Source organism: Lutra lutra, chromosome 11, assembly GCF_902655055.1.
Source record: "Lutra lutra chromosome 11, mLutLut1.2, whole genome shotgun sequence".
NCBI lineage: Eukaryota > Metazoa > Chordata > Mammalia > Carnivora > Mustelidae > Lutra > Lutra lutra.
Window position 1 is genome coordinate 15,480,067 of NC_062288.1, and position 121,896 is coordinate 15,601,962.

Below are 121,896 nucleotides of genomic sequence, written 5' to 3' on the forward strand. Positions count from 1 at the left end.
TCCAGGAGCTCAAGGTCCCACTTCTCAGTGTGCTCTCAGAGAAAAGCAGTCAGTCCCTCTCTGGTCTCTGGCCACACTCTGTGCTAACCCAGCCTGTGATCAAGTGTTTCTATCTCTGGTGCACAGACCCGTTTGGAGTCTCCAAACCCAGGAGATTCCTGCTATGTGCTCCCACGTCACTCCTCCTGGAGGAGGAAGGAGGGGGTCTCTCTTGATCTGCCACTTGTGGGGCCCCCACTCGAAGAACAGTGGCCTGAGTGTGCCTTGGATCACTGTTTAAGGTAACCCAACCTGAGAGCTCACTCCTCAGCTCTATCTCTTTAGCTAGCTTTCCTGCTCCCATACCTGGGAGCTCTGCCACACTCAGACACCCCTGGTCTTCCTATGACCCCTCCTTTCTGAGACCACACTGTCCCTATGATGGCTCAATTCCCACTTAGCCTCTGGTGTGACATCCCTCAGTGAAGCATACTTTAAAAATTTCTGATTTTTGTGCTCTGCTGCTCCACTGCTTGCTGGGAACCGGCCCCTCCCCCCACAGTCTATCCTCCTGTCACTTGGGATTCATGTCTCTGCATGTCTTACCTTCCAGAAAGTGGTCAATTTTCTGTTCCTAAAATTCTCTTCTGTCTCCTGTCGAGTTTGTAGGTATTTAGAATGGTTTGATAACCATCTAGCTGAACTCCTGGGACCTAATGATATTCCAGTCTCCACATCCTCTGTCATCTTGCTTCCTCCCCCAAGTGACATATTTTCAAACTACACATCTGATGAAGAACTTCTGTCTAGAATAGGTAGTAAATTATTACTGACAACATATATTTATTCATAGCAGAAGTGAGATCAAATCTGGCAGAACTTAAAGTTGAGATCCAATGTAATCTAGATACTCTAACAAGTAGGGTAAATGAGGCAGAAGATTGAATTAGAGACCTAAAAGACAAACTGATAGAAAAGAAGGATCAAGAAGAGTCCTAGAACAAACAGCTTAGAAGCCATGAAAGCAGAATTAGAGAAATAAATGAAACCATGAAACGTTCCATTGTCAGAATTATTGGAATCCCAGAGGTGGTGGAGAGAGAGAGAGATCTAGAAGATATAGTTGATCAAATCCTAGCTGAGAATGTCCCTAAAGTGGGTAATGAAATAAGTATTGTGTCCTAGAGGCAGAGGTGGCACCTCCCAAGATCAACGATGGTAGAGATACCAACCAGCATGTGATTGTGAAACTCGTGAATCATAAAACCAGAGAAAATATCTTAAAGGCAGGTAGGGGGAAGAGATTTTTTATTTATTTATTTGACAGATGGAGATCACAAGTAGGCCAAGAGGCAGGCAGTGAGAGAGGAGGAAACAGCCTCCTTGCTGAGCAGAAAGCCTGATGTGGGACTTGATCTCAGGACCTGAGCCAAAGGCAGAGGCTGAGCCACCCAGGCACCTCGTAAACTTCTAAGACTGAAACAGGAAGAAACTGATAACCTGAATAGGTCAATAACTAGTAACAAGATTGAACCAGTGATCAAAAACCTCCCAAGAAACAAGAGCCCAGGACCTGATGGATTCCCTAGTGAATTCTACCAAGCATTCAAAGAAGAAATAATACCTATTCTCCTGAAGCTATTTCAAAAAGTAGAAACAGAAGGAAAGCTGCTGGACTCCTTCTATGAAACTAGGCAAAGATCCCATCAAAAAGGAAAATTTCAGACCAGTATCTCTGATGAATATGGATGCTAAGATTCTCAACAAGATCCTAGCCAATAGGATCCAACAGATAATCTTAAAAAGATTATCCACCATAACCAGATGGGATTTATCTCTGGAATGCAAGGGTGGTTCAACACTTTCAAATCAACCAATGTGAAAGTACACATAAATAAGAGACAAGAACCACATCGTCTTCTCAATTGATGCAGAAAAAGCATTTGGCAATATACAGCATCCTTTCCTGATTAAAACTCTTTAAAGTAGGGGGAATAGAGGGAGTATTCCTCAACTTCATAAAATCCATCTTTGAAAAACCCACAGAAAATACTATTCTCAATGGAGAAAAGCTGAGAGCCTTCCCACTGAAATCAGAAACACAACAAGGATGCCCACTCTCATGACTATTCTTCAACGTAGTGCTAGAAGTCCTACTATCAGCAATCAGACAACAAAAAGAAATAAAGGTATTCTAATTGACAAAGAAGAAGTCAAACTCTCTCTTCTCAGATGACGTGATACTTTATGTGAAAAACCCAAGAGTCTCCATCCCCAAATTACTAGAACTCACACAGCAATTCATTAATGTGGCAGGATACAAAATCAAGGCACATAAATCAGTTGCCCTCTCATACACTAATAATGAAACTGTAGAAATGGCAATTAGAGATTGGATTCCATTTACAATAGCACCCAAAATCACAAGATAACTCGGAATAAAACTAACCAAAGATGTAAAAGATCTATACTCTAGAAACTACAAAACACTCATGAAATAAATTGAAGAAGACAAAAGAAGATAGGAAAACATTCAGGGATAGGAAATATAAACATATTCAGGGATCAGAATAATAAACATTGTTAAAATGTCAATGCTGCCCAGATCAATCTATACTTTCAATACCATCCCAATCAAAGTACCAACAGTATTTTTCAAAATGCTGGAACAAACAATCCTAAAATTTACATGGAACTAGAAAAGACCCTGAATCTCCAAGGAAAAGTTTAAAAAGAAAAACAAAGCTAGGCTCATCACATTGCCTAATTTCAAACTATATTACAAAGCTGTGATCACCAAGACAGCATATACTGGCACAAAACAGACACATAGACCAATGGAACATAATAGGGATCCCAGATATGGAATTTCAACTCTATGGTCAGCTAATCTTTGACAAAGCAGGAAGAAATAGCCAATGGAAAAAAGACAGTCTCTTCAATAAATGGTGCTGGGAAAATTGGACGTCTATATGCAGAAGAATGAAACTTGACTATTCCCTTACACCATACACTAAGGTTAACTCAAAATGGATTAAATACCTCAATGTGAGACAGGAATCCATCAAAATCCTATAGTAGAACATAGGTAGTAACTTCTTTGACACCAGCCACAGCAACTTCTTTCAAGACACATCTCCAAAGGCAAGGGAAACAAGAGTGTAAATGGACTTTCAGGGTTTCATCAAGATAAAAAGCTTCTGCACAGCAAACTAAAGAGTCAACAAAACAAAGAGAAAACCCACTGAATGGGAGAGGGTATTTGCAGATGACAGTAGAGACAAAAGGCTGATATCCAAGATCTATAAAGATGTTCTTAAGCTCAACACCCCAAAAACAGATAATCAAATTTAAAAAAAATGGGCAGAAGACATGAACAGACACTTCTCCAATGAAGACATACAAATACCTAAGAGACACATGAAAAAAAAAAATATTCATCATCATTAGCCATCAGGGAAATTCAAACCAAAACCACACTAAGATACCACCTTACACCAGTTAGCATGACAAAAATAAGAAGACAAGAAACAAGTGTTGGAGAGGATGTGGAGAAAGGGGAACACTCATACACTTTTGGTGGGAATGCAATTTGATTCAGCCACTTTGGAAAGCAGTGTAGAGACTCCTTAAGAAGTTAAAAATAGAGCCACACTATGATTCTGCAATTGCACTATTGGGTATTTACCCCAAAGATACAGATGTGGTGAAAAGAAAAGCCATATGTACCCCAATATTCAAAACAGCAATGTCTACAATAGCCAAACTGTGGAAGGAGCCAAGATGCCTTTCAACAGGATAAAGATGCCCTTCAAATGGATAAAGAAGATGTGGTCATATATGCAATTACTCAGCCATCAGAAAGGATGAATACACAACATTTGCATCAACATAGATGGAACTTTAGGAGATTATGCTAAGTGAAATAAGTCAAATAGAGAAAGACCATTATCATACGGTTTCACTTACTTGTGGAGCATAAGGAATAACATAGAGGACATGGGGAGCTGGTGAGGAGAAGTGAGTTGGGGGAAATCGGAGGGGGAGATGAACCATGAGAGACTGTGGACTCTGAGAAACAATCTGAGGGTTTTGGAGGGGAGGAAGGTGGGGGTTGGGTAAGCTTGGTGGTGGGTATTAAGTATTTCATGGAGCACTGCGTGTGATGCATAAATAATGAATTCAGTCACTGAAAAAATAAAATAAAGTTTAAATAACAGGTAAAAAAATTACAGGATACAAAGCAATGTGCACAATTTTTTTGCATTTCTATACACTACTAACAAACTAGCAGAGAGAAAAATTAAGAAAAAAAATGTTATTTGCAATTGTACTAAAAATAATAGTACACCTAAAAATAAGCCTTACCAAAGAAGTAAAAAACTTTGTTATGAAAAATACAAAACATGGATGAAAGAAATTGAAGATGACAAAAAGTAATGGAAGTATATTCCATGCTTATGGGTTAGAAGAACAAGTATTTTGAAACTGTCTATACTACCCAAAGCAATTCACACTTTTAATGCAATCCCTAGCAAAATATCAATAGTACTTTTCACAGAGCTAGAACAAGAAATCTGGAAATTTGAATGAAACCACACAACATCCCTAATAGCCAATGCAATCTTGAAAAAGAAAAACAAATTCGGAAGTATCACAAAAACAGCCTTCAAGTTGTATTACAAAGATGTAGTAATCAACATTTATGATACTGTGGTACTGTCATAAAAATAGACATATAGATCAATGCAACATAACAGAAAACCCAGAAATAGACTTACAATTGTATTAAAGAAGCATTGTGTGTGTATGTGTGTATGTGCATAATTTATGTATATGAATATTACTCAGCCATCAAAAAGAATGAAATCTTGACATTTGCAATGACACAGATGCAACTAGAAGTTATTATGCTAAGTGAAGTCAGTCAGTCAGAGAAAGACAAATACCATATGATTTCACTCACATGTGGCATTTAAGAAAAAAAAAAGATGAATGGGGGTAAGGGAAGGAAAAATAAAATAAGATGAAAATTTGAGAGGGTATCAAGCCAGAAGAGACATTGAATTCTCAGAAACAAACTGAAGATTGTTGTTGGGAGGGGGGAGGGACAATTAGGTGATGGGTATTAAGGAGGGTTTTTGTTGTATTGAGCACTGGGTGTTATATGCAACTGGATGTGAATCATTCAAAAGCTCTGATATAAATAAAACTGTCTTTGTCTGTAATTTGCCATCACTGAAAGAACATGGTGTGGAATTTGGAAACATGACAATTTATCTGCAGGTGAACATTTGGCAAATTGACACCTTCAACAAATTGGAAAGCTGATAATATACCTAATGAATGTGAAGTTAGTCTCTATTCAGTTGGAAGCTTAGTAAGAAAGGATAGGATCCTGAGATATAGGAGGGAGAAGCCTGGATCAATGCACTTGAGAAACATAGACTCAGATCTCACCTAGTCCTCTGAATATCCAGAAATATGCCTCACTCCCCTTGTCCTAGAATACCTTCCATCAGTCAACTGAATAGTGTACATAATTCTTACATAACTCAAATCATTTTCCTTTCTTCCTCTGGTTAATAAACCAATAACTGGGCCAAAATATTAGTATGACTCTTTGAGAAAGCGGTGGGTCTATCAAGGAAGTAAAAGGTGATTCTCTGAATAACCTGCAGGAGCTGTGGAACTTGTACAGACAGGAATAAGGAGAATATAATAAGGTGTGGATCTTGAGAGTGCTGCACCAGCATAGGAGAACACTGGAAACTAGATATTGGAAACTTTGTTGATGTTCCTTATACCATCTCTCGGGATTTAACATCTACAAAAGCTGAAATCCAATATGATACTAGGACGTCTCCTGGATGCATAAGAAAAAATAGTCTACACAAAATGAGCCAGAGATGGCAGAATTTCTATGACTGAGTGGGAAAAGGAATCAAAGACTTAGGGAAGTTGGCATGCTAAAACAAATTTATTTTATTCTGAGAACCGAGTAGCCATCTTTGATTACATTTCTTGGGTATTCTAGAGGACTCTGTTTATTAAGTAAATGAGTGCTGTTGAGGAAGGCTTGGAACTCATTGACAGAGTCAGGGTGGTAGCTGCCTTCTATACACTGGAGCTTAACTAACAGCAATTCTTATGTAATTAGACTCCCCAGTATCAGGGTGGAGAATAGGATTTTGAAATAATGTTGTATAAGTGGATATCTGATAGGATGTCAGGATGGCTGTCGGGGTTCCTGACCCAAGAGCATTCATTTTGATGATCTCTAATGACCATTTTGGTCTTCCTAAGGACAAGATAGATTGATCCAGTAACAGAATAGCTAGATATATATATTCAAATGTGATCATAATGGCTGATGTCAGCTACTCCAAGGGGAAGTCATAATCATTGCCTGATGTCCAGACCTAATCCTGTTTCCATTTTTAGATCCATAATACATTGATTGAGCCAGCATTGGCTTTCTTAGAGAAAGGACCCTGCAGTGCTACCAGTGTATGCAGTAATGATTCCTTCCTTTTCATGCCAATGTTAGCATTTACTATTTATTGAAATATACACTGCCAAGTGGCTTTGAGACCTGCTAGATGAAGAGATTGGGCTGCTAATATCTGTGGACTTAAAGTGTCATTATTAAATCCTGTTAGATTAGGGTTGTTTGAAGTTCTGTTCATCTTTGCCTCGCTGTAATTCTTCATAAACCCATCAATCAGTCCTATCCTGTTTTTTTACTGTAGACTTTGAGAGGATGTACTTGACAGATAGAATTGTGGTAGATGTCAAAGGCTACTGCAAAGATGTAATTGTGATGCTGGATGTGGCACCATTAATAATACTGATCAACATTTTCTCTGGTATGTAATATGTGACTATAGGTATGAGAGATATATTTATTTCAATATACATCAGCAGGAAGATCACTATCTATTCTGTTTCATGCTGGGTGAATGTAAATGACAACATATATTCACATCTTTGCGGCCAGCCTAGATTAACTCTCCTGTTTTTCTGTTCTATTGTAGCCTAAAGGAAATGACTCATTTGAAAGTGAAGACAACCATATCAGCTGGTCTATATACTTAACTCCATATACAGGATATCATGTTATTTTGACAAGATGAGCAGGAAGTGATATTGACCCTTGATGCCCTGGTAAAACACATGTGCTCCAGACAGGGAAGATGAGTTCTTAAAAACAAAAACAAAAACACGTGATATTATGGTGTTTGTTTTATCCTCTTTATTTTTTGGTTTGATGCATCCTAGAACATCCTCTAGATAGTACTGGACAATTTATTACATCTTGTTATCCATCACAATGAGGGAAAAACAGAAACTAAAGAGCCTCTATGGATATAAGAGTACAGGACTGGTTCATGTTTAGTTAGTAAAGAGAGCTGTCAGTTTGGAATAAAGCCCAGCTCATGAAAGAAATGTGCAATAAGTTCAGCTGCAGAATAAGCAGCCACTTCCTCAGGACCTAATGGAAGTTGTGGTACAGGTCTCTGGATGATAAATGCACAATGGTGATATGGCAAGCCCCAGGAAATCTGAAACCAGGTCTTGCCATCTGCGACACAGCATTGCAAAAGTTGTTCCTTGCATGCTCTTGAGCTCTGACAGTAACAGAGCATCTTGACCATGAAATATCTGATATGACTCATAGAAACACCAAGCCAAAAACTGAGGGCCAAATAAATGCCAACTTACAGAACCAGCAGAACATCAAAGATGGGGGCAAGAAGGTCTAGATGACAAGAACAAGAGCACAAAGAGATGACACAGGTCTCTATGTTATCCATCACTTCTCCCTTGATTCCCCTTTTCAGAGTATACCAATGGTCTCATGGAGGGCTCCCTACAATCACTGTATTGATGAAATACCAAGACCTACTTCACAGTATATTGATGCAAGCTCAGGGTAGCTGTGCAAGATACAAACGGAATGCTGATCCATGAGAAAGAGAATGCCAGCCTTTATTGAAGATGGCTAGCTTCTGGAAATCAGAAAACTGCCAGTGGATTTTCTAGACAAACACAAACCGTTTTACAGGATATTAGTAACTAGAAGACCAGGTCATCCATAACCATGATAGAACATATATATTTAGGTTATATTGACAAATAAACATAAATAACATATAAAGTGTTATGTTTGTACTGGGTCGTTTAGCTAAACTCTATTGTTAGAGATTGACTTAAAATGTCCACAATATTTTAATTTCCTATAAGTATATCTTTGGATATACTTGGTTTGACCATGTGATTTGCTTTAGCCAATGTTACATTGCAGTAATAATGTGGAGTTTTGAAAGCACATCACTTTGGGATTTGTCTTTTTTTCTGCTTTCCAAACTCTTTCCAAGTGACCATGGGAACAGCTCTGAAGTTTCAAATTAGTTCATTGGTGAGATACCAATCATAATCATAATCAGATAATCATATTGAAAAAATGGGCAGAAGATATGAACAGACACTTCTCCAATGAAGACATACAAATGACTGTTCATATCTTCTGCCCATTTTTTTTGATATGATTGTCTGTTTTGTGTGTGTTGAGTTTGAGGAGTTCTTTATAGATCCTGGATATCAACCTTTTGTCTGTACTGTCATTTGCAAATATCTTCTCCCATTCCGTGGGTTGCCTCTTTGTTTTCTTGACTGTTTCCTTTGCTGTGCAGAAGCTTTTGATATTGATGAAGTCCCAAAAGTTCATTTTCGCTTTTGTTTCCTTTGCCTTTGGAGACATATCTTGAAAGAAGTTGCTGTGGCTGATATCGAAGAGGTTACTGCCTATATTCTCCTCTAGGATTCTGATGGATTCCTGTCTCACATTGAGGTCTTTTATCCATTTTGAGTTTATCTTTGTGTACGGTGTAAGAGAATGGTTGAGTTTCATTCTTCTACATATAGCTGTCCAGTTTTCCCAGCACCATTTATTGAAGAGACTATCTTTTTTCCACTGTATATTTTTTCCTATTTTGTCGAAGATTATTTGACCATAGAGTTGAGGGTTCATAGCTGAGCTCTCTACTCTGTTCCACTGGTCTGTGTGTCTGTTTTTATGCCAGTACCATGCTGTCTTGGTGATCACAGCTTTGTAGTAAAGCTTGAAATCAGGTAATGTGGTGCCACCAGTTTTATTTTTGTTTTTCAATATTTCCTTAACGATTCAGGGTCTCTTCTGACTCCATACAAATTTTAGGATTATTTGCTCCAGCTCTTTGAAAAATACCAGTGGAATTTTGATTGGAATGGCATTAAAAGTATAGATTGCTCTAGGCAGTATAGACATCTTAACAATGTTTGTTCTTCCGATCCAAGAGTATGGAATGGTCTTCCATCTTTTTGTGTCTTCTTTGATGGATAATGTGTCTTGGGTCATACCTAAGAACCATTTGTTTTAATCCTATATAACTAAGTGTCTCTCCTTTGTTTTCTTCTAGGAGATTTTATAGTGTTTGTTCTTCCATTAAGTATTTGGTCCATTGTGAACTAATTTTCATGTATGGAATGGTAAGGAACTAAATTTATTCCAGTGGTAACTGGACAATTTGTTCAAAAGAATGTCCTGTCTTGTATTGAATTAACTTGGTACATTTATCAAAAACCAGTTGACCATAAACAGGAGGGATTATTTTTGGAGTCTCAGTTCTCTTCTAGTGACCTTTATGCTTCTTTGCACCAGCAACACACTGGATTAGTTATGTAACTTAATCCTTCTGTAGCTTTGAAATTAGATTCTATGAGGCCTTGGTTGATAGGCCTGCCCTGTTGTCCCCAGGATCTCATGTGTCAGTGATAAACACTTCCACATCTTCTGTGTGTGAGGTCTCATCAGTCCCATCATCCAAATCAATTTTTGGGTGGACCTCTCCCCCACCTACTTCTGTGGGGTGACCATATCAGTCCTCCAACTTTGTTCTCTTTCAAAATAATCTTCCTCTAGGGGTGCCTGGGTAACTTAATCATTTAAGGTTCGGCCTTTGGCTCAGGTCATGCTCGTGGGGTCCTGAGATCAAACCCTGCTCCATGGTAAGCCTGCTTCTCCCTTTTCCACTCCTCATGCTTGTGTTCCCACTTTCACTGTATCTTTCTCTGTCAAATAAATAAATAAAAACTTCAAAAAATATTCTTCCTTTATTTTTGGTATTTGGGTTTTCATGTTAATTTTAGGGCAAGGTTTTTCATTTAGGGCAAGCCCATAAAACCTGCTGCATTCAATCGTTAGTGAGTTTAATGAAAATTACTGTCATGACAATAGTGAATCTTCTAATCCATGAACATGAATCCTCCCTGCACTTATTTAGATATTTTTTATTTTTTTCTCTGTATTGTTTTGTAATTTTCAGCATAAAAGTTTTACTCTTCTTTTGTTAAATTAATTCCTAAGTGTTTTGTTCTCTTTGGTTCTATAGTAAATGAAATTATTTCCTTAATATTTTCAAGTTTTCGTATATGCACATACAACTGATATTTTGTATATTGAAGTTGTAACTTGTGATGATGCTGACCTTGTTTATGAGTTCTAGTTTTGGCTTTGCATGCATGTAAATCCTATGGAATTATATACATACAGGATTATGTCATCTGTAGATGAAGACATTTTTGCATTTCCTTTTCAATCTGCTAGAGATCTTTTTTAGTTTCATGTCTGGAACATGTATTTCCTGTTGAGTGGGGATGTCAAAAACAGACATCCTGTCTTTTCCCAATCTTTGGGGAAAAGCAATCAGTCTTTCAATATTAACTATGATGTCAGCTGTGGGTTTTCACAGATGCCCTTTATCTGGATGAATAAGTTTCCTTTTACTGAGATTGTTTCTTCAGTAAACTGGAATAATCTCCTAAAGCTCTCTAGTGAATAGTTCACTTCAGGTTAAAACTTTTCTAATCTAGATTTTATTTTTTAAAATATATGTTCTGTTTTATAATTGTGGTGCCCTTCATTAAAATATCTATTTGTTGACTTTTTTGGTCATACTTTCCTTAAGTCTTCAACATGGTTATCTATATCTATATCTATATCTATATCTATATCTATATCTATCTATCTATCTATCTATATATATATATATATATATATATATATTTAGCACATTTGTAATAGTAACTTTGCAGTCTTTGCTAAAGAAAACATCTGAACACAATCAAGAACCGTTTCTATTAAGTTGTGGGGGGTTTCCCCCTAATAATACTCGCTCTTTTCTGATTCTTTGCCTGTCTTGTTATTTTTCTCAAAAACTCTTCTGGTGAAAATATATTGTAGTGCAATTGCTGGGTCATAGGATAGCTCTATTTTTGATTTTTTGAGGAATCTCCACACTGTTTTCCAAACTGGCTGCATCAACTTTCATTCCCAAAAAAGACACAGTGATGTAGTGAAAAAAAAGCCATATATACCCCAATGAACATAGCAGCAATGACCACAATTGCCAAGCTATAGAAAGAGCCAAGACGCCCTTCAACAGACAAATGGATAAAGAGGATATGGCCCATATATAAAATGGAATATTACTCAGCCATCAGAAAGGATGAATACCTAACTTTTGTACCAACATGGATAGGACTGGAGGAGATTATGCTGAGTGAAATAAATCAAGCAGAGATCAATTATCATATGGTTTCACTTACTTGTAGAACATAAGGAATAACATGGAGGACATTAGGAGAAGGAAAGGAAAAGTGAATTGGTGGAAACTGGAGATGGAGATGAAGCATAAGAGAAGGTGGATTCTGAGACACAAAATGAGGGTTTTGGAAGGGGGGAGGTGGGGCATGGGTTAACCAGGTGGTGGGTATTAGGGAGGGCACCTATTGCATGGAGCACTGGGTGTTGTGATAAACAATGAATCTTGGAACACTGAAAAAAAAAAGAAAAATAGTCTTTAAAATGGCACGGTGGAGCAAATTAAAGCAAGTTTGCCAAAAAAATTTTAAAAAAGTGAAATAAGTGAAACCATATGATGATATGATGATATGATATATGATATGATATGATACGATATGATAGTTGAAATGCAATGTTGAAGGACATCTTAGCTCTTTCCACAGTTTGGTGATTGTGGCCATTGCTGCTATGAACATTGGGGTACAGGTGGCTCTTTTTTTCACTACATTTGTATCTTTGGAGTGAATACCCAATAGTGCAATTGCAGTGTCATAGGGTATCTCTATTTTTCATTTCTTAAGGAAACTCCACACTGTTTTCCAAAGTGGCTAAACCAACTTTCATTCACACCAACAGCATAAGAGTGTTCCCTTTTCTCCACGTCCTGTCCAACACATAAACTGTTTACTCTCTTGTTAATTTTGGCCATTCTTACTGGTGTAAGGTGGTATCTCAATGTGGTTTTGGTTTGAATCTCCCTGATGGCTAGGGATGATGAACATTTTTTCATGTGTCTGTTAGCCATTTGTATGTCTTCTTCGGAAAAGTGTCTGTTAATGTTTTCTGCTCATTTAATGTTTTTATTTTTATTTTTATTTTATTTATTTGTTTATTTATCTGGTAGACAGCAAAGCAAGATTTAATGAGCAATAGCAAGGTGATAGTATAAAACTCCTGAAGAGGGAGGGAACCCTGGATGTTTACCCTTGGGACCATGATGTTTTTAGACATGCACAGGTAAATGATGAAAAAGGATAAATATAAATGCCAGGAGAAAATGAGATGCCAGTTGCATGGAAGCAGATTATTGGAATTAGCAAGCTGAGATGTATCTGAAAAGCTTTCCTCCCAGATACATTTATTTATAGTAACAGGGAGTGGTCCCATTTCTTTTATTTTGATATTTTACAAAGTTTCTTAAGACATTCTACACTGACAGATAGGTCTATGGAACCTCTATGCTATGGTCAACTAATCTTCAACAAAGAAGGAAAAAATATACAGTGGAAAAAAGACAGTCTCTTCAATAAATGATGCTAGCATTATAGTCTCAATGAGAAAGTCCATTCACTTAGAATATGTAGCTTGACATATAGGCTGATCAACACATCTTATATTACAAGAATGCATGCATGTGGATGTGTGAGTCCAACAGGGCAAAATATGAGGTATTTCAAGTCACACTATTTTCAATTGGAGCAGCAATAAATGGCCAATTATGATATACCCTTGACTCAGCTTGATATTTCCCTGGAAGAAATCTGTTCATTCACTGTAGTACTTTGTTCATGGCCATAAATTTGTAAATCCTGGCCTATAACAGTGGTTCTCACAGTTTAATCCCACAACCAGCAGCATCAGCACCACTTGTGAGGAATACAGATTCTTGGCACCCAACCCAGATCTGCTGACTCTGGAACTGCTGCATGTGACCCAAAAGGGGTGAAAGAGCACATATCTGAGCATATCTACAGAGGAAAAAGGAACTGAGGAAGCAGTCAAGAAGCTTTAGAGAAAGGCAATATCTGCAATTTTGAATAAAGTTACATCATATCACTCACTAAACAAGAAACTAGACTGAAACACAAATCCCTGCCTCACTCCCACTATTGACATGGTGACCTAAGATGAACAGCCACTTAGTCAATGGAGATGCTTCTGGTCACCCTCTGTGGTTCACATGGGAGCCAGGCTGCTTCAAATGTGAAAAAGACACTCACAGAAAACCTCTTCTTCCAATGAAAAGAAAACAATATAAATGAAGTTGAACCCCCAAAATGCACCTCTACAAGGTCTCTGGTGGTAGGTTCTTTCAAAATCACCTAGCACACAGTTGTAGGGGACACCCAACCAGCATGTTATAAAAGGTCTAGGGGGCATGGAGCGATGTCTTCCTTCCCTCACCAGGGCTTTAGGGCAGTGTCCCAAATCTAGCCAGGCTGGGGCAGCCTGCCCTCCAGCCAACTGCATCACTGTGGCAGCCCCAGCCCAAGCCTTTTCTGCTTTGACAGGTGACTCTTCTCCCTCTGTCCATGACTCTTGACTTTTCCCATGACTGCTACTCAATACTGCAAAAGTTCACACTCTTAGAAGTGCTTCAGGGCCTCTTCTAGCATTCGTAATTTTTAAAAGCGCTTTCTCTTTTATTCTTACCACCAAAGATCTTATGTGACCCATCCAACTGCAAATAACAAAACATTTTATTTTTACTTTTTTAATCTTTTTTTAAAAATTTGTTTTCAGCATATCAGTATTCATTGTTTTTGTACCACACCCAGTGCTCCATGCAATCCATGCCCTCTCTAATACCCACCACCTGGTTCCCCCAACCTCCCATCCCCCCACCTCTTCAAACCCTTCAGATTGTTTTTCAGAGTCCATAGTCTCTCATGGTTCACCTCCCCTTCCAATTTTCTCCAACTCCTTTCTCCTCTCTAACTCCCCTTGACCTCCATGCTATTTGTTATGCTCCACAAATAAGCGAAACCATATGATAATTGACTCTCTCTGCTTGACTTATTTCACTCAGCATAATCTCTTCCAGTCCCGTCCATGTTGCTACAAAAGTTGGGTATTCATCCTTTCTGATGGAGGCATCATACTCCATAGTGTATATGGACCACATCTTCCTCATCCATTCGTCCGTTGAAGGGCGTCTTGGTTCTTCCCACAGTTTGGCAACCGTGGCCATTGCTGCTATAAACATTGGGGTACAGATGGCCCTTCTTCTCACTACATCTGTATCTTTGGGGTAAATACCCAGTAGTGCAATGGCAGGATCATAGGGAAGCTCTATTTTTAATTTCTTGAGGAATCTCCACAGTGTTCTCCAAAGTGGCTGCACCAACTTGCAGTCCCACCAACAGTGTAAGAGGGTTCCCCTTTCTCCACATCCCCTCCAACACATATTGTTTACTGTCTTGCTAATTTTGGCCATTCTAACTGGTATAAGGTGATATCTCAATGTGGTTTTAATTTGAATCTCCCTGATGGCTAGTGATGATGAACATTTGTTCATGTGTCTGATAGCCATTTGTATGTCTTCGTTGGAGAAGTGTCTGTTCATATCTTCTGCCCATTTTTTGATATGATTATCTGTTTTGTGTGTGTTGAGTTTGAGGAGTTCTTTATAGATCTTGGATATCAATCTTTTGTCTGTACTGTCATTTGCAAATATCTTCTCCCATTCCATGGGTTGCCTCTTTGTTTTCTTGACTGCTTCCTTTGCTGTGCAGAAGCTTTTGATTTTGATGAAGTCCCAAAAGTTTATTTTGGCTTTTGTTTCCTTTGCCTTTGGAGACATATCTTGAAAGAAGTTGCTGTGGCTGACCCCAAACCAGGCAAAGACCCTACCAAAAAGGAGAATTTCAGACCAATATCACTGATGAATATGGGTGCTAAGATTCTCAACAAGATCCTAGCAAACAGGATCCAACAGCACATTAAAAAGATTATCCACCATGACCAGGTGGGATTCATTCCTGGGCTACAAGGATGGTTCAACATTCGCAAGTCAATCAATGTAATAGAACATATTAATAAGAGAAGAGAGAAGAACCACATGGTCCTCTCAATTGATGCAGAAAAAGCATTTGAAAAAATCCAGCATCTGTTCCTGATTAAAATGCTTCAAAGTGTAGGGATAGAGGGAACATTCCTGAACTTCATCAAATCTATCTATGAAAGACCCACAGCAAATATCATCCTCAATGGGAAAAAGCTTGCAGCCTTCCCGTCGAGATCAGGAACACGACAAGGATGCCCACTCTCACCACTCTTGTTCAACATAGTAATAGAAGTCCTAGCAACAGCAATCAGACAACAAAGAGAAATAAAAGGTATCCAAATTGGCAATGAAGAAGTCAAACTCTCTCTCTTCGCAGATGACATGATTCTTTATATGGAAAACCCAAAAGACTTCACCCCCAAACTACTAGAACTCATACAGCAATTCAGTAACGTGGCAGGATACAAAGTCAATGTACAGAAATCAGTGGCTTTCTTATACACTAACAATGAAAATACAGAAAGGGAAATTAGAGAATCGATTCCATTTACTATAGCATCAAAAACCATAAGATACCTGGGAATAAACCAAACCAAAGAGGTAAAGGATCTGTACTCGAGGAACTACAGAACACTCATGAAAGAAATTGAAGAAGACACAAAAAGATGGAAGACCATTCCATGCTCTTGGATCGGAAGAATAAACATTGTTAAAATGTCTATACTGCCTAGAGCAATCTATACTTTTAATGCCATTCCAATAAAAATTCCACCGGTATTCTTCAAAGAGCTGGAGCAAATAATCCAAAAATTTGTATGGAACCAGAAGAGATCCCGAATTGCTAAGGAAATGCTGAAAAACAAAAATAAAACTGGGGGCATCACGTTACCTGATTTCAAGTTTTACTACAAAGCTGTGATCACCAAGACAGCATGGTACTGGCATAAAAACAGACACATAGACCAGTGGAACAGAGTAGAGAGCCCAGATATGGACCCTCAACTCTATGGTCAGTTAATCTTCGACAAAACAGGAAAAAATATACAGTGGAAAAAAGACAGTCTCTTCAATAAATGGTGCTGGGAAAACTGGGCAGCTATATGTAGAAGAATGAATCTCGACCATTCTCTTACACCGTACACAAAAATAAACTCAAAATGGATAAAAGACCTCAATGTGAGACAGGAATCCATCAGAATCCTAGAGGAGAACAAAACATTTTAAAGGAAAGAACTGTCTTGAGCCCCCAGCTTTGCTTTAGAACTCATCTACATGCCATGTTGCCTCAACTTCAGTTGCCTCCAGTGCTAAGTGGGGGTGTCTTTAGCCAAGGGCATCTGGCTTCTAGGTGATCATATTCTGTTAGTAGATGGGATTGAGAGTATGCTATTCAAGGGGGCAGGGGCAAGCAAACTGAATAAGGATAAGGATATGATCACCTTAAAACTCTCAGTCTGAAAACTGATATAGCAAGAAAGATAAGGAATCAGAGCTACTAGCAAATCAAAGGGAGAGGACAAGTTGGAAGTGAAAACTGGAGTTTGGGGTCCACACAATGGCTGGTGCCAGGTAAGATCATCTGACTCCGAGACTGCTATTTCTGGAGGCATCTGTGGAGACACAGACATCATCTGTCCATGTGCTCATCAACGTGCAAGTCTCCCCTTTCAAAGGAACTGCTAAATCACATGTCAAGGCCCCATTATCTGACCCAATTCATCATCTCCTACCAAACACGGAAGGAAAATGATAGCTAAAAGTTATTGCACCTTATTCATAAATGCCCTTAAAAGCAATGACACATTTTGATTTGTTACTGCATTGCTTCTGAGTTTCTATTTCCTGAGCTCTCTGTGATTAGCACATTATTTTTGTTATTATCAACAGGATGTGACTGTAATTAGCATGTGATACACAGTGTTGTTATGAAGGTACTCAGTAATTACAGCACTGCACTCACAATTCTTGCAAACTAAACTTTCTGTGTAACCATTTTGACCCTTCGATTCCTTTTTAGGGTTAATTTATTTGTCTGAGAGAGAGGGATGGAGAGTGCCCATGGCTTGGGGGAGGGGCAAAATGAAAGATTCTTCAAGTAGACTCCCAGCTTAGCACATCCCACAACCCATGAGATCATGGCCTCAGCTGCAACCAAGAGTCAAATGCTTAACCCACTCAGCCAACCATGTGCCCTAACCTGTTCCTTTTTATCTGAAACTAGATGAACCCAAGGGACCATTCCAAGTCAGTGTCCCAGAGCAATATCCTTGCATTAAAATATCATGCAGAGTTTTTAACAGAGCCCCACAAAATTTGGTTTCAGAACAATTGGGACAACAAGAAACTTCAGGTGTTTGAAGAGGCTTAGCAGAAAATGTTTGTGTGTAGGCCAAACTATAGGGTTCAGGTGGAAGGTAGCCTCACTCCTGGGGCAGAGGGAAACAAAGTTAGTTTTCTCCTTTCCAGTTTTTTTTTCCCCAATTCCTGTGTGAAATGTAGAACATGGATGCTCTTGGTAGGCATTCCCATAACCTTCCATATTTCTAACTAGTTCTTTGCTCATATTCAGGGGTGCTGGAACTCTCACTCACATGGCCATCATCTGAGGACTTTGATGAGTTCTCATTTTGTTTCTGTGCTAAGCGAGGATAATTGGTGCCTGATGTTTCCCCCAAAATGGTGGCCCTCCTGTCCCTGTACAGTTGCTGCTGAAAGTACTGTGGTCAGTGCACTGACAATTAGCTGTACAATCAACACATACATGCCACCTCACAGAACACCATAAAACAGCAGACACTGACACATTTCCACCACATGCCAATAGCACAAACTACACATACACTCTATGCACAACACATAGACTACAGAAGCAGCACCAATACATCACACACACAGCATACATATACTAGATACGTACACACTCCACAGAGAGCACACCCTTACAAGACATAAACCATGCACACACCACTCATACATACAACACGTACATATCCCTGCACTCACACTTCATGCATAAAACACACAGAATACGTATACATCACACACACACCACCTACACCACACACACACAAACACATATTCCCATGCTATCACCACACACGCGGTGCTCTTATGCAACACCATGCATGTGCCACACAAACCTCTCACACAACACATGGAGCACATGCTTATAGCAGACATACAGAGCACACACCAAAATCACTACATACACACCCCATGCCACATGCATAATGCACATCACACCCCTACTATACACACACCAGCCAAAAACCATACACAGCAGACATACACCACACACACACATTTCATTGACCTCATATACAACACAGTCACATGCAAAACGTCCAATATATTTAACACATATACATTACTGACATGGAACATGGATGCTACACACACACGCAGAAGGCATACACAGCCCATATCCTGCAGAAACTCACACATAGATACCACATTCATACCTCATAGACGACACATTCATAACTCTGATACCATGGAAATGCATCACACATACACCTCACACACACAACACATATGTAACACACATACTGTCAAACATACAATGCCTACAGACATGCACACCACAAATTCTAAATACACACCATGCATACACACACACACACACACACACAGACATCACACATGCACTGCACTGTTACACATAAACTACACATACAGAAACCCCACATATTCCACACACATGTCAAACACACATACCACAAAGAAACCCCTGAAACTGAACACACATTATCCATCATAGTCACACCACACATACAACACAACACATGTAAATAAGACAAAAGCACGTACCACACATACACCACATTCACACATGCACCATGAAAACACATGAACACCACATGCAATACTCATAGTATATACATGCCAAAAGGACACCAAACATAAAAAACACCACAATCACAGACACATCACACCTACCACACATGCCAACGCTCCAGTGCAAACACAGACCACCACACATCATACAAAAAATACAGAACAAAAGACACCAAACATCCCACATTGAAACCACTTGTATAACACACACATGCAACAGATTCATACCACACATAGTTGACCCATTTACACATGGCCATCACAAACAACACAGACATGACACATAAAACACACATAACACACACACCTACCCACATCACATAGGCCACACATACCACCCTATACAACACACACACTACACATATTCCACACAAAAGACATCTCAAACCCATACCATACATATACATAACCCTAGTACTAACCCAACACCAGAAATACACTATACACACCTGTACCAAAAAATGCCATATGCTCTCCTCTGTACACTACCCATGCAACAACAACAAAAAAATCACCAGACATACAGGATCTACACACCCCCATACACTGCCTACACATCACAACTCTACCACTCACCCACCCCTCACATCACCACACACTTACCACAGAAATTCAACATATTTGTCTCACACATGCACAGGACATACACCAAACACACACACAGTAACCACACAAAAACCAATATACGCATAAATACTTTACACAGGATAATGCACACCACACATGCAACATAAATTACATGCATATGTGACATACACAAAAAGGTCAAAGAGAAAACAAATGCCACAGATACACCAGAAAATACCAAACTCATAGCACAGAAAATCATGCCAAATGTACACAACCCACACACCATTCACACCATGCATAATACACCATGCACACCACACATCTCCCAATAACGTACCACACATACACACCATAAAATGGCTCCTCACGCATAGACACCATGCACACACCACAGGTACACCACACTCAGCACACATATACCACCTAAAACCACACCGCACATACACCATGCACATAGCACACTAATCACCCATGCACAACAAATACACCACAAACACACCGAATGTATATCATACATACACACCACATATACCCTCACCCATATACAGTACACAAACACCAAACATACACCATACAAAACACATCTCCATCACACAAAAACCACACATACAACACACAAAACACACACTGCACACACACACCACTCAAGAACTGCACACACACACCACATGTCTACCACACAGCTATACCCACATATTCAACACATCTACATATACCACACATACACCACACAAGCCAGAACACCTATTAGACTCACATCACATTCAAACAAAACTGTCTACACATGCACACATTCACCGTACCACACACTACTCATATAATGAGCACAGACACACACACACACACACACACACACATATGCACACAAACACACACACATACTCCTGCTTAGTTCTTGGTTGGGTGGTGTCAGCCTGCCTCCCTCCCCTGGCTGATTGACATGCCTTCATTATGAAGAGAAGATAGTTCACCCATGCTCAGAACAATTCATGGCCTGGCCTGCCTGGAAAGAGCCCTTGCCTGGAATATTGCACTGAGTCCTAGTTAAAAACACTTGAGACTCCCCCCGCCCTTAACACCCCTTCTATCCCTGAGTCACTGCTACCTGGATTCACTGATGGGAAGGATAGGAAAGAGAGCCAAGACCAGAGCTTTCTCTCTCTTTTGGCAGGAAGAATTCAGTCCTCTTCCTGAAAGAGCTCCCAGGTGTAGCCAGTGGAGGTTACCTTTGCCCAAACCCACAGGTGTTTCATATTCCCAATAGGCTTAGCTAACTATTCTAGTTACTAAAATATTCTAGTAACTAGCTAGTTACTTTGTTTTCAGCATTATCACTTTTCATCCCTACTAAGGAATTCTGGCCCTCTGTATCCATTTCCATCCACTGGTTCATCCATCCATACTAGGTTCAGCCTTGAGGCCATTCAGATCCTGTGTCTCAGGGCAATAGTCTCTCTTTTCAGCTGGGAGTCTGACTGAATCCTTAGGACTGTGCATTAGGTTGGGCCACAGGATCCCTTGCTGTTTGGTCTCAGAAATAAATGGACATTGGAAGATATAGGGGATTTTAGCATGGGTAGGATAGGATAGGATAGGATGCAAAGCATTGGACGTTTGTGTATAGGCTAGCCAGAGATTTTGAGAGGTCACATTTCTGTAGCAAAGGGAAATCAAGTGAAACATCTTGCCAGATGTATTCATTCTCTTTGGAAGGGAGAACTTTGGCCCTCCTTCTAGCCGTTCTCCTAAGTGTGGTGTATTTCCAACAAGATCTTAGTTCACATTCATGAGATACATAGCTGTCACTCACACAGCCACCACTCAGTGGTTGGCAGCAAGTTTCCATTCTAACCCTGTCCTAAAGGAGAGCAATCAGTATCTGATAGTGCCAGGAAATTGGTGTTCATTCTTTTTATTGCTTGCTGCTTCACTGGATGGAGTAAGTACTGTAATAGGTGGCCATCTTGTCCTATTCTTTACTTGCTGAGATACCTCTTTTCTGAAGAACAGATGGCAATAGCTGGTAGAGGATTCTCCAGGTCCTAGTGAGTGTAGAAAGAGCACTTTGTATTCATTGAATACAATATTCTATGAATATTGACTGAAGGCCCAGTTCCAAACACATGAGCATCAACAAAGAGGACTCACCTGCTTCCCCTGAACTACTGCTATCTCTATTCACTGACATGAAGGGCAGGAGAAATATACAAGACTAGAAGCTTTCCCTCTTTTTCTGAGAGAAGATAGGAAGCCACTTTCTGGCTAACTAACTCTCTGATGTATCCAGTGGAGGTTTCCCTTTGCCTGAGCCCAGAGGTGTTTCTTTTTCTTTTTCTTTTTCTTTTTTTTTAAGATTTTTATTTATTTATTTATTTGACAGACAGAGATCACAAGTAGGCAGAGAGGCAGGCAGAGAGAGAGGAGGAAACAGGCTCCCCACCAAGCAGAGAGCCCGATGCGGGGCTTGATCCCAGGACCCTGGGATCATGACCTGAGCCAAAGGCAGAGGCTTTAACCCACTGCACCATCCAGGTGCCCCACCAGAGGTGTTTCTTATTCAAGAAAGCCAACTTGTTCAAAGAGTGTGCTAGTAGCTCCATTCTGAATTTTATCCTTTTTCCAACCATCATGAAGAACTGTGGCATGTTGTGAAGCCCTTTCTAATTCTTTGCTCTTTTTCACAACCAGACTCACCTTTTTAATGATTCTGAGTCAGTGTCTCAGAGCAATTTCACTTATTTTTAAACTAAGTAGTCTGGCAGAGTCCTTGGGAATGTGAGATGGCTATGGCCACTGGGCCCCTCAAAGGTTGGTTCTAGAACTCCCTGGGTGGTAAGAGGCCTAGAGCATGAGAAGTTTCCCAGAAAAGTGTGTGTATGTGTAGAGTGGGCAGGAGATTTTAGGAGGGTGGTGGACTCATTTATGGGGCAATACAAACAAATTTAGACCTCATTCCTGTTCAACATGTAATGATGTGGTCTTCTGTGGTGATTCCCTCCACCTTGATATGTTTCTAACAAGTTCTTGGTTTACATTCTGTGGCAGCGGGTCTCTGATTCACACAGCCAGACCACAGGGATTGCTGGTGAGTTTGCACTCTAGTCCTCTGTTCTGCAAGTGAATTAGTGTTTGATATCTCCCCCACCATGGAATACCAAACCAAACCAAACCAACCTGGTTGTGTGGTCCCTGAATGCTTGCTGCATAGCCAATTGTGGCAAAGGTTGTGATCAACAGCCAGCTTCCCAACTACCCTTAACTGACCTGATGCCTGTATTCTGAAAAGCAGGAGGTTCACGCATGTGAAGAATGCTCTGGGAACTGCTCAATACAGAAAGATCCCTTTCGAACAGTATTATTCCAAACCCCAGTTCTAAACACTTGAGCATCACTTGCAAACCCCCACTGGTTACCACTGAGCCACTGCTGGCTTTATCTACTGATGGGAACTGCAGGAGAAAGATCCAAACCTGAAAGCATTCTCTCTTCCTGTGACTGAATAATGCATGCCTCTTGCTGAAAGACTTTCCAGAGGTAGCCAATGGGGGTTTACTTCAGCCAAAGCACATTGATGTATGTTATTCCTGAGATGGCCAACTTGCTAGGAGATTGGGCTAATAACATCACTTCCAACATCCATAGACGACAGTGTTCTAGCACAACACACTCTGCTTGAAATGGAGGAGTCCAGCCAAGTCTTTGGGACTGTAGTATAGGTAAGGAAAGAGGGTCCATCCAAATTGGGTTTCAGAAAGATGTGGACATCAGCTAGTCTAGTACTTTTGAAGGTGCCCAGCAGAGAATGATTGTGTCTATATTGGGCCACAGGACTTGGGAGTGAGATGGCCTCGTTTCTGTGATAAAGATAATGGATGGAAATATGTGCTTCCCAGATTTAGTCCATTCCCATTGGAAAAGTAGGACATGGCCCTTCTGGTTGCCATTCCCATTCTCTGCTATATTTTGAACTTGATCTTCATTCACATTCTGGGATGATGGGGCTGTAACTCATGCAGAGAGCATACAGAAATTGATGGGGTATTTCCACTGTGTTTCTAGGCTAAGCAATGGCAAACAGTATCTGATAACTCCAGAAAATATGGTCTTCCTGTCCAAAATCACTGACTTCTTGGCCAGATGTAGTAAGCCCAGGAATGAGTAGACAATTTGCCTCCCACCCCTGGCTGCCCACGATATTTTCATTCTGAAGAGCAGACAGTTTGCACATGCACAGCATGCTCCAGGACCTGGTCAGTGCAGAAAGAGCCCTTTCAGACACTGCTCCAAAGCCTGGTTCCAAACCCTTGAGTCTTAGCCTGAGCAACCACCTGATAGAAATGAACTTCCACTGTCTGAATTCCTGGTTGGAATGGCAAGAAAAACAGCAAAGGCCAGAAGCTTTCCCTTTTCTTTCTGAAGGAAGCATGCAGGCTTTTTCTGATAGGGCTCCCAGGTGTGGTCCATGGAGTTTTCCCTTTGCAAAAGCCTGCCACTCTCTCTTAGTCTTGAGACAGCCAGCTTGCTAGGACATTGTACCAGTCACTTCATTTTCAATGTGATCCCATTCTCATCTCTAATGAAGGACTTGGGCTTTCCAAGTAGTTCTTTTCCATTCCTTTGATGGATGTTCTCTCAATCTAGGTTATCCCTGGGGGAGGGAGGCATCCAAATCCAATGCTCAGAGCAACACTCTCTGACTTCCACTGGGAGTCTGGCCTAGTCCCTGAGACTGTGGGTCTATTTGGGCCAAAAGGCCCCTCTTACCATGGCTTCTGAACTATTTTGACCATGGCAGGGTTAGGCATTTGAAGGTAAAAAAACAGGGACTACGTGTGTATAGGCTTAGCCAGAGGATTTGGGGTGGGGTGCTGCCTTCATTTGTAGGATTAGTAAAAAACAAGTTAGACATCTCATTCCCAGATTTATTTCATTCCAATTTGAAATGTAGAACTTTGACTCTCATTGTAGATATTCTCATTTTCTTGATATTTTCCTAATGAGGTGTTGTGTCACCATCAGGGGCCATGGTGCTGTCACTCACACAGCTAGTGCCCATTGAGGGGTGTCAAGTTCCAAGTCTGGTCCTGTGTTAAGCAAGAGCAGTCAGTAACTGATATTCCCAAAAGAACTATGTCACTCCTGTTGCTGAGCAATTGTCTCTTTGCCCATTAGGGAATTGCAACGATGGGTAGCCAGGTTTCCTCCATCACCTGATAGATTCAGATGCCTTCATTTTGGAGAACAGACCATTCCCACCTGGGTCGCATGCCACCTGGAGCTGATCAGTGCAGAAATAATTTTCCCAAGGAATAATGCTCACAGAAACAGTTCCAAATACTTGGTCATCTGGTGGGAGAACCAACTGGCTACCCCTGAATCACTGCTACCTTGAACCATTGATGGAAAAGCAGGAATAACAGCCACCAGCAGAAACATGCCTTCCCTTTATGAGAAAGAATGCAGGCCTTTGCCTAAAGTTTTCCTGGGGTTATAAGTTTCCCTTCACCCAATTCCACAGGTGATTCTTATTTCCAAAACAGCCAACTTGTTAGGAGTTTGTGCTAGTCACTTCATGCTCATCATGATCTCATTTTCATCCCTAATGAGGAACTTTGGCCCTCTGTGTATCTATTTCCATTATTTCACTTTTTTTTTCCAAACTAGGTTCTCCCTGGAGGGTGGCCTAGAGTCTCAGAGCTCTAGCTTGTGCTTGTGAAACTGAACTGTGTGCACAAATGATTATCACTATGGAATAATACTCCAAGTATCAGTTCCAAACATTTGAGCATCAGTTGGGAGTAGTAGCCTGGTACCTCTGAATCACTGCTGTCTCTAGGCACTGATGGAAATGCAGGAAAAGCTCCAATGTCAGAAGTTTTCCTCTCTTTGTGGATGAAGAATGAAGGCATCTTGGGGAATCTGAGTGACTCAGGTGGTTAAGCACCTCACTCTTGATTTTGGCTCAGGTCATAATTTCAGGGTTATGAGATCAAGCCCCACATAGGTTCTGTGCTGTGCCTGGACCTTGCTTGAGATTCTCTCTCTTCCTCTACCTCTCCTCCACCCTGAGTGCTCTCTCTTTTTCTGTCTCTTAAAAAAAAAACAGGAATGAAAGTGTCTTGTTTACTCAGTTCCAAGGTGTGTTCCCCCACTCACATGTCCAACACGGATGTATTCCAGGTTGCAAGTACAATCCAAGCATAGTAGTCAACCCCACTGTTTTCAGCTGAGGCCAAATTCACACCTAAGGCTGATCCTATTATGCAGACAATGAATCTCTCTCCCTCATTTTTTACCTCCCCATTCCCTTCCTTGTCTCTATTTCTTCAGATATCTATCTCTCTGTATGTCTCTCTTATCTCTCACTCTATCTCGCTTTGTGTCACAAGTGGACACACACAGAGGTCCACACTGTCTCAGGAGCATGCTTACACAACTCAGAATATGGGCACTGAAACTCTGGCAAGGAATGTGGGTCAAAACATTTGGAAGAATGTAGTGGGTGTCCACAGATTATTTACTTGGGGTTTTGGTCTGCCCCTAAATATTTTCCATGTGCCCTGTGAGATGAGAGATTGTGGATTTGGTCATCTGAGGCCCCATGTCCAACATGCATAGTTTCCAAGTTGCAAGGAACCAAGGAATTCTGGTCTTGGCCACTTCTACCCAAATAGATCTCTATCTATACATGCCTATGCACAAATAGATCTGTACCTCCATGTCTCTGTGCATCCAGCTCCTTAGGTGTATCATGTGTATCTCTCTGTAGATAAAGCTTGCGCTAGAAACCCTGCATATCTCTCTTGCTATAGCATTTTTCCAGTTTTCTTTATGGACAGAGCTGCCTGTTTCTGTATATAGAGTGGAAGGGTCTGTCTCCCTCCCTGAACATAGTGGGTTAGAGTGTCTGACAGGTGCCTGGACAAGGGGGCCTCAGGACAAATGGGGCTTTCATTTTATCTAGGGAAGCCACATCAAAGAACGACTCCCTTGCAGAGGTGGGAGGACTGCAGTCTGACCTGAGAGTGTTTGGGAGGTCTCTGGATGTCGGGGCTAGCACTTCAGCATACATTACATGGAGGGAAGAACAGGGCTGCAGCCACATTTGGGTCCAAGGCCAGCCATGCCAGAGAAGTCTCAAGTCCAGACATGATTCCTGGAGCCTGTCCTGTCAACTGGCCTGTGCCATACATCTTGGTGAGCTTTTAGGGCCCTGGCATGTGTGCAGCCTGAGGCCACCACTCTAGCCTGCCAGAGAAGGTGTCCACATAGAAACTTGTGGAAGTCTGCCAGTTACTGGGTGTTTCTTGTGGCCTTGGAGGCCAAGATCCCAGGGGCTTTGATGTAAGAGGACATCCTCATCCAAATGTGCCAGCCCTGGGATCCCTCAAAGTCTTCCTTTCGCCTTCGGATCACCCTCCCCTGAGAATCAGGGACCAAGAACAGGATCCACGTGTCTGCAAGACATCATCTTGGGTCTTGAAGACTGTTCCAAGTCTTGGTGAGAGTCAACCTCAGGCACTGCCTGGCAACCAGCTGCACTGAAGGAACAACTAAGTCCATAAAAGCACACAGAGCCATGCCAATGGCCACTTTCCCTGACTGACTCCAATCAGGACTTGGCACTTGGGCCATGTTAGGGGATTTGTACTTTCCTGAAAGGCTCTGTGTTTTGGACGCTGCCCTCAGAAAAGGTCCAGGGCACCTTCTGTGGAGGCTCCCTGCTCACACATCTCCTTGTGATCCAAATCATCATTCAGGCAAGTCCAGCCAGAAATGGAGATCAGAGCGCCACCAACTACCTGGCCAGGGATGATCCCCTGGGGCTTCCAGGAGATGTGTTCCCTCTATTTCTGAAGATGCTATTTCCTTTACCTAAACCCACTGAATTCTTCTGGACCAAAACTCATGTGCTCATGAGCACACCCTCTGACACAGACACACTCACACCTACCATGATGAAATGTTAATGGACTGCCTTCAACTCCTGGGAGAATGGGTCCCTTCACCACACATTTCTACTGGACTCTGTTGCTTCCCATAGAACACCAGGTGGGTTTTCAGAGCCCTGTGAGTCAAAAGGATATGGTGTGGCGGGGGGAGATTTGGGTCTCTGTATCGTTTTCTGTTGGATCACTTGTTGGCTATTTGCTTGCTTATTTTGCTTAAGCAAAATAAGTGTCATAATTGGCTGGCACTGGGAGTCCATTGAAACGGTAGACTGGTTGCACTTTCTATCCGATCTTCCTATCAACCACTGATAGGACTTTTGCTGTGTAAGGGGGTTTCATTATTTTGTAAGCACACACACACACACACACACACACACACACACGCACACGCACACGCACACACACAAAAGAAAAGCACCAGCACCACCACCCTCACCACACAACAGAAAACATGGATGGGACTAGAAGAGATTATGCTGAGTGAAATAAGCAGAGAGAGTCAATTTTCATATGGTTTCACTTATTTGTGGAGCATAATGAATAACATGGAGGACATAGGGAGATGGAGAGGAGAAGGGAGTTGAGGGAAATTGGAAGGGGAGATGAACCATGAGAGACTATGGACTCTGAAAAACAACCTGAGGGTTTTGAAGGGGGGGGTGGGAGGTTGGGGGAGCCAGGTGGTGGGTATTATGGAGGGCACGTATTGCATGGAGCACTGGGTGTGGTGCATAAACAGTGAATTCTGTTACGCTGAAAAGAAATAAAAATAGGGGCGCTTGGGAGGCTCAGTGGGTTAAAGCCTCTGCCTGAGGCTCAGGTCATGATCTCAGGGTCCTGGGATCGAGCCCCGCATTGGGCTCTCTGCTCCGCGGGGAGTCTGCTTCCTCCTCTCTCTCTCTGCCTCCCTCTCTGCCTACTTGAGATCTCTGTCAAGTAAATAAATAAAAATCTTTAAAAAAAAAGAAAGAAAAAGAAAAAGAAATTAAACAAACAAACAAAAAAAAAGAAAAAGAAAAACCTCAGCTTTGAATGAGATACAATGTGGCCCTTCAGGTTTCTGTTTTGTTTTGAATTGATGTGATCTTCTTCATCTGCTTCCCATGTTACTGGGAGTGTCTTCTTCTCCCAGGTCATTAAGTAATGCTCTCTTTGAGAGCTCAAGTCTCTCTTGACACGCCCTGCCAAGAGCAGTCAAGAGCAAGGAACACCAGCTGGAGCCAGTTGAAACTCAAAATGATGGACTGGAACAGACCACAGAGTATTTCTCTGTGGGAAACCTAGGGATACCTGAATCCATATCAGACTGCAGATAGCATTGCTTACCTTGTACCAGGACCTGGTAGCATCTCCACTTGCCAGAAACACTCTGTGTTCATGAGTCCCATGCATTTCCTTCAAGGCTGTTGCTGCTTTGAGCCCACAAGCAAAGAAGTGTTGACCAGTCTTCCCCACATACATGGCAATGGCCAACTCGCAATATCCCTCCCACATGCCTCCTATATAAGCAGTCTGATTTTGGTCTCCTCTCTGGCTCCACAAGTGTTGCTTCACAAGCTGCCTGGGAGCTGCTTGGGTGTCATCCAAAACATTCTCCCAGGTTCAGAGGGCACCTAGACATCAAACTTACCAGTTGACCAGTCCAGATTGGTAGGGGATAGAGAAAATATCCTTTGTCTATCACCATATTTTATGAACGTTGACACATTTTTATTTTTTTTTTAATTTTTTAATTTTTTTTTCAGCATAACAGTATTCATTATTTTTGCACCACACCCAGTGCTCCATGCAATCCGTGCCCTCTACAATACCCACCACCTGGTGCCCCCAACCTCCCACCCCCCACCCCTTCAAAATTCTCAGATCGTTTTTCAGAGTCCATAGTCTCTCATGGTTCACCTCCCCTTCCAATTTCCCTCAACTCCCTTCTCCTCTCCATCTCCCCTTGTCCTCCATGCTATTTGTTATGATCCACAAATAAGTGAAACCATATGATAATTGACTCTCTCTGCTTGACTTATTTCACTCAGCATAATCTCTTCCAGTCCCGTCCATGTTGCTACAAAACTTGGGATTCATCCTTTCTTTTTTCTTTCTTTCTTTTTTTTTTTTTTTACAGCTTTATAAACATATATTTTTATCCCCAGGGGTACAGGTCTGCGAATCGCCAGGTTTACACACTTCACAGCACTCACCATAGCACATACCCTCCCCAATATCCATAACCCCACCCCCCTCTCCCAACCCCCTCCCCCCATCAACCCTCAGTTGTTTTGTGAGATTAAGAGTCACTTATGGTTTGTCTCCCTCCCAATCCCATCTTGTTTCATTTACTCTTCTCCTACCCCCTCAACCCCCCATGTTGCATCTCCTCTCCCTCATATCAGGGAGATCATATGATAGTTGTCTTTCTCCGATTGACTTATTTCGCTAAGCATGATACCCTCTAGTTCCATCCACGTCGTCGCAAATGGCAAGATTTCATTTCTTTTGATGGCTGCATAGTATTCCATTGTGTATATATACCACATCTTCTTTATCCATTCATCTGTTGATGGACATCTAGGTTCTTTCCATAGTTTGGCTATTGTAGACATTGCTGCTATAAACATTCGGGTGCACGTGCCCCTTCGGATCACTACGTTTGTATCTTTAGGGTAAATACCCAGCAGTGCAATTGCTGGGTCATAGGGTAGTTCTATTTTCAACATTTTGAGGAACCTCCATGCTGTTTTCCAGAGTGGTTGCACCAGCTTGCATTCCCACCAACAGTGTAGGAGGGTTCCCCTTTCTCCGCATCCTAGCCAGCATCTGTCATTTCCTGATTTCTTAATTTTAGCCATTCTGACTGGTGTGAGGTGATATCTCATGGTGGTTTTGATTTGTATTTCCCTGATGCCGAGTGATATGGAGCACTTTTTCATGTGTCTGTTGGCCATCTGGATGTCTTCTTTGCAGAAATGTCTGTTCATGTCCTCTGCCCATTTCTTGATTGGATTATTTGTTCTTTGGGTGTTGAGTTTGCTAAGTTCTTTATAGATTTTGGACACTAGCCCTTTATCTGATATGTCATTTGCAAATATCTTCTCCCATTCTGTCAGTTGTCTTTTGGTTTTGTTCACTGTTTCCTTTGCTGTGCAAAAGCTTTTGATCTTGATAAAATCCCAAAAGTTCATTTTTGTCCTTGCTTCCCTTGCCTTTGGTGATGTTCCTAGGAAGATGTTGCTGCGGCTGAGGTCGAAGAGGTTGCTGCCTGTGTTCTCCTCAAGGATTTTGATGGATTCCTTTCTCACATTGAGATCCTTCATCCATTTTGAGTCTATTTTCGTGTGTGGTGTAAGGAAATGATCCAATTTCATTTTTCTGCATGTGGCTGTCCAATTTTCCCAACACCATTTATTGAAGAGGCTGTCTTTGTTCCATTGGACATTCTTTCCTGCTTTGTCGAAGATGAGTTGACCATAGAGTTGAGGGTCTATTTCTGGGCTCTCTATTCTGTTCCATTGATCTATGTGTCTGTTTTTGTGCCAGTACCATGCTGTCTTAATGATGACAGCTTTGTAATAGAGCTTCAAGTCTGGAATTGTGATGCCACCAACTTTGGCTTTCTTTTTCAATATTCCTTTGGCTATTCGAGGTCTTTTCTGGTTCCATATGAATTTTAGGATTATTTGTTCCATTTCTTTGAAAAAAATGGATGGTACTTTGATAGGAATTGCATTAAATGTGTAGATTGCTTTAGGTAGCATAGACATTTTCACAATATTTATTCTGCCAATCCAGGAGCATGGAACATTTTTCCATTTCTTTGTGTCTTCCTCCATTTCTTTCATGAGTACTTTATAGTTTTCTGAGTATAGATTCTTAGTCTCTTTGGTTAGGTTTATTCCTAGGTATCTTATGGTTTTGGGTGCAATTGTAAATGGGATGGACTCCTTAAATTCTCTTTCTTCTGTCTTGTTGTTGGTGTAGAGAAATGCAACTGATTTCTATGCATTGATTTTATATCCTGACACTTGACTGAATTCCTGTACAAGTTCTAGCAGTTTTGGAGTGGAGTCTTTTGGGTTTTCCACATATAGTATCATATCATCTGCGGAGAGTGATAGTTTGACTTCTTCTTTGCCGATTTGGATGCCTTTAATTTCCTTTTGTTGTCTGATTGCTGAGGCTAGGACTTCTAGTACTATGTTGAATAGCAGTGGTGATAACGGACATCCCTGCCGTGTTCCTGACCTTAGCGGAAAAGCTTTCAGTTTTTCTCCATTGAGAATGATATTTGCGGTGGGTTTTTCATAGATGGCTTTGATAATATTGAGGTATGTGCCGTCTATCCCTACACTTTGAAGAGTTCTGATCAGGAAGGGATGCTGTACTTTGTCAAATGCTTTTTCAGCATCTGTGGAGAGTATCATATGGTTCTTGTTCTTTCTTTTATTAATGTGTTGTATCACATTGATTGATTTGTGGATGTTGAACCAACCTTGCAGCCCTGGAATAAATCCCACTTGGTCGTGGTGAATAATCCTTTTAATGTACTGTTGAATCCTATTGGCTAGTATTTTGGCGAGAATTTTTGCATCTGTGTTCATCAAGGATATTGGTCTGTAGTTCTCTTTTTTGTTGGGATCCTTGTCTGGTTTTGGGATCAAGGTGATGCTGGCCCCATAAAATGAGTTTGGAAGTTTTCCTTCTATTTCTATTTTTTTGGAACAGTCTCAGGAGAATAGGAATTAGTTCTTCTTTAAATGTTTGGTAGAATTCCCCCGTGAAGCCGTCTGGCCCTGGGCTTTTGTTTGTTTAGAGATTTTTGATGACTGTTTCAATCTCCTTACTGGTTATGGGTCTGTTCAGGCTTTCTATTTCTTCCTGGTTCAGTTGTGGTAGTTTATATGTCTCTAGGAATGCATCCATTTCTTCCAGATTGTCAAATTTGTTGGCGTAGAGTTGCTCATAGTATGTTCTTATAATTGTCTGTATTTCTTTGGTGTTCGTTGTGATCTCTCCTCTTTCATTCATGATTTTATTTATTTGGGTCCTCTCTCTTTTCTTTTTGATAAGTCTGGCCAGGGGTTTATCAATCTTATTAATTCTTTCAAAGAACCAGCTCCTAGTTTCGTTGATTTGTTCTGTTGTTTTTTTGGTTTCTATTTCATTGATTTCTGCTCTGATCTTTATGATTTCTCTTCTCCTGCTGGGTTTAGGGTTTCTTTCTTGTTCTTTCTCCAGCTCCTTTAGGTGTAGGGTTAGGTTGTGTACCTGAGACCTTTCTTGTTTCTTGAGAAAGGCTTGTACCGCTATATATTTTCCTCTCAGGACTGCCTTTGTTGTGTCCCACAGATTCTGAACCGTTGTGTTTTCATTATCATTTGTTTCCATAAATTTTTTCAATTCTTCTTTAATTTCCTGGTTGACCCATTCATTCTTTAGAAGAATGCTGTTTAGTCTCCATGTATTTGGGTTCTTTCCAAATTTCCTCTTGTTATTGAGTTCTAGCTTCAGAGCATTGTGGTCTGAAAATATGCAGGGAATGATCCCAATTTTTTGATACCGGTGGAGACTTGATTTAGGACCAAGAATGTGATCTATTCTGGAGAATGTTCCATGTGCACTAGAGAAGAATGTGTATTCTGTTGCTTTGGGATGAAATGTTCTGAATATATCTGTGATGTCCATCTGGTCCAGTGTGTCATTTAAGGCCTTGATTTCCTTGTTGATCTTTTGCTTGGATGATCTGTCCATTTCAGTGAGGGGAGTGTTAAAATCCCCTACTATTATTGTATTCTTGTCGATGTGTTTCTTTGATTTTGTTATTAATTGGTTTATATAGTTGGCTGCTCCCACGTTAGGGGCATAGATATTTAAAATTGTTAGATCTTCTTGTTGGACAGTTCCTTTGAGTATGATATAGTGTCCTTCCTCATCTCTTATTACAGTCTTTGGCTTAAAATCTAATTGATCTGATATAAGGATTGCCACTCCTGCTTTCTTCTGATGTCCATTAGCATGGTAAATTCTTTTTCACCCCCTCACTTTAAACCTGGAGGTGTCTTCGGGTTTAAGATGAGTTTCTTGTAGGCAACATATAGATGGGTTTTGTTTTTTGATCCATTCTGATACCCTGTGTCTTTTGATTGGGGGATTTAGCCCATTAACATTCAGGGTAAGTATTGAGAGATATGAATTTAGTGCCATTGTATTGCCTGTAAGGTGACTGGTATTGTATATTGTCTCTGTTTCTTTCTGATCTACTACTTTGAGGGTCTCTCTTTGCTTAGAGGACCCCTTTCAATATTTCCTGTAGAGCTGGTTTGGTGTTTGCAAATTCTTTCAGTTTTTGTTTGTCCTGGAAGCTTTTAATCTCTCCTTCCTTTTTCAATGATAGCCTAGCTGGATATAGTATTCTTGGCTGCATGTTTTTCTCATTTAGTACTCTGAATATATCATGCCAGCTCTTTCTGGCCTGCCAGGTCTCTGTGGATAAGTCTGCTGCCAATCTAATATTTTTACCATTGTATGTTACAGACTTCTTTTCCCGGGCTGCTTTCAGGATCTTTTCTTTGTCGCTAAGACTTGTAAATTTTACTATTAGGTGATGGGGTATGGACCTATTCTCATTGATTTTGAGGGGGGTTCTCTGAACCTCCTGGATTTTGATGCTTGTTCCCTTTGCCATATTGGGGAAATTCTCTCCAATAATTCTCTCCAATATACCTTCTGCTCCCCTCTCCGTTTCCTCTTCTTCTGGAATCCCAATTATTCTAATGTTGTTTCGTCTTATGGTGTCACTTATCTCTCGAATTCTCCCCTCGTGGTCCAGTAGCTGTTTGTCCCTCTTTTGCTCAGCTTCTTTATTCTCTGTCATTTGGTCTTCTATATCGCTAATTCTTTCTTCTGCCTCATTTATCCTAGCAGTGAGAGCCTCCATTTTTGATTGCACCTCATTAATAGCTTTTTTGATTTCAACTTGGTTAGATTTTAGTTCTTTTATTTCTCCAGAAAGGGCTTTTATATCTCCCAAGGGGGTTGCTTTAATATCTTCCATGCCTTTTTCAAGCCCAGCTAGAACCTTGAGAATCATCATTCTGAACTCTATATCTGACATATTACCAATGTCTGTATTGATTAGGTCCCTAGCCTTTGGTACTGCTTCTTGTTCTTTTTTTTGTTGTGAATTTTTCCGCCTTGTCATTTTCTCCAGATAAGAGTATATGAAGGAGCAAGTAAAATACTAAAAGGGTGGCAACAACCCCAGGAAAATATGCTTTAGCCAAATCAGAAGAGATCCCAAATCGTGAGGGGGGATAAAGGGGATAAAAAGGGGTTCAGAAGAAAAAAAAAAGGAAAAAAAAGAAACTATTAAAAAAAGAAAGCCAATAAAAAGTATAAAAAGAAATATATATATATTAGATAAACTATTTAAAAAACGTTAAAAAAGAAAACGGTAAAAGTTAAAAAAATTTAGCAGAAGAAGTGAGAAAAAAATTAAATTAACTGCAAGGCTAAAGAATCATGGGGAGAAAGTCATGAGTTCCGTGCTTTGCTTTCTTCTCCTCTAGAATTCCGCCGCTCTCCTTGGTATTGAAACTGCACTCCTTGGTAGGTGAACTTGGTCCTGGCTGGGTTTCCCATTGATCTTCTGGGGGAGGGGCCTGTTGTAGTGATTCTCAAGCATCTTTGCCCCAGGCGGAGTTGCACTGCCCTTACCCGGGGCTGGGCTGAGTAATCCGCTCGGGTTTGTTGGGTTTGCTTTCGGGAGCTTTTGTTCCCTGAGCGCTTTCCGTAGAGTTCCAGAGGACGGGAGTGAAGATGGCGGCCTCCCAGTCTCTGGCCCGGAGGAGCCGAGAGCCCGGGGCCCCACTCCTCAGTGCGCCCTCAGAGAACAGCACCCAATGACTCCCGTCACCCTGGCCTCCGGCCGCGCTCCAAGCTGACCGAGCCTGCAACCGGTTCAAGGTACCCCCGAGTTTAGAGCTCACTCCTTGGCTCTGTCTCTGTAGCCGGCTTCCCTGTTCTCATACCGGTAAGCTCTGCGACACTCAGACACCCCCGATCCTTCTGTGACCCTGTGGGACCTGAGGCCGTGCTGACCCCGCCTGGGCTTCACCCCAGTTAAGCTTCTGGAGCGATGTCCCTCAGTGGAACAGACTTTTAAAAGTCCTGATTTTGGGGCGCCTGGGTGGCTCAGTGGTTAAGCCGCTGCCTTCAGCTCAGGTCATGATCTCAGGGTCCTGGGATCGAGCCCCGTGTCGGGCTCTCTGCTCTGCAGGGAGCCTGCTTCCTCCCCTCTCTCTGCCTGCCTCTCCGCCTGCTTGTGATCTCTCTCTCTCTGTCAAATAAATAAATAAAATCTTTAAAAAAAAATAAATAAATAAAATAAATAAAAGTCCTGATTTTGTGCTCCGTTGCTCGGCCGCTCGCCGGGAGCCGGCCCCTCCCCCCGCGGTCTATCTTCCCGTCGCTTTGGATTTACTTCTCCGCCAGTCCTACCTTGCAGAAAGTGGTTGATTTTCTGTTTCTGGAATTGCTGTTCTTCTTCTCTTCAATCTCCCGTTGGATTTATAGGTGTTTGCAATCTTTAGATAAGCTATTTAGCTGATCTCCCGCTACCTGAAGTAGTCTCAGCCTGCTACTTCTCCGCCATCTTGACCAGATTAGCTCTATTCTTAACATGTTGAGGAACCTCCATAATTTCCAGTATGACTATACCAGCTTACATTCCTACCAACAGCATAAGAAGGTTTCCCTTTCTACTCATCTTCTCCAACATTTGTTGTTTCCTGTTTTGTTATTTTTTGCCATATTTATTTATTTATTTATTTACTTATTTATAATTTCTTCTCAGTGTTCCAGAATTCATTGTTTATGCACCACACTCAGTGCTCCATGCAATATGTGCCCTCCGTATTACCCACCACTAGGCTCACCCAACCTCCCACACCCTTCCCCTCCAAAACCCTCAGTTTCTTTCTCAGAGTCCACAGTCTCTCGTGGTTCAGCTACCCGTCCAATTTCCATCAATTCACTTCTCTCCATCTCCCCATGTCCTCTATGTTATTCTTTATGCTCCACAAATAAGCAAAACTATATGATAATTGACTCTCTCTGCTTGACTTATTTCACTCAGCATAATTTCTTCCAGTCCCCTCCATGTCGATACAATGAAAGTTGGGTATTCATCCTTTCTGATGGAGGCATAATACTCCATAGTATATGTGGACCATATCTTCTTTATTCATTCGTCCATTGAAGGTCATTTGGCTCTTTCCACAGTTTGGCGACTGTGGCCATTGCTGCTGTAAACATTGGGGTACAGATGGTCCTTCTTTTCACTACATCTGCATTGTTGGGGTAAATACCCAGTAGTGCAATTGCAGGGTCATAGGGAAGCTCTATTTTTAATTTCTTGAGGAATCTCCACACTGTTCTCCAAAGAGGCTGCACCAACTTGCATTCCCCACTAACAGTGCAAGAGGGTTCCCCTTTCTCCACATCCTCTCCAACACATGTTGTTTCCTGTCTTGCTAATTTTGGCCATTCTAACTGGTGTAAGGTGGAATCTCAATGTGGTTTTGATTTGAATATCCCCGATGGCTAGTGATGATGAACATTTTTTCATATGTCTCTTAGCCATTTGTATGTCTTCTTTGGAGAAGTGTCTGTTAATGTCTTCTGCCCATTTTTTGATGTGATTATCTGTTTTGTGTGTGTTGAGTTTGAGGGGTTCTTTATAGATCTTGGATATCAGCCTTTGTCTGTACTGTCCTTTGTGAGTATCTTCTCTCATTCCGTGGGTTGCCTCTTTGTTTTGTTGACTGTTTCCTTTGTTGTGCAGAAGCTTTTGATCTTGATGAAGTCCCAAAAGTTCATTTTTGCTTTTGTTTCCTTTGCCTTTGGAGACATATCTTTGAAATAAGTTGCTGTGGCTGATGTCAGAGAGGTTACTGCCTATGTTCTCCTCTAGGATTCTGATGTTCTCATGTTGAAGTATTTTATCCATTCTGTTTATCTTTGTGTGTGGTGTAAGAGAATGGTTGAGTTTCATTCTTCTACACATAGCTGTCCAATTTTCCCAGCACCATTTATTGAAGAGACTGTCTGTTTTCCACTGGATGTTTTTTTTCTGCTTTGTCAAAGATTATTTGGCCATAAAGTTGAGGGTCCGTATCTGGGCTCTCTACTCTATTCCACTGGCTTATGTCTCTGTTTATGTGCCAGTACCATGCTGTCTTGGTGATCACAGCTTTGTAGTAAAGCTTGAAATCAGGCAACCTGCTGGCCCCAGTTTTGTTTTGTTTTGTTTTCAACATTTCCTTAGCAATTCGGGGTCTCTTCTGGTTCCTTAGAAATTTTGGATTGTTTGTTACAGCTCTTTGAAAAATGCTGGTGGAATTTTGATCGGAATGGCATTGAAAGTAGAGATTGCTCTAGGCAGTATAGACATTTTAACAATGTTTATTCTTCCGATCCATGAGCATGGAATGGTCTTCCATCTTTTTGTGTCTTCTTCAATTTCTTTCATGAGTGTTCTGTAGTTCCTTGAGTACAGATCCTTTACTTGTTTGGTCAAGTTTACTCCCAGGTATCTTATGGTTCTTGGTGGTATAGTAAATGGAATCAATCTCTAATTTCCCTTTCTGTATTTTCATTATTAGTGTATAAGAAAGCAACTGATTTCTGTACATTGATTTTGTATCCTGCCACATTACTGAATTGCTGTATGAGTTCTAGGAGTTTGGGGATGGAGTCTTTTGGGTTTTCCACATAAAATATGATGTCATCTGCGAAGAGAGAGAATCTGACTTCTTCATTGCTTATTTGAATACAGTTTACTTCTCTTTGTTTTCTGGTTGCTGTTGCTAGGACTTCTAGTATTATGTTGAACAATAGTGGTGAGAGTGGGTGTCTTTGTTGTGCTCCTGATCTCAAATGGAAGGCTGTCAGCTTTTCCCTGTTGAGGATGATATTTGCTGTGGGTTTCTCATAGATACATTTTATGAAGTTGAGGAATGTTCTCTCTATCCATATACTTTGAGTCGTTTTAATGTTTTTTTCTACATCAATTGAGAGGACCATGTGGTTCTTCTCTCTTCTCATTTATTTGTTCTATCACATCGATTGATTTGTGAATGCTAAACCACCCCTGCATCCCAGGGATAAATCGCACCTGGTCATGGTGGATAATCTTTTTAATGTACTGTTGGATGCTGTTAGCTAGGATCTGCTTGAGAATCTTAGCATCCATATTCATCATGGATATTGGTCTGAAATTCTCCTTTTTGGTAGGGCCTTTGCCTGGTTTGGGGATCAGGGTAATGCTGGCTTCATTAAAAGAGTCTGGAAGTTTTCTTTCTGCTTCAATTTTTTGAAACACCTTCAGGAGAATAGGTATTATTTCTTCTTTGAAAGTCTGGGAGAATTCTCCAGGGAATCCATTAGGTCCCGGGCTCTTGTTTTTTGGGAGGTTTTCGATCACTGCTTCAATTTGGTTGCTAGTTGTTGGTCTATTCAGGTTGTCAGTTTCTTCCTGATTCGGTTTTGGAAGTTTATATGTTTCCAGGAATGCATGCATTTCATCTATATTGATTAACTTATTGGCATATAACTGTTGATAATAACTTCTGATTATTGTTTTTATTTCCTTGGTGTTGGTCGTGAACTCTCCCTTTTCATTCATAATTTTATTAATTTGGGTCCTCTCCCTTTTATTTTGGATTAGCTTGGCCAATGGTTTATCGATCTTATTGCTTCTTTCAAAGAACCAGTTTCTAGTTTCTTTGATGTGTTCTTCTATTTCTCTACTTTCTATCTCATTGATCTGTGCTGTAATCTTGATTACTTCCCTTCTTGTATGTGGGGTTGGCTTAATTCGTTGTTGATTCTCCAGTTCTTTAAGGTGTAAAGAGAGCTGGTGTATTCTGGATTTTTCAAGTTTTTTGAGGGCAGCTTGGAAAGCTATGTATTTCCCCCTTAGTGCCGCCTTGCTATATCCTATAGGTTTTGGACAACAGAGTCTTCATTCTCATTGGTTTCCATGAATTGCTTAAGCTCTTCTTTGACTTCCTGGTTAATCCAAACATTCTTAAGCAAAGTGTTCTTTAGCTTCCAGGTGTTTAAATTTCTTCCAAACTTTTTTCTTGTGTTTGAGTTCTAGTTTCAAAGCATTGTGATCTGAGAATATACAGGGCATAATCTCAATCTTTTGGTGTCGGTTGAGTCCTGATTTGTGACCTAGTATCTAGTCTATATTGGAAAAATTTCCATGTTCACTCAAGAAGTATGAGTATTCTGTTGTTTTAGGGTGGAATGTTCTGTATAGATCTATGAGGTCCATCTGGTCCAAAGTGTCATTCAATGCTCTTGTTTCTTTATTGATTTTCTGTTTGAGTGATCTGTCTATTACTGAGAGTGGTATGTTAAGATCCCCTACTATTAATGTATTCATATCCATGTGACTATCTAGATTAACAGTTGTCTTATGTATTTGGCTGCTCCTGTATTGGGGTCAAATATATTTACAATTGTTAGGCCTTCTTGGTGGATTGACCCTATAAGAATTATGTAGTGTCTGGGGTGCCTGGGTGGCTCAGTGGGTTAAACTTCTGCCTTTGGCTCAGGTCATGATCCCAGGGTACTCGGATCGAGCCCCGCATCGGGCTTTATCCTCAGCAGGAAACCTGCTCCCCCCTCTCTCTTTGCCTGCCTCTCTGCCTGCTTGTGCTCTCTCTCTCTGTGTGTCAAATAAATAAAATATTTAAAAAAAAGAATGATGTAGTGTCCTTCTTTATCTCTGACTATAGTCTTTAAAGGTTTATAGGTTTATAGGTTTAAAATCTAATTTATCTGATATGAGAATTGCTACCCCAGCCTTCTTTTGAGGGCATTTGGCATGAAAGATGCTTCCTCATCCCTTCACTTTCAGTATGGATCTCTTGTAACAACATATGGACGGGTCCTGTCATTTTTTCCAATCTGCAACCTTGTGGCATTTTATGGGAACATTTAGGCCATTCATGTTGAGAGTGATTATTGAGAGGTACATTTTTATTGACATTGTGTAGCCTGTAAGGTCCTTGTTTCTAAAGATTGTCTCCATAAATTTCTGTTCTATGACAATCTTGGGTTCTTTCTTCTTTTATAGAAACCCCCTTTATATTTCTTGTAGTGCCAGCTTGGTGGTCAGATATTTTTTTTTAAACCTTGCCAGTCTTGGAAGCTCTTTATCTCTCCATCTATTTTGAATGTCAGCCTTGCTGGATAAAGTGTTCTTGGTTGCATGTTCTTTTCATTTAGTGACCTAAATACATCTTGGCAGCCCTTTCTGGTTTGCAGGGTTTCTGTGAAGAGGTCTAATGTTATTCCGATGGGCCTTCCTCTGTATGTAAGGAATCTCTTCCCCCTAGCTGCTTTCAAGAGCTTATTTATAAAATTATGATTCATTAGTTTCACAGTCAGGTGTCTTGAGGTCTTTCCAGATTCTATGATCTTGGGTGGAAACCTTTCTGCCTCTGGGACATGAACACTGCTGGTTCCATTCCCCATATTGGGAACATTTTCATGGAGAATTTGTTCAACTATATCCTCCAGTCTTCTTTCTTGCTCTTCCCTCACAGGGATTCCAATAATTCTGATGTTGGAACAGTTCATGGTGTGATTTATTTCCCTAATTCTGTTTTCATAGTTTCTAAGCTGTTTGTTCCAGGCTTCCTCCTGATCCTTTTCTCTATCAGTTTGTCCTCTAGATCACTAATTCTATCTTCTGCCTCTAGCTCTTAGAGAATTTTGATTAGATTGGAACTCATTGATAGCATTGTTAACATCTTCCCTGGTGGCTTTCACTTTTCCCTAATCAATTCCATGTTGTCATTAATGGTTTTCTCCAACCTAGCCATTGCCTGGATAATTTTTACCCAGAATTGCCTTTACAAAATATTGTCTATGTCCATATTCAATAGCTCTGATGGAGAGGGTCCAGTCTCTGAATTTTTCTTCTGTTGGGCATTCCTCCTAGTCATTTCGGTGAGAGATGGCTGAGGGGATACATAACTGAATGTTTCAACCGTGATTCAGGCAAGGTGCACCCTGGAATGCTTCTGAGCAATCAGGAGTCCCCACGAGAAAAAAAAGAATAAGAAAAAAAATAGAGAGAAAGAGAGAGAGAGAGAGAGAGAGAGAGATTTAAAAAAAAAAGTAAAAAAAAGTGAAGGCCCAGCTGGAATGTGCCCCAAAGGTAAGATTTATAAAGTATACAAACAAAAAGGGACAAACAAAAAGACTGACAAAAGTAAATGACAAGAAAAAGAAAGAACACAGCCAAAATGAACCCCAAGTATAAGATTCATATAATACCAGAAGAAAAACAAATACACAGAAACACTGAGAGAAGAAAAGATGGGAGGGTGGTTATAAACCTCAGTGTGGGCAAGGAAGGTTATTTTGATTCTTCCTGGGTGTATCTTGATATCTTTCTTAAAGGACTCAACTTTCCAGAGATAAATGTGGATTAAAATGAGTTTACATATATAGGGGTAGTATTGATTGGAGAAAGAGGATTACCTTGAAGCTTATCTCTATATGAATATTAAAAAAATAGAAAAGAAAATGAAAAACACAGATATATGTATGAAAAAAGTTCAAGTTAAAAGGTTATTATAGAATTTGTTGAAATAAACTCATTGTGATGGTATATAGTTTAAAAATTAAAAAGAACAAGAATAGTGGAAACAAATTAAAAATAAAAGTTGTATCTATGAAGTATACAGATTTTAGAGCAATACTGGGAGGTTCATATCTTCTTTTCCCCTGATATTGGGGTTTTACAGTTTTATGGGGACACTGTGGTATTTGTCCTCTCGGTTTTTTGTTTTGTTTTGTTTTTGTTTTTGTTTTTGTTTTTTTGTCTGGCTTTCTGGGGGAGGGGCCTGCCACATTGTTTTTCAGGCAGTCTTGCTTGGGTTGAGTCCTCCTGCCCCCTATCAAGGGGCTGGGCTCTGAGGAAACCGGTTTTAGAAGCTTTTGTTCTCTGGAGCTTTTTTTGTTTTTGTTTTTGTTTTTTTGTTTGTTTGTTTTTCCCTTGGTGTCTTTGGCACTTCTTCAAAAGTTTAGAGGAAAGCAAACTGCACCCAGACCTCTGTCTCAGAGAGAAGCCTCAGTCTGTTCCCCTCTGGGTGATCCAGAGCCCATAGACTTCCCCTCTGCTACCTCCCACTGGCAAAGTACGTCCACAGTCTTCAGGAATCACAGGAGTTCCTGTTTATCTCAGAATCCCGGTGTTACTAAAATCATGAGCAATATTGGTTGATGGAGCCCACTTTTAGTGGCAGCCTTTGCTGGGCTGCTGTCTGGGCAGGTGCAGACAGCCAGAGAGATCCCAACCAGGGACAGTTTTCTGAGATTTTCATGTCGGCCCAGGCTAGGAATGTTCAGATTCTCGGCTGGTTCTAGAGACCACTGGCTAGCACCCACATGGACCTCTCCCAGGGGAGGTTGTGGAGTGCAGCTCAGGCCCCAGTCCCACAGTGCACTTGCAGGGTGCAAATGCTGGCAGCTCAGGGATCACAGCCTGGAGGCTTCACTGTACTCTCTCTGGCAGGATGCTGGCAGTGGCTGTCCTGGGTCCGTGGACTTAAGCTCGTGTCTGTGACCATCTGATCCCACCAGTTTCCCCTTAAGATATTTTGCTCTTTTTGAGTGCTTTTAACAAGACTCCAAGTTAATGCTGGTCCCCAATCACAGGGCTGTCTCATATTGGGGTATTACTTCCAGTGGGTTGCTTTTGGTGGCTTCCTCCCCCTTCTGTTTATCCTCAGATATCAGTATGATAGTTCAAACTCCACTGCTTTAACTCACCACTGGCATCTTCTGCCCCCATAGAGATCCAGAAGTGTATAATCCTACATCTCAGGTTGATTTCATGGGTGTTCAGAGTGTTCTGGTAGATAATCAGCTCACTTTAGGAGACCAGTTGAAACAACATCTCCTACTTCTCTGCCATCTTGTCCCTTCCTACCCTATTTATTTTTTTAAAGATTTATTTATTTATTTTAGAAAGAAAGTGTGAGAGACTGGGGGGAGGGACAGAAAGAGAGGGAGAATCAGACTCCCTGCTGAGAAGGCAGCCTGGGTCATGGTTCCATGCCTGGACCCTGGGATCATGACCAGAGCCAAAGGCAGATGCTTAATCAACTGAATGACCCAGGTGCCACTAATCTTTTATTTTCTTATTAAAGAAAGTTTATGAATGCATTCAAAAGTTAGCTTGTTGTGCCTGGGTGGCTCAGTTGACTAAGTGTCCAACCCTTGATTTTGGCTGAGGTCATGATCTCAGAGTCATGATCTCAGATCTCAGAGAGCAAGCCCCAAATCCAAGTTTGCCACACCAGGTGTGTGGAGCCTGCTTAAAATTCACTCTCTTCCTTTGCCCCTCTCCCCACCCATGCACTAATTCTCACTCTCTAGTTAGTAAGTAAGTAAGTAAATAAGAAAATAAATAAATAAATAAAATTAATGCATAAAAGGCAGCATAGGGTGCCTGGGTGGCTCAGTGGGTTAAGCCTCTGCCTTAAGCTCAGGTCATGATCCCAGGGTCCTGGGATCAGGGAGCCTGCTTCCCCCCTCTCTCTCTGCCTGCCTCTCTGCCTATTGTTATCTCTGTCAAATAAATAAATAAAATATTTAAAAAAAATAAAAAGGCAGCAAAAAATATTCGTACTGTGGAGAAATATGCAATTTTTACAAATAACAAATGGGGCTAATTTTAACATAGTAGATCTGACCAAAGATAAATAAAAAATGCATGTTCAGTTATTTTAATTTTGTGAATTAGTGAAGACAGACATACACAAATACATATACACATTCAAACAAAACTATATAAATTTAGGAAAATATTAAGGAATATGTATCAGTTAACTTTGCTGCTTTACATATCTGAAGACTCCATAGTGTAAACTAACCATTATTTAGTTCATGATTATGTATTTAGGCTAGATGGTATTTCTAGTTTGAACTTGTTATGCATTTGGTGTATGTTTTAGCTGGTGATTTTGAATTCTCAGTATCACTTCTGAGAACTGATTTATATTCTTTGGGGGCAATGCTGGTAAATGGTAATGTAAATACTCAACATTTTCAGAAAAGCTAAGAGACAAAGGAGACAGTACTGGGAAGTAGGACAAGTGGGTTAGGTTGGTGGAAATGGTGCTTGCTGTCAGGCTGAAGACCATGACTTCCTTAATCCTTTCTGTAACTGAAGGTTTTTGAACAGGAGATATGGTCAATACAGTGTTTCCGTAAATACTGAAAAGCTGCACATGAATTAGCTGTGAGCATGGACTCTAGCACTGAGCTGCAGTTCAAATCCTAGCTCTACCTCTTACTCTTTGTATGGCCTTGCACAAATTATTCCCTTCCTTGTGCCTCAATCTGCTCATCACTAAAATAGGCTGATGAGATTTTAACCTCCTGCAGTGGATTGAGGATCCCGTGGAACAATGCAGTGTTCTATGTCCCATGGTGCTCTGGTGGGGCGGGGAGAGGCTGACTGAGGCAGGGAGACAGGAGCTGGTGCAGGAACCACAGCAGGAAGAGCTGAATGGAAGGTGGGGGAGACAGGACGTGGTACAAAGGCAGGAACACAGAGGATGTAAATGGCAGGGGGAGCCATGGGATGGGGGCCCTGAGAAAGGGCAGCTCCCCAGGGAGGCTCTGGTCTCTGTCATGGGCAACCTGGAGGACAGCGCTCCCACCTCACACAGGAGGTCCTGGAGGATGGTCAGGTGAGGGGATGACAGGGAATAAGAGAGCATCAAGACCCTGCCCCTGTTCTGTCTTCTGAGATGCAGATCGCACATCACAAGGTCTGTGGCCCTCGGTTACATTTATTTTACACTCTGGGTCTCACCGTGGGCCCCACAGCAAGATCCTTTCTCAGTTACATTCGTATCTTTGAGGTCTACTGTGTGATCTGAGAGTGGAGGGAGTGAAGGAGACTGAGGGTGGGCTGAGCCATTGAATGATGGATGAAAGCACAAATGATTTTCACATATTTTATCTGCTTCAGATTCAGGAGCAGGATAAAACTGAGGAAAAAAAAGAGGTATATTTTTGTCATTGTATCTTTATTTGTATTTATATATAATATTAATTACAGTTAATAATAAATATAATAATAACTAACAATCTTCATTAGCCAGACCTGCTCTTTACTGTTCTGCATGTAGTACATTATTTAATTTTCATGAAACTATGAGGTAGCTGCTGATTTGCCTGTGTGCAGATGAGGAGCTGAGAAACAGTGGGAGGACCACTGACTCCAGGGCTCACAGGCAGGACATGGGGGTCTGGCCACAGCACAGGCAGCGTGGCTCTTCTGTGTGCTGTAGCCTCTGTGAGCCAGCCTCCCCTTCGCTGTCCCTAAAGCACATGGAGAAGCTCATCTCTGAGGGAGACACTTCACGGACACCAGGTATGAACAGAGACCCTCAGCTTCCTCATCATCAGACAGGAGCCCATAACCTCGTCAAACAATGGGATGCTCTGTGGGAGCCATCAGGTTGGTAAAAACTTCACTGTCAGATAACACAGCACGGGCAGTGTTTATGGAGAATGTGTCTGTGTATTTCCCAGAGACCAGCCACCCTGAGATCAGATTCCTGGGGAAATGCTTACTCCCAGCGTGCAGAGACCCCGAGCTGTCGGGGACAGCTTTGTTGGTGACAGCCAGTTTGGGCAACAGCACAAGTGTCTGTCACCGTCGGTGTATGAATTAATGCAGTGGCGGCAGCCAGTGGCACCAGGAGCAGCACTGAGGATCAGTGAACTGGGAGACAGACAGATGGACAGACATGGATTGACAGGAATGCTGTGCCATTTATATAGACATAAATATGCATAGTCACAAGAAAATATCTAGTGTTCACAGGGATACATAAGACACCAAACATATCAGTCTATACTCTCATTTGAGGCTGGGAAATGGGGGACTTCAAGGAGGAGCTAATGACCTAAAACTACCAAACACACTGAGTAGACAGTTGGAATAACAGGTTCCCTGCTTAGTATTTCCGGGCTCTTCCATCACTAAGCTGTAATAGACTTTTCACTCAACTGGGCTCCAATACAGAGAAATATAAAGTGTATGTCATACCTGCAATGGACAGCAGGGGGAGTGAGAAGTCAGTATAATGAATAAGTAAAATAACATTTTTAAGCTTGAAGCACGTTATTGAAAACCAATGGGAAATCTAATAAGATCACAATTTGAATTCAAAGCAAGAACTCAGAGAGGAGAGGAACTGGTTCCCGAATCAAAAACACCAAGCAGGTTATGTAGGATTCAGGGTTCGAGACCCAGGCTGACTTAACATTCTTGGTGTGCTCTGTCTTAGCCGGATAATCTCAAATAAGTTACTCAACCTCCCTAAGCCTCTGTCTCATCTGCGGAATAGGACAAATAGCACCTGCTTTATGCTATGTACGTCAATATGTACAATGTTTCACATTCGATAGATTATATTTGACATTATTTAATGGATCAATGTTTACTGTTATGATCTTAAAACAATTAGTCTTTCTAAAAGGCAAGCAACTATGATTTCACCAGGGCTAGAAAAATCTCTACTATGTTCTGAGGTCCAGCACTGTTATCTGAGTGACTGCTCTTCAAGAACAGCTTCTGCTCTTTGCTCTCTTGGCATGTGAGAAATATTCTTGAGTTCTGCAAGCTTGCTGAAATTTTCCTCATGACCCCTTACTCTTTAGAGCTTAAAAGTAACTCTCTGTATATCTGCTTAATTCTATGTATGACAGGTTTTGGAGTTTGGAGTCAGTCTTACATTTGAATCAAGGCTCCATTACTTACATGACTATGCACAGATGAAATATTTTAAGATTCCAATTAGCTCCTGTCAAATGTGGTTGTTATAACTACCTTGACATGTTATTATAAGGAACAAATGGTTATAAGAATCACATCGCTCTTCAGAATGACTGATAGTATTTATTTACAAAGCAACCAACTTGGCCCAATGCCAGGCCCATGGTTGATGATGTCTGCCCAGTAAGCATAATTATTCCCATTTATAGGGATTTTTCCAAGGACACACATCCTTCAGGTGGCAGGGCTTGGACTTGAGATGTCATTCTCTCCTTGTCAGTGCAATCCTCCCAGATTTAGGAGGTAACATTCAGTCTCCCCAAAGTGTCCCATTTGGCAGCCCTGAACTGAGAAGGGCATCTCCCCTCAGCACACCATTCATCAGATAATATGGTTGACTGCAAAGAGAGCTGGGATCCCAGACTGGGCCCCATGACTGGACATTCCCGAGGCCAGCATGTCTGGAAAGCTGGAAGGCACGTGGAGTCAGTCTGAACCTGCAGTTCCCTACAGACCGCAAGCACCTGGTAGCCTCAGAGCCTCTGGAAAAAGCAGGCAATTGAGAAGCTTTGGCTGAGGGTTCTGAAATAGATTTCTCTTATTATCTTTTTGTTTTAAGAATACTCTTTGTGCTTTAGTGTGATGACAATTTTATATCTTCTTAATTTTAAAACCATGAGTCTTCTGCCCCAGCAAGGATTTCTGGGCCTGCAAGACTCTCTTTTCCACTTGACATATCAGCACAGCTGCCCTAGATACATGCTGAGGGTTTGAATGATGGCCCTGGAATAATCTTTTAGCAGAATATTCTAGTCAACACCTCACCAGCTCAGCACAACCTCAAAGCCTGCATTTTGGGACACTTGAGCCTTGAATCTTGGTTAGAGCTCAGCATGTGTGCCTCTCAGTGCTTACCAAGAAGAGGACCTCAGGATCTGGGTCTCCTAGTGGGTGGGAAGTACCCAGACCTCCCCAGCCAAGTCCCCTTCCTGGCCATCCCCACTGCCTTCCCCCTCCAGGCCAACAGGCTATCATTAGCATAGCTAATTACTATAACTATACCCAGGAGGCTCCAGTGAACTTGACTTTACTGGAAAGGAACCTTCATTTCAGTTGGAAGTCAATGTTCCTTTGACATAAGAAGAAATGAGGTCCCTTTGACATAAGAAGAAAAGGAGAACTAGCCTGCCGAAGATTACACAGCTATCATATCATATTAGGGCATTTACATCATCTCATGAGAACCTCTGGGAGAAATTCTCTAATACTAGCTCAGGGGGCCTGTTGCCTTATTAGCAGGGATCTGGTCTGGGCTTGTCCCTGCCTCTTGAGCAGCCTGCACACCCATTGTTCTGTCAGTACTGAGTGGCAATCTGAAGCATGATACTTGTCTCCAGGCAGACCTGGCTCACATCCCCATCACATCTCCCCTTAGGCTGCTGCCTTGGAATAGTTACTTAAAATACCAACCAAACTTCCCCTATTTCTAAATTGAGGGTAGTAACATTCATCCCAAGGGTGATTTTCAGGTAGTGATCAAACGATGAGCAGAAACCAATTAGTGTGGTGTCAGGTGCAGTCAATGTCCAATCAAGGATTGCTGTTATCCCCGGTGCTCTTGTTGCATTAACATTCCTCAGCGTTTCTCACCATCTTGACTATTGATGGTCCCTTACTGCCCCCCCTTTTGTTCAGACCTGTCCCCGCCCTCTGGCCTTTCCCTCCCTGCAGCCTCTCACCAGTACCTGCAGGTGTCTCAGGGAAGCAGAGACTCAGATCCTAATCTGCCCTCTGCCACCCACCCAGGCAATCTCCTCCCAACAGGTGCAGCTAAGAGGTCACCTGGGGTTTCTTTCCACCAGGTGGGAAGCAGAACCATGCTGGGTCCCCTTGCCATGCTGTGTGCTGTCCTGTTTCCCGGTAAGTCCTGACTTCTTTCCCGGCTCAGAGTACAGGGGACACCCTGAGGTTCCTGGCCATCACTTTCTCACAGCTGTCCCCCTCTCCCCCTAGGAGGCAGCAGAACAGGGCTCAAGCAGGATCAACCTGCTTTGTTGGTGGTACACTTGGGCAGTTCACCTTCCCTGCTTTGCCAAGTGGACACCTCAGTCAGCTACATCTACTGGTACCACCACCAGGAGGGTACGGCGTCCAAGAGGCTTCTCTACCTAGACATGTCCAGGTCCTATGTGCAATGGGATTTTGTCCTGAAAGTGGACAAAGTTGATGCCAAGAAGGGCAGGGATAGCTACAGCTGTACTCTGCCGGTGCTGAGGCTAGAGAGGAGTAGAGAAGAGTGATGGCGTGTGTACTACTGTGCTGCCTGGGAATACCACAGCCCTGTGCTCTGACCATGTCCCTGAGCAAAAAGATCTCTGTCTCCCAGGGCGCTCCATGCCTGGCACCTTCTACTGCCTCTGCGTCCCTGGGTTGCCCAGAGGTCACCCCTCAGCACCCTGGATTCTGGAGGATTTCCGCTGCTTGGGCCCACTGCATATAACCCCAGAGGCTAAAGAGCCTCTGGTGTGCAGACAGATGCAGACCCAGGGAGCTGTCAGTCTGGACGGACTTTCTTTCTTTCTTTCTTCTTTCCTTCCTTTTTTTTTTTTCTGAGAACAAAAATATTTAATATTTATTATTACTATCTTTGGAAAATACATTGACTTTTTAAAATTTTATTTTATTTTTTCAGTGTTCCAAGATTCATTGTTTATGCACCACACACCATGCTCCATGCAATACATGCCCTCCTTAATAGCCACCACAGGCTCACTCATCCAAACGAAATTGACAGAAAAACAATGTGGTAGGCCCATCCCCCAGAAGAGAAGCCAAAAGAACAAGAGGACAACCACCACAGGGTCCCCATAAAACTGTAGAACCCCAACACCAGGGGAAAACAATATATTAAGCTCCTGGTATTGCCCCCAAATCTCTATATTTCATAGATATAACTTTTCTTTTCTTTCTTTCTTCCTTTCTTTCTTTTAAATTCATTCTTACAATTCTTGTTCTTTTCATTTTTTTAACCTACCTACCATTACAACTAGAGGTTTAATACAACATATTCCATAATAACTCTTTAACTTGGACTTTCAAAAACATACATAAATCACCCATAGTAATGGATAATAAATTTGAGTAATAGTCAAAAATTTATCACTTGTGGTCAAATCTCTATAATGCTACTATTTTTGTTTGTTTTATGGACAACTTTTCCAAGAAAATTCCTAGGTTTACCAAAAAATTACACAGGAAGTACATAGAGTTTCAGTAAATCCTCATATATATGGAATCACACAGGCTGCATCCATTTTAGACTGGCTTCTTTCAATTAGCAATATGAATTTAGGATTCCTCCATGTCGTTTCATGGATTGATAGCTGACTTCTTATTGCTGAATAGTATTTAATGGTATGGATGTGCCACAGTTTGTTTATCTGTCACCTATTGAAGGACATCTTGGCTGCTGTCAGCTTCTGCTGATTTTTAATAAAGCTGCTATAAACATTCATGTGCACATTTTTGTATGGACATAGTTTTTTAAAGACATTTTTTATTTGAATTCAATTCAATAACATATAATGTATTATTGATTACAGATGTACAGGGCTGTGATTTATCAGTCTTATATAATACATAATGCCCATTACATCACATGCCCTCCTTAATGTCCATCACTCAGTTACCTCATCTCTCCACTTCCCTCCTCTCCAGCAATCCTCAATTTGTTTTCTATGATTAAGAGTCTCTTATGATTTGTCTCCCTCTCTGGTTTCATCTTGTTTTATTTTTTTTTTCTCTCTTCCTCTATGATCCTCAGTTTTGTTCCTAAATTCCACATATCAGTGAGATCATATATAAAATAAATAATTGATTTATTTTGCTTAGCATACATAATACCCTCTAGTTCCACCCATGTCATTTCAAATGGAAAGATTTCATTTTTTTTTAAATTTTTTATTTTTTTCAGCATAACAGTATTCATTATTTTTGCACCACACCCAGTGCTCCATGCAATCCGTGCCCTCTACAATACCCACCACCTGGTGCCCCCAACCTCCCACCCCCCACCCCTTCAAAATTCTCAGATCGTTTTTCAGAGTCCATAGTCTCTCATGGTTCACCTCCCCTTCCAATTTCCCTCAACTCCCTTCTCCTCTCCATCTCCCCTTGTCCTCCATGCTATTTGTTATGATCCACAAATAAGTGAAACCATATGATAATTGACTCTCTCTGCTTGACTTATTTCACTCAGCATAATCTCTTCCAGTCCCGTCCATGTTGCTACAAAACTTGGGGATTCATCCTTTCTTTCTTTCTTTTTTTTTTTTTTTTACACCTTTATAAACATATATTTTTATCCCCAGGGGTACAGGTCTGCGAATCGCCAGGTTTACACACTTCACAACACTCACCATAGCACATACCCTCCCCGATATCCATAAAGCCACCCCCTCTCCCAACCCCCTCCCCCCATCAACCCTCAGTTTGTTTTGTGAGATTAAGAGTCACTTATGGTTTGTCTCCCTCCCAATCCCATCTTGTTTCATTTACTCTTCTCCTACCCCCTCAACCCTCCATGTTGCATCTCCTCTCCCTCATATCAGGGAGATCATATGATAGTTGTCTTTCTCCGATTGACTTATTTCGCTAAGCATGATACCCTCTAGTTCCATCCACGTCGTCGCAAATGGCAAGATTTCATTTCTTTTGATGGCTGCATAGTATTCCACTGTGTATATATACCACATCTTCTTTATCCATTCGTCTGTTGATGGACATCTAGGTTCTTTCCATAGTTTGGCTATTGTAGACATTGCTGCTATAAACATTCGGGTGCACGTGCCCCTTCGGATCACTACGTTTGTATCTTTAGGGTAAATACCCAGCAGTGCAATTGCTGGGTCATAGGGTAGTTCTATTTTCAACATTTTGAGGAACCTCCATGCTGTTTTCCAGAGTGGTTGCACCAGCTTGCATTCCCACCAACAGTGTAGGAGGGTTCCCCTTTCTCCGCATCCTCGCCAGCATCTGTCATTTCCTGACTTGTTAATTTTAGCCATTCTGACTGGTGTGAGGTGATATCTCATGGTGGTTTTGATTTGTATTTCCCTGATGCCGAGTGATATGGAGCACTTTTTCATGTGTCTGTTGGCCATCTGGATGTCTTCTTTGCAGAAATGTCTGTTCATGTCCTCTGCCCATTTCTTGATTGGATTATTTGTTCTTTGGGTGTTGAGTTTGCTAAGTTCTTTATAGATTTTGGACACTAGCCCTTTATCTGATATGTCATTTGCAAATATCTTCTCCCATTCTGTCAGTTGTCTTTTGGTTTTGTTCACTGTTTCCTTTGCTGTGCAAAAGCTTTTGATCTTGATAAAATCCCAAAAGTTCATTTTTGCCCTTGCTTCCCTTGCCTTTGGTGATGTTCCTAGGAAGATGTTGCTGCGGCTGAGGTCGAAGAGGTTGCTGCCTGTGTTCTCCTCGAGGATTTTGATGGATTCCTTTCTCACATTGAGATCCTTCATCCATTTTGAGTCTATTTTCGTGTGTGGTGTAAGGAAATGATCCAATTTCATTTTTCTGCATGTGGCTGTCCAATTTTCCCAACACCATTTATTGAAGAGGCTGTCTTTGTTCCATTGGACATTCTTTCCTGCTTTGTCGAAGATGAGTTGACCATAGAGTTGAGGGTCCATTTCTGGGCTCTCTATTCTGTTCCATTGATCTATGTGTCTGTTTTTGTGCCAGTACCATGCTGTCTTGATGATGACAGCTTTGTAATAGAGCTTGAAGTCCAGAATTGTGATGCCACCAACTTTGGCTTTCTTTTTCAATATTGCTTTGGCTATTCGAGGTCTTTTCTGGTTCCATATAAATTTTAGGATTATTTGTTCCATTTCTTTGAAAAAAAATGGATGGTACTTTGATAGGAATTGCATTAAATGTGTAGATTGCTTTTGGTAGCATAGACATTTTCACAATATTTATTCTTCCAATCCAGGAGCATGGAACATTTTTCCATTTCTTTGTGTCTTCCTCAATTTCTTTCATGAGTACTTTATAGTTTTCTGAGTATAGATTCTTAGTCTCTTTGGTTAGGTTTATTCCTAGGTATCTTATAGTTTTGGGTGCAATTGTAAATGGGATGGACTCCTTAATTTCTCTTTCTTTTGTCTTGTTGTTGGTGTAAAGAAATGCAACTGATTTCTGTGCATTGATTTTATATCCTGACACTTTACTGAATTCCTGTACAAGTTCTAGCAGTTTTGGAGTGGAGTCTTTTGGGTTTTCCACATACAGTATCATATCATCTGCGAAGAGTGATAGTTTGACTTCTTCTTTGCTGATTTGGATGCCTTTAATTTCCTTTTGTTGTCTGATTGCTGAGGCTAGGACTTCTAGTACTATGTTGAATAGCAGTGGTGATAACGGACATCCCTGCCGTGTTCCTGACCTTAGCGGAAGCTTTCAGTTTTTCTCCATTGAGAATGATATTTGCAGTGGGTTTTTCATAGATGGCTTTGATAATATTGAGGTATGTGCCGTCTATCCCTACACTTTGAAGAGTTTTGATCAGGAAGGGATGCTGTACTTTGTCAAATGCTTTTTCAGCATCTGTGGAGAGTATCATATGGTTCTTGTTCTTTCTTTTATTAATGTGTTGTATCACATTGATTGATTTGCGGATGTTGAACCAACCTTGCAACCCTGGAATAAATCCCACATGGTCGTGGTGAATAATCCTTTTAATGTACTGTTGAATCCTATTGGCTAGTATTTTGGCGAGAATTTTTGCATCTGTGTTCATCAAGGATATTGGTCTGTAGTTCTCTTTTTTGTTGGGATCCTTGTCTGGTTTTGGGATCAAGGTGATGCTGGCCTCATAAAATGAGTTTGGAGTTTTCCTTCCATTTCTATTTTTTGGAACAGTTTCAGGAGAATAGGAATTAGTTCTTCTTTAAATGTTTGGTAGAATTCCCCCGGGAAGCCGTCTGGCCCTGGGCTTTTGTTTGTTTGGAGATTTTTGATGACTGTTTCAATCTCCTTACTGGTTATGGGTCTGTTCAGGCTTTCTATTTCTTCCTGGTTCAGTTGTGGTAGTTTATATGTCTCTAGGAATGCATCCATTTCTTCCAGATTGTCAAATTTGTTGGCGTAGAGTTGCTCATAGTATGTTCTTATAATTGTCTGTATTTCTTTGGTGTTCGTTGTGATCTCTCCTCTTTCATTCATGATTTTATTTATTGGGTCCTCTCTCTTTTCTTTTTGATAAGTCTGGCCAGGGGTTTATCAATCTTATTAATTCTTTCAAAGAACCAGCTCCTAGTTTCGTTGATTTGTTCTGTTGTTTTTTTGGTTTCTATTTCATTGATTTCTGCTCTGATCTTTATGATTTCTCTTCTCCTGCTGGGTTTAGGGTTTCTTTCTTGTTCTTTCTCCAGCTCCTTTAGGTGTAGGGTTAGGTTGTGTACCTGAGACCTTTCTTGTTTCTTGAGAAAGGCTTGTACCGCTATATATTTTCCTCTCAGGACTGCCTTTGTTGTGTCCCACAGATTCTGAACCGTTGTGTTTTCATTATCATTTGTTTCCATAAATTTTTTCAATTCTTCTTTGATTTCCTGGTTGACCCATTCATTCTTTAGAAGGATGCTGTTTAGTCTCCATGTATTTGGGTTCTTTCCAAATTTCCTCTTGTTATTGAGTTCTAGCTTTAGAGCATTGTGGTCTGAAAATATGCAGGGAATGATCCCAATCTTTTGATACCGGTTGAGACTTGATTTAGGACCAAGAATGTGATCTATTCTGGAGAATGTTCCATGTGCACTAGAGAAGAATGTGTATTCTGTTGCTTTGGGATGAAATGTTCTGAATATATCTGTGATGTCCATCTGGTCCAGTGTGTCATTTAAGGCCTTGATTTCCTTGTTGATCTTTTGCTTGGATGATCTGTCCATTTCAGTGAGGGGAGTGTTAAAATCCCCTACTATTATTGTATTCTTGTCGATGTGTTTCTTTGATTTTGTTATTAATTGGTTTATATAGTTGGCTGCTCCCACGTTAGGGGCATAGGTATTTAAAATTGTTAGATCTTCTTGTTGGACAGTTCCTTTGAGTATGATATAGTGTCCTTCCTCATCTCTTATTATAATCTTTGGCTTAAAATCTAATTGATCTGCTATAAGGATTGCCACTCCTGCTTTCTTCTGATGTCCATTAGCATGGTAAATTCTTTTCCACCCCCTCACTTTAAACCTGGAGGTGTCTTCGGGTGTAAGATGAGTTTCTTGTAGGCAACATATAGATGGTTTTTGTTTTTTTATCCATTCTGATACCCTGTGTCTTTTGATTGCGGCATTTAGCCCATTAACATTCAGGGTAAGTATTGAGAGATATGAATTTAGTGCCATTGTATTGCCTGTAAGGTGACTGTTATTGTATATTGTCTCTGTTTCTTTCTGATCTACTACTTTTAGGGTCTCTCTTTGCTTAGAGGACCCCTTTCAATATTTCCTGTAGAGCTGGTTTGGTATTTGCAAATTCTTTCAGTTTTTGTTTGTCCTGGAAGCTTTTAATCTCTCCGTCTATTTTCAATGATAGCCTAGCTGGATATAGTATTCTTGGCTGCATGTTTTTCTCATTTAGTACTCTGAATATATCATGCCAGCTCTTTCTGGCCTGCCAGGTCTCTGTGGATAAGTCTGCTGCCAATCTAATATTTTTACCATTGTACGTTACAGACTTCTTTTCCCGGGCTGCTTTCAGGATCTTTTCTTTGTCACTAAGACTTGTCAATTTTACTATTAGGTGACGGGGTGTAGACCTATTCTTATTGATTTTGAGGGGGGTTCTCTGAACCTCCTGGATTTTGATGCTTGTTCCCTTTGCCATATTGGGGAAATTCTCTCCAATAATTCTCTCCAATATACCTTCTGCTCCCCTCTCTGTTTCCTCTTCTTCTGGAATCCCAATTATTCTAATGTTGTTTCGTCTTATGGTGTCACTTATCTCTCGAATTCTCCCCTCGTGGTCCAGTAGCTGTTTGTCCCTCTTTTGCTCAGCTTCTTTATTCTCTGTCATTTGGTCTTCTATATCGCTAATTCTTTCTTCTGCCTCATTTATCCTAGCAGTGAGAGCCTCCATTTTTGATTGCACCTCATTAATAGCTTTTTTGATTTCAACTTGGTTAGATTTTAGTTCTTTTATTTCTCCAGAAAGGGCTTTTATATCTCCTGAGAGGGTTGCTTTAATATCTTCCATGCCTTTTTCAAGCCCGGCTAGAACCTTGAGAATCATCATTCTGAACTCTATATCTGACATATTACCAATGTCTGTATTGATTAGGTCCCTAGCCTTTGGTATTGCCTCTTGTTCTTTTTTTGTTGTGAATTTTTCCGCCTTGTCATTTTGTCCAGATAAGAGTTTATGAAGGAGCAAGTAAAATACTAAAAGGGTGGCAACAACCCCAGGAAAATATGCTTTAGCCAAATCAGAAGAGATCCTGAATTGTGAGGGGGGAGAAAGGGGATAAAAAGGGGTTCAGAAAGAAAGAAAAAAAAAACTATTAAAAAAAAGAAAGCCGATAAAGAAAAAATATAAAAAGAGGAAAAAAATATATATATATATTAGATAAACTATTTAAAAAACGTTAAAAAAAGAAAACGGTAAAAGTTAAAAAAAAATTGAGCAGAAGAAGAGAAAAAGAAAAAAAAATTGAAAAAGAAAAAAAAATTAAATTAACTGCAAGGCTAAAAAATCATGGGGAGAAAGCCATGAGTTCCGTGCTTTGCTTTCTTCTCCTCTGGAATTCCGCCGTTCTCCTTGGTAGGTGAACTTGGTCCTGGCTGGGTTTCCCATAGATCTTCTGGGGGAGGGGCCTGTTGTAGTGATTCTCAAGCGTCTTTGCCCCAGGCGGAGTTGCACCGCCCTTGCCCGGGGCCGCGCTGAGTCATCCGCTCGGGTTCGCTTTCGGGAGCTTTTGTTCCCTGAGCGCTTTCCGTAGAGTCTGGAGGACGGGAATGAAGATGGCGGCCTCCCGGTCTCCGGCCCGGAGGAGCCGAGAGCCCGGGGCCCCACTCCTCAGTGCGCCCTCAGAGAACAGCGCCAAATGACTACCGTCACCCTGGCCTCCGGCCGCGCTCCGAGCTGACCGAGCCTGCGACCGGTTCACGGCAACCCTGAGCTGAGAGTCACTCCTCGGCTCTGTCTCTGCAGCCGGCTTCCCCGTTCTAATACCGGTAAGCTCTGCGACACTGAGACACCCCCGATCCTTCTGCGACCCTGCGGGACCTGAGGCCGCGCTTACCCCGCCTGGGCTTCACCCCAGTTAAGCCTCTGGAGCAATGTCCCTCCGCGGAACAGACTTTTAAAAGTCCTGATTTTGCTCCGTTGCTCCGCCGCTCGCCGGGAGCCGGCCCCTCCCCCCGCGGTCCATCTTCCCGTCGCTTTGGATTCACTTCTCCGCCAGTCCTACCTTGCAGAAAGTGGTTGATTTTCTGTTTCTGGAATTGCTGTTCTTCTTCTCTTCAATCTCCTGTTGGATTTGTAGGTGTTTGCAATCTTTAGATAAGCTATTTAGCTGATCTTCCGCTACCCGAAGTAGTCTCAGCCTGCTACTTCTCCGCCATCTTGACTCCTCCCCCCGAAAGATTTCATTTTTGATGACTTTGTAATATTCCACTACATGTATTTATATGTATATGTATTTATTTATATCATATATTTATATGATAAATATATCATATATAGCATATCTTCTGCCACATATAATATTCATACATTATTTCCCCACATCTTCTTTATCCATTTATCTATCCATGGACATCTGGACTCTTTCCATACTTTGGCTACTGTGGACACTGCTGCTAATATTACCTCATATTGGGGTGCAGGTGCCCTTTGGTCACTACATTTGTATCTTTGGGATAAATATCCAGAAGTGCAAAGGCTTGATTTTAGGGTAGCTCTATTTTCAACTTCTTGAGAAACCTCCATACTGTTTTCCAGAGTGCTTGCACCAGCTTGCATTCCCACCAACAATGAGGGAGGATTCCCCTTTCTCCGCATCCTCACCAACATCTTTTATTTCCTGACATGTAGATTTTAGCCATTCTGACTGTGTGAAGTGGTATCACACTATGATTTTGATTTGTATTTCCCTGATGTCAAGTGATGTTGAGCATTTTCTCATGTATTTGTTAGTCACTTGGATGTCTTTTTAGGAGAAATGCTTGTTCATGTCTTCTGCCCATTTCTTGAATGGATTATTTGTTCTTTGGGTGTTGAGTTTGATAAGTTCTTCATAGACTTTGGATACTAGCGCTTTATCTGATATACCATTTACAAATATTTTCTTTTGATCTATTGGTTGTCTTTTGGTTTTGTTGACTACTTCCTTTGCAGTCCAAAAGCTATTTACCTTGGAGGAACTTTTCTAAAGATTGTTCAGGACAGCATTTCTGAAGCATTTGGGGGAGAATCTGTGCTGTTCAATGCAGTAACCATGAGCCATTCATCATATGTGGCTAGCAAGCACTAGTTCAAGCTAAGATAGGCTCCTTATGTGACATACAAGTCATATTATGGAGACTATAAAATAAGATGAAATATCTCCTATGTAATTTCTATATTAATTACCATTGAAACTCTACTTTGGATATCCACAGTAAATAAAAATAATCCTAGAATTTTATTTGTTTAACTTTTTTAAAAGTGGAACAGTTAGAAAATGTGTCTCCAATTGTGACTTATATTAATTTCTACTGAGTAGAGCTATGACACTGGTGATTGAAGATTCTGGCCAGAACCAATGAAGAATGTAGGAATAAAATATTGTGTAAATCATTCCAGAGAGAGATTTACCATAGAATGACTAAAAGCTGGGGAAGATTGGAAGTCACCTCCTGATTCTAATTTCTAAGTTGCTGCCCCACCCACTGCTAGTTACTTTTCAATGGAGAGTCAGTGAGCAGAAATACAGCAAATATAGGGCTAACTTCTCAGCACCCTATGCACTGATATGCCTGGCATTCAATGCCTGTTGGGGGACATGATCCTCAGGCAGGTTGATGCACCGAACCTAGATGAGACCGGGGCCCTCAGCCCTCCCTTTCTTGAATGCTACTCCATCTGGGATTTTGTGACCAGGTTCCCTGGACCTCTGTTCTCTCCTCTGTAAATGAGTTGATTCAACTGCCACAATTATGGAACCAATTTCTTTAACAAAGAAAAAAATCCCAAAAAGATATCCCTATGTTTACTAACTTCTTATAAAGTTAGTCAACTTCTTGAGAAGAAAGAAAGAAAAGAAAAGGAAAGAAAAAAAAAAGAAAAGGAAAGAAAAGGAAAAGAAAAGAAAAGCTATATTACTGATCTTCCAGCCCCCAATAGGAAAACACTTGCTGCCATATGTTGGGAAGAAGAAAAAGCTCTCTGAGGAGGTCTAAGCTGAATTAAATGCATTTTCAAGTGAAAATTCAAATTTTATGTACAACTTAATAGTATTCATAAACATGATTATTGAAAGGAAAGTCCAAATCATCTATAGGAAATTGATTCCACAGGATCATTAACTCCTCCTCTGTCTCCCTGAATTTTTGTTTTTGCAGTATGAGAGTTTATATTTAACACATGCTTGACTGTGAAAAAGCCCAACACCCTTACTTTCTACTGAAACCGGGGTCAAGACTAAAATCTCCAGCATGTGCAGGAAGGAGGGGAGGAGGAAGGGCAGAAATTTACCTTTGCTCTGTTTTGAAGGTGTTCCTTCATTTGTCTTTCTCATGTCCTAATACAAATGAACACTTTCCTCTCAGTGCCTTATTCCACAGAGGGGTGGAATCTGATTTAATAGAGAAATTAGCTAAATATGAAGACACTGTCATGAAAAGTCATCCCAGGTCAATGTAAATCTCAGTTTTCAACATGCGTCCATAGTGCCTTTGTGTTACAGACCGAGAGGACAGTGGTCTTGTGCATGGAGAAAAAAACCCTTGTGTGGAAAGAACAAGTAATATTTGGAATCCTTCTCCTTGTGAATAAGGTGAACTTCACCAAGGACACTTTGGCCACACACAGTAAAGCTAAATCAGCCAGCCACCAACCAGCCCTCTTGTCCTAAGTAAATGATTGCTAATTAAATGGTTATTTAAATGGGTGATTCTAACAACACTGAAAACATCTTGTTAGAATGAACAGGACCAGTTGATGTCTGTTAAAGTGAGATTGACATTCTGACTATGAGAGGGGGCTCATATTACCTCATGGGCTGGAGATTTTGCATAGATGGATTGTTGAAATATCCTAATGATTTGGTCTCAACTCATTTATTTCATTTCTGAGGTGGGTGAGACACAATGATTTTGACAAATAGAAGGAACATTATATTATGAAATTAATGTTGAATAGTGTCTAAGAATATCTCATAAAACCATAGTTTCCATAGTTCTATTATCCATTCCCAACTGATCGCACACACTAGTACTGTGGAAAAAATCATGTCTGTTACATCAGAGTCATCTTCTAAAAATCACAATTCTGAAAATTTCTGGGCACATTTGAAAATCTATGCTGTTTTACGCTGTGTGGTCTTCACGTTCCACCCCCAGAATGGGTTCAGGAACACAGTCTTGGTTAGAGGAAAAGGCACAACTTGGAGAGGTCACTTCTAAACATTGGGAACAGGAGAGTTTTTACTATGTCACTTCCATACCCTTATTGTCTCTTAGAAAATCTTTATGACTTTTGATTTTTATCTTAAAATTTATTTGAAAGAATTCACATGTTACCTCATATTAAAAAACATGGATATTATTGAGCATGTAGATACACCCTGTGAAATCTGATTGTTATAAATTTGTGTAATAGTTTGTCTTGGCCATTTTTTTCCCCTCTTCTCCATCAGCCTTTGTTTTATTTATTAACCAAAAATCCTGATTTCTCTGCTGATTCCTGATGACTCTATCTGCCAAGTTAGAGACAAGTTTCATCCTTGGAGAGCTCAGAGTAGTTTCTTGGGTTGAGTGTGTCTTTTCCCCAGTGAAGGACAGATACCAAGTACTACAGAGAGGGCCATAAATACTTAGTCTTCCTATTTACACTACAGTATGATTTCCTTGGTTTCTTTACATCTCTTGTGACCACATGCGGATACGGAAATGAGATAATCTCAAACAGAGTTGCACAGTATCAAAGTTTTGTTCAATTAAGTTGTTTGGCACTTTGATTGCCTGAAAACGTGATCTGCTACCTCTCCCAGAAAGTTGCTAGAAAATCAGACTCCTGTGTTCATCTAGAGACAGAGAAGAAGGACTTAGTGCGCCCCCTACTGTAGGGACACAGATTTCTTCCCTAGGCAAAGAACAAGCATGGATGCTGACGGACACAAAGGGTGGAATCTGTGAAATCTTCTGTTTCCTCCTCAGGATCAATGCTCCACTTTTCTCCTCATTGCTCTTTACCCCAGGAACCAAACCCCTGTAGATCACACTCATGGGAATCTTTGTCCTGGTTTCTAATGGAAATTTGGCCAACAGAAACTGAAGCTCAAAGAACAATAAACTGAAAAAAGCATTTCTTCTCGGGCACTAGATTTCCAAGCTTGGAGATCCAGGGCCCTGGGAAAAAAAGAAATAAATTTCTCCCGTGGGTTGACTGGTATAAAAGCGAATGACCTCCTACATGTACTTCTTGTTTCTTGAGCATGGACCTCTGGGTATGGTGGGAGCTGCCCCCACATCCCAGTCTCTTGCTGATGCTTCCAAGGTACTCCCAAACAGCAACCAGAGAATAAGGAAAACCATCCATGCAATCCCTGAGGGTCCACCTCGTAATGGTCAGGGCACAGTAAAAAGAGGTCGTTGTCTATGTGGAGATGCAAAAAATGAAGTCAAGCAGAAATTCATATATGTGAGTTATATTTACCCCCCCAAAATAAAAAAAAAGTTTCAGAGTTGAGAAATTTAATCTAATTCCTTTCATTCCACTTTCCATAGGACCACTCTAACAGAACAGGATGTGCTCTGTTCCTTCAGGAACAAAACAGGAAACTGGACAAGTGTTGAGAAATGGTCAGTAAATTTTGTGCTTTTCTAGTTAATTAACTTAGCAGAGGGGAACATGCAGATTATTTTTTATGTTTTTATTGTTCTGGTATATCAGGGATCTCAGGTATTTGTCAAGTTATTAAATCATCATCATCTAAGTTGAATAAAATAAAGATATCTCTGTTGACAAATGGTTATAGGGCTTTATGAACCAGTATTATGATGAATCCAGTTCTGTGTTTTTCATATTCTTTAATAAAATAAGCCAAGGTACAGTAGTGAAACAATCCTAACTCTCAAGAAAAAAAAAAAGAGACAGAGAGAGAGATCTTCTTTTTTAAATTTTACTTTATTTTTTCAGTGTTCCAAGATTCATTGTGTATGTACCATACCTAGTGCTCCATGCAATATATACCCTCCTTAATACCCACCACTAGGCTCATCAATCCTCCCACCCCCGCCCCTCAAAACTCTGTTTGTTTATCAGAGTCAGTAGTCTCTTATCGTTCATTTCCCTCTCCGATTTACCCCATATCAGTTTTCCTTCCCTTCTCCTAATGTCATCCTTTATTCATTATGCTTCACAAGTAAGTGAAACTGAATAATTGACTTTCTCTGCTTGACTTATTTCACTCAGCATAATCTCCTCTAGTCCTGTGCATGTTGATACAAAAGTTGGGTGTTTAGCCTTTCTGATGGCTGAGTAATATTCCATTGTATATATGGACCACATCTCCCCCCTTCCCCAGGGGATTCTTTTTTTAAATTTTTTTTTATTGCCAGTCAAATCTTTATTACTTAAATTTTTAATGTAAACTTATTGAAAGTGCTCTTTTTTTAATTTTATTTTTTATAAACATATATTTTTATCCCCAAGGGTACAGGTCTGTGAATCGCAGGTTTACACACTTCACAGCACTCACCATAGCACATACCCTCCCCAATATCCATAACCCCACCCCCCTCTCCCAACCCCCCTCCCCCCATCAACCCTCAGTTTGTTTTGTGAGATTAAGAGTCACTTATGGTTTGTCTCCCTCCCAATCCCATCTTGTTTCATTTATTCTTCTCCTACCCCCTCAACCCCCCATGTTGCATCTCCTCTCCCTCATATCAGGGAGATCATATGATAGTTGTCTTTCTCCGATTGACTTATTTCGCTAAGCATGATACCCTCTAGTTCCATCCACGTCGTCGCAAATGGCAAGATTTCATTTCTTTTGATGGCTGCATAGTATACCACTGTGTATATATACCACATCTTCTTTATCCATTCGTCTGTTGATGGACATCTAGGTTCTTTCCATAGTTTGGCTATTGTAGACATTGCTGCTATAAACATTCGGGTGCACGTGCCCCTTCGGATCACTACGTTTGTATCTTTAGGGTAAATACCCAGCAGTGCAATTGCTGGGTCATAGGGTAGTTCTATTTTCAACATTTTGAGGAACCTCCATGCTGTTTTCCAGAGTGGTTGCACCAGCTTGCATTCCCACCAACAGTGTAGGAGGGTTCCCCTTTCTCCGCATCCTAGCCAGCATCTGTCATTTCCTGATTTCTTAATTTTAGCCATTCTGACTGGTGTGAGGTGATATCTCATGGTGGTTTTGATTTGTATTTCCCTGATGCCGAGTGATATGGAGCACTTTTTCATGTGTCTGTTGGCCATCTGGATGTCTTCTTTGCAGAAATGTCTGTTCATGTCCTCTGCCCATTTCTTGATTGGATTATTTGTTCTTTGGGTGTTGAGTTTGCTAAGTTCTTTATAGATTTTGGACACTAGCCCTTTATCTGATATGTCATTTGCAAATATCTTCTCCCATTCTGTCAGTTGTCTTTTGGTTTTGTTCACTGTTTCCTTTGCTGTGCAAAAGCTTTTGATCTTGATAAAATCCCAATAGTTCATTTTTGCCCTTGCTTCCCTTGCCTTTGGTGATGTTCCTAGGAAGATGTTGCTGCGGCTGAGGTTGAAGAGGTTGCTGCCTGTGTTCTCCTCAAGGATTTTGATGGATTCCTTTCTCACATTGAGATCCTTCATCCATTTTGAGTCTATTTTCGTGTGTGGTGTAAGGAAATGATCCAATTTCATTTTTCTGATGTGGCTGTCCAATTTTCCCAACACCATTTATTGAAGAGGCTGTCTTTGTTCCATTGGACATTCTTTCCTGCTTTGTCGAAGATGAGTTGACCATAGAGTTGAGGGTCTATTTCTGGGCTCTCTATTCTGTTCCATTGATCTATGTGTCTGTTTTTGTGCCAGTACCATGCTGTCTTGATGATGACAGCTTTGTAATAGAGCTTCAAGTCCGGAATTGTGATGCCACCAACTTTGGCTTTCTTTTTCAATATTCCTTTGGCTATTCGAGGCCTTTTCTGGTTCCATATGAACTTTAGGATTATTTGTTCCATTTCTTTGAAAAAAATGGATGGTACTTTGATAGGAATTGCATTAAATGTGTAGATTGCTTTAGGTAGCATAGACATTTTCACAATATTTATTCTGCCAATCCAGGAGCATGGAACATTTTTCCATTTCTTTGTGTCTTCCTCCATTTCTTTCATGAGTACTTTATAGTTTTCTGAGTATAGATTCTTAGTCTCTTTGGTTAGGTTTATTCCTAGGTATCTTATGGTTTTGGGTGCAATTGTAAATGGGATGGACTCCTTAATTTCTCTTTCTTCTGTCTTGTTGTTGGTGTAGAGAAATGCAGCTGATTTCTGTGCATTGATTTTATATCCTGACACTTGACTGAATTCCTGGACAAGTTCTAGCAGTTTTGGAGTGGAGTCTTTTGGGTTTTCCACATACAGTATCATATCATCTGCGAAGAGTGATAGTTTGACTTCTTCTTTGCTGACTTGGATGCCTTTAATTTCCTTTTGTTGTCTGATTGCTGAGGCTAGGACTTCTAGTACTATGTTGAATAGCAGTGGTGATAACGGACATCCCTGCCGTGTTCCTGACCTTAGCGGAAAAGCTTTCAGTTTTTCTCCATTGAGAATGATATTTGCGGTGGGTTTTTCATAGATGGCTTTGATAATATTGAGGTATGTGCCGTCTATCCCTACACTTTGAAGAGTTTTGATCAGGAAGGGATGCTGTACTTTGTCAAATGCTTTTTCAGCATCTGTGGAGAGTATCATATGGTTCTTGTTCTTTCTTTTATTAATGTGTTGTATCACATTGATTGATTTGCGGATGTTGAACCAACCTTGCAGCCCTGGAATAAATCCCACTTGGTCGTGGTGAATAATCCTTTTAATGTACTGTTGAATCCTATTGGCTAGTATTTTGGCGAGAATTTTTGCATCTGTGTTCATCAAGGATATTGGTCTGTAGTTCTCTTTTTTGATGGGATCTTTGTCTGGTTTGGGGATCAAGGTGATGCTGGCCTCATAAAATGAGTTTGGAAGTTTTCCTTCTATTTCTATTTTTTGGAACAGTTTCAGGAGAATAGGAATTAGTTCTTCTTTAAATGTTTGGTAGAATTCCCCCAGGAAGCCATCTGGCCCCGGGCTTTTGTTTGTTTGGAGATTTTTGATGACTGTTTCAATCTCCTTACTGGTTATGGGTCTGTTCAGGCTTTCTATTTCTTCCTGGTTCAGTTGTGGTAGTTTATATGTCTCTAGGAATGCATCCATTTCTTCCAGATTGTCAAATTTGTTGGCGTAGAGTTGCTCATAGTATGTTCTTATAATTGTCTGTATTTCTTTGGTGTTCGTTGTGATCTCTCCTCTTTCATTCATGATTTTATTTATTGGGTCCTCTCTCTTTTCTTTTTGATAAGTCTGGCCAGGGGTTTATCAATCTTATTAATTCTTTCAAAGAACCAGCTCCTAGTTTCGTTGATTTGTTCTATTGTTTTTTTTGGTTTCTATTTCATTGATTTCTGCTCTGATCTTTATGATTTCTCTTCTCCTGCTGGGTTTAGGGTTTCTTTCTTGTTCTTTCTCCAGCTCCTTTAGGTGTAGGGTTAGGTTGTGTACCTGAGACCTTTCTTGTTTCTTGAGAAAGGCTTGTACCGCTATATATTTTCCTCTCAGGACTGCCTTTGTTGTGTCCCACAGATTCTGAACCGTTGTGTTTTCATTATCATTTGTTTCCATGAATTTTTTCAATTCTTCTTTAATTTCCTGGTTGACCCATTCATTCTTTAGAAGGATGCTGTTTAGTCTCCATGTATTTGGGTTCTTTCCAAATTTCCTCTTGTGATTGAGTTCTAGCTTCAGAGCATTGTGGTCTGAAATAATGCAGGGAATGATCCCAATCTTTTGATACCGGTTGAGACTTGATTTAGGACCAAGAATGTGATCTATTCTGGAGAATGTTCCATGTGCACTAGAGAAGAATGTGTATTCTGTTGCTTTGGGATGAAATGTTCTGAATATATCTGTGATGTCCATCTGGTCCAGTGTGTCATTTAAGGCCTTGATTTCCTTGTTGATCTTTTGCTTGGATGATCTGTCCATTTCAGTGAGGGGAGTGTTAAAATCCCCTACTATTATTGTATTCTTGTCGATGTGTTTCTTTGATTTTGTTATTAATTGGTTTATATAGTTGGCTGCTCCCACGTTAGGGGCATAGATATTTAAAATTGTTAGATCTTCTTGTTGGACAGTTCCTTTGAGTATGATATAGTGTCCTTCCTCATCTCTTATTATAATCTTTGGCTTAAAATCTAATTGATCTGCTATAAGGATTGCCACTCCTGCTTTCTTCTGATGTCCATTAGCATGGTAAATTCTTTTCCACCCCCTCACTTTAAACCTGGAGGTGTCTTCGGGTTTAAGATGAGTTTCTTGTAGGCAACATATAGATGGGTTTTATTTTTTTATCCATTCTGATATCCTGTGTCTTTTGATTGGGGCATTTATCCCATTAACATTCAGGGTAAGTATTGAGAGATATGAATTTAGTGCCATTGTATTGCCTGTAAGGTGACTGGTATTGTATATTGTCTCTGTTTCTTTCTGATATACTACTTTTAGGGTCTCTCTTTGCTTAGAGGACCCCTTTCAATATTTCCTGTAGAGCTGGTTTGGTGTTTGCAAATTCTTTCAGTTTTTGTTTGTCCTGGAAGCTTTTAATCTCTCCTTCTATTTTCAATGATAGCCTAGCTGGATATAGTGTTCTTGGCTGCATGTTTTTCTCATTTAGTACTCTGAATATATCATGCCAGCTCTTTCTGGCCTGCCAGGTCTTTGTGGATAAGTCTGCTGCCAATCTAATATTTTTACTATTGTAACTTACAGACTTCTTTTCCCGGGCTGCTTTCAGGATCTTTTCTTTGTCACTAAGACTTGTAAATTTTACTATTAGGTGACGGGGTGTGGACCTATTCTTATTGATTTTGAGGGGGGTTCTCTGAACCCCTTGGATTTTGATGCTTGTTCCCTTTGCCATATTGGGGAAATTCTCTCCAATAATTCTCTCCAACATACCTTCTGCTCCCCTCTCTGTTTCCTCTTCTTCTGGAATCCCAATTATTCTAATGTTGTTTCGTCTTATGGTGTCACTTATCTCTCGAATTCTCCCCTCGTGGTCCAGTAGCTGTTTGTCCCTCTTTTGCTCGGCCTCTTTATTCTCTGTCATTTTGTCTTCTATATCGCTAATTCTTTCTTCTGCCTCATTTATCCTAGCAGTGAGAGCCTTTCAGATAGTGGTTGATTTTCTGTTTCTAGAATTGCTGTTCTTCTTCTCTTCAATCTCCCGTTGGATTTGTAGGTGTTTGCAATCTTTAGATAAGCTATTTAGCTGATCTCCCGCTACCTGAAGTAGTCTCAGCTGCTACTTCTCTGCCATCTTGACTCCTCCTTCTCCCCTCTTTTTTTAAATTAAAAAAAAATTTATTAACATATAATGTATTATTAGCCCCAGGGGTACAGGTCTGTGAATTGCCAGGTTTACACACTTCACTGCACTCAAAATAGCACATACCCTCCTCAGTGTCCATAACCCAACCACCCTCTCCCTACCCTCCTCCCACCACCAACCCAGTTTGTTTTGTGAGAGTAAGAGTCTCTTATGGTTGTCTCCCTACCAATCCTATCTTGTTTCATTTTTTCCTTCCCTAGCCCCCAAGTCCCTCACGTTGCCTCTCAAATTCTTCACATCAGGGAGATCATATGATAATTTTCTTTCTCTGATTGACTTACTTCACTCAGCATAATACCCTCTAGTTCCATCCACATCATTGTAAATGGCAAGATTTGATTTCTTTTGATGGCTGCATAGTATTCAATTGTATTTATACATTCCACATCTTCTTTATCCATTCATCCATTGATGGACATCTAGATTCTTGCCATAGTTTGGCTATTGTGAACATTGCTGCTATAAACATTGTATGTGCATGCCCCTTTGGATCACTACATTTGTATCTTTTTTTTTTTTTAAGATTTTTATTTATTTATTTGACAGAGAGAGATCACAAGTAGACAGAGAGGCAGGCAGAGAGAGAGAGAGAGGGAAGCAGGTTCCCTGCTGAGCAGAGAGCCCGATGCGGGACTCGATCCCAGGACCCCGAGATCATGACCTGAGCCGAAGGCAGTGGCTTAACCCACTGCGCCACCCAGGCGCCCTACATTTGTATCTTTACAGTAATTACCGAGTAGTGCAATTTCTGGGTCATTGGGTAGCTCTATTTTTCAGCTTTTTGAGGAACCTCCATGCCTTTTTCCAGAGAGGTTGCACGAGCTTGTATTCCCACCAACAGTGTAGGAGGGTTCCCCTTTCTCCGCATCCTCGCCAGCATCTGTCATTTCCTGACTTGTTAATTTTAGCCATTCTAACTGGCATGAGGTGGTATCTCATTGTGGTTTTGATTTGTATTTCCCTGATCCAAGTGATGTGGAAGATTTTTTCATGTGTCTGTTGGCCATCTGGAAGTCTTCTTTGCAGAAATGTCTCTTCATGTCCTCTGCCCATTTCTTGATTGGATTATTTGTTCTTTGGGTGTTGAGTTTGATAAATCCCTTATAGATTTGGATCTAGCCCTTTATCTGATATGTTGTTTGCAAACATCTTCTCCCATTCTGTCTGTTGTCTTTTGGTTTTGTTGACAGTTTCCTTTGCTGTGCAAAAGCTTTTGATCTTGATGAAGTCCCAATATTTCATTTTTGCCCTTGCTTCCCTTGCTTTTGGTGATGTTTCTAGGAAGAATTTGCTGTGGCTGAGGTCGAAGAGGTTACTGCCTGTGTTCTCCTCAAGAATTTTGATGGATTACTTTCTTACATTGAGGTCTTTTACCCATTTTGAGTATATTTTTGTGTCTGGTATAAGGAAAAGGTCCAGTTTTATTTTTCTGCACATGGCTGTCCGATTATCCCAACACCATTTGTTGAAGAGGCTGTCTTTTTTCCATTGGACATTCTTTCCTGCTTTGTCAAAGATTAGTTGACCATAGAGTTGAAGGTCTATTTCTGGGCTCTCTTTTCTGTTCTGCTGATCTATGTGTCTGTTTTTGTGCCAGTACCATACTGTCTTGATGATGACAGCTTTGCAATAGAACTTGAAGTCCGGAATTGTGATGCCACCAACTTTGGCTTTCTTTTTCAACTTTCCTCTGGCTATTCAAAGTCTTTTCTAGTTCCATATAAATTGTAGGATTATTTGTTCCATTTCTTTGAAAACAACTGATGGGATTTTGATAGAGGTTGCAGTAAACATGTAGATTGCTTTAGGTAGCATAGACATTTTCACAATATTTCTTCTTCCAATCCAGGAGCATGGAACATTTTTCCATTTCTTTGTGTCTTTCTCAATTTCTTTCATGAGTACTTTATTGTTTTCTGAGTATAGATTCCTTGCCTCTTTGGTTAGGTTTATTCCTAGGAATCTTATGGTTTGGGGTGCAATTGTAAATGGGATGGACTCCATAATTTCTCTTTCTTCTGTCTTGTTGTTGGTGTATAGAAATGCAACTGATTTCTGTGGATTGATTTTATATCCTGACATTTTACTGAATTCCTGTATAAGTTCTAGGAAATTTGGAGTGGAGTCTTTTGGGTTTTCCACATAAAGTATCATATCATCTTCAAAGACTGGGAGTTTGACTTCTTCTTTGCCAATTTGGATGCCTTTAATTTCTTTTTATTGTCTGATTGCTGAGGCTAGGACTTCTAGTACTATGTTGAATAGTAGTGGTGATAATGGACATCCCTGCCGTGTTCCTGACCTTAACAGAAAAGCTCAGTTTTTCTCCATTGAGGATGATATTCACTGTGGGTTTTTCATAGATGGCTTTGATGATATTGAGGTAAGTACCCTCTATCCCTACACTTTGAAGAATTTTGATCAGGAAAGGATGCTGTACTTTGTTTCAGCATCTATTGGGAGTATCTTATTGTTCTTATTCTTTCTTTTATTAATGTATTGTATCACATTGATTTGTGGATGTTGAACCAACCCTGCAGCCGAAGAATAAATCCCACTTGTTCATGGTGAATAATCCTTTTAATGTACTGTTGGATCCTACTGGCTACTATTTTGGTGAGAATTTATGCATCTGTGTTCATCAAAGTTATTGGTCTGTCATTCTCTTTTTTGATGGGGTCTTTGGTTTTGGGATCAAGATAATGCTGGCCTCATAAAATGAGTTTGGAAGTTTTCATTCCATTTCTAATTTTTGGAACAGTTCCAGGAGAATAGGAGTTAATTCTTCTTTAAATGCTTGGTAGACAAAGAGAGACCCTAAAAGTAGTATATCAGAAAGAAACAGAGACAATATACAATACCAGTCACCTTACAGGCAATACAATGGCACTAAATTCATATCTCTCAATACTTACCCTGAATGTTAATGGGATAAATGCCCCAATCAAAAGACACAGGATATCAGAATGGATAAAAAAATAAAACCCATCTATATGTTGCCTACAAGAAACTCATCTTAAACCCGAAGACACCTCCAGGTTTAAAGTGAGGGGGTGGAAAAGAATTTACCATGCTAATGGACATCAGAAGAAAGCAGGAGTGGCAATCCTTATAGCAGATCAATTAGATTTTAAGCCAAAGACTATAATAAGAGATGAGGAAGGACACTATATCATACTCAAAGGAACTGTCCAACAAGAAGATCTAACAATTTTAAATATCTATGCCCCTAACGTGGGAGCAGCCAACTATATAAACCAATTAATAACAAAATCAAAGAAACACATCGACAAGAATACAATAATAGTAGGGGATTTTAACACTCCCCTCACTGAAATGGACAGATCATCCAAGCAAAAGATCAACAAGGAAATCAAGGCCTTAAATGACACATTGGACCAGATGGACATCACAGATATATTCAGAACATTTCATCCCAAAGCAACAGAATACACATTCTTCTCTAGTGCACATGGAACATTCTCCAGAATAGATCACATTCTTGGTCCTAAATCAAGTCTCAACCGGTATCAAAAGATTGGGATCATTCCCTGCATATTTTCAGACCACAATGCTCTGAAGCTAGAACTCAATAACAAGAGGAAATTTGGAAAGAACCCAAATACATGGAGACTAAACAGCATCCTTCTAAAGAATGAATGGGTCAACCAGGAAATTAAAGAAGAATTGAAAAAATTTATGGAAACAAATGATAATGAAAACACAACGGTTCAGAATCTGTGGGACACAACAAAGGCAGTCCTGAGAGGAAAATATATAGCGGTACAAGCCTTTCTCAAGAAACAAGAAAGGTCTCAGGTACACAACCTAACCCTACACCTAAAGGAGCTGGAGAAAGAACAAGAAAGAAACCCTAAACCCAGCAGGAGAAGAGAAATCATAAAGATCAGAGCAGAAATCAATGAAATAGAAACCAAAAAAAACAATAGAACAAATCAACGAAACTAGGAGCTGGTTCTTTGAAAGAATTAATAAGATTGATAAACCCCTGGCCAGACTTATCAAAAAGAAAAGAGAGAGGACCCAATAAATAAAATCATGAATGAAAGAGGAGAGATCACAACGAACACCAAAGAAATACAGACAATTATAAGAACATACTATGAGCAACTCTACGCCAACAAATTTGACAATCTGGAAGAAATGGATGCATTCCTAGAGACATATAAACTACCACAACTGAACCAGGAAGAAATGGAAAGCCTGAACAGACCCATAACCAGTAAGGAGATTGAAACAGTCATCAAAAATCTCCAAACAAACAAAAGCCCGGGGCCAGATGGCTTCCTGGGGGAATTCTACCAAACATTTAAAGAAGAACTAATTCCTATTCTCCTGAAACTGTTCCAAAAAATAAAAATAGAAGGAAAACTTCCAAACTCATTTTATGAGGCCAGCATCACCTTGATCCCCAAACCAGACAAAGATCACATCAAAAAAGAGAACTACAGACCAATATCCTTGATGAACACAGATGCAAAAATTCTCGCCAAAATACTAGCCAATAGGATTCAACAGTACATTAAAAGGATTATTCACCACGACCAAGTGGGATTTATTCCAGGGCTGCAAGGTTGGTTCAACATCCGCAAATCAATCAATGTGATACAACACATTAATAAAAGAAAGAACAAGAACCATATGATACTCTCCACAGATGCTGAAAAAGCATTTGACAAAGTACAGCATCCCTTCCTGATCAAAACTCTTCAAAGTGTAGGGATAGACGGCACATACCTCAATATTATCAAAGCCATCTATGAAAAACCCACCGCAAATATCATTCTCAATGGAGAAAAACTGAAAGCTTTTCCGCTAAGGTCAGGAACACGGCAGGGATGTCCGTTATCACCACTGCTATTCAACATAGTACTAGAAGTCCTAGCCTCAGCAATCAGACAACAAAAGGAAATTAAAGGCATCCAAGTCAGCAAAGAAGAAGTCAAACTATCACTCTTCGCAGATGATATGATACTGTATGTGGAAAACCCAAAAGACTCCACTCCAAAACTGCTAGAACTTGTCCAGGAATTCAGTCAAGTGTCAGGATATAAAATCAATGCACAGAAATCAGCTGCATTTCTCTACACCAACAACAAGACAGAAGAAAGAGAAATTAAGGAGTCCATCCCATTTACAATTGCACCCAAAACCATAAGATACCTAGGAATAAACCTAACCAAAGAGACTAAGAATCTATACTCAGAAAACTATAAAGTACTCATGAAAGAAATGGAGGAAGACACAAAGAAATGGAAAAATGTTCCATGCTCCTGGATTGGAAGAATAAATATTGTGAAAATGTCTATGCTACCTAAAGCAATCTACACATTTAATGCAATTCCTATCAAAGTACCATCCATTTTTTTCAAAGAAATGGAACAAATAATCCTAAAGTTCATATGGAACCAGAAAAGGCCTCGAATAGCCAAAGGAATATTGAAAAAGAAAGCCAAAGTTGGTGGCATCACAATTCCGGACTTGAAGCTCTATTACAAAGCTGTCATCATCAAGACAGCATGGTACTGGCACAAAAACAGACACATAGATCAATGGAACAGAATAGAGAGCCCAGAAATAGACCCTCAACTCTATGGTCAACTCATCTTCGACAAAGCAGGAAAGAATGTCCAATGGAACAAAGACAGCCTCTTCAATAAATGGTGTTGGGAAAATTGGACAGCCACATGCAGAAAAATGAAATTGGATCATTTCCTTACACCACACACGAAAATAGACTCAAAATGGATGAAGGATCTCAATGTGAGAAAGGAATCCATCAAAATCCTTGAGGAGAACACAGGCAGCAACCTCTTCGACCTCAGCCGCAGCAACATCTTCCTAGGAACATCACCAAAGGCAAGGGAAGCAAGGGCAAAAATGAACTTTTGGGATTTTATCAAGATCAAAAGCTTTTGCACAGCAAAGGAAACAGTGAACAAAACCAAAAGACAACTGACAGAATGGGAGAAGATATTTGCAAATGACATATCAGATAAAGGGCTAGTGTCCAAAATCTATAAAGAACTTAGCAAACTCAACACCCAAAGAACAAATAATCCAATCAAGAAATGGGCAGAGGACATGAACAGACATTTCTGCAAAGAAGACATCCAGATGGCCAACAGACACATGAAAAAGTGCTCCATATCACTCGGCATCAGGGAAATACAAATCAAAACCACCATGAGATATCACCTCACACCAGTCAGAATGGCTAAAATTAACAAGTCAGGAAATGACAGATGCTGGCGAGGATGTGGAGAAAGGGGAACCCTCCTACACTGTTGGTGGGAATGCAAGCTGGTGCAACCACTGTGGAAAACAGCATGGAGGTTCCTCAAAATGTTGAAAATAGAACTACCCTATGACCCAGCAATTGCACTGCTGGGTATTTACCCTAAAGATACAAACGTAGTGATCCGAAGGGGCACGTGCACCCGAATGTTTATAGCAGCAATGTCTACAATAGCCAAACTATGGAAAGAACCTAGATGTCCATCAACAGACGAATGGATAAAGAAGATGTGGTATATATACACAGTGGTATACTATGCAGCCATCAAAAGAAATGAAATCTTGCCATTTGCGACGACGTGGATGGAACTAGAGGGTATCATGCTTAGCGAAATAAGTCAATCGGAGAAAGACAACTATCATATGATCTCCCTGATATGAGGGAGAGGAGATGCAACATAGGGGGTTGAGGGGGTAGGAGAAGAATAAATGTAACAAGATGGGATTGGGAGGGAGACAAACCATAAGTGACTCTTAATCTCACAAAACAAACTGAGGGTTGATGGGGGGAGGGGGGTTGGGAGAGGGGGGGTGGGGTTATGGATATTGGGGAGGGCATGTGCTATGGTGAGTGCTGTGAAGTGTGTAAACCTGGCGATTCGCAGACCTGTACCCCTGGGGATAAAAATATATGTTTATAAAAAAATAAAATAAAAATAAAAAAATAAAAATAAATGCTTGGTAGAATTCCCCTGGGAAGCTGTCTGGCCTGGGCTCTTGTTTGTTCGGAGAGTTTTGATGACTGTTTCAATCTCCTACTGGTTATGGGTCTGTTCAGGTTTTCTATTTCTTCCTGGTTCAGTTATGGTAGATTATATGTCTCTAAGAATGCATCCATTTCTTCCAGATTGTCAAATTTGCTGGTGTATATTTACTCATCATATGTTCTTATAATTGTTTGTATTTTTTTGGTGTTGGTTGTGATCTCTTTCATTCACGATTTTATTTATTTGTGTCCTTTCTCTCTCTCTCTCTCTCTCTCTTTTTTTTTTTTTTTTTTTTTGATAAGTCTGGCCAGGGGTCTATTGATATTATTAATTCATTCAAAGAACCAGCTCTTAGTTTCATTGATTTTTTCTATTTTGTTTGTTTGTTTGTTTCCATGTCATTGATTTCTGCTCTGATCTTTATTATTTCTCTTCTCTTGCTGGGTTTATGTTTTCATTGCTGTTTAATACTACTCCTTTAGGTGTACGGTTAAATTGTGTACCTGAGACTTTTCTTGTTTCTTGAGTAAGGCTTATATTGTTATATACTTTCCTCTCAGGACCGCCTTTGCTTTGTCCCATGGATTTTGAACAGTTTTGTTTTCATTATCATTTGTTTCCATGAATATTTCAATTCTTCTTTAATTTCCTGGTTAACCCATTCATTCTTTAGAAGGATGCTGTTTAGTCTCCATGTATTTAGGTTCTTTCCAATTTTCCTCTTGTGATTGAGTTGAAGCTTCAGAGCATTGTGGTCTGAAAATATGCAGGGAATGATCCCAATCTTTTGGTACCAGTTGAGACCTGATTTGTGACCCAGGATGTGATCTATTCTGGAGAATGTTCCCTGTGCACTAGAGAAGGATATGTATTCTATTGCTTTGGGCTGGAATGTTCTGAATGTATCTGTGATGTCCATCTGGTCCAGTGTGTCATTTAAGGCCTTTATTTCCTTGTTGATCTTTTGCCTGGATCATCTGTCCATTTCAGTGAGGGGGGGTGTTAAAGTCCCCTACTATTATTGTATTATTGTTGATGTGTTTCTTTGATTTTGTTTATATAGTTGGCTTCTTCCATGTTAGGGACTTGGATATTTAAAATTGTTAGATCTTCTTGTTGGACAGACCCTTTGAGTATGATATAGTGTCCTTCCTTATCTCTAATTATAGTCTTTGGCTTAAAGTCTAATTTATCTAATAAAGTCTATATATCTAATATCTAATAATATTATCTAATAATAGCTAATAATAAAGTCTATATATCTAATATCTAATAGTGTCTAATTTATCTGATATAAGGAGTTCCACTCCCACTTTCTTTTGATGTCCATTAGCATGATAAATTGTTTTTCACACCCTCACTTTAAACCTGGAGGTGTCTTTGGGTCTAAAATGAGTTTCTTGTAGACAGCATATTGATTTTTTTTTTTTAATCCATTCTGATGTCTTTTGATTGGGGCATTTAGCCCATTTGCGTTCAGGGTAACTATTGAGAGTTATGAATTTAGTGCCATTGTATTGCCTGTAAGGTGACTGTTACTGTATATTGTCTCTTCCTATCTGGTCTACTACTTTTAGGCTTCTCCTTGCTTAGAGGACCCCTTTCAATATTTCCTGTAGAGCTGTTTTGGTGTTTACAAATTCTTTTAGTTTTTGTTTGTCCTGGAAGCTTTTTATCTCTCCTTCTATTTTCAATGATAGCCTAGCTGGATATAGTATTCTTGGTTGCATATTATTCTCATTTAGTGTTCTGAATATATCATGCCAGTTCTTTCTCGCCTGCCAGGTCTCTTTGGATAAGTCTGCTGCCAATCTAATATTTTTATCATTGTATATTACAGACCTCTCTTCCTGGTCTGCTTTCAGGATTTTCTGTTTGTTAGTAAGTCTTGTAACTTTTACTATTAGATGATGGGGTGTGGATCTATTCTTATTGATTTTGAGTGGGTTTCTCTGCATCTCCTGGATTTTTATGTTTGTTCCCTTTGCCACATTAGGGAAATTCTCTACAATAATTTGCTCCAATATACCTTCTGCCCCCCTTTCCCTTTCTTCTTCTGTTATCCCAATTATTCTAATATTGTTTTGTCTTATGGTATCATGTATCTCTCAAATTCTCCCCTCATGGTCCAATAGTTGTTTGTCTCTCTTTTGCTCAACCTCTTTATTCTCTGTCATTTGGTCTTCTATATCACTAATTCTCTCTTCTGCCTCATTTTCCTAGCAGTAAGAGGCTCCATTTTTTATTGCACCTCATTAATAGTTTTTTTTTATTTCAATTTGGTTATATTTTAGTCCTTTTATTTTCCAGAAAGGGCTTTTATTTCTCCATACAGGGCTTCTCTAATATCTTCCATGCCTTTTTTGAGCCCAGTTAGCACCATGAGAATTGTCATTCTTAATTCTAGATCTGACATACTACCAATGTCTGTATTAATTAGGTCCCTAGCCTTCATTTCTGCCTCTTGTTTCTTTCTTTTTTTTTTTTTTTTTTTGTGGTGAGTTTTTCCACCTTGTCATTTTATCCAGATAAGAATATATGAATGAGAGAATTAAATACTAAAAGAGTGGAAAAGACCCCAGAAAAATGTTCATTAACCAAATCAGAAGAGAACCCAAATTGTGGGGAGAAGCGGTAAAAATAAGTTAAAAATTTTAAAAAATTGGGGTGCCTGGGTGGCTCAGTGGGTTAAAGCCTCTGCCTTAGGCTTGGGTCATGATTGCAGGGTCCTGGGATCGAGAGCCTGCTTCCTCCTTTTTCTCCCTGCCTGCCTCTCTGCCTACTTGTGCTCTCTGTCTGTCAAATAAATAAATAAAGTCTTTTAAAAAAATTTTAAAAATTAAATTTTTAATTTTAATTAAAGAAGAGAGCCAGCCACTTGATTTTGGGTGTATTTTGGTCTCTTAGAAGAAACTACCTTCCAAAATTTTAAAGAAAGAAAAACTTATATCTATCTACCTATACACAAAAATAAGGGTAAACACGATGAATGGTTGGAATGTAAAGATGAAAATTTAAAAAAAAAAATCTAAACAAGGAGTTGGTACTTTGGTTGGGAAAAGAAAGAAAAAGAAAGTGGAGAGAATTTGGTCAGGCTGGAGACTAGAACAAAGTCCTGTGCTAGATTTAGGGTATATTTTGATCTATTAGAAGAAATTGTATCCCAAAAATTTTTAGAAGAAAAAACTCTATATGTATATAAAACATAAAGTTAGATACAATGAAGGGTAAAATATGACTATAGTAATGAAAGTTCAAAAAGATTTTTTTAAGAAAAGTATTGTTAAGATAAACTATTTTAAAAATGTTCAAAAAAGAAAGAGTAAAATTTTAAAAATTAGAATAAGAAAAAAATAAAATTAAAAAAATTTAACTTTGAAAGACTAAAGAATCATGGGGAAAAAGCCAAGAATGCCATGCTTTGCTTTCCCCTCCTCTGGAATTCCACTGTTCTCCTTGATCAGTGAGCTTGGTCTTGGCTGGATGTTCTTGCTGATCTTCTGGGCAGAGGGGCCTGTTATAGTGATTCTCAAGTGTCTTTGCTTGAGGTGGAATTGCACCACCCTTGCCAGGGGCTGGGCTAAGTAATCTGCTCAGGTTCGCTCTCAGGAGCTTTTGTTCCCTGAACGCTCTCCATAGAGCTCTGTAGGATGGGAATGAAAATGGCAGCCTCCAGTCTCTGGCCTGTAGGAGCCGAGAGCTCGGGACCCATTCCTAAGTGCACCCTCAGAGAAAAGTGCTCGATCACTCCTATCTCCCTGGTCTCTGGCCACACTCTGAGCTCATCCAGCCTGTGACCAAGCATTTCTGTCTCTGCCACACAGCCCCGTTTGTGTCTTCAAACCCAGCAGATTCCTGTTGCTCTGCTCTTCTGGTGGCTCTCCCCAGATCTGCCACTTGTTGGGTCCCTGTTCAAAGAGCAGTGGCCTGATCGTGGCATGGATCACAGTTTTAGGCCAGAACTGTTTCAAGTTTTAATACATGCAAACATTTAGAGAAAGACATATGGAAATCATAAAAGGCAAGGTAAAAAGCTTTGCTGAAGAAAAGATGGAGGAAAAGAGGAATATAGAAAAATAAATGCAAAGAAATGAAATACTAATAATATGTGACTGCTTTTCAAGGCTACTACTTCAAAATGGTCACCAAATCTTCTTCATAAGGAAAGTTGGTGTAGATAATAATGGTTGACAGTATGGGGACATTAAATTTGAGAAATGATAGTACTAGAAATCAGATGTAATTATTATAAAAAATTGCTATATTTCAGAACCTGTACTAGCAGTTATTAGATTGAAATACTCTCAGTTATTTAATATACACTAACTTCTATAATAAGATTGTTATCACACTTATTTTCAGATGAGGATTTTGAGACAGAAAGAAATTAATAAATTTGCATAGTTTCAGGCAGCTCCTGAGTGACAGATATAAAAAATTCATAGCCTCTGACATGAAAAAATTCTTTAGTGGCTTGGTGAGTTCCTCAGAATATGAAGTGAACTAAAACAAAAATACAAAACCCTGTTCATATGGAACTGTGACTCATCAATGTATTTGTAGTCCACAAAATAATATTTATGTCCATGTATCTTCAAAGAAGAAATCTAGAAATCCAGACACCATAATGGAGAGAGTTCCAGCTCCTGGTGAGATGCTGATGCAGATTTTTAACTTCGTCTTTATTATTTTCTCTTTCTTCAAGAATGATGTTTACTATCATGACCTACTTAGCATGTGACTTACCTTGAATCTCATGTCACTCCTCTGTACCTCACTGTTCTAATCTATGAAAGATAAACTACAAGCATTCATATCATGTGATTGCTGTGAAGATAGAAAAGGTGAAGAATATTTAGGAAAAAAAAACTAACAATAAAAAATACCCATTAAATGTTAGCTCACTTTTTTTGGAGGGGCAGAGAGAGAGACTCTTAAGCAAGCTCCGTGCTCAGTACAAGCCCAATGTGGGGCTCAGTCTTAGGACTCTAAGCTGGGGTCCTAAGGTCATGAGCACTTAACAGTTAAATTAACAGTTAAACACTTAACCAACTGAGCTACCAAGGCATCCCAAGTATTTGCTCTTCTGAAAGTTGATGTTTATTAAACATGAAATATTTTAAAACATTATATTGATATATAGCTCCTGGTAAGTAGAAACCATTCTTATTTCCACAGAAATCAAGATTAAGCCACTAAACAAATCACTTCATCACTGCAGGACAATACAAGGAACAAGATATTGTCTACCACAATGTAGACAGAACGAATACTGAACATTAACTGTCACAGATCATTACAATGTGCTGCAGGACATGAGTGATTGTCTTCAGAGAATAAATAAAATGCTAGTAAATCATCCATTGACTTTTCAATATAAAACAATAAAAAATCTATTTCTAATAGTAGAATCTACAGTGCAGTTCTTGTTGGAATATAGAGATCTCCTTACAACTTTCCTATGAACTACTAACATTAATGATAAATTCCTTCACTAGCATCAAAATATTCATTCACTCTATCACCTACTTGAAGGCCCCAGAGGCTATTCAACTTTGAGATCTCCTGGGAGAAAGAAGGATTTGCAGGCCAGGAACATAACAGAGATGGAATTACATACGATCCTTCAGCCCTTCTCCTTCCACTTCAGTTGGGCTCATGTTCTTTGATTGTCATTTTAACCCACGCTGTTTCTGACTGTGATAGATTTCTAATAGGGGCACCACTGTCTTCTTGAGCCTGATTAGAGCCTTCCTAGTCCCGTATATGTTTATGGAGGAAAACTGGAGGCCAGAATCTAAGTGGAACACATGAATGGGGAAGATGAATCTTTTCCAAAAGAAATGAATGAAAGGTATGGATTCTGCTTCTTAACAAAGGAATATTACTCAGCAACAGAAAGGATGAATACCGCCTCCATTTACGTTGACATAGGTTGAACTGGAGGGCATTATGCTAAGTGAAATAAGTCAAGTAGAGAAAGACAATTATCATATGGTTTCACTTATATGTGGAACATAAGGAATAGAGTGGAGGACCATAGGGGAAGGGATTGAGAACTAAATGGTAAGAAATCAAAGAGGAAGAAAAAACTTGAGAGACTCTGGACTCTGGGAACCAAACATAGGGTTACAGAAAGGAAGGGGTAGTCAGATGGGTAACCTGGTGATAGGTATTAAGAAGGGCATGTGTTGTGATGAGCACTGGGTGTTAGACTCAACTAATGAATCAATGAACATTACATCAAAAGTAATGATATACTGTATGCTGGATAACTGAACACAATAAAAAGAAAGGAATCTTTGCTACATTACTATTTTCCTGTTCAAAATATCTAAGTGTGTTTTTTCATGTCACTTATGGAAGAGCAGCATACCTTGCTAATACAGTATCTTTAGATAAAAGCCCTCAGGAGACAAAAGTTATATATATCAGCTTTTCAGTATGAGCCCTAGAATAACAAGTGAAAAATTTACTGGAATATTATGAAGCCATTGAAAAGACATTTTAAAATTAATTAATAAAAGTGAAAATGTTTACATCAAAAATTTTAAAAACTACATAAAGTTCATACTCATACACTAAATTTCAATCACAGAAATGTCCTTCCTGGTGGAAAGAAAATTAATAGAAATAGCTAAGTTTTAAGATACCATTTTGCCTGACAGAGAGGATGGGTTTTTCTTCCTTATTCATTTATTGATTTTATACACTTAAGAAAAGTAAAAACAATAATTTTCACAATGAACATATTTTTTTCACAAGGTCACTTTTTCTTCTGTTCCAATAATAATAAAAATACAACTTGAAAACTTTAGGAAGGGCATAATATTGCTATTCACAAAATATAACTTATGTTTATTATTAGGTACATATTATTTTTCATATATATTTTATATTTATTCTCATTTTTAGACTGATAATGTAACTTTCTCAATTTTTGAAAGATATTTATTTTGGCATTTATAGATGTAGAAACAGTTCACAGTCAAAAGGGTAAGAGGTTATAGGAGGGTTTGATTTTCATAGACCATTAATAATGATTTTCACAAAACATTAGTAAGGCCCTGACAAAGTTTCAATATATGAAATTAAGTGGGTTATATGGTAGAGGAGGCTGTTTAATTATATGTAGTTGTGAAAAATACTATTCTCATAGATTATTATTAGATCTAGAATATTGCTCACAAAATAATTTAACCTAAAGAAGATAAAATGCAACAAATATGTGAATCTTACTTAAAAACATATAATTATATATAAAATAAAAACAAACCTATTTCTAGTCACAAATACAGAGAGAAAATTCAAAGTTAAAGTAAAAGATGGATGCCTTGTATTCTCATTTTTTTTTGTATTCTCATTTTTATACCTCATTTTACTCAGATTTTCTTGTAGAATTACTGTCTCTTGGGACATCATGTTCATGAGACAGTTGCAAGGCCCCAGGCCAGTAGAAGTTGGTTTCCAGAAACTGCTCTGACCCATGTAGCACCAGTAGTTCCAGCCTAGTCCCTTCCTGGAAGCACCCAGATTATAACTGAAATTTGACTTCTCTGAGTCCTGATCGGGCATGGTGACATCTCAATTAACTTTAAAAAAACACAAAAATACTAAGGGGCTTGTGCACATGGCATATTCAATAATGTCAATGAGATATTTCAGGGTCTGACTGTTGTTTTGTTTTTCTGTGTTACAGAAGAGTAAGGTCAGGTTTTGTATCTGAGCCCTGAATCACAGCACATCAGAGACAGATAGACATAGGGGCTAAATCCAGGAGGTCTGTCCTCATGCTTCTGAGCAATGTTTCTGTAGTACAGGATTCCAGGGGGAATGGCTGAGTCGGTATAAGAAACCTCACCCAGACAGACACATTTACCAGGAATTTCTTTCCAGATTGGGAGCCCTCTTACCCCATCTGCCCAGCACTCATGTGGCACAGGAAGACCCAGAACTGCTCAGATCTGTACCATCATGAACAACTCCAGGGAAATACCTAAGTCAGCACTTCTTCTGAGAAACCTGAACCAGCCCTAACCTCCTCTCCTGCCGCTAGCCTGACAAATCCTGTTAAAAGGGACCTCATGCCTTATCTTGTCACTGAAGAGCCATCCAGGCCAATGGGATGCCAATGTTGGAAATGGTCATTGTCTTATCCTTCTGGACTGTGGTTTGTCTTCCAGTCACTTCAGTCTACAGAAGAAACTCAAGAAAATTATTTGTTACCTTTTTTCTATATCACTTTTTTCCCCCCATGGGGACTTCTCTGCTTCCAGTTGGCCTTGGATGGATGAAAATGGAGCAACTCACAATATAAATTTACAGAGCAAGAGATGAGTGTGCCCACATATCTTGCAAGGTTACCATTGAGGACATTAGGTAAAGGAGCCATATATTGGTACTGAGAGAAACCAGATCAGGGATAGAATATCTAACATTTGCCTCAATAAATCTTACCTAGGGTTACATAAGTGGGAAGAGCAACAAACTTTCACTCAACCTTGAAAATAAATTTCTTAAGGAAACAAGATGGGGCCATGTGGCTGCTGGATTTGGACCCACAGTATCAGAGTTACCAAAATAAGCTGGACGTTCAGAACCATCTTCAGGTCTGATCCACCCATATCCTTCTCAATATGGGCAACCACAGAGGCTGCACAACTGGGTGCCCAGCCTGAGTCTCTCTCTCTGTTGTATTTCCTGAGGTTGGCAGGAAAACATCTTAGATTCTGTTCACACAGTGAGCCTATATGATGTCAACAATTATGATACAAATTAAAGCAATTTGAACATATCCTACTAAATTAAGATGTCTGGTAACTCTGAAAATACATAGTGAATGGTACAAAGGAAAACCCATTTGTTTGTCAATGCACTGTAGAGAGATATTTCTAGTACCCAAAGGGTTCAAAATGAAGACAAGAAAGGGGTATACAGATTACATAAGTATTTCTTATTATTACTTTCCAATTTTATTCATGGGCATTATAGCCTTTTGGAGATAAAATTATCTGTGAAACATAAAGATTTCATGCCTTTATTACCATCCTGTGGCCATACGGAAGGGATATACTAATTTTTATATCCTAAGTACATGGCAGTTGTTTAGTTTATAGGAGACACCAAGGTATAAATCCTGTGTCCTAGAGGTAGAAGCAGCACCTCATACCACATTAAGGGCCAATTCTAGGACACAAGGAACACTACTCCAATGGAACAGCCCCCTGAGCACATCAGGTGTCTGCAACATTGTGGTTAATACTCTAAGACCAAGTTCTCCAGGGTTCTGCAAAGAACATTAAAAATACTGAATGTAGATCAGATGGTAAAAAGAAGGATAACACATGTTCCCTTTATTGGTTAAGAAAAGATGGCAAAGGTCTATCAAAAACTAATAAAATTAAAAATCATCACTGAGAATAAAATTCTATAATTAGTAGCTGGTGGTTGCCAATTTCAACAAATAGTGATACATACAAGTAATGTGTGAAATTACAAAATCTCCTCCCCCATCTCCTTAGAGTTCACTTTCAAATGTAAAGGGAAGATCTATACTTCAGAAAAACTTGATAGTTTTGGTAAATGGACATCTTACCACATGGTCACCATGCATCAAGTTTTCTTCTGGTTCCCTGAGATCATGACAACAACTTCATTCTCTGTTTCTCCTCCTAAGAATCATATGGTGCTATCAAGTGCAAATATGCTATGAAAGCAGAATAAATTCCTGCCACAACAGTGTCAGGACCTTCCCAGGGGCAAACTGAGGATTTTGTGTCCCATACCCTATCCATCATGATTCTTGACTGGTGTGGGTTCCAGGGGAAGGGACTTGAGGGCCTGGGTCTCAACAAGGCCTCACTTGTCCCCTAACAGAACTCTGGATAAAAGGTAAGAAGACTCCTGAATGAAATATGGGGTCAGAGAAAAATGAACCCTTTCAAGAAAGAAGTGAATGAAAAGAAGGATTAAGCTTCTCAGAATATCTGTTCTAAATATTTTACACAGGTTATTTTATTTAATCTTCAAAAGATGAGTGCAGAATGTATTGAATTGGCTACATTGGGAGATGGAGCCACTGTGACTTTTCAACACACAACAACCATGAAAGGCTACAGTGATGAATAGGAAGGAAAGGACAGCTTTATCTATGTGGCTTTGAAGTGACAAGATACTATGTAGCCATTAAAAACCCGTTTTTAGAAGAATTATACATAAAGTTTACAAACTTATAAGGGGCAGGGCATATTTCCTCTGATTTGGGCCTTTGTGGGCATTTCTAAGATATGAATATTAAGCTCCATGGGGCCCAGAACATGTCATCCCAAGAGAAGACTTGATCAAAATGAAGGATCACAGGTGGAGTCAGTATTTTCAGCACTAACGCAGTCAGTATTTTTTGCTTTTTACATTTATTAATGAGATTATTTGTATAACAATGTAAAATGTAACTGTATATGACACTTAAACTGGTTATATATTTATATTTTCTCATCTAATATTATTATTACTTTGTAGCTTCCTGAAAAAAGAAAAACCAAAAATCCTTAATTAACCATAAGGGCAGTAGTATTTACCATGGAACGGGGGACTGCCAAACTCTGCCCATGCCAGGCAAGCCCCAGTTTTGTAAATAAAGTTTTATTGAAACACAACCTTGACAATAGGCTTACAAATGGTCTGCAGCTGTTTCCACTACAATTACAGAGTTGAGTAGTTGCAAAAGAGATTCACAAAGCCTAAAATGTTCACCATTTGGTCCTCTATAGAACATGTTTGTTAATAATTTCCCTAGAATTATATACTGTAAGCAATATTTATTTTTATTTTATGTTACCCTATTTCTCAGTGTTTCCTCAGTGATCTGTTACATATCCATCTTCACCATACTGTCTTACTCTGGATAAATTGCTTAGTATATCTTTGATTCATTTTCCTCATTCGAAAATGGAAAATATAATCATATTTACCTGAAAGAACTGTTGAAAGGGGTAAGTTAAATAATACATATAAAGTCCTTACAAGTTTCTTGAAGCATGTCTAATGCTCACCATACTGAGATTTACAATGCTTTACATTGCTTATGTGGGTTATTGTAGCATTTTTGAACATAATATAACAAAATATGAAACAAACCCATAACCTATTCTTTTCTTATTTTTTAGTTTAAGTAATAGAATAAGTGAAAATTGGCAACTTTTCCTTTCAGACACTTCAATAGAACACTTTAAGATATTTCTGGAAAACTCCCACACTTATTCAATTCTTATCTATGACTGCTTTTGTGCCACAATGGCAGATGTGAGGAGTCACAACAGAGACTTAGTGCCAAAAGCCTAATAAGATATTTGTTATCTGATCCTGAAGAAAAACACTTGACAGTCCTTCCTGTGCAAGAAAGAGTAAGGGAATGAGTTTGTAACCATAACTAAAATTCAAGATGCAATAAGAGAAAATATTGACAAAGTTTACTCCATGAAAATGAAAACAAAGTTTGCATGGCAAAAAGCACAGTAAGTTAAAGGACAAATGACAAACCGTGAAGAAATATTTACAACCTGTATAGCACATAATGGTCAACTATCCTCAAAATAAAAATACATTTTAAAAATAGAGCTAAAACATTTAAAATATCCTGTAGGAAAATGACAAAAGACATGAGATGCCTACTTATGAAAAGAAATAAACAAATAGCTCTTAAACTTTTACAATGTTGATGAACCTTATTTATAATAAAACAAAGTTCAATTAAAACTCCTGAGGTACCATATCTTACTGATAAGACTGGCAAGAATTTAAGTTTATAATACTTTCTGTTATTAAAGCTGTAAGAGAAAAATAGCACTCATACACTTCTGATAAGGATGCAAAATACAACCATTTCATGGAGGGAATTTGGAAATATCTAACAAAAGTTCATTTGCATCTGCTTTTCAACCTAGCAAAAATACTTTCAGAAATTTACTCTAAAGGCACAATTTCAACACTATGAAAATATTATGCCAAAGGTATTCATTGGGTAACTGCAAAATGTGAAATTACATAAATATTTAGACATAGGAGATTGTTTGAATAACTGATGGCATGTGTACACAATGGAGAACTACACACTGTAAAACAGATATGAGATGCAAATTCATTGTAATTTATATACCAGCAATACACAATTGGAAATTGAAGGTTAAAAATAGTACCATTTACAATGGCAACAACTATAATACCAAAAAACCTTTAGGATATTTAGTGAAAATTTTTCCAAAAATACAAAGGATTTGTATGCTGAAAACAATAAAACTTTAATGACAGAGTTGAAGAAGAACTAAATACATGGCGAGGTATACACATAGACCAGTGGAACAGAGTAGAGAGCCCAGATATGGACCCTCAACTCTATGGTCAGTTAATCTTCGACAAAACAGGAAAAAATATAGTGGAAATAAAGACAGTCTCTTCAATAAATGGTGCTGGGAAAACTGGACAGCTATATGTAGAAGAATGAAACTCGACCATTCTCTTACACCATACACAAAGATAAACTCAAAATGGATAAAAGACCTCAATGTGAGACAAGAATCCATCAGAATCCTAGAGGAGAATATAGGCAGTAACCTCTTTGATATCAGCCACAGCAACTTCTTTCAAGATATGTCTCCAAAGGCAAAGGAAACAAAAGCAAAAATAAACTTTTGGGACTTCATCAAAATCAAAAGCTTCTGCACAGCAAAGGAAACAGTCAAGAAAACAAAGAGGCAACCCACAGAATGGGAGAAGATATTTGCAAATCACAATACAGACAAAAGGTTGATATCCAGGATCTATAAAGAACTCCTCAAACTCAACACACACAAAACAGATAATCATATCAAAAAATGGGCAGAAGATATGAACAGACACTTCTCCAACGAAGACATACAAATGGCTATCAGATACATGAACAAATGTTCATCATCACTAGCCATCAGGGAGATTCAAATTAAAACCACATTGAGATATCACCTTACACCAGTTAGAATGGCCAAAATTAGCAAGACAGTAAACAATACGTGTTGGAGGGGATGTGGAGAAAGGGGAACCCTCTTACACTGTTGGTGGGAATGCAAGTTGGTGCAGCCTCTTTGGAGAACAGTGTGGAGATTCCTCAAGAAATTAAAAATAGAGCTTCCCTATGACCCTGCCATTGCACTACTGGGTATTTACCCCCAAAGATACAGATGTAGTGAGAAGAAGGACCATCTGTACCCCAATGTTTATAGCAGCAATGGCCACGGTCGCCAAACTGTGGAAAGAACCAAGATGCCCTTCAACGGATGAATGGATGAGGAAGATGTGGTCCATATACACCATGGAGTATTATGCCTCCATCAGAAAGGATGAATACCCAACTTTTGTAGCAACATGGATGGGACTGGAAGAGATTATGCTGAGTGAAATAAGTCAAGCAGAGAGAGTCAATTATCATATGGTTTCACTTATTTGTGGAGCATAACAAATAGCATGGAAGACAAGGGGAGTTAGAGAGGAGAAGGGAGTTGAGGGAAATTGGAAGGGGAGGTGAACCATGAGAGACTATGGACTCTGAAAAACAATCTGAGGGGCCTGAAGCGGCGGGGGGTAGGAGGTTGGGGGAACCAGGTGGTGGGTATTAGAGAGGGCATGGATTGCATGGAGCACTGGGTGTGGTGCAAAAACAAGGAATACTGTCATGTTCATAGATTGGAAGACTCATAAGTATAAGATGTCAAATGTCCCCCGAAACGGTAAATAGATTCAATGTAATCCCAGTGAAAATCCAAGGAGAACTTTTCTAAGAAATCAGTAAACTGGTTGCAAAATTCGTATGGAAAAGCAAAGGGCATACCATTGCCAAACCAGTTTTGTAAAGAGTTTTAACATTTACTCAAGTCTCAATGATCAAGAGAGTGGAGTATTGGTGAATTCATATATGCATAGATAACAGGAAAATAATTTTGGACTAAGGCAACACTTAAGTAGTTAACTAATTTCTAACATGGTGCCAAGGAAATCCAATGAGCAGAGAATAGACATTTCAATAAATGGTATTAGAACAATTGTCCATCTATGTGAAAAAGCAAAACAAAACAAGAACAACTCAATTAATACCAACCACCATATACACAAACTAAAATGTTTTCTAATGGGGGTGCCTGGGTGGCATAGTTATTAAGCATCTGACTTCGGTTCAGGTCATGATCCCAGGGTCCTGGGATCAAACCCAGCATCAGGCTCCCCGCTCGGCAGAAAGCCTGCTTCTTCATCTCCCACTCCCCCAGCTGGTGTTCCCTCTCTTCCTGCATTTCTTTCTGTAAAAATGTTTCCTAGGTTGTAAATGTATAACCTAAAAAATAAAACTTCTAGATGAAAATACAGAAGAAAATATTTGTGACCTTGGGTTAAGCATAGATTCCTTATCTAGAACACCAAAAACAAGATCATAAAAGAAAAATTTGATAAATGGCATTTCCTCAAATTTGACATTTCTGCTTTTGCAAGACTGAAAAAAAAAGAGGAAAATGGAAAATGTCAGGTAAAGTCAGAGTAGAAAAAGATACTTTCAAAAGACAAATCAGGGGAAAGCCTGAGTACTTAGAGAAATATCACTACTCAACAATAAAAGAAATGCAATTAAAAAATAGGAAAGACAAATAGTAGAATTTAGGCAGAAGTCACCTAAAATGTACTTTTCTTCTGTTTTTGGTAGAATTTTATTTTATTTTAATATTTTTTATTTATTATCTTTCAAAAAATATATTTTTTAATATATTCATGAGAGAAGGAAAGAGAAAAGCAGAGGCAGGCTCCCTATGGAGCAGGGAGCCCAATGCAGGACTTAATCCCAAGACCTGAGATTCACAATCTGAATGATAGGCAGATGCTTAAGCAACTGAGCCAACCAGGTGCTCACTATTTGGTAGAATTTTAATATAAGAAAAATAGAAAAACAAAAACAAAAAAGTAGCAGAAGACCCACAATTGCTCAGAGATGTAGAGAGCTGAAAATGGCACTGCTGCCATTTTACAATAATATCCAAAAAAAGCAGGAATGAAACATAATACTTTGAGTCCATCAGAGAAATGAGGTTGTAGGGTATGTGACTTAAAAATCTGGAGGTAGGGTGCCTGGGTGGCTCAGTGGGTTAAGCCTCTGCCTTCGGCTTGGGTCATGATCTCAGGGTCCTGGGATCAAGGCCTGCATTGGGCTCTCTGCTCAGTGGGGAGCCTGCTTCCCCCACACCTGCCTGCCTCTCTGCCTACTTGTGACCTCTCTCTCTCTGTCAAATGAATAAATAAAATCTTAAAAAAAAATCTGGAGATGACAATCCTTTGCAGGGGGAAACAGAAGGTGAGCGTTTACTCACCCTGGACAGACATTGTCAAATACATTCACCTGGTCACAAAATTAAAATTTTTAATGCAATAATAAGAGCTCAGTTATCTAGTGGGAGATTGTAAACTTTTGGGAATATACAAATGGTATTTTCCTTCAACTTTTAAGTGTCTTCTCCAGGAACCTCACAAAATTCTTGCAGGGGAGATCAGAGACAATTCAGTGAAAGCTTCCCTTGTTGCTATAGGAGGGGAAAAATATCTACTGTTGAAATCCACCCACCTAATCTACTCCATCACCACTGTAGAAAAAAAGTGAATTCATCTACAGGGGAAGGACCTTGTGGAATCTCACTGCAGTTAAGGGAAGGTAAAGAAGGCAACCACTGAAACTTTATGCAGAACATTTTCCCTGGGTCCGAAAGTAACATGTATACATCTGCAGAAAGGTGGGCATCAAAACCATGGTCTGAAGTAGAAGGGTATCTACCATATCTGGAGGAGGAAGAAAGGACTGAAAAGTTCCACCTCTGGAAAAGAGGCAGGAATACTTGTAAAGGCTATGTCCTTATGAACCAGTTTCATTCTGTCTGCTTAAAATCGAAACTTAATAAAAATATCAGAGAATGTCTCCTTCCCTGACCTTTCACCAACATGCTAGCAAATCTTGAGTAAATATCACAGTGGAATAGATCTCAGAAAGTTCAAGAGACAGACTATCTCTGGGGAGCAGAACAAGGAGAAGACTCAAGAGGGGGGCAAGATGGTGGAAGAATAGGGGACCCTATTTCAACCAGTCCCCTGAATTAAGCAGGATATCTGCCAGACCACTCTGAACAGCCTGAAATCAGCCTGAGATGTAAGAAGATACGTCAGGATCTATACAAACAGAATACCTCCGGTGGCCAGTTTCGAGGTATAAATTGAGGAGCCATGATCCTGTGGACAGGTATCAGAAGATAAATGGAAGAGAGAGGGAGCGGTTATAAGCACTGGTACTGGGAAAATGAAATAACGCAGGAGCACAAAGGCATCCCAAGCTGGGGCAGACACATGAAAAAATGTCCATCACTAGTTAGAAGGACAAAGATTAACAAGGCAGGAAACAACAAATGTTGGAGAGGATGTGGAGAAAGAGGAATGCTCTTATACTATTGTTGTTGCTTTTTAATTTATTTTTTTTTCAGTGTTCCAAGACTCATTTTTAATGCACCACACCCAGTGCTCCATGCAATACATGCCCTCCTTAATACCCATCACCAGGCTCACCCACTGAGATGACTCAGTGAAGCAGTTCAGTTGTAATGGGAAAGGCCACTGTGATGTGTTGACCCTACACATCACAGTGGCCTTTCCCATTACAACTGAACTGCTTCACTGAGTCATCTCAACTCACATAGGAACTCAGGGACTCTTTAAGTTACATCTTACATTGCCCTCAAACAACACGACCGTTTACTTTATTTTGAAAAGCTAAGAATTGTGAATAGGAAAAGAATCCAGAGTAATAAAACAACAGATTTTTTTCCTCCAAGATTTTTTCTTACTCACAGAAGAATTTTGCATCATCATAACATCTAAAGCAATAACTATGGTAATTTTTAACATTCCCCCAAATCTGTGAACTTTCTTCAAACTGCTGATCTATAAAATGTTTGTATTTCTGCATAAAGGTGTGGAATTATTATTTCTTTGTTATTATATACATAATAAGTCTTTTCTTCCAATTTTCATGATGGCCTTATACTTCTCCACACTCTTGCCAAATACAGTGAAAAATCTATAACTCAGAGAGAAAAGGAGCTCAATGATAGGTATGTTTAAAGAAAACCTAAAGGAAAACTGTGGAGGCCAGTGTCCTTCTGTGCTCCCAGAAGGAAGATAACATTGAATTATTATAGATGGGGGTTTTGGTGAGGTCTTCTGGGATCTAATAGTCCTACAACAGGAACATAATAAAATTAACACTGAGACAGCTCTTACTGAGAAAGTCTTTCCTTGGTTCCAAAGCAAAACTTTCTCTCTTTGTCATTGCCTCTGAAAAACAGGGCTACCACTGCTTCCCCAGTCCTGATGCACATCCCTTCATGCAGAGATTTCTGACTAGTCAGGGACAATGTCAACCCCATGTATGTACATGTGTCTTCAGCTTGGATATGTAGGTTGACTCTACTCCTGTCTTGTTTTTATGTCCACTGTCAACTTGTTCAAGGGCCTTTGATTTCTCTCCTTTTCAAATGAAGATATCCAAATAAGAATTTCTCAGAATCAAATCTCCTTTACCCTAACAGTGGACAGAAGTGTGCACATAGGTTGCAAGCTCCCTAGGGTTTTCCTGGAGAAGCCATTGTGCAGTGGCACCAACAAAATTGGAAAACCACTGAAACGTGAATGGGTCATCCAAGATTATGAACAAGAGAAGCCCAATTCCTGCTTGGGTACGAATAGAAAAGACAACAGAGTCTTTTTCCTGATAATCCTTAATGTCTTTAAGTCTGAGGAAGCCCCCTGCTATTTTTGTGCATGCTGGGATCTTACAATATCGCAAAGTCAGAAGGGATCTGTAAGAAAACCTTCTCCATTACTAATCTTTAACTCCTTTCTCACTTGAGCAGCCACAGCAGACCCTTTGCCACTCTTAATCACTGCTTCATAAGCTGTTGGTACAGGAAGGGCCTTTTGCACATACGTAGCTTAATGTTCACACAGCAAATGGGATGTGGGAAACCAGGGAGGGCAAATGTCTTGTCCAAGTCTAGTTATCCACAGAGGCAAGGCTGCAGGTATATTTCCAAAGATCATAGAATACCTTCCAAGATGCTTCTTCTTTCAACATATCAGAGGGCTTATTTTCCAATTTGAGTTTTAATAAGGAATCTATTTTTTTCTGTGGGAGATAGAATTCTACAAATTTCTCCTTTTATTCCAAGAAAATATTGACATCACAGAAAGTATTTTCTCACTTTGCTTTCCCTGATAAAGATTAGTGTGGCTTTCTAAAAATGGAAACGATTGTTCACATTTTTCAAATGTATTTCTGTTGGTATGTTCACTTTTTCGGTTAGAGAAGCATAACCTCTTTCAGAAACACAATCCTAAATTTCTGACACAGTAGCCCTGGTGTTGGTGAGAACAGAAGAGGTTTTTCTTTGATGCATATCTGAGCAGTTTCACACACTCGAGCACACACTCAAGCACCTGGAAAACAAAATCTCTTTATTCTCTGAATACTGTTCCTGGTAATTTAGAAAAGTCATTTGTTGACCAGTCAGTTCTGATCTTCTTTTTCTCTTTATTTTCTTCCTTCCTTCCTTCCTTCCTTTCTTTCTTTCTTTCTTTCTTTCTTTCTTTCTTTCTTTCTTTCTTTCTTTCTTTCTCTTTCTTTCTTCCCCCTCCCTCCCTTCCTTCCTTCCTTCATTCCTTTCTCTTTCCCTTCCACCCCACCTTTCTCTTTCTTTTTATTTGCTCTCATCATCTCCATTTTCTATCAGCACTTCTCCATCATTGCTGCCTCCATCAAACAGATATTTGGGTCAATTAATTGGAGGAAAACTTATAAAATATTAGATGTCATGAAGCCTGTATTCAAGGAATTTCAAAGAATTCAGAAGGTAAAATCACCAGTATAAGGTTTCTACCTGCTGGTCCTGCCATGAAGCTCAGAAGAAGGCTCATATTTTTGTAGAAGCTTTAAGTGTGATAGATAACCTCTAACCATGCTGAATCAAAATATTGGCAGAGGAGTCTATGCTCATAGTAACTCTTCCTGGTAAGTAAATTTGTTCTTTTTTGGTCCTGTGAATGAATAAAACAAACAAACAAACAATGTAGAATCTACTTAGCATATGGACTGCAATTTTTCAGCTCCTGGTCATGATATATGGAAACAAAACTACTGTGTAAAATGTTTATTGACTTGCCAGCTTGAAAGCAGATTGAAATTCCACTTTTGGAAAATTTATACACAAAAGCATAGGTACAGGCTTGAAATAAAAATATTTCTGTGACCGTGTCTTTGATACATTTGTGTAAGTTATTGATTCAAGATGTTTTCCATGTAGGTGGCCTTTTAAAGTGAGACATTCTTTGATGAAGTAGCTGTAGTGCTCTTTCTCTAATCTATATGATTGCTTTTAATCTCATCCTTAAGAGCAGTGCAAAAAATTTAGCCTTTACAGTGGATGACTATAGAACATCAATAAATCAACATAATATTATTACTCTAGCTCCTTAGTGGGTAGACTGAGTTTAGTCAAAATCTGTGCTATTGTGCCTCTTGTGATATTGCCTAGAGATGGTCCAGCTTAATGAAATTTGTGAGCTCAGAAAAACATTTCATCTCGAGTCCATGAAAAGAAGCTCTCAGCATGGTTTTACATCCTTGTTTGTTGATTTATTGAACACAGTTTCTATGCTTGACACTAGAGGTAAAAGGGTGCACAAGACACAGTCACAACACTCAAAAAGCTTGTAGCCTAGTGGATAAGTATTCTAGATAGCTGCTTGATTGAGCCACATGTATTTTGGCCTGTGATTGCCAGATGCATAAAATGTCAGATTCAGGAACTCCTTTGCTTTCTTAACTTATATAATATTTATTGCTTATAAAATCTGCATATTTGTTTAGCAGAAAATTTGATAAATGGGCCTCAAACCATCCAATTAAAGACAATAATACTATTAACTAATATTTAGTGAGAGTCAGACACCATACTGCCTTGTTTCTGTGCCTTATCTCAATCCTTAAGAGCATTATACAGTGGAACTTCTTATTCCAATTTCTCTGATGGGAAACAGGTTTAGAGAGTTTGTTATTTGCCTACATTCACATGACTAGTTACTATGGCAAAGTTTGGGACCCAATAGATACTTGTTTGTTCCTTAGTGCATGGTCTATACCATTATATGCTATGAGAAACATTAAGCCATAAATGTATTCTGAATATATAGTCTTTTGTAGTCTGACGTTTTAAATAGACTATGTAATTGAATGTGTAATAGTAATAGCTCAAAATTTGTATGACTCCTCATGCAGAAAACAATGCTTCCATTTCTAATCATGGCACTAAAATTGCTTCTCTTCCTCCCAAGACATCAAGGAAGTTATGTTGAATCTGCACTTATTAAATTTTCACAATGTGAAATTTGGGGTATTTTTATAAAAGGGCAAGTCCTTTGGACACCATTCCATTCAATCTTTCTGTATTGGGATCAAATCTGCTGGGGCTATGGAAGCTAGCAGAAGAACAGGAGCAGTTGTACTACATGCAGGTCTCAGTTGCAGAACTCAGAGCTGCCTTTGTACTCCTGGTGGGACAGCTGTAGAAAGACCAAACTAAATAGGATCTTCTGATGAGCAGCTCAGGGTTTTAAATCAATATCCTGGAACTTGGGGCGCCTGGGTGGCTCAGTGGGTTAAGCCGCTGCCTTCGGCTCAGGTCGTGATCTCAGAGTCCTGGGATCGAGCCCCGCATCGGGCTCTCTGCTCAGCAGGGAGCCTGCTTCCTCCTCTCTCTCTGCCTGCCTCTCTGCCTGCTTGTGATCTCTCTGTCAAATAAATAAATAAAATCTTAAAAAAAAAATATCCTGGAACTTGTTAGGGTAATTTGGAGTTCAAAGGAACAGTTTTTCAGTAATAAATGGGTTAAGAGATCATCATTAATATTTCATACTCTAAAAACTCATCTGTTCTTGTATCAGAGAGGACTGAATTCTGGAAAGAAATTACTTTATAATCAAACCAGATATCCATCCTCTCAATGTGTAGAAATACAAAAATATATACCTATAAAATATTGAACATTCATATATTGAATATTAAAATACAATATTTCTATTTTATTCCTCTGTAAAATCATAGAAGTAGTAACTCTAAGTTGCAGAAACAGAGGGAACGCATCTCCTGGAAAAGGAGATCTAGGAAAAGAACTGGTACATCTAGAAATGGCATCTAGGAACTGGCATCTAGGAAAAGAACTGGTACATCTAGGAATGGCATCTAGGAACTGGCATCTAGGAAAAGAACTGGTACAATACATGAAAATCTTTTAAGAGAAAAGATTTAGAAGTTTCCGAAACATAGTGAGAAAAGGTAAAATCAGGCTCTCCAAATGTGTGAGTGAGTTGGGAAAGACAGACACAATCTGTCCAAGCAGAAAGGGGCCAGATCATCCATTCTTGACTATGTTCATATCTAATGTGATTTTGCTTGAGATTCATATTTGTTTAATGTTAGCAGTGTCTATTTACATATAAATATTGAAAAAATACAAACACATTTTAAAAGATGTGCACAGGGAAATTTCTGTAAAAAATTTTCAGACCATTTACCTGGAATAGCTAGAAGAGCAGCAACGTGCTTGGTCCTGGCACAATTCTCAGGGTTACAGGTAAAATATTTTTTAATTCTTCCCTGTACTTGGGGAGGGGAGGCAGAGATGCTGGGGTGTGGGTAGAGTGGGGGCAGGCTATGTGCTGGTGCTGGCTCAGAATTCTAGGATTGGTCCCAGTTTGGTCATAAATAGCAGTGGGATCCTTGGAGAAGTAGTTGACTCTGTCCTAGTTCTGGGGGTAGTTGCTGCCTGAGCTAGCATGGAAGACAGTAACAAGGAGCTAACTAGCTAGAGTATCTGGGATTCTCTACAGGGTGGAGCTGTTAGGCCCCTTAGAGATTTCTGTGTTGAAAACTTGTATAGAAACTTGTGTATTTTATTTATGTGATTCCAAAAATAACTAAAAGAAAATAATTAACAAAAATTGATAAACTTGTCTTTTTGTCTAAGGCAATTTGTATCAGGTATCGACATACTCAACTACACAAACATATCCAAGAATGTCTTAAGCTGGGTTTGTTTTTTCTAAATTCAGTCTAGTAAATTTGTTCATTCTTCATTAGACTTAGAGATAAAATTTTGCTGGATGAGGGAGAACATCTACAGGGATTATCTACCCTAAAGGATCTAGTCAAATAAATGTTTTCAAAGAATTTTCACAAGGCTGTTGAAACTTTGGAAAAGTGAAAGAAATATTTTTGTACCTTTCTGGTTGTGATCATAGGCACATATGAATTGATAAACTGAAAAGCAAATTCCTAGTCCCATTTTTCCCCCCAACTGACTGCAATATAAATTCTAGCAACCTAATTAAATAGATGTAATTCATGAGGTCTTGAAAATCTTGAAAACTTTATTTTTAGGAGACTGAGGTGCAGAGAAAGATGTGGACTATGTTTCTGGATCTTTTGCTTTCTGTATACTCGTCCTTCAGCAAATAAATTTTCATTCACTAATCTTTGCTTTCTTAGCAGTATAAAAATAATACATGCCCATTAGGGAAAATTTTGGAAAAAAATTAAAAATTAAAAAATTATGACACTTATTCTGTTAGCATTTGCTATATTTCCACCCATTCACTCTGTCAATGTAAGAACCATCTCAAGTGGATGCTGTAGAACTAAATGAAATTAAATATGAAAATATCTACTGCGTAGGTTGGTACATGGTCAATCATTAAAAAGTCAGTTCTACAAATTCCAATTATCACCCAGTGGAGTTTTTAAAATTAGGAGTATCGAAAAATATATTAATTTTTATTTATTCCACAGGTCACTTTAGAACAATTGGTCAGTATTTGTAGAATACTTTCAATTTCTAAGACTCATTTTGGATGTTTCTAAAAATGAGTAGAATGTAGTAAGCAATACCTCATATATTGTTAGCCTCAACCTAAGTTTATCTCTCCCTTTTCAGTGGAAACATCTGGATATAAACAAGGAAGAGGTTTTATAATTGAATATATAAAATTATACTAATACAAATAAAAAGTAAAAAATTCACTTTTTAAATAAAACTTTTATTTACTGTTTGAGAGAGCATGCATGCCAGAGAGAGAGAGAGGGAGAGAGAGAGAGTGAGCACACAAAAGCTGGGATGAGAGGCAGGCAGAAAGGGAGAAGCAGACTCCCAGCTGAGCATGGAGCTCAGTGTGGTGAGCTCCATCCCGGGACCTGGGATCATGACCTGAGCCAAAGACAGATACTTAAAAGACTGAGCCACCCAGGCATCCCTCACATATTCATTTTTAATAATTTATATCTTCACTAGATTATATCCACAAATTAAAAATTATATTATTATAAATAGCATGAGAAATACCACTTTTTTTTTAACCTCACATTTCATTAAAAATTTTGTTCAGATTCTTCAGCTCTATCTAAAATGTATATATTGGAGCAAATTTTCAAAGTCATCTTAGGGTCTGAGTTTCTGGGGATACCTTAATGATGATGTCTTTGGATATTTTATTGGAAGACACATTTATCCATTTAAAAAGTAAAAGCCTTTTTTTTCATTTATTTTGTTATTATGTGTATGTACAATGTAAGCATAGAGTATAGAGACTTTAATGCCATGTAATATTTACCAAATCCATATTAAACTTATTTATTTATGTATTTATTTTTTACTGATACTAGCTCTAAACTGACTTTAATTGAGTCTATTTCAGGTTGATATCTCGTCCAAGTGCATTGTTTAATCAAAGAAGAGTATTGGAAGACCATCTTTTAAAATGAGAGGTTTCCCAAACTAAAACATAAGGCAACCTCTGTTTTATGAGGCTTAATTTTGGAGTGAAAGCTTCATCTTCTGCTCTGGCATTTCAGCTTGTTTGAATTCTAAATGTTTTGCATCTATATCACAGAGCAGGATTTGCAAATATCTTCTCCCATTTTTCATGTCACCTTTGATATAGACCTCACCTAAATATCAAGCTCTAGGGCTGAAAAAGAAAAAGCTCTAGTGCACAAACTATTTCTTATTTATTTATGTATTTATTTATTTATTTTTCAGGTCTTGAAAAAGTTTATTTATATACATTTAACTTTTTATTAGAAGTTTTAAAAGTAGGTAGACCAAGCTATTGTGGGGTGTTTTTTTTTTTTTAACTTTATTTTTTCAGTGTTCCAAGATTCATTGTTTATGCATCAGACCCAGTGCTCCATACAATATGTGCCCTCCTTAATATCAGGCTCACCCAACTCCCCACCACCTCCTCTCCAAAACCCTCAGTTTGTTTCTCAGAGTCTACATTCTCTCACGGTTCATCTCCTCCTCCAATTTCCCCCAACTCCCTTCTCCTTTCCTTCTCCCAATGTCCTCCATGTTATTCCTTATGCTCCACAAGTAAGTGAGACCATATGATGATTGAATCTCTCTGTTTCACTTATTTCACTCAGCATAATCTCATTTATTTATACTCCCTATTTTCAAAATCTATTTGAAAAGCACTAAGATAAAATATGAAAAGAGTTAGGCAATGGAATAAAAATAGAATAAAAGAACTAAGGAAATGAAAACAGAAGAAGAAAGGCCTGTGATTATCTAGCACGAAGCATAGGGTACAATTTTATCTTCAAAGGTAAGAGAAAAATGTATTAGAGTACATACTTTTTATTAACTGAGAAAATGAAGCACACCAAATTTTGAAATATGTTTTTCCCACCATAAAATGAGAAAAGGACTTCAATGACTGAATCATTTAAGATCAATGTGAAGTGAAGGAGTACACATTGCCTTCCATATACATTTTATAAAATGGAAGAAATGGTCTTTAACAAATGCACTTCATGTTACCACTGCATCCTTATTATAGGCCCCATGATATTTAATGTTATTCACAGATAGTGACCTTCAGCAGACTTGGTCAGGTAGGTGACAGTCTAGGAATCTAATGTAACAATAAGAGGCTTGGAGGTCAAGGCAACCAGCCACTGATTTCATTGTTCCATCATGAAGGCCCACTGTAGAAGTTTGAAGCTAAACTTTGGACATGAACTAGAAGAAAATCAGTTTGAGGTAGATTTTTCTGATGAGAGCTTGGAATGTTCATAGACTGTGCTGCTGTTGGGGGAAAATGCCATTTGCTTTGGACAGCACAGGTAAATCTGTTCCATGAAGTGACCCCTTATAACTAGGCTTTACTAACTTCTTTACTTTACTAATTTTACTAACTTTGATTTTCTTATCACTGGAAAGGCATCAGATAAGATATGACAAGTGATTCCCTAATAATTGTGTGTGAAAGACACACTTTCAGTGACCATGGTTCGGAAAATTCCAGACCTAGTAGAGCAAAGAGAGATGCAAACAAAGGAATAAATCTTGGTGCTCAATTTACATAGGTCCAATTGTTATCCCCAAATACTGCATTCCCATTAGTAAGGGAAGGTTTGGTCTCATGAGATTAAAATGTCATGTTGGAGAACACAGTCATCACAAACAAATTGCTAATAATAATGGTAATGATAATTATGATTTCTCATTTTCATAGCATGTCTAGATGTGGTTATCTTAGGAAAGATTTCTATACTAATCTTTACAGTAAAGGTCAGCATAGATAACATTGTGCAAACACTGTAATAGCATCTGACCTTGTGTCTTAGTGGACTTGCATGAAGCGTTCATGCACTACATGTGTAATTGTCTTGAAAACATTTGGCCCAAGAACAAAGTTGATCATGACAGATAATTTGTGTGAGTTGACACATTACCTTTTCTGGTGGTGAAAGGAAGTTGGCAGAAAGCCTGCACTTTGGACTCAGGCTGACCTCGAGATCTGACTCCACCACTTACAGCTTATGTGAACTTGGGTGATTATTCTCTGGCCTCAGTTTCCTAATCCAAAAGATGGGATAACAGGATGTATGAGGGAGGCATATGAAAATCAAATGAGAGACTGTAAATCAGGTACTTGGCACATTGTCTAACACATAACAGGTGCTGCATAGATGTTGCCCCATTTCAAACCTAAAGGGATAATTGTATCCAGTATGGAGAGTGGTTTGTAGCCAATCATAGTGACAGAGCAGAAATTCTTCTGAAGATTTGGCTCTACTTCTAACCACTCTAGTGGAAAGTTACCTTACTGTAAAACGATACACAAAACCCCTGAATTTAGAGGTATTTGTTTAATGGACTTTTCCCTAACTTGACACAAAAATGAAATCAAAATAAAATATTAATTTTTTTTGGTATTTGTAAGTTGTTATATCTACTTAAATCTTAGTCCTTTATCTTATGATACCATGTCTGACACCAAAATGCTTGGGCTTCATACTGGTATTTAGTAGAAAAAAAAATTAAAATTTTAAATTTTATTCAGAAAACACTTAGGAATTCATTTAGAAATACAGTTACTACTTTTAAATATAGTTAAAAATGTCATAACTTTGAAATTCATATTTATATAAGAAATAATTTTAAGTATTTTTAAAATTTAATTTTATTTTTTCAGTTTTCCAAGATTCATTACTTATGCACCACATCCAGTGCTCCATGCAATACATGCCCAAATTAATACCCATCACAGTTCACCTAACTCCCCACCCCTTCCCCTCCAAAACCCTCAGTTTTTTTGTAACAAAAATGATGAGAATAAAAATAGAGGAATTTTGAATCAATATTAATATGCAGATACAAAATACCATACTTAATTGAAAATGTCATTGTACTTGGTTAATTTATATAGAATTCATACTGTTTTATATCCATCAAATATATACAACTCGGGCAATTTACCTGAATTTTTTCTGATTATGAATATTATAATATAAATATATTATATTTTTATATATTTATAAATATATATTTTAATATTTATATTATATTTATAATATAAATATATTATAAACATATTTATTTTATAAACCAGTTTCTCCTCTTACACTGTTGGTGGGAATGCATGTTGGTGCAACCACTTTGGAAAACAGTGTGGAGATTCCTTAAGAAATTAAATATAGAGCTACTCTATGACCCTGCGATTGCACTACTGGGTATTTACCCCAAAGATACAGATGTAGTGAAAAGAAGGGCCATCTGTACCCCAATGTTCATAGCAGCAGCAATGACCACAGTCTCCAAACTGTGAAAAGAACCAAAATGCCCTTCAGCGGATGAATGGATAAAGAAGAAACTATCTCTATATACTATGGAATATTATGCCTCCATCAGAAAGGATGAAGAGCCACGTTTGCATCAACATGGACAGGACTGAAAGAGATTACATTAGTGGAATAAGTCAAGCAGAGAGAGTCAATTATCATATGGTTTCACTTATTTGTGAGGCATAAGGAATAACACAGAGGACATGGGGAGATGGAGAGAAGTGAGTTGGGGGAAACTGAAGGGGGAGATGAACCACGAGACTGTGGATTCTGAGAAACAAACAGGGTTTTGGGGGGGGAGGGGTGGGAGGTTGGGTGAGCCTGGTGGTAGGTATTATGGAGGGCACATATTGCATGGAGCACTGGGTGTGGTGTATAAACAATGAATTCCGGAACACTGAAAAGAAATTTAAAAAATAAATAAAAATGAAAAAAAGAATAAACCGGTTTCTATTTTATAAGTGAATGAAAATGATTATGGCCATTAAAAAACACTCTTAATAAGTTTAGTTAAGAATGTTGAGGGGCACCTGGGTGGCTCTTCAATTAAGCATCTGGTCATGAACTCAGGGTAGTGGGATTGAGTCCTGAGCTCAATGTTGGGCTCCAGGCTGAGCATAGAGTCTGCTCTGGAATCTTACTCTCCTTCTTGTTCTGTTGCTCTCCCCCTACTCTCTCTCTAAAATAAATAAATAAGATATTTTTAGAAAAAGGAATACTGAATGAAAAAACATGTAACATAATTCCATAAAATATAAGCACAAACCATATATAATCAAGAATACTATTTAATGCTCAGTTAGCTATCACATTGAAAAAATTATGGAAGTTCAAGATACCTTCTTATCCTGACAAGAATGAAACTTCAGGAATCTAACTAAGGCAAAGTGACAGGAGGTAAACATAGTGTCTTATCATCCAGATTATTCCAAGTTCATTATTTGATTTTCAAGTGCTTTATTATAATGAATCAGAAGTATTCCTATAAAAACCAAACTTTTTAAGGTGAAAACTAGATTCTTTACTATATTGACTTGAGGCAAAAATGATGTAAATAATGTGTACTTTGAAAAATAAATTTTGCTTTATATAATGAGCTTTTAAAATTAAAAGCAAAGTATATGGTTGAGGAAATATACAGTGTCTTACTATTATAATCAGTAAAATACTATTTGTACTATAAAGAAGATGTACAAAATTAAAACAAGTACATTATGACCTAATTTCTACTTACGGTATGAAAAAAAAGCCTCATTGTTTGCTTACTCATTTAGTATAAAAATAAGGAGCTTTTATGCATAGGCAAAATTTCTGAAGAATTTTTTCCTTTCCTCTCAAGGGAGAAATCCAACTCTTCTTTTCTTAGGAAATGGTCCATGAAATTATTATTCTAATTCCAAACTAGTGGAAAGAGAAAATTACTAAAGCATTTGAGTTCCAGTTGGAACTCAAATTGGAAAGAGTTCTACTGTTTGTAACTTAAATCATTAATTAATAATACATGTATAACCAAGAAATAATCCAGGCTTCAAGGGACATGCCTTGAGAACCATGATGTTTCATTATAATTTGTCATTATATCTGCAAGAAATTCTGATCATGACTGTTAACATGACACCATTAGATAGAACTTTATTCAGCAGGTAAAATGAAATAAAACTGAGGGGTACTACAACAGGTTCAGCAGTCTTGTAGGACAGATTCATATTTGGAGAGAGATGCTAAGAGTCAAAATATGGTGTCTTCTTAGCCAAGTTGACTTCAAATGAAATTCCAATATAGATTGTACTTTTAGTGAATATTTCCTAAGGCAGAACAAAATTCTGAAACCTGCATTACTTGATTAGGTTACTCTAAGAACATTTCTGAAAATAATCAATAAATTTTTTAAATACAAGTTTTGGAAATATAGTCATTTTGTTTCTAAATTTCAGGCATTATAAATAATTTGGAGGTGCAGCATTAAACATTGCCCTACTCAAAATCCTGAAGTGCTTCAGATGTGATGAGTTGTTCTATAAAATCAAAAACCAAGGAGAAGAATTACAGTATTAGAAATGGGCATGGGGGGGCAGCTGGGTGGCTCAGTGAGTTAAAGCCTCTGCCTTTGGCTCAGGTCATGACCCTGGGGTACTGGGATTGAGCCTTGCATCAGGCTCTCTGCTTGGCAGGGAGCCTGCTTCCTCCTCTCTCTCTGCCTGCCTCTCTGCCTACTTGTGATCTCTCCCTGTCAAATAAATAAATAAATAATCTTTTTTTAAAAAGGTGGATACACTTCACTAATTTAAAATTAAATACTACCAAATAAAAGACTTGTCTTTAAAAAAAAAAAGAAAGAAATGGTCATGGAATCCATATTTATAACTAAAATATCAACTTGATGGATTCCCATTCAAAGAAGTGACTGTGTTTTGTTTTAAAATATTCCATATTTTGGGACGCCTGGGTGGCTCAGTTGGTTAAGCAGCTGCCTTCGGCTCAGGTCATGATCCCAGCGTCCTGGGATCGAGTCCCACATCGGGCTCCTTGCTCATCAGGGAGCCTGCTTCTCCCTCTGCCTCTGCCTGCCATTCTGTCTGCCTGTGCTTGCTCTCTCTCCCTCTCTCTCTCTGACAAATAAATAAAATCTTTAAAAAAATATATATATATATTCCATATTTTGATCTAGTCTCTTTACAACTGTAACTTTGGGCAAGTTACACACCTCTAGAATCTCTTTTCCCATAGAAACGAAGAAAATAAGCATGTCATAACCCTCTGTGGATGAAAAGCCACAGTAAGCACTAATCCTATAGTAACTTTCCTTCCTTTAATTATTTCTGGGTGTAACCACACCATGTTTGTGTTTCTCTAATTATTTTTTTAATGTTTTATTTATTTATTTGACAAAGGGAGAGAAAGCACCAGTAGCCAGAGCAGCAGAGGGGGCGGGGGGAGGAGGCAGCCTCCCCCTTGAGCAGAAAGCCTGATGTGGAGCTCCATCCCAAGACCCTGGGGTCATGACTGGATCCAAAGACGCTTAACTGACTGAGCCACTCAGGTGCCCTCTAATTATGTTTTAATTGTTATTCCACTTTCTTAAACATATAAAAGTCCTGATGAAGATATTTCTCCCAAGCCCACAATTTTTCTTCCTTCAATTACTGAAATAAAATTCCATAGGGCTGGAACATATCTTTGTTTTCTTGAGGATTTTCCCCCTAATGTTATCAAGATAGACTGGGGAGAAAAGGATGACAAAACAATTCTGAAATCCCAGCAGGGAGACACTGTGAAGACTAATGACACACACATGAAATTCAGCTGGCTGACTGTGACTGGAGCATCAATGGATGAAGAACACAAATGTATCATCAACCATGAGAGTGATAGAAGAAAAATTGATCAAGGGATTCTTTTTCCTTCTATATACAAAGGTATGTGCATATAAACATGAATATAATCTCCCAGAACTCTTTGTTTCAAAGGGATGACCCTCCATTTTCTGTTAAGTATTAATGAAAACAAGCAAATAGAAATTTTTCTCTAATGTTGTTCCATTTATGTTAATGAATGTCATGCTATTTCCCAATAGAATTCAAATAGTATGGGCTTTGGGGGCACCTGGGTGGCTCCTTATTCAGCTTAGGTCATGATATCAGGCTCTTGAGATCAAGGTGTGGCATTGGGCTCCATGCTTAGCATGGAGTCTGCTTGAGTTTTCTTCCATCTGCCTCTTTCCCCTGTGATCGTTCTCTCTCTTTCTCTCTCTTTCCCAAAATAAATAATAAATCTTAAAAAAATAGCATGGCCTATGGAACATACAGAGAAAAAATGAAAGACAAATTCACTTAGCTTTTCTCATGTCAGTTTGATCATCATAAATATTAATGTCATGGTGATATTTTTTATAGTCATTTCATGGATTAAATGAAACAATACACATAAGAGCATGTAGCAACTTCACACAAAAGAAATGTTCAGTGTCTGCTTTTGATGATTTTACTTGATCAAGAAATAAGAGCATAACAACAATCTTTCAAGAATGTACTTCTCAGCATCACAGTCCTTCTCACTTCAATCTTGCTCTACTCAAAGTGTAACCCATAAACAATGAGTTATAGGGAACAAAATGTTCATTTGATGGAGCCAAATCACAGCTCAACCAGAGATAGTAATTTGGCTACTGAGGTTTTAGTATTGATGAGGGAACAGAAGGCAAGCTGAGGACATAGCAGAAGCTGACACCCTGCAATAAAGATTTGATGAGGCTTACATGTTAAAAGTTCTTACATTCTACACAATGAATATATTTCTTACCATTGGTAAAACTTCTCAGCAAACATTATTGCAGTCCTAATGAATGCCAGGCCTGGAAGGGATGCAGGATGAACTACTCTCCCAAGAAGGATCACTACAGTAATGCAAATGTACTTTTCCTAATCACTCAGGGTACCTATGATTTAGGCATGATTCGAGCATGGTGTCCCAAAGGAGCTCCATTGGTGTAGACACTGGTCATATTCATACAGTGTCAGCAGACAGAAGAATGTGCTCTGGCCCCACTGTGACCCAGTAATTCATTAGATTCAGTCAAGTCTTAGCATTAACAGTACAGAACAAGGCCACAGAACGCCCTTAAAGAAGGAATCAGTTTGTGCTTTTCTCTGTGATTCACAAGCACCTTTTAAGCAGTGGGGAACAAGCACATAATAACACCTGTGAAGAGTTTTCTATATACAAGTTGAAATTTCTGAAGTAAAACTTTGTCTTCTTGGAGCATTGAAAAAACAAAAACAAAAATAAAAACAAAATACCTCACATAACCAAAATAACAACACTTAACTTAAGGTTGCAAGTCACTAAACCAGGACTTAATACCTAACCCAGAATAGTAACATTTACCCAGTCAACATGGGAATTTCCTGGTCAGTACCAAGAGTTTTCCTGATGACCCCTTCCATTCCTCTCAGGAGGCTGACCTTACGTAAAACAATGAATTCTTTGTTAAGAATTTTCTTTTTTCTTCTCCCTCATCTCTTCTCATCTCCTTCCTAGATGGGATGCTGTGTGATTCATTGACTGATTGAATAATAGCACCATTAGATCTTTAACATTTATGTAGTTGAATTTTTGTTCTTTTTTTTCTTTAAAGATTTTATTTATTTATTTGACACAGAGAGAGAGATCACAAGTAGGCAGAGAGGCAGACAGAGGGAAGGGGGAACAGGCTCCCCGCTGAGCAGGGAGCCCAATATGGGGCTCGATTCGAGGACCCTGAGATCATGACCTGAGCTGAAGGCAGAGGCTTAACCTACTGAGCCACCAAGGTGCCCCAAATTTTTGTTCTTTAACATATTTGATGGCAGTGATGGAATCTGAAGTGGACTCCCAGAGGCATTTAGAGACAAAGCAAAACACAGAGGTGGTAACTGTGAGCCCTTTGATTTCAGGATCTTTCTTACTTGTTCCAAGGGCAGTGGGTGAGATATTTTTGGTTGTAATCTCCATTCTCTTTGTGTTCAAACTTCTAAACTAATTGGTTTTGCTTTACAGACCAGGTCAGTTTGGGCTGGCAGAGTGCTATGCCAGTGTTAAGTTAAGCTGGCATGTTTCTCTGGAGCCCTATTGAGCCGGTATATTTGCCCAGGGTCCAACTTAACTGGCTGAAGGATCAGCCCACGGCCAAGCCCCTAGCCTTTCAGACCAAGTTCCCCAGGTGGGAACCTCAGCAAGTTTCCAGAATTGTTGGTGGTGCAGAGTCTTCCTGTGGCCAGAGCTCAGTAACATCTCTTACTGTCTACACACTAGTGTGCACATAATTGTTAGTCTTGAGTGTAGATAAAGGCTACTGCTACCAGAGGAAGGAGGGAAAAGCCACAAAAATTGGTGGGCATGAGTCAAGCATTTAGAGGCTGTAAGAGCATTTGCTACCTCAAGGACACTCTCCTGATAGCACAAGTTGGTCAGGAAATGGGTTGGATCAGCAGTTGGTTACCCATCAACCTCAAGAAAACTTCATACAAGGAGCTACCCTGTAAAACAGAAAATCCTCAATTCTAGACAGTGTTGGGTGTTAGTTTGCCTCTGAGAAACACAAAATCTTAGCTAATGGGTTCCGTAAATTCTACAGAGAGTAGCTCACCATTTTCTGATATACCTGTTTATTTTTCTTTTTTAAATTTTTATTTATTTTTTTTCTGACACATCTGTTTATTTCCACCTAAGATCTATAGTCCCAGATTACAGATATATAGCAAAATTACAAAATCTTTATTTTTAAAAGTTTTATTTATTTGACATAGAGAGATAAAACAAGTGGGGGAGACGGAGAGAGAAAAGCAGACTTCCTGCTGAGCAGAGAGCCTGATGCAGGGCTCCATCCCAGCACCTTGGGATCAGGACCTTAGCTGAATGCAGTTGCTTAACTGACAGAGCCACGGAGGTGAGTACAAAATTGCAAAATCTTAAAAGCTTCTTTTTGAATCTTGGGGAAATGGCATGGTAACCATCAATTGGAGACCTCAAAAGTATGAAACAGTTTACCATCAATGTCTAATTTATCAGGTCTATAATCCCAGAACAACTGTTTACTCTTGGGAGGCTTCATGCCTCCTCCCTCTGGACTCTCTGAACACCTGCAGTTGGACTTCATTCCACTGTCAGTATGTGTTGTTAATATGCCCTTGTCATTGTGTATTTTCTGGATGGGTTTAAGCCTTTCCTTGCCAAGGGGGATGCTCTCATTGTGGCAAAGACATGGTTAAAAATGGGTTCCTCCTCGGGGCACACCTTCTGTGATCTCCAGTGATCAAGGCCCCTATTTCACAGGGAAAATCTTAGGAATCTTTAGGAAAACCTTGCAAATTTTCTGGAATTGTCTCTTTACAACCTTCTGTTGATCCTTTGTATCACCTGCTAGTCTGACTAGCTAATATAAGTCTCTAATGTTTGATGTTCAAGCCTGTTATCACCAGGTTACAGAAACCTTCTTAGAAAACAATTAAAAGTGTCCTCTCAGTCACAGGTTGGAACCTGGTGATTAGGTATTTTACACACATTGTCAGAGGAAGACACCCCTCGAATCCCAGTAGAAGAGGGATCTTACCTAGTGCTCCTACTGTCAAACAAAAGGTATTAAGCCTCAGGTGCACATCACACGGCTACAGAAGTCTCCATCTGATACCTGGTTCTGCCTAGACCCTGGAGTTTCTGAATCAAATTGAGAGAAAGAGAAGTAGCTGATATCCAAGTAGATTGCTTTCACCTGAACAAGGGTTCAAGATTTCATACTTTAACTAAATATGAAATCCTTTCTCCCTCTTTTCTTTTACTCTGGCAATAGCCTGTATCTCCAGGTCATTGCTAAAGGGGTTAAACTCTGGACTTTAGAGCAAATTTTTATTTTGGGCTAGCAGAAAACCTAACCCTGGTTCTAATTTTTCTCAAGGTAAATAAGACATCTCATTGGTTGACTCCGTTAAAGATATAGCCTGAGTTAGTATGACTACCAAGAAGCCATCAGGATTCATTCCTTTGGCTGGTACCTACTTCCATGGTTAGGGATCATTGAAATGAGGTATGATCAAGATCTCTCCTCCATTTTAAAAATTGTTGCAGAATCCCTCCTGAAGCAATGGGTACCCAGAAGAAGTCCATAGACTCTGGACAAAGCAAAGTTCTTAAAAGCAAGATACCCCTTGATTATGATTTAGCTGAGCAAGGCTAGATCTGTGCTATAGGCAACACTACATGCTATACTCAGGTGAACATTATTGGGGAAGTTAAAGACCAATAACATCAGTTCATGTTGCGAGCCATTTGGCTTAACAGAGTGATTCCTTCAGCAGGGGCTTTCTCACTTATTTGATTTTAATTGCTTTGAGCCTTGGGGCCAATGGCATTAAATAGCTCTTCAAACATGGGGGGAATTATCCTGTTTACAGACATCAAAATAATCTGCCTGGTGCTTTATGTTCTCTCAGAAGCTTGACATGCAAATTCAAAGCCAGTAATCTCCAAGCAAATGATCTTTCTAAGACTGGAACATCACAAAGAATGAAGAGAATGACTAACTTAAAAATGGTAAAGCTGAAGTGGTAACCTGTGACTATCACAAGGGTTAAGCAAAAATGTCAAGACCTGTGAATATCACCCAGGAGAACATCAAATACTGTGAGAACTTCAGAGAAGTTGCTGAGAGTGGTGTTAATACATTCAGCCTAGTACCCATCTCTCAGTTAAGCTGAGAGATGATCAAAAGGCAGTGTTGTTAAAAAGGAAAACCACGCTCAAAATGTACTCACTTAGCTTAAGGCCACAAGTCATTAGAGTCTTCATACCTACCCAGCTGCAGTTCCAACATCTAGAATTGTAGCCTTTAACCAGTTGACATGGGAATTTCTTGGTCAGCACTAGGATGTTTACTCATTGGCCCCATCTATTCCCCTGAGGAGAATGGCCTTGCCTAAAGAAATGGATTCCTGGGGCACCTGGGTGGCTCAGTGGTTAAGCCTCTGCCTTCAGCTCAGGTCATGATCTCAGGGGCCTGGGATTGAGTCCCACATCGGGCTCTCTGCTCTGCAGGGAGCCTGCTTCCTCCTCTCTCTCTCTCTGCTTGCCTGTCTGCCCACTTGTGATCTCTCTCTGTCAGATAAATAAAATCTTTAAAAAAAAAAAAGAAATGGATTCCTTGCTGATAATTTCTTTTTCACTACTATTTTGAAAACCTCTCCTGTAGGTTTATGGAGTTTCCCTCTACTTGCTGATAGGATGATGCTCAATTCATGAATAGTTTGATATATACAGCCAATTAGATTTTTAAAATTTACTCAGTTGAACTTTTCACATTTATTTCACATTTCACATTTTTCACATATTATTTCACATATTCTTATCTAGTCCAATGATCAAAGTAGAGTTAAGCATTTACCTTTGCTTTCACCTAAACTGTGATGAGGAGGAGATGAAATTATTTCAGTGAAAATGTTTGCTGTTGAAGACATAACATGGATGAATTTATTCCTATATTTATTGTATTTATTTATATCCTTTCCTAAAACTAAACAGAGTAAAATTATACAGACAGTCCTAATTTTTTTGTGTGGGGGAGTTCATTTTTTAATTTAAATTCAATTATCATATGGTATATTATTGGTTTTAGAGGTAGAGTTCAGTGATTCATTAGTTGTATATAACACCCGATGCTCATTCCATCCAGTGCTCTCCTTAATGCCCATCACCCAGCTACCTGATCCTCTCATTCCCCTCCTCTCCAGCAACCTTCAGTTTGTTTCCTATGATTAAGAGTCTCTTATGGTTTGTCTCCCTCTCTGATTTCATCTTGTTTTATTTTTCTAGTCTTATTTTATTTCTCCTGGTTTCATTTCTTTTACTAACCAGAATCATGCTGTATGTATTATTCTTTGATATGCTTGTTGGAGATATTTTCAGCCTAGCAATCTCTTTTTATCTACTATATATTGCACAGAATTAATGTCATTATTTGGGTTTCTTCATTCTGCTGTTATAATTATGCCCACTCTTGTGCACAAACTTGAGCACGGGGCTGGAATTTAGGTGGAAGAGTATCACTTTAGGCCCTTGTCAATCTGAGGTGAAGGTATGTTCACTTGGCATTGAGCAGGTGGCAGGCCATGTGTACTAACTCAGGCAGGAGGTTGGCTGGATTGTGGATGGGACTCATAGGCTGATAGCATTATGTGTGATGGGGATGTGGCTGGTTTTGCATTTAACTTATGTTTTCTGGGAAACTCTATCTCTCCTTCTATTCTGAATGAAAGTCTTGCTGGATAGTGTATTGTTGGCTATAGGTATTTTCCTTTTAGCACTTTGAATGTATCTTGCCACTTTCTTCTGGCCTGTAAAGTTTCTGCTAAAAAACCCACAATAGCCTAAGGGGGTTCCCTTGTATGTAAACGCTTTCATCTCTCTTGCTTCTTTTAAAATTTTCTCTTTATCACTACTTTTGGCCATCTTATTTACTGTGTGTCTTGGTACAGACCTCTTTGGGTTGGTTTTGTTGGGGGATCTTTGTACCTCCTGGATCTGGATTTCTCTTTCCCTCTCCAGATTCAGGAAATTCTCAGCTATTATGTCTTCAAATAAATCTTTGGTTCCCTTTTCTCACTCTTCTCCTTCTGGGATCTGTATCATACAACTGTAATGCTTGACAGTGTCACTGAGTTCCTTGGATCTATTCTCATTTGTATACTTTTCTTCTCTCATCTGCTCAGCTTGATTACTTTCCTTTACTCTGTCCTCCAGGTTGCTGATCTCTTCTACTTCCACTTATTTGCTATGTATTTCAGTGGACTTTTATTTTCATTTAATGAAAGTCCATTATCTCTAACTGGTTCTTTTTTAGGTCTCCTATCTCTTTGTGGAGGGTCTCATGGCAAATATCTTCATAAGAATTACTTTAACTCACTATCAGACATGTTAACTTATTTCCTTTCTTTTTTTTTAGGTCTATTGTTATGATTTTGCTCTACTCTTTCATTTGGGACATATTCCTCTGTCTCCCCACTTTGCCTAGTGCTGTGTATGTTTCTATGTGTTAGGTAAGTCAGCTATGTCTCCCACACTGAAGTAGTGACTTTATGAAGAAGAGGTCCTGTAGTGCCTGGCAATGCAATATCTCCTTTTCACCAGAAAATGGTGCTTCGGGGGTGTCTCTTCTGTGTGTTGTGTGCACCCTCTTGTTGTGGCTGGGAAGTGTTTGCCTTCAGTCCAGCCTGCAATGACTCTCCGCCTGTTGTAGGCAGAGTCCAGTGCCTGTAGTGTTAGTGAGTTGGTCTGGGGCTGCCTTGGGCTTGAATTGGTTGAGGTGTTTGCCAGAAATTAAGTAGCACCAAACTGCAGGGCAGTTTCCTTATGTTGTCCTCTGAGAAGCTTTTGTTGGTGTGTGGGGCCAGCAGTTAGACCAGCTGCCTATCTCCAGCCGACTGCTGGGGCCACAGAGTGGTGTGTGGTTGTCTTCCCCTCTCCCTGGAGCAGGACTCACTGTGGAGTGCTATTGGCCCTTGTCTGGACAGCTTGTGTGTTGCCAGACTTGTGGTACTGCTTTGATGGGATCTTGCCAAGAATGATCAGAGGAGGTGGATCTGCTTCACTGGCCTCTTGTCTATGTTGGGCTGCAAAGGATCCCGGCAACCCTAATTTTTTATTTCTACAACTAACATCTATCTATCTATCATCTATCGTCACCTATCTATCTATCTATCTACCTATCATCTACCACCCATCTACCCATATAGCCACAACAGAGACAATGTCAAAGAAAGATATAAACAATGGAATACTTGTTCTCATTTCTTTTAGAGCTTGCTGCTATTAACTCCACAAAAGCGTCTCTGAATGATGAAAATGGTTAGTTTTTAATCTATGTTTGCCTTTATGTTACACTATAACATTTTCCCATCTGATCAGCATAACTGTTGAACTTCCCTGGTTTCAGGGAGAAAACTCAGAATGGCAGGATCTTGCAAAATACACTGAGTGATATTTAAAGTCAATCCATCATTTTTCAGGAGTGTCCTTTACAAATGTTGGTTTGGATGTGTTCTGAATTCCTTCAGCAATGAACTTCATTCATTTTTGTAGCTTTTGTTTCTATTGACTGAGGAAGACATGTTATCAAGTTGCTTCTAGATTTTTAAAAAAAATTTTGTTCTTGCTGGTAGTTAATAACATGAACTGACAGAGAGCTTCTTGTACAGAAGGTGTTGTGCTGAACTGTGAGTGCATTTTGTTTAGTTCCTTAATACTCACTATGAATGATTTTATTCCCACTTTACACATGAGATCACCGAACTGAAATTATTTAAGTCTCCACACCACACAGTGAGATCTATGGCTTCATCCCAGACCATCCAAATCTAGAGTTCATATACTACCTTAGTTTTTATTCTTCCTGAAATCCCAAAACCAAGGTCCTGAGACAGGTGCACACATGAAGAGTGGATGTGAGTTTAGGGTTTCAAGTGCCACAGATTGGACTTAAACTCCACTCTTTTAATTATAAATTACATGAATATGGGTAAGCTATTTACATTTTCTGAACCCACCAAAAATGACACAAATAACACCTAACTCAGTCATAGAAGATATAATGTGACATATGTGAAATGTCTAGCATAGGTATCTCACTTAGCTGCTATACCGTTAAGTACTAGCTCCTGGCTCTTTCTCCTCACATAGGAACAAAGGTAGTGATGAAGAGCTTTGGTTCTAGCTCTGCTGATCCACTCTCCTTGTTCAATATCAAGGAACTTCTGGGCTCTGATCTTCATCATCACCATCATCCAACTTTATAGTTTTGCTTAATCATTTTGATGTCTTGGTTATTTATTGCACATGGAGGTGCAGAATTAAAGAGCAGTTGAGAAAGTGCTCTTGAATATGGTGTTGCTGGGATTGAAACCTGGATTGTAGTACTTACTAGTTACATGAAATCAGGCAAATGGTTTCTCTCCTGGTCCTGAGTTTACTGTAAAATGGGAATGAAAATAATAATCTCATAGGTTATTGAAAAATTAAATATGGTTTAAGCTTTGCATTAAAAGTTCTCAAAATTAGTGACATTTAATTTGTACTTATTTAGAGACATGGTGGGGACAAAGAAATATTAAAAGCTATTTATTGCCAATGTTTTTTTCCCAATGGATTCATTCATTATAAGCAAAAAAGGCTGTGTTTTTTTTTAACTTTTTAGTACTTTGGAAATCCCAGGTGAATTTCACAAGTGTTTGACTGACTTGACCTGAAAAGTGGGTTCTGAGTTGTCTTGGTGGTGGTGATGGTGGTGGTGGTAATGGTGATAGAGTTGTTTATTACCCAGTTGTGCTGGTGTGAGAGTGTCACTTCAATCTAAGTCATCAGAAATGTATATTAAATAGCACATGAAATTAATAAAATGTTCCTTTTAGAGCAGCTGCAGCTCATGAACACATCTGCCTACTACATGTACCTCCTCCTCTTCCTGAAGAGCCTGGTCTACTCCACCATAATGGTCATCTTTCTACTTGGGAGACCAGCAATCTATGCCAATGAGAAGAGTTCCTAACACAATGCTTCCCATTGGCTATTGTCCTTAAAAGTGTCTGCTGAGGATCTAGTGGGACTTCTTTTGGAGACTGGGTATTTCAGTTCACCTGTGTCTTTTTCTACTGTGTCATTGTTGCATTACCGGTTTACAAACCACTGGGCATACAGAAGCTTTCAATCTGCATCAAGAACAAATTCCGCCATGACTCAGAATTTGGACCAGAGGGCATCCACAGGGGCTTCAACACTGCTCTCTCTCCTTAATGTCCACCAGTTCCTCAGCCACCCTGTTCCCATGCCTCTGAGTACAGCCAACATGCATCTTCTTGTCATGTTCCCCAGGGGCCCTTTAACCACATGATTGCCTGTAAGTCTTTTATTTTACATACCTGGAAGCCACCATACTTATTACCTGAAGTTTGTAGTATTTTTCATAATAGGAAAAATAAAAATAATCAAAAGTCTACTTTGGTCTCTGTGTACTTTCATTTGGTGCAATCTAATTGAGAGACCAATGTAAGGGACAGCGTGACAACTGAGTCTTCCAACTCAGCATTGGTTGTAGGAATGGTCAATTCTACATTTCTAATTCTTGCCCTGAGATAGTCCTTATGATGTCTCCTTTGAGGCATTGGCCCCAGGGAAGCCACAGCCAGTGAAGGTGCCCAGATTGTTTCTCCTTCAAAGGTCAGGAGATTCAGACTCATTTGGTTAAGATGCTCTGGTGGTGACAGTATAACATGTCCTATGAGTGGTGGCTGTGCTCTGACCTAGCTCAATGTTTCACGGGCATTGTGTTTCCTGATATTACAAGAATCCCATGAGAGCTGCACTAACACAGGGAAGATAGGGTGTTGGAGGGGTTAAGTGCTTGGACTCTAAACCCCATGTGCCTGAGCTTAAATTGTGGTTCTATAGCTACCTGAACTCTCTGTGACATAATTTCTCATCTGTAAAATGGAGTTACAGTGACTAATCTTCTGGAGTTGTGTGGATGAGATGAGGTAATTTTGTTGGGTGCATGCCAGTCCTCAACAGCATTAGCATCTACTCTTGGCAACTCTACTTTAGAACTAATAGAAATATACATGTGTACACACTACAAGTTGGATAATTATTTACATGTATGTGTATTTCTAAAAGCATGGGTATAAAACAAAATGTTCAGTGTGTGGGAAGTTGGTGAAAAAAATTGATTGTTTATTTTTCTACTTTTGTTAATGAATGCATTTAAAGATATACATTTTATATATTAGAATTCAAACAATATCTCATCTAAAAATAGGAAGGATTTTTGGTTTATTTACAATCAATTTCAGCTCCTGTGAAATAGGTGCTTTTGGAAACCAAGTAGATGTTCCCTTTGGAAACAACAAAGACATAGCAGATAAAGGAAGAGGAAATTTAATTTTGATCTACTTCTTGATTTCTCAAAAATTTGTTCAGACTTCTTTGGACAAATGCTTGGGTCTCTACTTAGAGATCTGGAACTATTTCTGCATGTGGGAAACATGGAGGCAAAGAAGGGAAAACTAGAAAATAATGGAAAACTGTGTGTGCTGATGTCACTGTTGGGGTTCAATAAGCTGTGTTGCCTGTGGTTTCCAACTCCTTAGTACCTTTCTTTCCCAAATGGACCTGGGCTGCCTGGATTGGGAGGTACAGCGAGGGGGAGGGTGGTGGTGCAGGAGATTGTGTTGGTGGCAGGAAGACATTGGTGTGGTGATGGCATTTTATTTTCTCACGCTTTTTTGTTGACGTGTTCTGTCAACTGTGGTTGATTTGTGGGAAATGCTTGAAATAAAACCGGCCTCTGCTGGGTGGGCTGTGTAAGCAGTGGCTCAGATATTGAACGATAAAATAGAGACAGTTAAACCACAGCCAGCTTTGTTCACTTCCAAAAGGCCGCAGGAAGTTTAAAGATCACATCCATCTGCACATGCATGCTCCTGCTGTCAAACATACTCTCAGGCTGTGGGTGAGAGGTCCCCATACTTTATACCAAAGTTCACTCCAATAGCTGCTATGTGAGTTAAGATCATATGCCCAGGACTGCTGAGACACTGCACACTAAGTCTACTCTGATCGTCTCATTTTGTCAGTGTAGGCAGGGTGACACCAGACCTGTGCCCAAGCATACCTGAAGCTACAAGCTCAGGTCAACTATGGACATCACAACAGCAGGTCCTTCTTTCCTCACAAGAACACAGACATATGGAAGCTCTGAGTTCAGCTGTGTCATTGAGTATCATAGACTGAGTCATCTCAGTCTATCTACAGAGAGAAGTGACCGTAGAGTGAGCTGAGCAAGCCTCAGTTATAAACATGCACATTAGATAAGTGTGCTAGAGGTAGAACAGAGGACGGCTACTTGTGATGTGAGCAGAAAAGGCATGGGACACTACCATCACTCCACCCAAGTACTATAGTGATAAGATGTCCTGTCCTGTACCCAATCTGTCCAGTCCTTGGGGAAACAAAACCCTATTGCTGAGATCACCACCCTAGGTTTTCACAGTCTGACTTCACAGCACGTTCTCATCATAGACTTCACTTCTCTTGTTCTATACTGAGAGCCAACTTCTGGGTGAGCCTTAGCTTATATGAGCATGGACCCCATGCTACTGGTTTAGCCCAGTATGTGTGGGAGAGAGGTCTATCTCAAGATAAATTATACACTCACATCCAGTTTAGGCATCATCTGTGGGCCTAGTGTACATGTGACTCTCCTCCTGACACAGGATATTCTAACTGACCATATCACTGAGTTCTTGGGATTTTGGTGCCAAGGCCAGAAACTTCAGACCCTCCTTGTCCTTTTCTCCACCTTAAGAAACTCCTGGTTAAGCCTTAGCTTCCCACACCCCTCCTGGTGTCACTTCTGTATTTAGTCCATTCTCAGCACAGCACAGATGGAGCTGATCTGAAATGCACAAATGTACATTTGACCCTGTCATTAAATTCTCTGATTATCTCTTCAGGAAATATGTCTGAGGAAATAATACTTGTTTTCCATTAGGTTTTTTGTTTTGTTTTTTTTTTTTGTTTGTTTCCATTACATTTTTTTCCTCTAAAATCAGAAAAAATCTAAATGAGAGTGGAAGAAAAGTTGAATATTTATTATATTTCCATCTAATATTTTCCATCCACTTAAAATTACATTTATGTAGTATACAACAACTTGGTGAATACTTTGCTATCAAGCAAAAGCAAATACATAACAAAAAAAAACCCATATATCCCATGGGACCATATTTGTTAAAATAAAAACCCAATACATGTGTGCAAATCAGAAAGAAAAGAAGAAAATAGGCAGATGATTTCAATCATTTCTGGATATTCTAGAATTTCTACAGCAAACTGACTTTATTACCTTTACATTATAATTTTTAAGTATTGGCCATATGGCCACAATTACGTGAAGATATAGAAACAAAATGAGGAGAAGACAAACTGTTAACAGTGATGTGGTCACAGAGTTTGAAGGACAGGTTCTCTGATTATTGTTCTATGCACATTTTTAACAAAAAGCATGTGTTACTCTCACAGTCAAAGAACATAAAGAGGGTAGCCATGGGACAACCAAAGTAGCAGGTGAGGGATAGAGTCTGCTCACACACAAAAGCAGCAGCCTGCTTCACAGTTGCTTTCCTCTCGTCAGGTGATACACCTTGCCTGCATTAAAGCCAAGAGCCTATCTGGTACAGGAGAATAAACAGCAGAGAGTCTTAAGAAAAGATTACATCCCATATCTTAACCTCATAAATGACACACAGTTCAGATGAAGTCTGTGGTAACATATATAGATAAAGTCCTCACTGTTGGGAGGCTTCAAGTTCCAGCTTATTAAACTGCTGTAGAGACACTGGGGGAGATTAAATATATTCTCACTTGGAAATGAGTCTGAGGAAGATGATCATACCACATCTTCATATTTCTTGCCTTATTTTCCACCTGTCAAGCTAATGGCATTGAGCCACAAGGAGCTGACATGTCTTTGGATTATTTGGGAGTCCTCGATAAAGCCAAACATTTAAATAAAACATAGTAATATGTATACTTTGCATAATTTAAAAGTGAATGTTAGCAAGGCTCTCTGGCTATGGTCAACAAATCTTCTAAAAGACACCAACTATAAAACTGGACTAAATCAACAAAACTAACAATTTTGGTGGTTGGAAATGCCCAAATACATACAAAAACTGAGAATTATTTATGCTTAAAAAGCTGCAGAATTCACAGAACAATAGTAGTGTACTTGCCTACAGTGGCTCCCATTCTTCCCCCTCCCAACACCCAACATCATAGGCAAAAAGGTTCTTCTAAGATAGGATAGGCCATGATAACTGGCAGGAGAGGTACACAGTGTAAAACCTGAGTTAATCTGGGGTGAGAAGTGATGTGAAGGGGAGCAGACAAGCTGTGTGCTGTGCAAACAGGAAGGCTAGGGCCTCTGCTGGTCTATGATTGTGGTCATTCCTGCAGCAAGCATGTGTTTGGCTGAAGCTGTGTGCATGCTTAGAGAGACTCAAAGAAGCCCAAGCAAGCCACACACTGATGGTTGAGCTTGAAGTGACTGGGACATGTGGAGGATCCATGAAAAGACTCAGAAAAAGTATAAGCTGAGAAGACTTACACTTTAGCATGTACAATCTATATGCTAATTGCGTAAAATATGAATGTGCTACCCAAGACCTACAACAAAACCATTAGCCAGAAGCGAAGACTTAAGTTGGTGGGACACACCCCTAAGTAATCTTGGCAGCCATAAAGCTATGTAGATGCAGGGTGATTCCCAGGAAGCTAGGCTGAAAAATAAAATAACTAAGAAAGAAAACAGGAGAGTCATGAGCAGCCATATACTGCAGGAGATAGAATATCATGGATTAAGTCCAAGCAACTTTCTCAGCATGCAAACAGCAATGAAAGTAACCTTTTGTAGAAAAGTCACAATCTCAAGTTGCCACAATATGTTTTCAACAAAATATTTTTCAATAAACAATAATAAGACCATCAAAGAATCACGAAAGTGTGACAATTGTTTGGGCGGGGGGAAAACCTACAACTCAATACAAACTGTTTCGTTGAGGTGTGCAGTTACTCTCTTTAGCAGACAAATATTTCGAAGTGGCTGTAACAAATGTGTTAAAAAATATAGAAAACCATGTTTAAAATACTAAAGGAAAATATAACAAAACATCAATAAATAGATATTCTAATGAAAGATACCAAAATCACAAAACACAACATATATTTAAAAAAATAAAATCTGGAATAGAAAAACTTTTAAGCTGAAGTGAAATATTCACTAGAGGACTTCAAGAAAATATTTCCATTGACAGAGGAAATAATCTCAATACAGGGAACATCTTCAAACTGATAAAGGGCATCTGTGAAAATCCATAGCTGACATCATACTTAGTGTTGAAAGACTGAATGCTTTTTCCATAAGACAAGAAACAGGACAGGGATGTCTGCTCTTGACAATTTTATTTAACGTGGTATTAAAGGTTCTAGACAGTGCAACCAGAAAAGATATAAAGATCTTTAGCAGATTGAAAAGGATGACATCACCCACAGATGACATCATCCTGTATGTAGATAATTCCATAGAACCTACATGCACACAAAACCAAAAAAATAACTCATAAACATGGTCAGTATCATCACAAGGCAAACACTTGAAGTACAAAATAGGAGTTGTATTTTTCCATACTAGCATGAACAACTTGAAAATAAAATTTAGGAAACAATTCCATTTATAACAAAACCAGAAAGAATAAAACATTTAGGAATTAATTTAACAAAAGAAGAGTGGGGCTCCTGGATGGCTCAGCTGGTTTAGCGTCTACCTTGGTCTGCTCAGGTCATGATCCCAGGGTCCCAGGATCCAGTCCTGCATTGGGCTCCCTCCTCAGCAGGGAGCCTGCTTCTCCTTCTCCCTCTGCCTTCCACTCCCCTTGCCTGTGCTCTCTTTCTCTGTCAAAAA

At 39.4% G+C, this 121,896-nt stretch overlaps 1 gene segment (V, D, J or C); it reads left to right on the forward strand.

Moving 5' to 3' along the window:
* The first annotated feature begins 49,504 nt into the window (after positions 1-49,504).
* LOC125080857 (T cell receptor gamma constant 2-like) lies at positions 49,505-116,285 on the forward strand. The segment is given in 8 exon segments: positions 49,505-49,547; positions 49,644-49,969; positions 62,448-62,474; positions 97,266-97,308; positions 105,947-106,276; positions 108,197-108,322; positions 114,183-114,230; positions 115,790-116,285. Coding segments are annotated over 8 exon segments (1,080 nt in total).
* Positions 116,286-121,896: the final 5,611 nt, after the last annotated feature.